This window comes from Physella acuta, unplaced genomic scaffold (genome assembly GCF_028476545.2).
Source record: "Physella acuta isolate Inbredline_101_S28 unplaced genomic scaffold, ASM2847654v3 ptg000600l, whole genome shotgun sequence".
In the NCBI taxonomy this organism is placed as follows: domain Eukaryota; kingdom Metazoa; phylum Mollusca; class Gastropoda; family Physidae; genus Physella; species Physella acuta.
In genome coordinates this window covers 1,351,091-1,460,698 of record NW_026732119.1, presented here as the reverse complement: position 1 = coordinate 1,460,698, position 109,608 = coordinate 1,351,091, and the positions used below count along the sequence as shown (strand labels likewise).

The following is a 109,608-nucleotide window of genomic DNA, read 5'->3' as shown; positions in this document are numbered from 1 at the left end:
TTCTGAATAACTGCTGTATCTCTTTTATATGCTGAATATTCTTTGTTGTCTAGTCTAGCAACTTTACTTGGTGAACCGTCATCGTCACATAAACTAGTATCAAATGGTCATTTTCTTTGTTTACTTACTGTTGACATATCTTTGAATAATTCACATTTGTAATAGATGGTCTTTTTTCAAGAGTGTCATTATTTTGATAGTCCATTTGATGTATTTATTTACTACTGTCACTAAACACTTACACTCAGTCGTTCCTATTCACTTGCAGATCTAATTTTATACAACAATCAGTTTAGTTAAAGTTTCGTAAAAGTAGATTATAGACTAACTAGCTGCTAGTGTAAGGTAATTATTAGCCTAGATAGTATGAGCTAGATCTAGATATAATCTAGAGATCTAGATCTTGACTAGATTCTAGATCTAAAATCTAGTATTTGTCAACCATGAAAATTTGAACAATGAAATCTTGTTTAAATATTTTGAGCAACGAAGCTATAGGAACCGGCCAATTGATTAGACATAAGTAATTCATTTTATAAAAGCAAAGTTATCTTAAATAATTACTAGTTTCGTAATTTAATTAGTAGTATTTTTTGTTCTATCGGTATCAAAAACCATTTGAAGGTAGACAAAATTAGTACATAAAGTTTATTTAAACTTATAGAACAGAAAACAAAATCAACAAGGATTTACATAATTATTATAACTCCACTGGGGTATTGGTATCTTTGTGAATTTGATAACAACATTTTAAGTTGTTTCCCTTACTTGTTTAAACTGTTATATGGGAAGTAACAATAAAAACCACATATAATACCGATCTATCAAGTTGCAACATTGCTTTGTTGTATAGAAGAATTAAAAGTTATGTTTACTAGAAAAGGGACGAGCATTGTAAGAAAGGTTAGTTTATTTTAATATATTGAAAGTAGACCAACTTTACTAAAATTAAGAAGCTATGTATTTGAAACTATGTGAGTTTTCCAACTTGTTAAAAAAATAGTAATCATACTAGTTAAATGTACAAAATGTTAACACTTTCTTTATCTTAATAATTATTTATATGATATATCGCAGTATGATCACAATATATTCATGTGTATAAAACAACGCCGATAAAAACAGAAGATTAGCGTTTCATCTCTTACATTCTGCTGTAAAAATCCTAACTTTTAATTAGATCACTGCCTCTTTGCCTATTCGAAAGCCTTGTATTAATACTATAAATATCATATAGTAACCTGGACAAATAACACAATTATCTATACAAGCTATACACTAAGCTAAGTACGTAACACAAACCAAATACAAACCACAAAGTAAACCAAACGTGTCTCTAGTTTAACCGTTTAACCCTAACATCAAATGTAAAACACAAATCCTAACATTTAACCTTCTCACATAAATATTATTACTGACCATTTCTTTAGCACCAAAGTAAAATACCAAATACAACCAAGCGCTAGAACCAAAACCAACACTAAGCCTAGATTTAACTTAACTCTTAACTCTGTTCTCTATGCCTCTCTAACATAAGACTTACTGAATCTAACGCTAACACATTACTGTAAACATTACACTATCTTTTTTGTAGAAAACTATAATGAACTATGTAAGAATTAGAAATGTTTTTTTTTTTTTTAATTTAAAACAATCGAATTTCAAATCGAAATACCATTACATAATATTACTTGTCTTCCCCTTGTATTGTTTGTTTAAAATGCGATTGGCCGGACTCAGAGACTGGGCCACACGTGTAGGTCAAGAGCTGGATCTGGTTGTCAGAAACTTTCAGTGACGTGGGGTGTTGGGGCATTTCTTGTGAAGTTGGAGCTCGTCCCCTCAGTAAAGTTGGAGCTTATTAGACTAGAAAGGTGGAGCTTATACAAACCGTGAACTTGTAGCTTTTCCCCACCTTGAAGTGGGAGGTTATAGAAACTAAAGTTGGAGCTTATCCCCACCGTGAAGAGGTACCTTATCTTTACAGTTAAGTTGGATCTTATTCCAGCTGTGAAGGTGGAGTTTATCTTTACCTCCAGCTCCAGCTATAATAATAATTAAATCTACAATTACGTTATTCGTTAAAAAATGTTAACAAAGCAAAAAAATGCAAGCACGATTTATATGTCACTATTTGAATTTACTTAACAGTAGGTAGTTACGTTAATGGTAGCAAACTTTTAACTAGAGGCGTCATGAGGCGGTGACGGGGGTTGCTGATCGGGTGACAACGATAAGTAGGGGGGGGGGCACACCAAGACAAATAATTACAAAATATAATAAGATTGAAATTAAATATTTCCAGTTAATTTAATGGTTAATTACAGTAAAAAAATCTTTTAAATACAAAATAACAATCCACACTAAGGGGGGAGGGGATTATATCTGCTGATTATAGAAAAGCAGCTATATTAATAACCGACAATAGATACACATCGTCAATATTAACTGTGAACACTTTAAAGCTATCACCCAGTGTTGGGAGTGAAACCAAATGCTAAATTTAAAGAGAAAAAAAAGTGTAGTTGAATATTTTTAAGGTGTATATACGGGTGTATTTTTAGTTTTAGATCTTACGTTCATTATCTTCTGGAATGCCTTTAATTATTGTGTAAGTTCATGTTAATTAAGATGTTTGCATCTGAGCAATAATAAAATGTATGCAGACATCGAGAGACTGATCCAGGAGCGATGAATGAAAGATTACTTAGAGATCTCATGCCCAGTAGCGTAGCGAGGGGGGGGGGGGACATATGTCCCCGGGCGCCAACCTTAGGGGGCGCCAAAATGGGTTGGAAAAATAAATCGAAAGTTTGAGGGAGCGGTGCAAATCGAAATCTCGAGGGGGGGGGGTGGTGCAAATCGAAAGTTTGAGGGGGGGATGCAAATCAAAATCTCGAGGGGGGGGGTGCAAATCGAAAAGTTTGTCCCCGGGCGCCGGGAAGGGTCGCTACGCCTCTGCTCATGCCTAAATCAAATAGGAAATGTAGAGGGCCGTAGAATAATCACTAATGCGATTGGTCCCTGTTAAGAACCTGGATGTAGTTGCGTCTTAAACCAATGTTTCGGTTGTTTTAAATGTTTAAAAATTAACTTGAAACGCAGTGTGTTGTTTTTTTCCTCGGTCCAACATGTGGACGGCCAGAATGACCTCAAACCCCCCCCCCCCCACTAGTCCACAAAAGTCGACTTTATTCGAACACCCCCTCCCCCCCCCCACATCTCATCCTCCTTGTGAACGTCATACACGGTTGACCGCAACGGTCTATCAAATATAATGCGGGTCTGGTGACGGGGGGGGGGGGGGGGGATAGAAGGAACGCGTTTGGATGGAGCACTACAAGAAATGTATTCGGCTGCCCGTTACATATTTTGGAAAGCATCAGAAAATCAAAATAGATATCAGAAGAATATAATACATGAAATCAAATTGAAAAATTGTGTTTCGACATATTAAAAATCGGAATGGCAATATTAACATATTTAAAATTTTCGCATTACTATAGCTTAAGTAGTTTATAAAGTTATTGGTTTTATAATTAAACTGATAGTAAAATTGTTACTTTTTTTAAAATAAAAATATATATATTGTCGAAAGAATGTCATAGAAAATGCTCTTTCGTTTATAAAAAAAAGACTACAAACAATTTTTTAGCAAAAATGTTTGCATAACAAATAAAGCTATTGGTATTTACAAGAATTTAAAAACTTAGTTGTGTGTTCTCCCCTGGTAATTTTAAATGTAGAAATTTAAGAAACTTAAATGCGTTTTAAAATTAGACAATATTAAAAAAAATAACTTTACATTTTGAAGTGTCATCACAACATACTAAATAAACATATAATAAAATATCACTTAGGCTGTTACATACTATATATACGAGTATACATGTTAGAATGTTTTAATTTGTTGTGATGTGTGTGTTTAACTCACTTATATGTTATAGTTTCAGATACTTTACTATTTAAAACAGTGTGAGAACTAAAAACTTAAAAATAGTTGACGATTACTTGGTGTTTAACTAGGTGAGATGTGTTAGTCTGCTTAAATTGAAAAAGTTTGTTTTTTATCTTAAAGTGTATCAATTTTTTTTTACTTCAAAGCGTTTCAGTTCTATAACTTTTTATTTTAGTTTAGGACTAGACGTTTGTAGAGTTTGTGTTAAAACCATCGATATTTTATTGAATGTTTTTCACACAAAAAAGAACATTGTCAGATGTACAAAGATTTAATTAAATTTATGCAAATGAGCAACTTCATCCATTGCATAAATACATACTTTAAAATGTATGTATACACCTATCGTTTTTTAATATTAAAAAGCTAAAAGAAGGAAAAGAAATTGCATTCACATTATATTGTTAAACTTTAAATAAAATTATTCTAAATCTGCTTTAATTACTTCTCATTTGTTAATTAAACATGATAATCAGGGGAAGTGTAATGATTGCTGATTAGTTGAAGAGAAAATATCGTTTTGAAAATATAAGAGACATCAAATTACCGTATTAATTAGTCTCTCTACTAAAGTTGTATACATCGAGGTAACTATGCATTGATCCGTTTGTGTATTATTACAGTAGTTCCCCTTGATTATATTCAGTAGTTCACTCTCGGTGTTGATCAAAACTCGTTGATCCTCGCTTCAGATGTGAGAAGTCACGAGTTCAAATCCAGAGACTTTTTATTAAATGCATGTTTCAAATTTCAAAATAATGATTGATTAATAGTCTGTAAAGAGTCATGCTAGTCTTCTCACATTAAAAACAAATTTTTATAACCATCGATGAACAGGTTCAACACTGAAATTACTTTAGAAAATTTGTATTATAAATAAAGAGTCATTTTAAAAAGTAAAAGTTTTGTATTTTGATTAGAAATAACTTTTTTTTAAATTTTTTGATAAAAACTATAAGTACGAAAAAACGTGTTACATTTGTGAAATTAATTCGTACAATAATAATAAATGCAATGAACAATGATTTACAAAATTATTTTACTACAACTGGGGTATTGGTTTTATATTAGTTTGAAATAATAGTTTAAAGTGGCTTCCCATATGTTGATACAATTATTAAGATGGGAAGTAACTAATAAAAATATTCAACTCAATCAAATTACAACATTGCTGTTGTACAACGCTCGCTAATACTATACTTATATGCTGTACATTCTAATATTATAACAACATGACTATAGGAAAGCAAAGTGTAAAATAATACTAATGTTAAGTGTACAACGTCGTGGTCACATTTATTTCGGCATTCGAAAAAAATGTTTAATTTCTTTTTAATACTGCATTGATACAGAAGTAGTCAAACATAACTTGTATATATGTAGTGACAAGATCAAGTTACCAGAGTTAAGTATCAGAAATCACTGGAGCAGACGGGTGAACTGCTTTTTGATGAATTTGCACTAGAAAATCGAGAATGATTGAACACATTCCTATTATTCTAAATCTGATTCACAAAATTTGATTTTTGTTATTTGAACCCTCGACCACTCACACCCGATATAAGAAATAAACGCCTTGACAAATACATTGCATGTATATCGACACGAATGGTACACTATTGTAGGGCATGTCCTATTTCAAATGGTGATTAAAACAAAATTAATGACGATTATTTCAACTTGTTCAGAATGTGCAATGTCAATTTGCAAATGTTAAAAGTATGTTTATAAAAGCCGTCTTAATTTTTAAAATAGTGCATTACTCACGTAAATAAACGATTACAATATTTAAATTAAACTAAAATCCCGTTATAATTTAAATTACACTGTTTCCGAAATTCAATTAGTTTAAAAAATGACAACGGCTTATATTTACTAGATGCCATGCAAAACATCATAAATGCACGGTGCATCTTTAGTCATTTATTTTTGTAATATTGAGAGTGTTATAAACTAAGCTATTTTTAGTAAAATTTGCTTTGTAAATTCATACTGCACATTTAAAAAGCAATGGATAATTAAAACTACCTCTTTAAATGGTGTTTGTTAGTTAAATACGTTGTTTCAGGAATAAAGTGTTATACATTTGTGCATAACCGTGCATCGAAAACCTTCATATTACAGGAGAGAGGATGCGAGGAAGGCATTGACGAATTTGGATGGAGGACTTCAAGGAATTGACTCGACTGGCGATTTCAAAAAATTTAAAAGCATCAAAAATCAAAATAGATCACAGGACAAAATATGAAAATAATTTCATTTGATCCCCACACACACACACACACACTTACACACACCACCAAACATTGATGGTGTTACGGGATGATTGGTTGATTAAACTTGAAAGTTCATGACACTAGAGTCAGAATAGGGCTAGTAGTAGGTCCTTAACTTCTCGTTCTCGTACTTACCAGCTAGTATTTTTCAAACAAACTATGAATATATTTATTAAATTGGTAAAATAAAACACAAATATTTAGTTTAATTTCGATATTGTTGATTTATTTAAAACCGTAAACAATAATGATGGTAGACTACACGATGTAGGTTAACTTAAATAAAAATAAATCTTCCTTTAAAAAAAGTTATTTTTTTAAAGTAGCGTACATTTTATTATGAATTGGAACAAAGTATCTTAAGCGTAGAATAATGTTATTGATATGTTAGGCCTACCTAACCTAATCTTGATATTTTAAATTCGTGAAGCCAAGCCTAAAAACAAAAAGCCGCCATGTTTTTGTATCAATATGAATCATGTTCACAAGAATTAAATTTAGTTTGAAATTAATATGTATTCTTGGCTAACGTCTTTATGAATTTTAAGCGAGAGAGACAGAGCCTTACAACTCATTTACGACTAATTAAGCTCCATATATTCTAGACCTATGCTAGATTATACACTTTGATCTGATGTAAAGGAAATCTAACTATTTTAGATCAATTATTTTTTTTGTTTTGCAATTATAACAATTAACATCAAACATATATGTGGTATCATATTTACATAGTAGAATATTCAATACATAATTGATTTGCATTGATGTCATCACAGCATTGTACATTAGTAAATACAAGAAGAAAAGGAAAAACAACAGAAAATCGAAAAAGCAAAACTATCAACTTGGATACTTTGCGCAGAAAGTAACTAAAACCTTTGTTAGGATAACGCAACTAGATCTAGTCTATATCTGTACATAATTTTCCAAAATATTTTCTTACGTGTGATATTTTTTTTATAATACTTTTATTTGCATTTAAACCAGGAACATCGAATCAATTTTTTTTCGTAATTTCGAATATCAAATTAAAGCGAAATGTTTTGCAAATGTACATAATAAATGTTTATATGAAGTCATGTAAGTGTTTATAAAAAAAATTGAAAGGGATAACAGTAAAAGGGGTGAAGGTCAAAAGAAAGTGTCAGGACTCCGGGTGGGGAGTGAAAAGGAAATTGTTCGAAGAGGAGGGGGGGGGGGGTCAAAGTGACAGTGAAGCATTTTCTATGTAGGGAAACAAAATATGTTGACCCGTTGAAAGAGTGTTTATTTATATACTGGTCGCATTGAGTTTTCAAAGGTTGCTGTGTGAAAGATGAGGGGAAAGAAGCAAGATTTATAACTTTAAGTAAGTAAATGAATAGATATTCGAGATTGATGTTGGGGTGGGTGGTGGGGTCGTTGGAACAATTAAGGGGGATGTGGGGTTATCATGCCTGAGGGTGAAGTGGACAGAGGGGGAGGGGGTAGATGTGTCTGAAGAGGCGTGGAGAGGGTGACTGTGTGTTTAAGGCAAGCCAAGCGTCAAAGCCTGTGCTGTGTGATGTACCTGCTGAGGTGATACTATTTATAGTGTGTGTGAATCTATTATCCACTTAAAATCCCAAAAATAAGTCACACCAAACCTAGTTTGATATAAATTTGTCTTTTAGATAAATTTTATTTTACCTTTTAAAACTATAGGCTTTAATTTTTTTATTTAAGAAAAAATTCTATTTGTTTTAAAGTATACAACTTGTTTTACTATAAAATATCATTATATTTAGTTAATTCCATTAAAAATTATATTAATTACAATTTTGTGCACGTTTCTTTGAGTATAATCTATAAAATGTATATTTGTAAGGACTTTTAAGTATATTGTTGTGTAGTCTCCCCTGGTAATTTAAAATTTACAAATCGAAATCATTTTAAAAGTAAACATTTTTTTTTTAATTTTCAACTTTGGCGTCAACTCGCAGCATCTAGGTTGTTGGCTGGTACAAAAAATGGTATTTATGTATTTGAATGTCATCAATATATTTAAAATAAATTGATTAAAACATGTGGAAGAACAGCTATAGATATGTTTGAAAATGAAGAATGTTTGATTTAAAGTGTTTGATTATACTGAAAATATTCCGGCTTCTTATAATCTTTACAATGTTTTTTTTTTTTTTATCCCAAATTTCTTTCATCTACACTTAAAAGCCCAAACCCCCTCAAACCACCATGGCGATAAAAACAATCCATTGAATCACCATTTAATTACATAATTTGCATTTTCACGTTTAAAAACAAAATTGTAATTAGGCGTTTTGTATTATGTAAACCATCTAAAATGAAGGAGAGTCAGAAGGAAGTATTATGATTGTTAATCTGTATCAGTCCTCACAAGCCGATGATGAAAACTGTAATACTAAAGCGAACATGACATGGCAAACTGGCGATGTAAATTACTTGTCTGAGGCAAAAAAAAAATCATGTAGGGACATTTTCTGAAAATGTAACATTGAAAAAGAAAAACTACCCTTCTATCATTGAATCACCCTTTATTTACACTTTTGCGTTTGAATATAATATTAAGTGTAATATAAATAAATGTTGAGATTGCTAAACAATCTGTCACTGTTAAAACCATGTTAGAAGATTTGGGTATGGATGAGGATGAAGATGAACCTATTCCACTACCTAATGTTAATGCTGCTATATTAAAGAAGGTAATTCAATGGTGTACCTTCCATCGGGATGACCCTCCACCACCTGAAGATGATGAAAACAAAGAAAAAAGAACAGATGATGTTTGCTCCTGGAATACAGAATTTCTTAAAGTTGACCAGGGCACCTTGTTTGAGTTGATTTTGGCTGCCAACTACTTAGATATCAAAGGCTTGCTTGGTGTAATAAACTATTAGCACTAGAAAGTTTGTTGTATTTTAAATATTATTTTGTTATAATAATAATAAATGAAATGAACAAGGATTTACAAAATAGTTTTACTAAAACTGGGGTATCGGTTTTATATAATTTTGATATAATAGTTCAAAATTGTTTCACATATGTATTTAAAAATATTTAGATGGAAAGTAACTAATAAAAAAATATTTAACTCTATCCAGTTACAGCAGTGCCGTAGTACAACTCATGCTAATACTATACGTACATGCTGCTCATTCTAATATTATAGAAACATGGCTTTAGGAAAGCAAAGTGTGAAATTAACACTATAAGAAATATTCACAAGAACATGGTGGATCATTGATAGAAGATGTATTTGTTTCAAATTATTCATGTAAAACCTTAATTCGTAGTTGTTTTTTTTTAATTTATTTCATAACTTTAACTAATTACTGAAGTTTCTAATTGTTGATTTTACTCTTCAAATAGTGTAGGTGAGCTAATTTCATTTTAAAATAGCTACATTTTGTTGATCTTGTAGCGACTCAGTTTATGTTCAATAGCTTTTATTTTTCTTTTAGTACGAAAAGAGTGTGAATGTTGTGTTAAAATCATTAACATTTAATTGCATGTTAATATCAAAATATTAATAGTTTGTCCATAGTAAAAATCATTTACAAAATGTTGACCATCCCATATTAATTAAGTATTTGTCTTATTAAAATGATAGTCTGCCTGATAAGATAGATAATGTAGTGAGTACGCGTTTTGCGTGTGTAAAAAAAAATATGTGACTAGTCACTAGGAGTTAGATATAGTGGTAAGTCGTCGGGGTACTTGCACGTAATTTAAAACATATGTGACTTTGACTATAGGGTTAAAAATAATAATTATTATATTTATATTTATAATAACCCACTGTCCCTTTAATTTGGTCAAACATATTACAGTATGGTCACAATATTTCCTGTTTATTAAACAACACCGATCATAAAAGAATAATACCATTTCATCATTCACATGTGCTCTGAAAATACAAACTCATGATTAGGTCACTACCTCTGTGTATGTCTGTAAGCCGTGTCTAAACTTTATAATTATCCTGTAGTCCCGAGGATAAATAAAACATTACTTCATACAGGCTATACACTGAGGTAAGAACGTACCGTTAATCTAACACAAACCGTTAAGTTAGCCAACTTTGTCCCTGGTTTAACTCTAATATAAATAGTAAAACACGAATCCTAACATTTAACCTTCTCTCATTATCATTATTACTGACCCTTTAACTCTAACGATGAATTATGAAACGACAAGGCGATTTAACCAAAACCAACTCTAATCCCAGATTTAACTTAACAACAACGCTGTTCTTCCCCACTCAGGATCTAAACGGAGATTAATCGCATTAGTAATTATTCCACGGACCTCTACATTTCCTATTTGATCTCTGCATGAGATCTCTTAGTCATCTTTCAAGCACGGATACAATAAATATCTTAATTTACATGATATATACACTATATAAAGACATTCCTGAAGAAATACACACGTTCATACACTATTAAATATATTCAGCTAAACTGTGTTTTACTCTTTATATTTTGCATTTGGTTTTACCCCCACCCTTGCTGATAGCTTTAAAGTGTTCACAGTTAATAGTGACGATGTGTATCTATTGTCGGTTATTAATACAGCTGGATCTAGCATTGCTTTTCTTTTCTATATTTAGCAGGCGCCATCCCCCTCCTTCTTGTAGGAATTATTAATTTATATTTAAAATAGTTTTTTTTAAAATCTAATTAACCATTAATTTAACTAAACATAATTCTTTTTACTCTTATATTTTGCAATTATTTATCTTAGTGTCATAATCCCCCCCCCCCGTTATCTGTCACCCGGTGCGATACACAGTGGGGATAAACTCACATAAGCTCCCACTTCACGGTGGGCATAAGCTCCTCCTTCAGGGCGGGAATAAGCTCCAACTTCTCAAACAATGCCCCTAACATCTCACGTCACTGAAAGCTTCTGACGACCAGATCCACCTCCTGACCTTCACATCAATAGAGTCAGCTGGCTAGTTTTTGTAACCGAAAAACAGCCTTGACATTTTTTTTTTTTCATAAAAAAAAAAAATTATTGGTGAAATTCTATTGAATTTAGCATTTATTTTAATGGAATTTCGTCACACCAATTTTTTAAATAAAAAAAATATATTTCTATAGTGATGTATATTTCAAAAACTAGCCAGCTGACTCTATTAGTGTTAGTACAAGAACGTTCAATGGTTATATAGCCGATATATATGTTAGTTTATGAAATTTCAGAACTCCAGAAAAGAATGTTTTTTTTTCAAGATGGCCGCCATGGCCAAGGCAACCATAATTTTAAAATGCATGGAAATATTTTACTTTAAGTACCCTAACTTATACATACACAAATGAATCAATAAAAGGTTTTAATTAAGAAGTTTTTTTTTTCTGGAGCCTACCCTCTTAATCGAAATGTCCCGAGGTGGAACCCCAAAGTAGATGAGTCTCGATAGCTGGAGACAGCAACCCATCTAGGACGGAAAACTTCAACATCAAAAAGCTACGGCTTTGTAGTTTGTTCTTGAATGGACACATTTTCTGAGAGGAAATACAGAAATAAAAGTTGTAGAAAGGAAAGTTTTAGCGGCTGGACATAGTGCTGTAATCAACGATAGAGAAAGTAAAACCGCTAAACATAGTACTGTAACCAACGATAGAGAAAGTAAAAGCCGCTATATAGTTCTGTAACCAACGATAGAGAAAGTAAAAGCCGCTATACATAGTGCTGTGCTACATATACCGACGTCTCAGACTTAGGTTGACTCTACTTCATTCGCACATTCAGGTTCGAAAAAGGAACTTTACTGTCCCAATGCATCGCTTTAAGACATTTGTTGCGACACACACTATACATACTGCATGTATGTTCGTGTCTGTACGTGTGTTTGTGTCAAGCAATTAGTAGTATGGTTAGGCTGGCTTGTTTCGTGCGAGCAGGGGTCGGCAACCTTTTGAGACGGAAGAGCCAAAAGTTACAATCTTGAAAATGTCCCAGACTTTAAAGACCCACTAACACTTGTATGTGCACTTCGGTAGTGGAAAGCTTGGAACCATTGCCACGGGTCTGGCAACAGCATAGTTGTGGGGCTGGGCCTAATGCCTAATGTCCTAGGCTGTCAACTGTCCATGTACACTCTACTCTACCTATTCTCATTGTTTTTAATTTTGTTAAAACTTTTTGTTTTTACAGTATATTTGTTTTTAGTTTCTATAAGAAAAGAATATACTTATTATAGAAATCCGCATGTTGACATCAAAAGAACCGAATGCAACTCGCGAGCCGCAGGTTACGACTCTTGCGTGCGAGTAAATTCATTAAAACAAGAATTCATGTATAAATATTTGGAAGAACCCAGGATAAATGAGATGATATTGATCAAACATAGAGAATTCATTTTATTAAAGCAAAGTTATCTTAAATAATTACAAGTTTCGTAATTTAATTAGGAATATATTTTTTTCTATTAAAATCAATAAACTTTTAAAGACAGGCAAAAGTAGTACATAAAGTTTATTAATACTTATAGAAAAGAAAACAAAATCAACTATGATTTACATAATTATTATATTTCCACTGAGGCATCGGTATTTTTGTAAATTTGATAACATAATTTTACGTTGTTTCCTTTACTTGTTTAAACTATGATATGGGAGGTAACAAAAAGAAACCCAGATAATACAGATCCATCAAGTTGCAACAATGTTGTGTTGTAGAGAAGAATTAAAATGAATGTTTACGAGAAAAGGGCGGAGCATTGTAGGAAAGGTTAATTTATTTTACTACATTGAAGGTAGACATACTTTCCTAAAATAAAGAAGCTACATATTTGAAACTATGTGATTTTTCCAACTTGATAAAAAATAGTAATCATACTAATTAAATGTACAAAATGTAAACAATTTATTTACCTCAATAATTATGCAGAGGATATATTACAGTATGATCACAATATATTCAAGTCTATAAAACAACGCCAATAAAAACAGAAGATTAGCGTTTCATCTCTTATATTGTGCTGCAACAATCCTAACTTATAATTAGGTCCCTGCCTCTTTGCCTGTCCTTAAGTCTTGTCTTAACATTATAATTATCATATAGTCCCGAGGACATATAAAACATTCATCTATACAGGGCAGTGGCGTAGCCAGGATCGTCTCAAGGGGGGGGGGGGTTCCAATTTTTACCCGGGGACAAACTTTCGATTTGCACCCCCCCCCCCCCTCAAACTTTTGATTTGCACCCCCACCTCAAACTTTCGATTTGCACCCCCTTTATACTTTTTATATATACCGAGGGGTCTATGGGGGGGGGGGGGGGGTTATGACCCCCCCCTAACCCCCCCTGCCTACGCCACTGATACAGAGTATTCACTAAGCTAAGTACGTAACATAAATCAAACACTAACTACAAGGCAAACCAAACGTGTCTCTAGTTTAACCGTTTAACCCTAAAATCAAACGTAAAACACAAATCCTAGCATTTAGCATTCTCACATAAATATTATTACTGACTTTAACACCAAAGTTAAATAACACATGCAACCAAGCGCTAGAACCAAAACCAACACTAAGCCTAGATTTAACTTAACTCTTAACTCTGTTCTCTAGGCCTCTCTAACATAAGACTGCCTTAGTCTGCCTTTAACACATTACCGTATACATTACATCATGTTTTTGTAGAAACCTATAATGAACTATGTAAGAAATAGAAATATTTAATTTAAAACAATTCAAATTAACATCGAAATACCATAACATAATATTACTTGTCTTCCCCTTGTATTGTTTGTTTAAAATGCGATTGGCCGGGCTCAGAGACTGGGCCACATGTGTAGGTCAAGAGCTGGATCTGGTTGTCAGAAACTTTCAGTGACGTGGGGTGTTGGGGCATTTCTTGTGACGTTGGAGCTCGTCCCCTCAGTAAAGTTGGAGCTTATCAGACTAGAAAGGCGGTGTTTATACAAACTGTGAACTGGTAGCTTATTACAGCTGTAAAGTTGGAGCTTATCCCCTTGGTAAATTTGAAGCTTATCTCGACTGTAAAGAGGTAGCTTATCACTACATCCAACCCCAGCTATAAGGATAATTAAATCTACAATTAAGTTATTCGTTACCGATAATAACTCGTTAAAAAATGTTAACAAAGCATAAAATGCAGGCACGATTTATATGTCACTATTTGAATTTACTTAACAGTAGCTAGTTACGTTAATGGTAGCAAACTTTTAACTAGAGGCGTCGCGAGGCGGTGACGGGGGTTGCTAATCGGGTGACAACGATAAGGGGGAGGGGGGGCAACACCAAGACAAATAATTGTCAAAACATAATAAGATTAACATTAATTATTGCCTAATAATGGTTAATTACAGTAAAAAAAAACTATTTTAAATATAAATCAATAATCCCTACAAAGGGGAGAGGGGATTATATCTGCTAAATATAAAAAAGCAGCTATATTAATAACCGACAATAGATACACATCGTCAATATTTACTGTGAACACTTTAAAGCTATCACCCAGGGTTGGGGGTGAAACCAAATGCTAAATTTAAAGAGAAAAAAAAGTGTATTTGAATGTTTTTAAAGGTGTATACACGGGTGTATTTTTAGCTTTATATCTCACGTTCATTATCTTCAGAAATGCCTTTAATTATTGTGTAAGTTCATGTAAATTAAAATGTTTGCATCTGAGCGATAATAAAATATATGCAGACATCGAGAGACTGATCCAGGAGCGATGAATGAAAGATGCCTTAAAGATCTCATGCATAGATCAAATATGAAATGTAGAGGTCCGTAGAATAATCACTAATGCGATTGGTCCCTGTTAAGAAGCTGGATGCAGTTGCCTCTTAAACCAATGTTTCAGTTGTTTTAAATGTTTAAAAATTAACTTCAAAAGAACAACGGTTTGTATAAAATGTCTGATGCATTGATAAACCATCATACAATTCTTTTAATAAAATATCAAAAATTTAAAACCATAAAAGTTTTTAAAATTTAATTAGAGATAACTTATTTTTGTTAAATAAATTAACTATTAGCACTAGTTAATTAGTTTCATTTTAAATATTATTTCGTTACAATAATAATAAATAACAAGAACAATGATTTACTAAACTGTTTTACTTCAACTGGGCTATCTGTTCTATATTATTTTGTTGTAATAGTTTAAAGTGGTTTCCCATATGTGTTGTAAAAAATTAAGATGGGAAGAAAGTAATAAACAAATTATTTAACTATCCAGTTACAACATTCATGTTGTACAACTCACGCTAATACTATGCGTACAATTAAGCGTTATCTGCCGTTCTCACTCTTTTATTTCTTAAGTGAGATGTCATTAAAATATCCTATCGATACAATTGTTTTAACCCAAACTTGACGTAGTTCAACTCCGCTAATTCAATATTTAGTGATACCGACATAATCCTCACCCCCTCCCTCACCCCATCCCCTGTGGTGTTGTGGTAGTTCAACTCCACTAATTCAATATTTAGTGATACTGACATAATCCTCACCCCCTCCCTCACCCCATCCCCTGTGGTGTTGTGGTAGTTCAACTCCACTAATTCAATATTTAGTGATACCGACATAATCATCACCTTCTCCCTCACCCCATCCCCTGTGGTGTTGTGGTAGTTCAACTCCACTAATTCAATATTTAGTGATACCGACATAATCATCACCTTCTCCCTCACCCCATCCCCTGTGGTGTTGTGGTAGTTCAACTCCACTAATTCAATATTTAGTGATACCGACATAATCCTCACCCCCTCCCTCACCCCATCCCCTGTGGTGTTGTGGTAGTTCAATCTAATTCAGGGGTCGGCAACGTTTTTAGACGGAAGAGCAATACGTCACAATTTCCATAATTTCCCAGTTTTTAAAGAGCCACTAACTTTTTTTTCAATATTTTGGTATTTGATAAGGATTAGGGAAATACATTTGATTGAAATAAATAGCGTTTAATATGATCTAATATTTATTCATATAAAAACATACACATGTTTCGCACAAAAAGTGTTTTAGCTATCTCTTCTATAATAAAATAAATAATCAAATAATATAACTATATAATTATCCGAATCAGTGGCGGAACTAGAAAAAAAGGGCCACCCCGCAAAAAAATTTATTAGGCCCCCCATATATATATATATATATATATATATATATATATATATATATATATATATATATATATATATATATATATATATATATATATATATATATATATATATATATATGCATTCACATAATACGAACATAGGATACTCATTGCTGTCCTTTTCGGGATTTGAAAAGCATCATTAAAAAAAAATTTCAACATCATGTCATGTGTGTAAGTGCATTAGCGTGTTTTTGTGAAAATCAGTTTTAATTAATTTTTGATAGATGCCCTTTTATCATCCTGTCGGTCAAAATAATATAAAATATGAAAGCTTTGTATAAGTAATGGTGTCTCGTGTTATGTTTATTTTTATGTTTTTTCTCGTAATTATATTTTAAATGTTTAAAATATTATTGATTTAATACATTTCAATACATTTCCCTTTTATACAATATCATTCTTTAGTAATTACTTATAAAACCATAATAATTAAGAGAAGTAATTGCTTTTTAATTTGTTTAGTACAAATCTATTAAAAGGAGCTTATGATTACCCCTATTTGACTTTTTTTTTTAAAAGGGAAATAAGTCATGGAAGTGGTTTGAACATTTGCTTATCTTTGATAAGTTTAATTGTAGGAGAAATACTCGGCTTTCAAAGTTGTTAAAAAAAATGGGAAAAAGATGAAACAAGAGCGTGGGGTGGTGTCTATAGAATAAAGATAATCCAACCGCAGCTACGGTAATTTTTTACAAAACAACCATCAAGTCAAAAATGAAAGAAAATGTACTTTTTTTTTTAACTATAAAAAAATTTATTATGGTCGGCTCTGGGCCCCTAAATGGCGTGGGCCCCCCCGCATTGCGGGGTCTGGCGGCACTGTAGTTCCGCCCCTGATCCGAATCCACTTTAGAAGCCAATAACTTTTGTGTTCTGGTTCAGACAGGCCTCAACACGACAAAAGCCGACTAACTGGCTTGGGTATAGGTTTGATTACTGTATCGGCCAGGCAGGCCTCAACACGACAAACGCCGACTAACTGGCTTGGGTATAGGTTTGATTACTGTATCGGCCAGGCAGGCCTCAACACGACAAACGCCGACTAACTGGCTTGGGTATAGGTTTGATTAATGCAGTAGCGTAGCGAGGGGGGGGGGGCGGGGGGGGGACATATGTCCCCGGGCACGGAGCTTAGGGGGCGCCAAAATGGGTTGGAAAAATAGATTGAAAGGTTGAGGGGGGTGCAAATTGAAAGTTTGAAGGGGAGGGGGTGCAAATGAAAATCTCGATGGGGGGTGCAAATGAAAATCTCGAGGGGGGGTGCAAATCAACATCTCGAGGGGGGGGGGGTGCAAATCGAAAAGTTTGTCCCCGGGCGCCGGGAAGGGTCGCTACGCCTCTGGATTACTGTATCGGTCAGACAGGCCTCAACACGACAAAAGCCGACTAACTGGCTTGGGTATAGGTTTGATTACTGTATCGGTCGCTTCTGTCCATCGGTTCTCACAGGGCTTATCCTCCACCCCACTGAACACAGGGTAAACTCATACTTCACTGTGCAGTGCCTGGCTCAACCGTAGGAAGCTAATAACTAAAATAATACGTCACTTAGGTTAAATTAATCCATACTAATAGGGAGAGGAATGCATTTTGATCAAAATTGCATTCCCCATTTAATGATATTCGAAAACGTCTACACTTTGGCAATAGCAAGAATGATATAGTCGCCACGGGGCTGGACACACCATAACTGTGGGGCTGGGCCTGGTGCCCAAGGTGCTTAGCTGTCTTTGTACGCTCTACTCCACCTATTCTTATTGTTGTCTGATGAGTGTTTTTGTCATGTTTGAAGTTTTTCTTTTTTTAACAGTGTGATATTTTGTATGAGCTTTGAAAATGAAATAATACAATTAATAATATTTGTGCAAGGAACTGGAGAGCCGCATCTTAACTTCAAAACGCATGCGGCTCGCGAGCCGCAGGTTGCGGACCCCTGCTCTAATTAAAAAGGAAACATAATATTATCAACATTTATTTTTGCTTAAAATATTTTTTTTTTAATGTAAATGCTTTTTATTAATAACATACTAAAAACTATTTACAAAAATATTACTCCAACAACACTTAAAAATGCAAGAAGCACACAATTGAATGTTGTTCCCACCAGCAACTAGCTGTCATCCCCCTCATCATCACCAAATGATAATAGTGAACTGTTCTTTGTCTTTTTTGCTGTGAATGTTTTCTTTACTTCTGTTTCTTTTCGTTTATTACTGGACTCTTCCTTGTCAGTGTTCCCTGTTGTGTCCTGAGTTCTTTTTGATGGTTTTTTAAATGTGATTTTTTCATCTAGTCTCGCTGGACCTTCATCAATTTGTTTTTTCTCTAACTCTGCTTCTTCGGCTGTCAAATCTCCAGACTTGAGTACAACAACAACAGGTTTTTCTTCTTTTTTTTCTGGTACATCTTCATCATTATCCTCATCAAAATTTGGAATGCTTAACTTTTTTTGTGTTCACATCTGGTTCATCTTTGTGACCTATTTTTTCTTTAAACTGTTTAATAAACGAAGGTTCTTCATTTTTTACATATGACACTCCTCGCCACCTAAGAAACCAGAAATGAGAATAGAGCGATGGTAAATCAAGCGTTTTTAATTTAAAAACAAAAAATATCTTTATTTGTCTAAGGGTACCATAAACTAAAATTTCTAAAGTTTTAAACATTTAAAAGTATAAAACCATAGATTTTGATAAAAACATAAATTGCAAATTATTAACACAATAGTCAAAAAATTATTTGTTATTACTTTTAGAAAAATTTAATCTACTGCTGTTTTGTGTAATTTTTAATATAACGTTTTTAGTTGTTTCCCTTGACTGCTAAATCACATAATCTGAAAAGCAATATATTTCTAAACTTTCTACTTTCAACTATGCAATATGTTCTAAACCTTTCAATACGCCTTTTAAAGTCTACAACATTGCCTTAACGTAGAGTTTCACTTTAAATTGTATGTTTATAAACAATAAACCTTTTAGTAATATTTCTAAATATCAGTAATGGAAGATACATTATACATTAATCATAATTTTAAACATTGTTACTCTCGTAACATATTTTTAAAAAAATGAAATAAAAAAAGCAATTAGCAAATCTGATTTATCAATTGAAATCAGAAATCGTCTACGTCTAAACTTATGGACTATAGGTATATTTCACAAAAGATCCAGGGCGTTAAGTTTTTCAAACAGTTCATCCCTTTTGAACCAGTAGCTTACTGTGTGACTGCGCAGAGGCGTAGCGACCCTTCCCGCCACCCGGGGACAAACTTTTCGATTTGCACCCCCCTCAACCTTTCAATTTATTTTTCCAACCCATTTTGGCATATGCCTCCCCCCCCCCCCCCCACGCCTCCCTCGCTACGCTACTGGACCGGGGTACATGATAAGGCTTACCCTTTATGTAATGGCTAATGAAAAAAAAATATATTTGACAAAAAAGGAGTTGTTGTGTGATATATATCTCTATTAACCTAAGCACAATAAAGTGGGGCGGGTCCTTTAAGTTTATTTTTACTTCTGATTTCAGGGGCATCCATAAATGACGTCATGCTTTTTTGATGACACACAAAAGACCAGACCCTCACCCCTAAATGACGACATTTATTAATTGTTCATAAATCTTCAATTAATTCATGTACTAATAATATAAACATAGTCTTACATGTCTTGTTTTATAAATACGATTCTTCTAACTAATTTGTTATTTTTTCTGTGTACACAATGCATTATATTATTTGTACATGGAGAAAACACTGCTTGAAAAAAAATGTCGATAATTTGGTTTAGACGGTTGTATTTTGGTTGTTTATTCATGTGAAGCTGTATCGTTTGTCACTGTTATAATTTTAATGTAGGAATCTACTTTACTAACTTAATTTTTTTTTTTTTAGTTTATAATAATTTAAATTCGATCTTTTGGGGGATTTGGATCTATACTTTTTTTCTGTATTGGTAATGTAGGTTCTGCTGAAATATTTCGCAATTACCCTGTTCTCTTCAGGCCTATATCTTTTTATGCGACGTATATTGGATGTAGAGTATCATCTTTAAAAGTTTGATGAAATTCTTTAGTTAGTCCGTCTTGTCTAGATGCTTTGATTAATTTTTTTTAAGCCATTGATTGTTTTACCCAAATTTTGCATGGTTAGAGGGTCGCTGATTTTGTCTCGCTATTCGTCTTTTAATTTTGTTGTGAATTTTAGATATTTGTCTTGGGTTTCGTTGTTGGTTTCGTCTTTATAAATAGCTAATGGCAGTAATCAGTGAAGCGTGCCTGATTTTGTCCAAGTCTGCGCCGTTGTCGTGTGTTATGATTTGTATTGGTTTAGAATGGGCGTGTATTTGCTATAATATTGTGTTGTGGTGTGAGGGCTCTTCACTTCCTATTGTATAATCTCAACAGCCATGTATATGTGACAGGTGAAGAAACTATGCACAATACTACACCACATATACCATATCCGACAAATATCATGACGTGTGCGAGAGCCGCAAATTGACATTAAAAGAACAGCATGCGACTCGCGAACCGCAGGTTAAAGACCCAGAGGGTGAATAATTTGGTTATCACAAGAAATCTTGTATAATTTTTTTTAGCAATGATTGGGCCTTGCAAGTAGTGATCGGTAAAAAGGAATTTACAATATAAAAATAATGTTTTCTTACATAATTATGGCTTGTGTAATTCAATTAAGTGTAATTTTTATATAAATTTTAGAATATTTTTAAAGGCAGACAAAAGTTATACATAACATTTATTATTACACATATAAAATAATATTTCATTCTCAACGATTTTAATAAGTTTTATATTTCTACTGGGATATTGGTTTATTTATAAATTTGACAACATTGTTTAAAGTTGTTTCCCTTATTTATATAAACTATGATATGGGAAGTAACTAAAATAAACCAATATAATACACATTTATCAAGTGCAACATTGCTGTGCTGTATAGAAGAATTAAGATTTATGTTAACGAGAAAAGGGTGGAGCATTGTAAGAATGGTTTATTTATTTTACTATATTGAAGGTAGACCTACTTTCCTAAAGTAAAGAAGCTATAGGCCTATATTTGAAACTATGTGATTTTTCCAACTTGTTAAAAATATTATTCATACTAATTAAATGTACAAAATGTAAACACATTCTTTATCTTAATAATTATGCAGAATATATATCACAGTATGATCACAATATATTCATGTGTATAAAACAACGCCGATAAAAATAGAATATTAGCGTTTCATCTCTTACATTGTGCTGTAAAAATCCTAAATAATTAGGTCACTGCCTCTTTGCCTGTCCGAAAGCCTTGTCTTAACATTATAATTATCATATAGTCCCGTGGACAAATAAAACATACAAATTATGCATTACTGCACCTCTCATTACATCGCCGTAAAACTTTGGGAAGTTGTTGAGAATACTCTTGGGGAGGTTTCTGCGAAAAAAAAAAAAATTCAAATTCGCAGGGTGGTACCCCGGCAGGGCGCGATTTGTTTTTCTCTATATACGGTATATAAAAATAATAAAAGTGAATTGCAGTGACAGCGTTCTCACGATCGCCTATAAACTTTGAGAAAATGTTGAGAATACTCCACTTACACTTTATGTAATAGCTAATGAAAAAAATAAATGTGATAATATATTTGAAAAGCAGACATTTTTCTGTCTATATTACCTGGACTGTAGACGACTGTAGAATCATGGCGAAAGATGAGTGCTTTTATTATAAAATCATATGCTAATTATCCCTTTCATCTGTCGGCTTAATCGACGATATCCTCATCAACCTCTTAAAGATTAGCATAGAAGGCAACATTTGTTATGTAAATACACGTGTAGAATATAAGCACACGTATAGAATGTAAACAAATTGTACTTAAAAGTCCTGTTCAGATCATCTCATTGTACGCATCTGCGAAGACATCATAATACATATATTTTACTAAATAATGAATTAAGTTAGAAACAAAAAATGGAACATAACTTAGAATTTATTATTTGCCGACCCCTGCGTTCGAGTAATTTGGTTAACACAAGAAATCTTGTTTAATTTTTTTTTGTATCAATTAAATTCAGTTTTTTTTTTTGTCTTTTTTTTTGTCATTTTTTTTTGTCTTTTTTTTTTTTAATACTTTTATTTGCAATTAAAACAAGTACATCAACATCAATTTTTTTAACATAATTTTGAACATCATATGAAAACGAAAGTTTTTGCAAATGTACATAATGAATATTTACATGATGTCATGCATTTGATTATAAAAAATTGCAAAGGATGACAGTAAAAGGGGTGAAGGTCAAATGAAAGTGTCAGTAGTCTGGGCGGGGAGAGGAAAGGAAATTTTTCAGAGAGGGTCAATGGGACAGTGAAGCATTTTCTATGTAGGAAAACAACTTAAGTTGACTAGTTGAAAAGGTGTTGTAGTGGTCGCATTTCAAAAGGTTGCTGTGTGAAACATGAGGGGAAAGAGACAAGAAATCTTGTTTAAATATTTTGAAAACCAAATAAATTGTGTATTGTTATTACTAAAATAAAAAAAAAATCATTTTATTACAGCAAAATTAACTTACATAATTACAAGTTTCGTAATTTAATTAGGAATATATTTTTTCTATTATTATCATAAACTTTTAAAAGCAGACAAAATTGTTACAGAACGTGGATTAATACTTATAGAAAAGAAAACAAAATCATCTAGGATTTTAATAAATATTAAATTTCTACTGGGGTATTGGTATTTTTTGTCAATTTGATAACATAATTTTTAGTTGTTTCCCTTATTTGTTTAAACTTTAATATGGAAAATAACAAAAAAAAACAACTATATAATACCAATCTATCAAGTTGCAACATTGCTGTGTCGTATAGAAGAATTAAGATTTATGTTTACTAGAAAAGGGCGGAGCATTGTAAGAAAGGTTAATTTATTTTACTATATTGAAGGTAGACCTACTTGCCAAAAATTGAAAATTTACAAATTGAAATCATTTAATGCCAATTTTAAAAGTAATCATTTGTTTTTAACTTCCAACTTTGGCGTCCAATCGCAGCATCTAGGTTGTTGGCTGGTAAAATAATCGTATTTATGTATTTGTATATCATCAATACATTTAAAAAAAAAAAAAAAAAAAAAAAAATATATATATATATATATATATATATATATATATATATATATATATATATATTCATATTTTAATATTGTGAAACTGGTTGTAATCGATGGTTCCCAAAAAGCTTTAGTTTTTACAAATGTAACTAAAATTATATCGCTTGCCATATTTTTAAAATCTAGTATCATTACATACACTTAAAAATCTGTATTCAATTTTTTTAGAAAACTTGGCAAAATCCATAAAATATATACATTACATTATTCTTGTACGATATAACGGATCGTTTGGTAGTAGGACCCTATATTGCATCATTAACTAGGAAAATATTTGGTTAAAAGTGTCACCTGTTACGAAACATATCATCAATACTCCTGGGGGTTGGAGTGGTCGGGTTGGTAATGCTCATGACTGCTTCACCGACAAGTCCCTAGGTTAAACCCCTAAGTAGATGAGTCTCGATAGCTGGCGACAGCAATCCATCTAGGAGAGAAAACTTCAACGTCAAACAGATACGGCTTTGTAGTTTGTTCTTGAATGGACACATTTTCTGAGAGGAAATACTGAATTAAAAGTAGTAGAAAGAAACATTTTCGCGGCTGAACATAGTGTTGTAAACAACGATAGAGAAAATAAAACCCGCTATACATAGTGCTGTGCTTAAAATACCAAAGTCTCAGACTTAGGTTGACTCTACTTCATTCGCACATTCAGGTTCGAAAAAAGGAACTTTACTGTCCCAATGTATCGCTATAAGACATTTGTTGCAACAAACACTATACATACTGCATGTATGTTCGTGTGTGTACGTGTGTTTGTGTCTAGCAATTAGTAGTATGGTAAGGCTGGCTTGGTTCGTGCGAGCAGGGATCGGCAACCTTTTGAGACGGAAGAGCCAAAAGCTACAATCTACAAAATTTCCCAGACTTTAAAGAGCCACTAACATTTCTATGTGCACTTCGGTAGTGGAAAGCTTGGAACCATTGCCACGGGTCTGGCAACATCATAGTTATGGGGCTGGGCCTAATGCCTAATGTCCTAGCTAGGCTGTCAACATCACCTATACACTCTACTCCACCTATTCTCATTGTTTTTTAATTTTGTTTAAATTTTTTTGTTTTAACAATATATAGTTTTTGAGTTTCTATAATAAAAGAATGTAATTATTATAGAAGTAGAGAGCCGCATATTGACATCAAAAGAACCGCATGCAACTCGCGAGCCGCAGGTTGCCGACCCCTGCGTGCGAGTAATTTGGTTAATACCTAATGCCCTAGGCTGTCAACTGCCCATATACACTCTACTCCACATATTCTCATTGTATTTTTTTTTGTTTAAAGTTTTTGTTTTTACATTATAATTTGTTTTCGTGTTTCTATAATAAATGAATATAAAATTTTTGAACTAGAGAGCCGCATATTGACATCAAAAGAATAGCTCGCAAACCGTAGGTTACAGACCCTGCGTGCGAGTAATTTGGTTAACACAAGACATCTTTTATATATTTTAAGAGAAAACCTTAGGAATTAACTGAATCGGATAAAAAATTAAGGAATTAATTTTATAAATAAGATGCTATCTTGCATAGTTATGGCATTCGTAATTTAATTAAAAATATATTCTCTATGTTTGTCAATACATTTTTAAATAAAGACAAATTAGTACATAACACTGTTTATTACTCATGGAAAACAAAACAAAATCAAAATAGAATTTACATAAGTTTTATATTTCAACTGGGGTATTGGTTTTATTATTAACATCATAACATTGTTTAAAGTTGTTTCCCTTATTTGTTTAAACTATAATATGGGAAGTAATACAAATAAACCAATATAATACACATTTATCAAGTGCAACATTGCTTTGTTGTATAGAAGAATTAAGATTTATGTTTACGAGAAAAGAGCGGAGCATTATAAGAAAGGTTAATTTATTTTACTATATTGAAGGTAGTAGAGCTACTTTCCTAAAATCAAGAAGCTACATATTTGAAACTATGCGATTTTTCCAACTTGTTACAAAATAGTAATCATACTAATTAAATGTACAAAATGTTATGACTTTCTTTATCTTAATAATTATGCCGATGATATATCACTGTATGATCACAATATATTCATGTGTATAAAACAACGCCGATAAAAACAGAAGATTAGCGTTTCATCTCTTACATTGTGCTGTAAAATTCAAACTTATAATTAGGTCACTGCCTCTTTGCCTGTTCGAAAGCCTTGCCTTAACATTATAATTATCATATAGTCCCGATGACAAATAGAACATTCATCTATACAGGCTATACAGCTAAACCCCCCTGTGAAGTGGGAGCGTATCCCCACCTTGAAGTGGAAGCGTATCCCCTCAGAGAATTTAGAGCTTATTCTCATCGTGAAGTGGGAGCTTATTCTTACCGTGAAGAATTAGCTTATTTTTACTAGTAATATAATAGTAATTTACCAAACATTTTATATATATTTTGGAATAGTACAGTCGGTGTGTTTTGTTTTGGTGATAGGATTGTGATATTATTTAATGTAAATAAACTACTATTGTGTATCTTGTCACGTAAAACAATAGTTGTGACTTTCGTTGTTTTACTTTTCCTGAGTTCAACGAGGGGTTGAGGCCAGTTTTAAAAATATTTGAATGTACAAATTAATTCAAAACGGCTTTTCATCAGTTTATATATTTTTTAATAATATGAAACTGATTGCATTGGATGGTTTCCAAACAGCTTTACTTCTTACAAATGTAACTATAATTATATCGCTTGCCATTTAAAAAAAAAACTTTTTGCACATCTTAAAGAATCATGGCAAAATCAATAACGATTATACATTACATTATTTTTGTATAATAGAACAGTCCGTTTGGTAGTAGGACCCTATATTGTATCATTAACTAGGAAAATATTTGATTAAAAGTAGACAATATTTTTGTCACAGACTGTATTATTATGTATCTTTATTATATTGTGTTTTGCATGAATGAAGAGTACCTGGCTAGCGGAAGGACTGTCTGAGCGATCGTCATGTGTTTTTCCGTGTTTTGGGTGAGATCGCTCATTGACGTAAGGGGAGAGAAAGTGGTGAATAAAAGAGAGAGCGAAAGGTGAACGGGGTGTTGTGTGCTAGGACTTGGGACTGGAACGATAGCAGTGAATGTAAGATGTCTCCATGACTTGGAGTCGTGATTATTATTTGTACCTATATCAGTTGATCTTCAAATATGGATGTACCACGGATTTATCTGTACATAGTGTAAATAAAGTTGTCATTTGAAGTTGCCACTGTTGCTCGTGTTCCTGTATGAAAGCTAACCCACAACAACAAAGAATTCATGTTGTTACATATGGTGTCAGAAGTGGAGGCAATAAAGTGATGTTGCTACATTGTATTACTGTTACTTATGATGTCACAAGTGGTTGAAGAATTGGTGCTACATATGTCAGAAATGGAGATATTACAGTCTGTGGTCTTCCACTGTTTACCAAGTACGTCAAGTTCTTGAAAGTCATCTATCTACACTCAAGGCAGAAGGGTTGCTGTAGTCAAGTCAGACGTCTTGTTCAAGTCAAGTCATCAACGTGATAATTTTTATCACCTTATTTCGATATTGTCTCACCAATGTCGAGTAAATATCGTCTGTGTGTTTTTTCTGTTTGGATTTAGCCGATCAAGTCTTAGTGTTTCTTTTCTACTGTTTAGATTTAGCTGTTCAAGTTTTTTCTATATGGATTAGCTGTTCAAGTTTTTCTACTGTTTGGATTTAGCAGATCAAGTTTATTTTTGTAACTGTTCCTAAACTGTTCCTAAAGATGTCTTATCTAAAACTGGACAAATTTCTACTCTGTAACAGGCTACTAGAACTATTTTGAATTTTTTTCAACTTTTTGGAATCAACAAAGTGAACTATTTTTGTACTATATATGTACTATGAACTTTTCTTGGATTACTAGATGTCTCTAATCAACTGAACAAAGCCAGAATACAAGAAAGGGTATTGTAAATTAATTAACATTTATCTATTGTCAACTAATGAATTTATATTTTATGTCATAAATAGAAAATATATCAAAATGTTATGTTTTGAAGAATATCTAGCACTAGCGAGGGCGCAAGGCATTAAGAAGATAAAGAGGCAGATAGCCTGGGCAAACACTCGATTTGACAGAGACATAGAAAAAGCATTAGAAGCATGGGACGAAGAAAATGAACAACCCAGACTAGCTCATGGAAAAGTAATACGAGAATTAGATGGTGAGACAGAAATAGTGCGTAATAGATCAAGAGCTATTACAGAGGTGCAAAAAGAAGAAGAAATGTCAGATGGAGATAAAGTAGAGGAGACTGTACAATCAAAAGGAAAACGGAAAAAAAGAAACAGAAAACAGAGAGCAGATAATAGGGCTGAAACTTTGGAAAAACAAGTTGGCCTACATGAACTAGTATATAAACAAGAACTATTAGAAATGAAAGCTATAACAGACACAAATGAACCAAAATTAGAAAGTGAACAGACAGAATTTAAAGCAGAACTTGAAGAAGTAAATATTGGCAACCTTTGGAATGAAGAACAGAGTAACATAGTCCAGGAAGAATTGAAACCCAAGGATAAAACAGAGGGTGAACTTACTAATGATTTAAAGGTGACAGATACATTAGAATGTCTTAAGATTGACTCTTTATTGACTCAAACGCAGGTACACGAGAATATTATTGAAAGTTGTATCGTAAGTCCATCAGAGAATGGCAGTCAACAAGAAACAAGTCCATCAGAGAATGGTAGTCAAAATGATTTAATAAGCCCATCAGTGAATGGCAGTGATGATTTAATAAGTCCATCGGAGAATGGCAGGAATCATGATAAACTAATGATGATTAATGAATCAGTGAACTTAATAAGCCACAATGAAGAGAACGTACCTATTGAGGAGTTATTAAAAAAATTGGAGTCAAACTATAAAGAAGATATACTAGAACTCAAGAATAAATTTAACAAAGAAATGGAGAAATTAACACAGAAATTTATGTGTGAATTAGAATCAATAAAGAAGCACAAGGAAGTTAAGAAAGATGAAACAGTAACTAGAAACTACAATGTCATTGGTGCACAGAATGAAAGTAAAAGAAATTTAGCAAACTATGAATACAGTCAACATGTTAATAAGAATGTCATTAATGTCATTAATGCACAGAATGAAAGAAAAAGAAATTTAGCAAACTATGAATACAGTCACCATGTTTATAAGAAGCCAAAATCTAGATGTTTTTACTGCGGAAAAACAGGTCATTACCAAAACCAATGTTGGCATAGGTTGGCAAATCAGAGAAGAAACAATTATGTACAAAGAAAGTCATGTGGGAAATATAGTAATTTAAGAAAGAATATATCATGTTCTAATGAAAGATACCGAAGCAAGATGTATTATGAAAGGCCAAAGCAATGCCATAATATTTATAGTGAGTTGGTTGATGAACCAAACCAACATACACAAAGCAAGATAACCACTGACGTTGTTCAGAAACCAGAGGAGAATATTAAAACAAATGAAGTAACACAAGTTACACGAAATCTAGGAAATGATTATGGTAGCACAGCTAAAAGCTACAATTTGAGGGAGAGATGCCATACAGGTCATCGTCAACTGCACGAGAACGATTACTCATGCTATAGAGGATGCTAAGATAAATTATCAATTGACAGTTCATTAATATTATACAGTATGCAGAGGCGTATCCAGGTTTTCGTTGTAGGGGGAGCGAAAAGAGCAAAAAAGGCGCCGAATTTTAACACGTTCTATATACATGTATTTTATATATATATACATATATATATATATATATATATATATATATATATATATATATATATATATATATATATATAATTACTAGCTGTATGTCATTACTTCGCTATGATGTAAAATAAATTGAAAGTAGCACTCTGAAGAAATAAGAAAAAACACACAATGTAGGCCGACAAAACAAAAATTGTATCAATCTAAACAGAAAAAATATATATATACACACACTACAACCAAAAACGATGAACGTAACACAATCTGTTTTGTAATTCTTGTAAAAAAAAATTCTTACATAATAATTCCTGGGAAATTATTTAAGACAAGTGAAATAGGGGAAATAATCACTCTCTTAATATAAATATGTATATATCTACACATTTAATTATAAATGTCAAAACAAATAAACAATTACTTAGAATATAATGAAATTGTTTAACGCTATTCGTGTTTACAAAATGTTTTTGTCTATAATCAGAATTTAATATATCGTCATCATAAATGCTAAAGTATTACAGCATAATGCAAGTTTTTAAAATCAGAGTTGATATAAAAGCACGCTTTTCGATTTAATTGTAATCCATACGGAATAACATTTAACTAATTATTGTTTTTTTAGTTCAGATAATATATTTTAATTAACTACTGCTTCTTTTTGTTCTTTAAAGATCATTTTTTAACATAGTGATAGGTATGTTTTAGATTACTGTATTGATCACACACCTTTTTACTGGTAATTGCAAAAACAATATTCACAGTTTTACGTTTAAAAAGCTAATTTTCTGGCGACATGGTAATTTGGTACATCATTACGCGTTTTTCTACATGTACTTAACAGATCAGGTGGTGATGTATGTGTAGGGGGGGGGGGGGGGGAGAGAGAACCAACTCAGAGTGAACATAGCGTCAGTTTTTAAATGACTGTTCTAAACATACATATATATTACACAAATATATATTACACAAATATATATTACGGAAATGGATTTAAATAAGTAGCAGTGGTATTATGACAATATTTTTTTACAGAGGGGTCCATGGGGAGGGGGGTTGTAACTGTTTAATATAATTTGTATTATTTGAAATCGTAATCACTATCGCCCAAACTGTAAGAATACTACTACTTCATCGTGATGACGTTCTTGTCAAAATTTCCCCACCACTACGCAGTTTGCTCATAAGTAAATTAAAATAGAGGTGCCACATTAGTTGTATTTGTGTCTGTATTGTAATTATTTTTTAATTAATCACACGATTCAAACTGTATATATAAAGTAATTATGTGTGAAGTTTTATGTATAACATTTTCTAATTCGATTATTCGTAAGCAAATACATTATACAATTGCCTTAAACTTAACACCCCTCTTGCCTAGTGGTGCTACCGTGGTGCTACCGTAGAGGTTTTTAAACATTGCAATGCATCGTAATGGTTATTTTTAGAATGTCAAACTGATGCAGCTGTTAATACGTGTTGTAAACGTAGACACTACTAGACTAGTACAATAATGCTTAATTACTGCATGAAAAGAAATCTTGTGATTTACATAGAAAAAAATACATTCAAAAATATTTTTTTAACAAATATCATTGTTTAAAACTTTGAGTTTAAAAAGTTTCCAAAAAGGCGCCACTTTGCTGAAAATGGCCAGAGGGGGAGCGGCCGCTCCCCCTGCTCCCCCCCTGCGTACGCTACTGACAGTATGTAACTGTAAAATATGGATATCAAACATTTTGTATCAGTAAATATAAATTATATAAATTGTGTAATATTTCAAAAGAATGAAAACTGTATTATGTTAAACCTATTCTATACTATTAATTAACAGTGAATAAAGTAAATCAAGTAAAAGTTAGAGACTATTTATTCCGCATAACAATAAGACGGAAGTCTCAATGATGAATTGTATCAGTCGATACCTGTGAAAGGCAAGAATGTTGTGTTGTGACCTAGATATGACTGAAATGGGTCGACTAGGGGAGACAACAAAGTATATTACTCATGCGTGGTAATAACATACCTTGATGATAAGGAAGTTTTTTTTTTTACCACATAGGATATAGTTATTTAAATTATGAGTTGAATTAAGTCTTTGATAATTTCAACTATGTATTATGTTTGGTAATAAGGTCATGTACCAGACTCGTTTGGTAATTTATTAAACTCATTTGTCTTGTTTATACTACAGTTATTGGGTAATTGAAATATTTTTTCCTCCTATGTGAATGTATATTGATGCATTAAATATTAAATATAATGCTTGTACATTTAAAGTTTTTGTTCAAAACACTGACATATTTTAATTATCACTGATATAGTCACTACATACTGTTGTATTAGTATGCACTATAAATTTATGACTACAAGTGCTTAGTCTAAAATGAATATATTTTACTCTACTTTGAGTTGTACACAATTTTTTGTTGTCTGGCACATGATCCTGCCCTACTAATATTGTATTTATAAATTTTGTTACACAAAATTTTATTCGAAGGGGGGACGTGTCACAGACTGTATTAGTATGTATCTTTATTATATTGTGTTTTGCATGAATGAAGAGTACCTGGCTAGCGGAAGGACTGTCTGAGCGATCGTCATGTGTTTTTCCGTGTTTTGGGTGAGATCGCTCATTGACGTAAGGGGAGAGAAAGTGGTGAATAAAAGAGAGAGCGAAAGGTGAACGGGGTGTTGTGTGCTAGGACTTGGGACTGGAACGACGGCAGTGAATGTAAGATGTCTCCATGACTTGGAGTCGTGATTATTATTTGTACCTATATCAGTTGATCTTCAAATATGGATGTACCACGGATTTATCTGTACATAGTGTAAATAAAGTTGTCATTTGAAGTTGCCACTGTTGCTCGTGTTCCTGTATGAAAGCTAACCCACAACAACAAAGAATTCATGTTGTTACAATTTTTATTTTAGTTTAAATTTTGTCGTGTAATAACCAGGCGCGGAACTACAATGCCGCCAGACCCCGCAATGCGATTAGTCCATGTTGATATCCTCCTAATTATCCTTAAAAACAAAACAACTCAGGTAGTATGGACATGTACCACGAGCTGTCTATCAAAAACCTTCATGCGGGACTCGTAACAGGCGGGAGGATGGGGGGAAGACATTGACGAATTTGGATGAAGGACTTCAAGGAATCAGTGTTTCTTTCAGACTTTTTTCTCCCGGGTGGGCACTTTATATTTTCGGAGGGGGGGGGGGGGGGGCTGTCAACATTTTCCGGGTGGGGGTTGGGGGTGAAAGAGATGCCGGGAAGAAACTCTGCTTGTCATGTAAGACAATAGTGTGACTTTCGTTGTTTCTCTTTCCCTGGCCACTTTCATATACTGCAAAAAAACTTACTCTAAGAAGTGTGTGCGTGTGCGCATATGTGTGTGGGCATTTGTGCGTGTGCGATTGAACGCTTGCCTTAGGCGTGTGCGCGTGTATGTGTGTGTGTGTGTGTTTATTAAGTGTTGTTTCTTGTAGGTATTTTCATTGTGTACATAAAGACAATAAAATGGTTTCTCAAGGAATTATCTAAAGAATAACTCATTTGTTTTAAATTTCCATTTTCTATCTAATTAGTCAAATGTTAAATTTTAATTGTTTCTGAAATTAAACGATTCCAATTATTAAATAAAAACTGTGCATTGCAAAAAAAATTAAGCGTTATCGGCCGTTCTCACTCTTTTATTTCTTAAGTGAGATGCCATTAAAATATGCAATCGATAATATTGATATAACCCAAACTGGACGTAGTTCAACTCCGCTAATTCAATATTTAGAGATACCGACATAATCCTCACCCCCTCCCACACCCCATCCCCTGTGGTGTTGTGGTAGTTCACTCTAATTGAAAAGGAACCATTATTTTATCAACACTTTTTTTTGCATAAAATAAATTACCAAAGAGTAATGGCCAAGAAAATAACAATAATAATTCAAAAATTGTTTCGTTTTTAAAGGAAAAAAATCTTTATTTTTCTAAGGGTACTATAAAAATATACTTTAAAATTTTAAACATTTACAAATTTAAAATAACATATTTGTACCATCACATAAAAACTGCAATTTAATAAATTAAAAGTTAACAAAAATTATTTATTATTTTAGAACATATTAATCTACAGCTTTTTATTCAATTTTTAATATGAAGTTTTAAGTTGTTTCCCTTGACTGCTAAATAACAATCTGAAAAGAAATATATTTCTAAACTTTCTATTTTCAACAATGCAATATGTTCTAAAACTTGCAAAACACCTTTTAAAGTCTACAACATTGCCTTAAAGTAGAGTTCTACTTTAAATTGGATGTTTATAAACAATAAACCTTTTAATATTTTTTTTATAAATATCAGTAATGGAAGGACACTTTATACATTAATTCTAATTCTAAACATCGTTACTCTCATAACATATTTTTTTTTAAAATGAATTTACAAAGTAATTAGCAAATCTGATTGATCAATTGAAATCAGAAATCGTCCACGTCTAAATATATGGACTCTAGGTATATTTCACAAAAGGTCTAAGGCGTTAAGATTTTCAAACAGTTCATCCCATTTGAACCAGTAGCTTACTGTGTGACCGGGGTACATTATAAGGCTTACGCGTTATGTAATGGATAAGGAAGAAATATATTTGACAAAAAGAAGTTGTTGTGTGATATATATCTCTATTGAACTAAGCACAATAAAGTGGGGCGGGTCCTTTAAGTTTATTTTTACTTCTGATTTCAGGGGCATCAATACATGACGTCATGCTTGTTTGATGACTAACAAAAGACCAGACCCTCACCCTTAAATGATGACATGTATTAATTGTTCATAAATCTTCAATTAATTAATGTACTAATAATGTAAAAATAGTCTTCCATGTCTTGTTTTATGAATAAGATTCGTCAAACTAATTTACTTTTTTTTTCTGTGTACACAATGCATTATATTATGTGTACATGGAGAAAGCCCTGCTTGAATAGTTTTAAACGAAAAAAAAACAACTAAAAGTATATATAAACGATGACTAATATATTAACATTTCTTGACAAAAAATGTCGATAATTTCGTTTAAACTGGTGTATTTTTGGTTGTTTCATCATGTGATGCTGTACTGTTGGTCTTTGTTATAATTTAAAGTAGGAATCTACTTTACTGACTTCTATTTGTTATTTTTTGTCTATACTATTTTAAATTCGCTCTTTAGTTTGGATATGGGTCTATAATGTTTTGTCTTTTGTATTGTTTGATTTTTTCTGTATTGGTAAAGTAGGCTCTGCTGAAATATGTCACAATTACCCTATTCTCTTTCATGTAGGCCTATATCTTTTTGTGTGACGTATAGTGGCTGTAGAGTATCATCTTTAAAAGTTTGATGAAATTCTTTAGTTAGTCCGTCTTGTCTAGATGCTTTGATTAACATTAAGCCATAGATTGTTTTACCTAAGTCTTGCATGGTTAGAGGGTCGCTGATTTTGTCTCGCTATTTGTCTTTTAATTTTGTTGTGGATTTTAGATATTTGTCTTGGGTTTCGTTGTTGGTTTCGTCTTTATAAATAGCTAATGGCAGTAATCAGTGAAGCGTGCCTGATTTTTGTCCAAGTCTTCGCCGTTGTGATGATTTGTATTGGTTTAGAATGGGCGTGTATTTTTGTAGTGTATTTGCTATAATATTGTGTTGTGGTGTGAGGGCTCTTCACTTCCTATTGTATATTCTCAACAACCATGTATATGTGACAGGTGAAGAAACTATGTACAATACTACACCACATATACCATATCCGACATATATCATACACGCGACTTATGTGCTTTTTTGTCATATATGAATTAAATATTAATACATCGATTAAAAAATATTATATTTACTGTTTCATCTTCTGATTAACTTTCGCAAAGGATAAGCAATTTGACTTTTTTTAAAGTTTAGTATACTTACATAGCCATAAAACAAATGTAGTTACTTTAATATTGATGAGTTGGCCTGATCAAAGGTAGAACACTCGGGTCCCGAAAGATGTCCCTGAGTTTACCCCGGGTATCTAACGGTAGGGAAAGTAAAGGCGATAAGGCTTACAGCTTAACACACTCTCTTTTCAATGCTGACGTCATACGAACAGGTAAACTCTACATCATCTGCACCATGTAGGTCAGGTTTTAAAAGGTAATTTTAGTTACTTTATTTACTTAACTGTTTTGTTGCATTAAGTCCTGCGTTTAAATCCTGAATAAACAAATCGTGTTTTTATGCGGTATTTAATTTTACATGTTTGTGTGTAAATATCGTTTTATACAATATCTCTTCCATGTGGAAGATTTCGTTAAAATGTGCATTTTTTCCGATGTCAGACCGGTGTTACCAAATATCGACCTTAGGAAATACAATAGATCAGTGACAACTTTAAACCTGCATGTAGTTTGTAGCTGTTGTGTTGTATAAAATATTTGAAGTGGTTAGCTGTTGTGTAGTATAACATATTTGAAGTGGTTAGCTGTTGTGTTGTATAAAATATTTGAAGTGGTTAGCTGTTGTATTGTAAAAATTATTTGAAGTGGTTAGCTGTAGTATTGTATAACATATTTGAAGTGGTTAGCTGTTGTGTTGTATAAAGTATTTGAAGTGGTTAGCTGTTGTGTTGTATAAAATATTTGATGTGGTTAGCTGTTATGTTGTATACAATATTTGAAGTAGTTAGCTGTTGTGTTGTATAAAATGTTTGAAGTGGTTAGTGGGGATCTTCATCGGAATATAATCTAGATGGAGGTGTGGATTAAAAAAAAAACACTTCACATCTTAAAATTCTAATATCATAATACATAGATTATCCTAATTATATATCTTTGTATCAGAATACAGTAATCTTAGGAAAATAAAGTATTGTATTGTATAATTGTTTGAAATTTTAGAACAAATTCCGGTGTTGAAAATAGAAATATTTAGTAATAAATTGTCTCACTTTTAAATTAGAAAGGTAAGGGAAATAATTGACAACGTTGTTGTTAAAATATTTACATCAGAAGTACATTAAATTTCAATAAAAAAACAAACAAAACAATGATGGTTGTATTTCTAAACTAATATATCGCAATTAAAATGGATGTCAAAACGTATAAAACAAGTAGTTTAATATGTTCATTTTTTAAATTTAATTTTATCTGTTTATTGTAGAACTTTAGCCAAATAAATTATAATTAATTTTAAAACAGGAAAGATACAATTTAATAATATAGTTGAACTATACATGATCTTCTCCTTTATTACTTTCTCATATATACGAAGTAGGCCTATAGAAATAGTCTTGTAATCGTGCACTGATTCGGAAAAACATAATTTTGCAATCTTGTCACTATGTCTCTGTGTCTGTGTGTCTATGTGTCTGTGTGTGTGTGTAAACACGACAACTTAAGTACCGTTACAGCAAGGCTGATGAAATTTCATATATAAGTATTTTATCAAAATCGTAGATCAGTTTCAACAGTTGAGCGATTTCCGTTAACAGGAAGTGATACTTTTTCTACTTTGAATTTTTGAAAATCCTATAACTTGAGTACTATTTCAGATAGACAAAATAGTTATCGTTGGATCAGTCAGGTGAACTATGCTCAATGATAAATTCGCACCATCGATCTATGCCGTATGCAACTTAGACATAGTGATTGACACGCTTTATGACTATAGTAAAATCATACAATGAACAAATAAAAAGTATTCTAAATATGATGCACAAAAGCTGACTCGTCTGTGATATGGTCTCGCGACATCTAGCCCTTGCAGTAAGAATCATTCACCTTGACCAAATATACCGGAAGTATTAGCTGACCCGTCTGTGATATGGTCCCGGGACCTCTAGCCCTTGCAGTAAGAATCATTCACCTTGACCAAATATACCGGAAGTATATCAACACGGATGGTAAAACACTATAGGTCTGTTTATATTTCTAATACTGGTAATAATACTTAGACTTAAGTTACGATGTTTATTTTACTTAGTTCAGAATTCACAATGTTATTTTTTTCAAATGTTAAAATTAATTTATAAATTAATTCAAAACGGCTTTTAATGAGCTTATATATATTTTTAATAATGTGAAACTGATTGTAATCTATGGTTCCCAAAAAGTTTTAATTTTTACAAATGTAACTATAATTATATCACTTGCCATATTTTTAAAAAATCTAGTATCATTGCATACACTTCAAGCATTTTAAAAGTCTGTATGCAAATTTTTAGAACACATGGCAAAATCCATACAATTGATACATTACATTATTCTTGTATGATATAACAGTTCATTTGGTAGTAGGGCTCTATATTGCATCATTAACAAGAAAAATATTTGGTTACAAGTGTCACCTGTTACGAAACATATCATCAATACTCCTGGGGGTCGAAGTGGGCAGGCTGGTAATGCTCATGACTGCTTCACCGACAAGTCCCTAGGTTAAACCCCTAAGTAGATGAGTCTCGATAGCTGGGGACAACAACCCATCTAGCACAGAAAACCTCAACATCAAACAGCTACGGCTTTGTAGTTTGTTCTTGAATGGACACATTTTCTGTGAGGAAATCCAGAAATAAAAGTTGTATAAAGGAAAGTTTTAGCGGCTGGACATAGTGCTGTAACCAACTATATAAAAAGTAAAAGCCGCTATACATATTGCTGTAACCAACGATAGAGAATGTAAAAACCGCTATACATAGTGCTTCATATACCAAAGTCCCAGACTTAGGCTGACTCTACTTCATTCGCACATTCAGGTTCGAAAAGGGAACTTTACTGTCAAAATGTAACGCTATAATATATGTGTTGCGACAAACACTATACATACTGCATGTATGTTCGTGTGTGTACGTGTGTTTGTGTCTAGCAATTAGTTGTATGGTTAGGATGGCTTGGTTCGTGCGAGCAGGGGTCGGCAACCTTTTGAGACGGAAGAACCAAAAGCTTCAATCTACAAAATTTCCCAGACTTTAAAGAGCCACTAATATTTGTATGTGCACTTCGGTAGTGGAAAGCTTGGAACCATTGCCACAAAGCTGGCCACAGCATAGTTGTGGGGCTGGGCCTAATGCCTAATGTCCTAGGCTGTAAACTGTACATATACACTCTACTCCACCTACTCTCATTGTTTTTTAATTTTGTTTAAAGTTTTTTTTGTTTTTACAGTATATTTTTATTTTGAGTTTCTATAATAAACGAATATAATTATTATATAACTAGAGAGCCGCATATTGACATCAAAAGAACCGCATGCAACTCGCGAACCGCAGGCTACCGACCCCTGCTTGCGAGTAATTTGGTTTTTTTTTTTTTCCTGTATTTGTTTTATTATCTACAGCCTTCAGCATTACATTAAAGAAAAAAATCTTTTAGAGTGCCAAAGTCTTCCTCTTGTCATGGCCAAAGGTGGAGTGTCCAAATGTTTTCTATGGCCCCTGTAATTAAATATGTAATAAACGCACTTTATATGTGACCTAACAGAACCCATGCAGAACTTATGTCATCTGATTAAGTTATAAAAAATAACTAGTGATAGTTTTATTCAAAGGAAGTACAATAGTGTGCTTTGCACGGTACTACATTTAAACAAGTAATTAAAAAAGTCTAGTGACAATTTTAGCGCAATTTCCTTGTGTTATCTAAAAATAGCTCTGTCGTAGCGTAAATCAAGAGCAGGGTTAGTAAAACCATTGGTTAGTTATTAAAACGTTTTTTATTAATTTTTTTTTCAGTATTTTACATGTTTTATTTGCAATAGAGTAACATGACTAAAAACCATTGCGCGCCCAGCTACCGAACGTGACGTCGCAGCCATTGAACGTGATGGCGCAGCTATTGAACGTGATGACGCGTGTGGTGTGGTTGCATAAAATGCCTACTAATTCGGTCCAAATTTTAATTAATTAAAAAAAAAATTTGTGACCAAACGAAAGGATATTTTTGAAAACTTTCTTCGGCAAAATTGTTCTAAATTATGGCAGGAATCGATTGGTACATGTTTCAAGTCGCTAAGTTGTCTGGTTGTCGAGATATAGGCCAAAAACTGCTTTTTTTCGAGGTTTTTTTGGCTTTTCCGGGAAATCCATGAAAGAAACCCGGAATTTTTATGGCCTATGTTCATCCTCGTAACTTGCTTAACATAATTGCTTTTGGAACTAGTCATCGATATTGCTTCGTTGAGGAGGAGATACGACTTAAAGCTGCGGACACACATCCATCCATCCATCCATCCATTCATTCATACATCCAGAAATGACGGGTTAATAAACGCAATTCTCCAGAATGGAAATTGCGCTAAAAAAAAAACATGGTTTATCTACCCTTTAGCTTCTTTGGCTAGTAGTCAGGAGATTTTTTAAATATTTGTATTATTTAGGCCTTGTATCAAATTTTGTTTTAACAGAAAATAGTGTATTTATTTTGTGCTAATAAAGAGTATTTTACACAGAATGTTTTCAAGAGTAAATGTTGAAATGTCCATACAATAAATATTATTTGTAAATCAAGCTGATTTACTTAAAACACACAATAGTGTGTAGAGGGTTGTCTACAAACTCCTTGGGGAGGGGAGCTCAGACTTGATGTTTGATGAGTGGAGAGCAGAAAATGTGATAATACACTGCTGCTTTTTAAGAAGTAATGCTAGAACTGAATTTTTGGCTATTTTTTAACATCTTTAAAAGACTTTTCATAAAAATGGATTAAAATTGATCAAAATACTTAATTCTGACCAAGCTCAGTAAGTATTTTAGAAAGAAACCGCTGTGTAATAAACCAAAACACTGCTATTTTGAAAGGGTAGTAGGCTGAAGTGTGATGTCTAATTGGGGGGGGGGGGGATTTAAATCATTTTGAAAAAGGATGACCTCTAGGGGATTGTGGATCTTTAAGCACATGCTTTAGAAGATGGAACTCAAATATCTAAAACCTAAAAAAAAAAAGTTAGGAATGGGAACAGCTATATTGTTTGAAAGTAAGACAGACTGAACAATGTGTTAGTTGCCTAGCTGCTTCTTGGATTTACAAAAGTGGACAGCCACATAGTAATTTGGTTAACACAATAAATCTTATATAATTTTTTTGAGAAACAAACTTTCCCATCAGTGTCATTAATTAAATACAAGGAATTCATTCTATTAAAGCGAAATTATCGTACATACTTATGAGTTTCGTTATTTTATTATGGATATTTTTTTCTTTTAATAGCTATACACTTTTAAAGTCAGACAAAAAGTCTACATAACCTTTATTAATTTTTTATAAAATAGTAAAAAAAATCTACAAGGATTTACATACGTTTTATATTTTAACTGGGGTATTTGTTTATTTATTCATTTGATAATATAATTTAAAGTTGTTTCCCTTATTTGTTTAAACTATAATATGGGAAGTAACAAAAACAAACACATGTAGTACCCATCTATCAAGTTGCAACATTGCTGTGTCGTATAGAAGAATTAAGATTTATGTTTACGAGAAAAGGGCGGAGCATTGTAAGAAAGGTTAATTTATTTTAATATATTGAAGGTAGACCTACATTCCTAAAATAAAGAAGCTACATATGTGAAACAATGTGAGTTTTCCAACTTGTTAAACAATAGTAATCATACTAATTAAAAGTACACAATGTAAACACTTTCTTTATCCTAATGATTATGCCGATAATTTTTCACTGTATGATCACAAAATATTCATGTGCGTAAAACAACTCCGATAAAAACAGAAGATTAGCGTTTCATCTCCTACATTGTGCTGTAAAAATCTTAACGTATAATTAGGCCACTGCCTCTTTGCCAGTCCGAAAGCCTTGCCTTAACATTATAATTATCATATATACCCGAGGATAAATTACACAATTTAATATACAGGCTATACACTAAGCTAAGTACGTAACATAAATCAAACACTAACTACAAGGTAAACCAAACGAGTCTCTAGTTTAACCGTTTAACCTTAACATCAAAAGTAAAACACGGATCCTAGCAATTAGCATTCTCACATAAATAGTATTACTGACAATTTCTTTAACACCAAAGTTAAATAACAAAACAACCAAGCGCTAGAACCAAAACCAACACTAAGCCTAGATTTAACTTAACTCATAACTCTGTTCTGTAGGCCTCTCTAACATAAGACTGCCTTAGTCTGCCTCTAACACGTTACCGTAAACATAACATAATGTTTTTGTAGAAACCTATAATGAACTATGTAAGAAACAGAAAAGTTTAATTTTAAAAATCCAATTCAAAATCGAAATACCATAACATAATATTACTTGTCTTCCCTTTGTATTGTTTGTTTAAAATGCGATTGGCCGGGCTCAGAGACTGGGCCACGCGTGTAGGTCAAGAGCTGGATCTGGTTGTCAGAAACTTTCAGTGACGTGGGGTGTTAGGGGCATTTCTTGTGACGTTGGAGCTCGTCCCCTCAGTAAAGTTGGAGCTTATCAGACTAGAAAGGCGGAGCTTATACAAACCGTGAACTGGTAGCTTTTCCCCACCTTGAAGTGGGAGGTTATAGAAACTGAAGTGGGAGCTTATCCTTATCGTGAATTAGGAGCTGATCCCCACCGTTAAGTGGGATCTTATTCCCACCGTGAAGAGGTAGCTTATCTTTACAGTTATGTTAGAGCTTATTTCAGCTGAGAAGTGGGAGCTTATCCCCACCGTGAAGAGGTAGCTTATCTCTGCTTCAAACCTCAGCTATAAGGATAATTAAATCTACAATGAAGTTATTCGTTACCGATAATAACGAGTTAAAAAATGTTGAAAAAGCATGAAAATGTAGCCAGGATGTATACGTCACTGTTTGAATTTACTTAACAGTAGGGTAGTTACGTTAATTGTAGTAAACAATTAATTAGAGGCGTCGCGAGGGGGAGGAGTGCGGCTCGCACCGAATGACACCGATATCGGAGGGGGTGACATCAATACAAATAATTGTAAAATATGAGAGTAAAATAATTATGTTCAGATAAATAAATGGTTAATTAGAGTAAATAAAAAGCTATTTATAAATAGAAATTAATAATTCCTATAAGGAGATGGGGGAATGACACCTGCTAGATATAGAAAAACAAAACAATGCTAGATCCAGCTGTATTACTAACCGACAATAGATACACATCGTCAATATTTACTGTGAACACTTTAAAGCTATCACACAGGGTTGGGTTGAAACCAAATTCAAAATTTAAAGAGAAAAAAAAGTGTAGTTGAATATTTTGAAAGGTGCATTTTACATGTGTATTTTTAGTTTGCGTTAGGAATGCGTTTAATTATTGTGTAAGTTCATGTACATTAAGATGTTTGCATCTGAGCAATAATAAAATGTATGCAGACATCGAGAGACCGAGATCTCATGCATGGATCAAATAGGAAATGTAGAGGTCCGTAGAATAAATCACTAATGCGATTGGTCCCTGTTTAGATCCTGCTAAGTATCGTAAAAACAAAACAACTCAGGTAGTATGGACATGTACCACGAGCTGTCTATCAAAAACCTTCTTGCGGGGCTTGTAACATGCGGAAGGATGGACTTCAATGTGTTGCCTCGACTGGCAGAAACAGAATTTTTAAAGCATCAGAAAACCGAAAATAATGGCATGAATTAGTGTTGGAAATTATTTTAAATAAATCTTATTAGATCTACATAGTCCACATAACATTGTTTCAACTTAATATTCCAGTAAATACATATTACGTCAGAGGCGTAGCGCCTGGGGACAAACTTTTCGATTTGCACCCCGCCCCCGCCCCCCCCCCCCCCCCGCTACTCTATTGTATTACGTAACTCATAAGTTGAAGGTTGTATAATTAAACTAAACATAAAAGGTTATGATTTGATTAATGAAAAAATATAAACTGTAAGTGTTGCATCATAAATATGGTACCCCGAAAAAAGAGCGCACGACAAAAGAGCGCCGAAATAAGAGCGCAGCCAATTAAAATAAAGATGGTGAACGCTGAAAGAATATGACATGGTTAACACTTGTTTTAATTAAAAAATCGGCGATACGATAAAAAGACATGTGTTTATTTATATATTATGGTTAATATTTAACTCATATGTATCGTGGCGCGGGTTTACCTACACTACCGCCATAAGGCGTGCTGTATGAAAGCCTTGAGTGTAAGTTAATCTCTTACTGTAATATCACCGTTAATCACTTAACGCCTAAGCGTCGGGGACGGTAAGTGGCGCTCTCGTGAACCCGATTACACTATCGCAGGGGCGCCGCGTGCAGCCCCAGCTCGGCTTAATCATCGAATGTCGTGTGCCGCATTACCAATGTGGTAGGGTGCTCCTTAAAACTAACGTAGGCGCGTAGTGTTTGCGGGATAGCCCTGGGCGCCAAATTGCACTCTGCTGAGACACTGGAGGACGCGCCTGATTCTATTTAGTGTGCGAGCCATTGTATCGTAAATGAATGTAGGCGCCATGGTGCTCACGTGTAAGCTCGGGGCCGTTAATCGCTCCCTGATTCGATTAATTCAACAATTATTGTTGCTCATCGTATCTTAAGTGTATAGTTTTTTTTTTAAACGAACGTAGACGCCATAGTGCTCACCTGTGAGCCCGAGGATCTTCGGGTCGTGCCATCGACGAGATGCTGGCGGCAGAATATAGTAGTATCTCTTACCCGCTAGGTAGGAAGCCAGATGCTAAGTGCTAACATACCCGCTCTATAACTATGGGCGCAAAACAGTGTATGGATGAAAAAGAAGGTTTTTTCCCACTGGTATGTTCTAATTAGCTCACCAAAGTTTCATGACGATAAGGTGAACAGTGTCAACCCGCAATCGACTTAAAATGTTATAAACCGAATCGCTCCCGGCCGGGGCGCCACCCCTGCGCATTTGAAATACTCCTCAGGAGTATTCTCAACAAATTCCAAAAGTTTATGGCGATCGGATGAAAGGTATAGTAATGAATAAAAGACAATCACACACACACACACCTACATACCTATATATATATATATATATATATATATATATATATATATATATATATATATATATATATATATATATATATATATATATATATATATATATATATATATATATATATATATATATATATATATATATCGCTGGTCTCGGTTGCAAACCGTCTAACTAAAAAAAAATCGATTTTCTTTTTTTTACATAATTCAAAAGCCAGTATGATTCACCATAATGCCTGAAAAAATTATGGAATTCTGTAAAAAGATTATCGAGATATAATCATTTGAACAAATCGCCTATTATTTCAAGCGCTAAAAATCTCGGCGCAAAACGAATATCGCTATATTTGTCAGTAAACTGTAAGCGCCTTCCTGTTGAAATTAATGATGTTCATTGATTGGAACATAACACATTTTCACTTACTATTCTCTACTAGTTTAACTCACGGTATCTCTTGTGTTTAATACTGCAGTAATACTTTATTTTTCATTTATTTTCCATTTTCATTTCACATAAAAGTTTCATATATGTACATTATTCATTATAATACATATTGATAAAATTGTGCATTTACATAGCAATATATATATATATATATATATATATATATATATATATATATATATATATATATATATATATATATTTATATATATATATATATATATATATATATATATATATATATATATATATATATATATATATATATATATTGAGAGAGAGAGAGTGAGAGAAAGACAATAAGGCAGTGTGAAGAGCAGCGAGTGTTTGTTTTATTGGGTGACAAAGTGTAAAATTGTAAGACAGTTATATTGATTTTGTTTAAATTAGTTAATTACTATCGATTTTTGTGTTTGATATTTGATAGCTCTTATTGATTGATAATTTATTATCTTTATGCATTGTCTATTTTCGTCGTCCATTGGGCCATATATATATATATATCTATCTATCTATATATATATATATATATATATATATATATATATATATATATATATATATATATATATATATATATATATATATATATATATACGAAGAGCTGCCTGGCAGAAACTCTGAGTACTTCATATAAGTAATTTTATTTTCATAAAAGAAATTGCATAACTAATGAAGCTATTGACATGTACAAGACTTTTAAGAACTTAGCTATCACCCATGGTTGGGGGTGAAACCTAATGCAAATTTTAATGACAAAAAAATGTAGTTGAATATTTTTAATCGTGTGTATTCTGGTGTATTTTTAGTTTAAGGTCTCACATTCATCATCTTTAGGAATACGTTTAATTATTGAATAAGTTCATGTAAATTAAGATGTTTGTATCTGTGGTATAAAAAAAAAATATGCAGACAATGAGAGTCTTTTCCAGGAGCCAGACATGAAAGATGACTTAGAGATCTCATGCATAGATCAAATAGGAAATGTAGAGGTCCGTTAAAAAATCACTAATGCGATTGGTCCCTGTTTAGATCCTGCTAAGTATCTTAAAAACAAAACAACTCAGGTAGTATGGACAATGTACCACGAGCTGTCTATCAAGGGCCTTCATGCGGGACTCGTAACAGGCGGGAGGATGCGAGGAAGGCACCAACGAATTTGGATGGAGGACTTCAAGGAGTTGACTCGGCTGGTCTTTACTGAATTTTTAAAGCTTTTTTTTTACTTAATAATAAGAAGCATCTTTGAAAACCAACTAGCAACATCACCAGGCTGGCACTACATTGGCATATGCAAGGAAATAGGAAAGAAATTAGGTCTTTACAGACTTGGAAACTATCAGTTGTAAATGAAGCAGAAGCAGCCGACATTTCGAGCAGTGTTTCTTCCAGACATTTCTCTCCAGGGGGGCTCTTGAAATTTTCTGGGGTGCGGTAGGCTTTCTTGGGTGGGCGGACACTGTTAAATGTACATATTTTCTATATAAATTCCATTGAGGGGGGCGGTAGACTTTTTTCGGGGGGGGGGGGTATATCCCCCCCCCCCCCCGAAGTGATGCGGAAGAAACTCTAATTTCGAGCAGCTGACTTGAAGGAATCGCCCACACCCGGTGAAGTTAGAGTGGTGTGGTTGCGCCCCTTTGCTACACAATGTTTGATGATTATGAATGGATATTTCACGGTATTCAAAATAATACATTTAGCTTAAAATATGTTATAGTTATTGTATTATTGTACACATTTACGACATCTAACGACACGTCACATATCTATAAACTAGACCTAAGAGACCTGTCTACTTTAACATACGAACATCACCTTAACCATAGTCTCTGATGTTACCTCAGAATCTAACGATAACCAAAGTAATACAAGTCTTACCGTTATAGTATGCAACGACACAAATTATAAAATAAGTTATTCTTATCTTAAGAATAAGATATTGATGTGTTGATGTGTTTTTTTTTAAATCTTTAAAGTGATCTAAGTGTAGCACATGTGGTTTTTATTGTAAAGGACATATAAGGGGGGGGGGGGGGGGGGGTTGGGGGTGTTCAGGCGAAAGAGATAACAACTGACGAAATATTAAATTAAGCAGTTTTAAAGTATTGAAAATAGAATTTCCAGGCATTTTAATTATAAGCATTTGATAAACTAATTCCTAAGTTCACTATGAGATGTAACATCCAAACATGCTCTAAGTAAGTTGTCAGGTTCAAAAGTGTGGAAATATCAGGGAAGTTGCGAGCGTTTAGCAATCTACACCATGTAAATACACATATTGTACGTATATTTTCATATACAAAGGCGCGTGTTGTCATTGGAGATTCAGTTTAAATTGTGCTGTGTGTGTTGTTTATCGATTGATTCGTCGTCCTATATACCTTTGTCTACTCGTTCGCAAACGTACACGTGAGTTAAACCAGAGGCGTAGCGAGGGGGGGGGACATATGCCCCGGGCGCTGACATATGAGGCGCCAAAATGGGTTGGAAAAATAAATTGAAAGCTTGAGTGGGGTGCAAATCGAAAGTTTGAGGGGGAGGGGTGGAAATCGAAAGCTTGAGGGGGGGTGCAAATCGAAAGTTTGGCCCCGGGCGCCGGTAAGGGTTGCTACGACTTTGAGTTAAACGCATACACTTCAACCAATTAAAACATTTCTATCATGTACTATTTTAAAACTTAAGTTTTTAATATTTAATTTAAGATACACTTTTATTTCTTTTAGATTATAAAATATATTTTACTGTAAAATATTATTACATATAGTTAAAGTAATTTAAAATATTATCAATAAAAATTTTTGCCCGTTTTTCTCTGTATAATCAATAAAATATATAATTTTACAGGACTTTTAAGAACTTAGTTGTGTAGTTTCCCTTGGAAATTTAAAATTTACAAATTGAAATCAGTTAATACACATTTTAAAAGTAAACATTTTTTTTTTAACTTTCAACTTTAGCGTCAAATCGCAGCATCTAGGTTGTTGGCTGGTAAAATAATCGTAATTATGTATTTGTATTTCATCAATACATTTAAAATAAATTGATTAAAAAAAAACATGTGGAAGAACAGCTATATATATATATATATATATATATATATATATATATATATATATATATATATATGTATGAAAATGAAGAATGTTTGGTTTTAAGAGTTTCATTGTACCGAAAACATTCCGGCTTCTTATAATATTTACAATATTTGTTTTCTTTAATCCCAAATTTCTTTCATCTATACTTAAAAGCCCAAATCCCATCAAACCACCATGCCGATTAAAACAATCCATTGAATCACCATTTAATTACACATTTGCATTTTCACGTTTAAAAACTAAATTGTAATTAGACGTTTTGTATTATGTAAACCATCTAAAATGAAGGAGAGTCAGAGGGAAGTATTATGATTGTAAATTTGTATCAATCCTCACAAGCCAATGATGAAACTGTAATACTCAAGCGAACATGACAAGGCAAACGGACGCTGTAAATTGCATGTCTGCAGCACACAAAAAAAATATTTAGGGGCATTTTCTGACAATGTAACATTGAAAAAAGAATTTTATTAAAAAAATACCCTTCTATCATTGAATCCCCCTTTATTTACACTTTTACATTTGAATATAATATCAATTGTAAAATAAGTAAATGTTGAGATTGCTAAACAATATGTCACTGTTAAAACCATGTTAGAAGATTTGTGTATTGATGAGGATGAAGATGAACCTGTTCCACTACCTAATGTTAATAGCTGCTATATTAAAGAAGGTAATTCAATGGTGTACCTTCCATCGGGATGACCCTCCACCACCTGAAGATGATGAAAACAAAGAAAAAAGAACAGATGATGTTTGCTCCTGGGATTATGAATTTCTTAAAGTTGACCAGGGCACCTTGTTTGAGTTGATTTTGGCTGCCAACTAATTAGATATCAAAGGCTTGCTTGGTGTAATAAACTATTAGCACTAGAAAGTTTGTTACATTTTAAATATTATTTTGTTACAATAATAATAAATACAATGAACAAAGATTTACAAAATTGTTTTACTATATATGGGGTATCGGTTTTATACTCTATCCAGTTACAGCAGTGCCGTAGTACAACTCACGCTAATACTATACATGCCTGCTGTACATTATAACATAAGTACAACACGACTGTAGGAAAGAAAATTGTAATATAAACACTATAAGAAATATTCACAAGAAAAATGTGGATTACTGAAAGAAGATAAATTTGTTTCAAATAATTGATATTAAATTGGTAGACGTTTTTTTTTTTTAAATGTTTATTATTTTAACTAATTACTTAAGTTTTTAACTCTTGCTTTTACTGTTCAAAAAGTGTAGATGAGCTAATTTTATGTTAAAATAGCTACATTTTGTTAATCTTGAAGCAATGCAGTTAATTTTCGACAGCTTTTATTTTTATTTTGGTACGAAAAGTTTAGGACTGTTGTGTTAAAATCATAAACATAATATTGCATGTTTTTCCAGCCCTCTATGCTTTACAAAGATTTAACAGCATTTATGCAAAATAAAAATTAAAAATCATACACTGCATAAACACTTACTCTAAGATGTCTGTTCGTGTGCGCATATGTGTATGTGCGCGTGTGCGTAATCGCGCGTGTGGGCATGTGTGCGTGTGCGATTGTACGCTTGCGTGAGTGTGCGTGTGCGATTGTACGTGTGTGTATGTATTTATTAAGTGTTATTTCTTGTAAGTACGTTCATTGTGTACATAAAGATAACAACATGGTTGCTCAGGAAATTATCTAAAGAATATCTGCATTTGTTTTGAATTTCCATTTTCTATCTAATTAGTTCAATGTTAAATTTTAATAGTTTCTGAAATTAAACAATTCCAATTATTAAATAAATTATTGCAAAAAATCAAGAAAAAATATCTTCATTTGTCTAAGGGTAACTTTAAAAAATCTTTTAAAATTTTAAATATTTAAACGTATAAATCATAGTCTTTGACAAACACATATATTGCAATGTATTGCAACTTAATAGTAAAATTATTTGTTTATTACTTTTAGAACAATTTAATGTATTGCTGTTTTGTGTAATTTTTAATATGGAGTTTTAAGTTGTTTCTCTTGACTGCTAAATCACATAATCTGAAAAGAAATATATTTCTAAACTTTCTATTTTCAACAATGCAATCTGTTCTAAACTTTCAAAAAGCCGTTTAAAGTCTACAAAATTGCCTTTTTTTGTGTGTAAATATCGTTTTATAAAATATCTCTTCCATGTGGAAAATTTCATAAAAATGTTCTAAGTTGTAGATAGTAAATCTTATTTTTAAAAAGTGAATATATTTTTTTTAAATGTTCCGATGTCAGACGGTTGTTTCCAAATATCGACATTAGGAAATACAATAGATCAGTGACAACTTTAAATCTACATGTGTAGCTGTTGTGTTGTATAAAATATTTGAAGTGGTTAGCTGTTGTGTTGTATAAAATAGTTGAAGTGTTTAGCTGTTGTGTTGTATAAAATAGTTGAAGTGGTTAACTGTTGTGTTGTATAAAATATATGAAGTGGTTAGTGGAGATCTACATCAGGATATAAACTAGATGGAGGTGTGGGTAAAAAAATAAAACACTTCACATTTTTAAATTCCAATACTATCATAATGCATAGATGATCCTAATCATATAGTATTATATCATCTATTCTACTATTCTATTTTTAATATCATCACATACACTTCAAACATTTTAAAAATATGTATGCAAATCTTTAGAAAACATGGAGTGGTCGGGCTGGTAATGCTCATGACTGCTTCACCGACAAGTCCCTAGGTTAAACCCCTAAGTTGATGAGTCTCGATAGCTGGGGACAGCAACCCATCTAGGACAGAAAACTTCAACATCAAACAGCTACGGCTTTGTAGTTTGTTCTTGAATGGACACATTTTCTGAGAGGAAATCCAGAAATAAAAGTTGTAGAAAGGAAAGTTTTAGCGGATGGACATAGTGCTGTAATCAACGATAGAGAAAGTAAAAGCAGATATAGATAGTGCTGTGCTTCATATACCAACGTCTCAGACTTAGGTTGACTCTAGTTCATTCGCACACGCATGTTCGTAAAAAGAACTTTACTGTCCAATGTATAGCTATACGACATGTGTTGCGACAAACACTGTACATACTGCATGTACGTTCGTGTGTGTACGTGTGTTTGTGTCTAGCAATTAGTAGTATGGTTAGGTTGGCTTGGTTCGTGCGAGCAGGGGTCGGCAACCTTTTGAGACGGAAGGGCCAAAAGTTACAATCTACAAAATTTCCCAGACTTTAAAGAGCCACTAACAAGTGTATGTACACTTCGGTAGTGGAAAGCTTGGAACCATTGCCACAGAGCTGGCCGCAGCGTAGTTACTGGGCTGGACCTAATACTTAATTCCCTAGGCCAGGGGTCGGAAACCTGCGGTTCAGGAGCCGCTTGCGGCTCTTTTGATGTCAAGGTGCGGCTCTTCAGCTCCATGCACAAATATTAATAATTATATTTTTTAACACTTGGTACTGAACGTTATAATAATAAATATAAGCAACAAATACTCGCTATTAGAATAATTAGTTTCTCCATTTGTCCATGTTTTCTAAAACTGAGTTATTTAAATGTAAACAATGCCTGTGCTTGGATCATATTTATCGGGGCACGGGTTTCAATACATTACCGCCCAGCAAGCCATAAGTGTAAGTTAATCACTCACCGTAATATCACCATTAATCTCTCACCGTAATATCACCATTAATCTCTCACCGTAATATCACCATTAATCTCTCACCGTAATATCACCATTAATTTCTCACCGTCTAAGCGTCGGGGACGGATAATGGCGCTCTTGTGAACCCGATTACAAAATCGTAGGGGCGCCACGTACAGCCCCTAGCACGGTTTAATCATCGAATGTCGTGTGCCGCTATAGCCCGGGGCGCCGAATCGCACCCTGCAGAGACGCCGGAGGACGCGCCTGATTCGATTTAGTGAGCGACTATAGCAACCCATTGTATCGAACATGAACATAGGCGCCATTGTGCTCACGGTTAAGCCATAAAGTAAAATGCGTGGGAGGACTCGGCTGATTAGATTGTCAACGATTACTGTTGCCCATCGTGTCTTTATTGTATAACCTTTTTTAAAAACCAACGTAGGCGCCATGGTGCTCGCAGGTGAGCCTGGGGCTCTTCGGGTCGCGCAATCGACGAGGTACCGGCGGCTGGGCCTGCTACAGTTTTGCCCCTTACCCGCTATGTAGGACGCCAGATTAAAGGGTGCCAAGTGCTAACATGCCCGCTCTGGAACTTTGGGCGCCAAACCATGTATTGACGAAAATCGCACCCTCCCGGGTGCTGCCAATAATTTTTTTTTCGCAGAAACCATCTCGGGAGTATTCTCATCTACTCTTCAGAGCTCCATGGCGATCGGATGAATGGTGACAATCTGCAAACGACTTTTAATTTTATAAACCGAATCACGCCGTGCCGGGGCGCTACCCCTGCGAATAAGAATTTTTTTTTGCAGATAATTGCCCAGGAGTATTCTCAACAACGTCTCAAAGATTCAGGGCGATCGGATGAAAGAAAGGACTTAGACCGTAACATATATACACCTAATACTAATCAAAGATCATAATATTGAAAATAAATTTTAGTGACTCTTTAAAAGGTGGGAAATTTTGTAAATTGTAACGTTTGGCTCTTCTGTCTCAAAAGATTGCCGACCCCTGCCCTAGGCTGTCAACTGTCTATATACACTCTACTCCACCTATTCTCGTTGTTTTTAAATTTTGATTAGTTTTTTTGTTTTTACAGTATAATTTGTTTCTTAGTTTTTAAAGTAAATGAATATAATTAATGTTGAACTAGAGAGCACCATATTGACTTTGCGCGAGTCGCAGTTAACCGACCCCTGCGTGCGAGTATTTAGTTTAACACAAGAAATCTTGAACAAATATTTTGAGAAGCAAACTAGCCTGCGAACAACATTGGTTAAACAAAAGGAATTCAATTTATATACCCAACGTTATCTTTCATAATTATGAGTTTCATAATTTAATTAAAAAAGTTTTTTCTATTAGTATTAATACAATTTTTAAAGCAGAAAAAATGTATACATAACAAATGTTAATACTAATAAAAATTAAAACAAAATTAACAAGAATTTACATAAGTTTTATATTTCAACTGGGGAGTTGGTTTATTTATTAATTTGATAACATAGTTTAAAGTTGTTTCCCTTATGTGTTTATACTATAATATGGGAAGTAACAATAAGAAACCAATATAATACACATTAATCAAGTTGCAACATTGCTGTGTTGTATAGAAGAATTAAGATTTATGTTTACGAGAAAAGGGCGGAGCATTGTAAGAAAGGTTAATTTATTTTGCTATATTGAAGGTAGACCTACTTTTCTAAAATATAGCAGCTACATGTTTGAATTTATGTGATTTTTCCAACTTATTAAAAAATAGTAATCATACTAATTAAATGTACAAAATGTAAACAATTTCTTTATCTTAATAATTATGCCGATGATATATCACTGTATTATCACAATATATTCATGTGTATAAAACAACGCCGATAAAAACAGAAGATTAGGCTTTCATCTCTTACATTGGGCGGCAAAAATCCTAACTTATAATTAGGTCATTGCCTCTTTGCCTTGCCTTAACATTATAATTATCATATAGTCCCGAGGATAAATAACACGATTATCTATACAGACTATACACTAAGCTAAATACATAACATAAATCAAACACAAACCACTAAGTAAACCAAACGTGTCTCTAGTTTAACCGTTTAACCCTAACATCAAAAGTAAAACTCGAATCCTAAGATTTAACCTTCTTACATAAATGTTATTACTTATAATTTCTTTAATACCAAAGGTAAAATACAAAACAAACAAGTGCTAGAACCGAAACCAACACTACGCCTAGATTTAACATAACTCTTAACTCAGTTCTCTAGGCCTCTCTAACATAAGACTGCCTTAGTCTGCCTCTAACACATTACCGTAAACATCACAATATGTTTTTGTAGAAACCTATAATGAACTATGTAAGAAATAGAAATGTTTTTTAATTTAAAACAATCCAATTTAAAATCGAAATACTATAACATAATATTACTTGTCTTTCCCTTGTATTGTTAGTCTAAATTGCGATTGGCCGGACTCAGAGACTGGGCCACACGTGTAGGTCAAGAGCTGGATCTGGTTGTCAGAAACTTTCAGTAAACAGTAAAAGTTTTGTATTTTGATTACAAATACATTTTTTATTGTATGATACAAAACTATAAGTACGAAAAACAGGTGTTACATTTGTAAAATTAATTCGAACAATAACAATAAACCAATGAACAATGATTTACAAAATTATTTTACTACAACTGGGGTATCGGTTTTATATACGTTCATGTTGTACACTCTAATATAACAACAACTTGACTATAGGAAAGCAAAGTGTGATAACACGATAAGAAATATTCACAAGAAACGCGTGGAGCATTTAAAGAACATTTATTTGTTTCAAATTATTGATGTAAAACTCTATTTTTTTTATTTTTTTTTATTTTATAACTTCAACAATACACTGAAGTTTCTAACTGTTGATTTTACTCTTCAAATAGTGCAGGTGAGCTGATTGCATGTTAAAATAGCTACATTTTCTTCATCTTGAAGCGATTCAGTTAGTGATCGATACCTTTTATTTTTATTTTGGTACGAAAAGTTTGGGACTGTTGTGTTAAAATCATAATATAATATTGCATGTTTTCCAGATAGGCTACAAACAGAGGTTTCTGCTTTACAAAGATTTAACAACATTTATGCAAAATGAAAAGTATCATACACTGCATAAAAACTTACTCTTACGATGTGTGTGCATGTGCGCATATGTGTATGTGCGCGTGTGCACGTTTGCGTGTGTGCTTGAAGATTGTACGCTTGCATGAGTGTGCGTGTGCGCGTGTATGTGTGCGTGTGTATTTATTAAGTTTTATTTCTTGTAGTACTTTCATTGTGTACATAAAGACAACAAAATAGTTGCTCAAGGAATTATCTAAAGAATAACTCATTTGTTTTAAATTTCCATTTTCTATCTAATTAGTTAAGTGTTAAATTTTAATTGTTTCTGAAATTAAACAATTCCAATTATTAAATAAAAACTGTGCATTGCAAAAAAATTAAGCGTTATCGGCCGTTCTCACTCTTTTATTTCTTACGTGAGATGTCATTAAAATATGAAATCGATAACATTGCTATAACCCAAACTGGACATAGTTCAACTCCGCTAATTCAATATTTAGTGATACCGACATAATCCTCACCCCCTCCCACACCCCATCCCCTGTGGTGTTGTGGTAGTTCACTCTAATTGAAAAGGAAACATATTATCAACATTTTTTTTGCATAAAATAAATTAACCAATACAAAAAGATGGAACTGCAACATTGATTAATCAAGAGTTTTTTATTTAAAATGAAACATATCTTCGTTTGACTAAGGGTACTATAAAAACATTGTTTTAAAATTTTAAAAAATTAAAAGTATAAAATCATAAATTTTGACAATCATATACAATGCGATTTATTAAATTAATAGTAAAAAATCATTTGTTTATTACTTTTAGAACAATTTAATCTGCTGCTGTTTTATTTAACTTTTAATATAAAGTTCTAAGTTGTTTCCCTTGAATGCTAAATCACAGAATCTGAAAAGAAATATATTTCTAAACTTTATATTTTCAACAATGCAATAAGTTCTAAAACTTTCAAAACGCCTTTTAAAGTCTACAAGATTGCCTTAAAGTAGAGTTCCACTTTAAATCGGATGTTTATAAACAATAAACCTTTTAGTAATATTTCTAAATATCAGTAATGGAAGACACATTATACATTAATCATAATATTAAACATTGTTACTCTCATAACATATTTTAAAAAAATGAATTCACAAAGCAATTAGCAAATCTGATTAATCAATTGAAATCAGAAATCGCCCACGTCTAAACTTATGGACTATAGGTATAGAATCATGGCGAAAGTTGAGTGCTTTTATTATAAAATCATATGCTAATTATCCTTTTTATCTGTCGGCTTAATCGACGATATCCTCATCAACCTCCTAAAGATTAGCATAGAAGGCAACATCTGTTATGTAAATACACTTGTAGAATATAAGCACACGTGTAGAATGTAAACAAATTGTACTTTAAAGTCCTATTCAGATCATCTCATTGTACGCATTTGCGATGACATCATAATACATATGTTTTAGTAAATAATAACCAAGTTAGAAAAAAAATGAAATATAAGTTAGAATTTATTATTTAAAATTTACACCATCTTCATATTTTTCCGTTCCTGCCCAAGGCACTTAGGGCAGATAAAGTAGAGTGTATCTGTTTTACAGACCTTAACATACATGTTTCCCTAACGTGCTTTGGGTATCCCTCAGAGCTGCATACACTTAAGGACGTTCTACAGACTCACGCCCGAGATTCGAACTAAAGGATTTTGTATTAGCAGGCTAGCTCTCTACCGCTATGCCATGCCGTGATGCGTGCTTCTAATCATGTTAATTCTTGAAACACATGGCCACACCAACAATGTTCCTATATTTTCTAGAGAACTAAGATCATTAAAATAATAATCCGAATGTATCGAGATCGAACCCGGGTTCAAAACAGCAGAAAGCCGCTAAGCCCACCCAGCTCTGATGGGTACCTAAGTCACGTTAGGAAAAGTAAATGCGGCTAGGCATAGTGCTGACCACATTATTCCAATGTATACCTAGGACATTGAAACAGATGAACTCTACTTCATCTTCCCATATGTCTTAGGCACAAACGGGAAAAGATGGTGAGGAATAGTAATGAATACATGTTGAGATACTTATAATTTCTTAATAAAAAGAAAGCCGATAATATATAATTGTTTCATAAGTAAATATCAATTACATTTCTTTTCTCGAAAAATCGACAACTTTAATTTTGTTTCTTACGCTGCTGATCATGATCAGATTAAAAAAAAAAAATATGGTATGGTAGTTAGGCTACATGGATATGATCACGTACCATCGAGACCCAATCTGTGTTAATTTAAAACAGCTTGAACCATGTTATCGATTGAAACCGGCATGGAAAGCTGCATGTCAAATTTCAAAATGTAAAAAAAAAAAAAAAATAAATAAATAAATTAAATTAAACCTGCTGGTGTCGTAATTTGGCTTTGACTAATATTCTTTGTTAAATGATGTGAATTAACATACAGTTCGTTTAATTAACGGGTTTTTCGCGGTTGGTTCTTTTGGCTGCTAAACCGAAAAGTCCCGAATTCGAACGATCCGGGGCAAAGCGGTACGAAAGCTAGGAACAGCAACTCATATAGGAGAGACAATTCCAAAATCTATAATAATAAGTATTTAAACAAGCGGCCCACGCTTTTAATTATAGTGATATAAATAGTAGTGCATTAATATATTTAAAGACAGTAATTTCTTTATATATAAAGTTTTTTACATTACTATTAAGAATGTATTTGTGTGACCTCCCCTGGTATTTTAAAATGTACAAATGGAAGCAACTAATAAACGTTTCAAAAGTAGAAATATTTTTTTTTTTTAATTTTCAGCTTTACCTTGTAATCTTAGCATCTTAAATATACATATAATAAAATTATACCTATGCTGTTACATACTATGTATAAGTATATACATGCCACATATGTTTTTATGTGTTGTGTTTTTGTGTGTGTACATTTATGTATACATTTTCGAACGAGGAAAAAAACACCTAAATTTGATAAAGACTCAGTCGACTTACAACACACACAGTACATTTCAAATTGAATATCTGATGACAACAGGCTATTCTTATTAAATGAACATATACGTCCAATATGTGTATTTAACATGGTTACATTGTTAACCGTTCGTGCCTCCCCTAGCACTAGTATACGTTTAAATCTGACAAGTTACCTATATATAAGATGTTATGTATCTAAGTTATATCTAAAAATTTTACAATAAAAACATCAAAATGTCAATATCTTATTCTAATCATACGAATAACGTATTGTATAATTTGTGTCGTTGCATACGTTTAGCGGCAAGACATGCATTACTTTGGTAACCGTTATTTATTATTTTAATACTTGTAGTTGGCCCCCATGATAAAATAAGTATAACATATTTGAAGCTAAAAGTACAATTATGAACACCCAAAAAACGCTTTAAATACCTAGTGCAATCGTTTTGTTCTTAGGACTCCCTTGAAATATCCCATCATTATCATCATCATCTCTTTTGGTACAAAACGACGTTTTTTTCTTAGGACTCCCTTGAAATATCCCATCATTATCATCATCATCATCTCTTTTGGTACAAAACGACGAAACCACATTACTCCAGCATCACAGGTTGTAAGGGATTCCTACAAGTCTGGGTCTCGACATACCGATTGCTTCTGATTTATTTAAAAGTGATAGATTCCAAGTTTGTTATGGCCTAGCTACTTTCCTATTTCCTTGGAGATTCCAATCTAGTGCCTGCCTGGTGACGTTGCTAGTTGGATTACAAAGATGCTGGCAAAAGTTTGTAATGAAAAGACAAGAGGTGGGAACACGGGTATGTGATTACTTGTTTGTTTGTAACAACAGAAAAATAATTAAAATAAGAGGAAATAAAATAAGCTAAACATGTTAATATAGTAAAATAAATGAACCTTTCTTACAATGGTCCGCCCTTTTCTCGTAAACATAAATCATAATTCTTCTATACAACACAGCAATGTTGCAGCTTGATAGATCTGTATTATATTGGTTTCTTTTTGTTACTTCCTTCATATTATAGTTTAAACAAATAAGGGAAAAAAACTTTAAATTATGATATCAAATTAATAAATAAAACAATACCCTAGTAAAAATATAAATCTTTTGTAAATCCTTGTTGATTTTGTTTTCCTTCTTATAAACATTAATAACTGTTATGTACACATGTGTCTGCCTTTAAAAGTGTATTTATATTGTTAGAAAAAAATATTCTTAATTAAATTACGCAAAGCATAATATTGTAGGATAATTTTAAGTACATAAATTGAATTCCTTGTTAGTTTAATACAACGACAAATCTATAATAATAGTTTCGCTGTCTGTCTATCTATCTATCTATCTATCTATCTATCTATCTATCTATCTATCTATCTATCTATCTATCTATCTATCTATCTATCTATCTATCTATCTATCTATCTATCTATCTATCTATCTATCTATCTATCTATCTATCTATCTATCTATCTATCTATCTATCTATCTATCTATCTATCTATCTATCTATCTATCTATCTATCTATCTATCTATCTATCTATCTATCTATCTATCTATCTATCTATCTATCTATCTATCTATCTATCTATCTATCTATCTATCTATCTATCTATCTATCTATCTGTCTGACAAGAACGCTCTAGAGAAAACACAAGGAAAATAAAAACATGCATAGTAATTCGAAAAACGAAGTATGACGTCGACACATTTAGCGCACAGAGTAGAAAATAATCTCAAGCCGGATAGTGCACACATTGATATGACGTCATTGATTATCGATATTCAATACAAAGGCAATTTGGTCTAATCTAAGTGGTTTGCGTGAAGAGTTTCTTTCATACAATTCTTCGGGTAGGGACTTTTTCCTCCCCGGAGAGGGGTGGGGGTACTTGAAATTTTCGGGGGCGGGGGTAGAATTTTCTGGGAGGGGGCGGACACTGGAAAAAGTATATAATTATATTTCGTTGAATGGGACGGTAGACATGTTTTTTTTTGGGGGGGGGGGGTGTGGAGGGGTGGGGGGGGGGGTGGTGGTGTGTGTGTGGGGGGTGGGGGGTGTGGGGGTGGGGGGGTGGGGGTGGGTTGGTTTCAGTGTTTCTTTCAGAGTTTTTCCTCCCCGGAGAGGGGTGGGGGTAATTGAAATTTTCGGGGGCGGGGGTAGAATTTTCTGGGAGGGGGCGGACACTGGAAAAAGTATATAATTATATTTCGTTGAATTGGACGGTAGACATGTTTTTTTTGGGGGGTGGGGGTGGAGAGGGGGGGGGGGTGGAGGGGTGGGGGGGGCGGTGTGTGGAGGGGGTGGTGTGTGTGGGGGGTGGGGGTGGGGGGTGGTGTGTGGGGTGGGGGTGGTGTGTGGGGGGTGGGTTGGTTTTAGTTTAGAGAAAAGAGACAGCACTATCAACCTAGCGCCCGGTGTATCCTTCCTCAACGGGCCATTTTTCTCGTTAATACTAATAGTTTCGCTGTCTGTCTATCTGACAAGATCGCTCTGTCTGACAAGAACGCTTTGTCTGACAAGAACGCTCTAGAGAAAACACAAGCAAAATAAAAACATGCACAGTAATTCGAAAAACGAAGTATGACGCGGTCACATTTAGCATAGAGTAGAAAATAATCTCAAGCACACAGTGTGCACACAGTCATATGACGTCATTGATTATCGAGTAAACATTGAAAAAAAAGGAAATAATTTTGTCTAATCTAAATGGTTTGCGTGAAGAGTTTCTTGCATACAATTCTTCGGGTAGGGGCGAAGCCCCACCCCCCGCGTAAGAACGTCCGAGCCCCCTCCCCCCCTCCCCAACTCAAAAGAAATTTCTTCATCGATACTCTATAATAAAATTACCGCCTAATTAATGTGTCTAATCTAAAAAGTGGTTTTCTTGCAATTTCTTGAATGCAATTCTTCGGGTAGTGGCTAAGCGCGACACCAGTGTTTCTTTCAGACTTTTTCCTCCCCGGAGAGGGGTGGGGGTACTTGAAATTTTCGGGGGCGGGGGCGGACACTGGAAAAAGTATATAATTATATTTCGTTGAATGGGATGGTAGACACGTTCTTTTGGGGGTGGGGGGTGTGGAGGGGGGGCGTGGTGGGGGGGGGTGGTGTGTGTGTAGGGGGGTTGGGTGGGGGGTGGGGTGGTTTCCTCATCGATACTCTATAATAAAATTACCGTCTAATTAATGTGTCTAATCTAAAAAGTGGTTTTCTTGCAATTTCTTTAATGCAATTCTTCGGGTAGTGGCTAAGCGCGACACCAGTGTTTCTTTCAGACTTTTTCCTCCCCGGAGAGGGGTGGGGGTATTTGAAATTTTCGGGGGCGGGGGTAGAATTTTTGGGGAGGGGGCGGACACTGGAAAAAGTATATAATTATATTTCGTTGAATGGGACGGTAGACATGTTTTTGGGGGGGTGGGGGGGGGGTGGGGGGGGTGTGTGTGTGGGGGGGGGGGTGGGTTGGTTTTAGTTTAGGAAAAGAGACAGCACTATCAGCCTAGCGCCCGTTGTATCCTTCCTCAACGGGCCATTTTTCTCGTTATATAATATTTTTACTGACACAATTATGTAGGATCCTATACTCAATGGTCCTTATGTGTAGATTTGGATGATTTCTTATTTCTGATTCTTTTTCATCAATCAGTTTTACTAATTTCTTGTTCATAACAGTTCTAGAAATTGGATTCTTTATTTTACTAGACAAGACGTTATAGACTTTTCGGTTTAGCAACCATGAGCTTTACCGACTCGACCACGCCGACCCCATTATGCCAATGACATATCACAGTTTGATCACAATATATTCATGTGTATAACACAACGACGATAAAAACATACTATTTAATATTATAAAAATACATATGCGCTGGATATGTAGGCCTAATTTGTCGTCAGTATTCGCCCTAGCATATATTGAAATTCTAACAGATTTAAGGCTAAAGAATTAAGTACCTAAACTAGTGGAAACTTTTTGTGCTTAGCACTCTAAAAAAATATCTAAGCATTATCATCATCACTGCTTGTGGTACAAAAGAACGCAACCACACATTTACACAGTGGCGTCGCTAGGTCGGGTGTAACCCTGTGCGACAACTAATGGTGTCACCCCCCCCCCCCCCCCCCGCGAATATATATGTAAAAGTAGGCCTACATGCGCTGTTTCTTTTTCTTTTATGTTTTGTAATGTGGTTATTTTGAGTTTATTAAAAAAAAGGACTATGTCTACGTCGTCTTAGGCTTTGATTAAAAATAATGATTTAGCTTTCTGTGATTTGGTTACACGGTCTATTAGGGCCTGGATCTAGTTGCCTCTTAAACCCATGTTTCAGTTGTTTTAAATGTTTAAAAATTAACTTGAAACGCAGTGTGTTGTTTTTTTTTTTCCGCGGCCCAACATGTGGACGGCCATAATAACCTCCACACTCGTCCACAAAGGTCTACTTTCTTCGACCCCCCCCCGTCTCCTCCTCCTTGTGGACGTCATACACGGTTGACCCCAATGGTCTATCAAATATAATGCGGGGCTGGTGACGGTGTGGAGAATAGAAGGAGGGCGTTTGGATGGAGCACTACAAGAAATGTATTCAGCTGCTCGTTACAGATTTTTGAAAGCATAAAAAACCGAAATAGATATCAGAAGAATAAAGTAGGTGAAATCAAAATAGGAAATGTAGAGGTCCTTAGAATAATGACTAATGCGATTGGTCCCTGTTAAGAACCTGGATGTAGTTGCCTCTTAAACCCATGTTTCAGTTGTTTGAAATGTTTAAAAATTAACTTGAAACGCAGTGTGTTGTTTTTTTTTTCCGCGGTCCAACATGTGGACGGCCAGAGTGACCTCCAACCCCCCCCCCCACTCCTCCACAAAAAGTCGACTTTATTCGAATCTCCCCACCCCCCTTGTGGACGTCATACACGGTTGACCCCAACGGTCTATCAAATATAATGCGGGGCTGGTAACGGTGGGGAGAATAGAAGGAAGGCGTTTGTATGGGGCACTACAAGAAATGTATTCGGCTGCCCGTTACAGATTTTGGAAAGCATCAGAAAACCGAATTAGATATCAGAAGAATAAAGTAGGTGAAATCAATATGAGAATATTTTTTAATACCTTTATTTTCAAGTAGAAATCATTACATCAACATCTAATTACAAATGTGTGTGTGCTTAACATATTGTGTATTTAACATAGTTCAAACATTAACGAAAATTATCATTAAATGAAGAAATGGTGAACAATTCAAATGAAGATAACCAGTGAGAAAATGATTATCAGTGAAATGCAATGGTAGTAGCATTAGTCAATCTTAATTTTCGCATTTAGATGGCTTAAGTAGTTTATAAAGTCATTTGTTTTATTATTAAACTAAAAGCAAAATTGTAACTTTTGTTAAATAAAAAAAAAATTACATTGTAGAAATAATTCATAATAAATTTTTTTTTTGGTTTATAAAAATAAGTCTATCCACAATTTTGTCAGCAAAAATGTTTGTAAAACAAATAAAACTATTGGTATTTACATGACTTTTAAAACTTTGTTGTGTGATCTCCCCTGGTAATTTAAAATGGAGGAAACTTTTTTTTTAACTTTTCATTTTGTCGTGTAATCACAACATATTAAATAAACATATAATAACATATTACCTAGGCTATTACATATTATATAGGCCTATATGTGTATACATGTTAGAAATCTTTTAATTTATTAAAATGTATGCGCTTATCTAACGTAGGGCCTATACGTTTGCGAACGAGTAGACGAAAGTATATATGACGATGAATCAATCGACACACAGCACAATTTAAACTGAATCTCCGATGAATCTCTATATGCCCTTGACGATAAAAACCTCATTTATTAAAGTTAGATCACTTTAAAAATTTAAAAATATAAGCATCAAATATAAATATCTTCTTATTATTGTAAGAACAACTTACTGTATAATTGCTGTCGTTCGTTGCATACGTTTAGCGGCAAGACATGCATTACTTTGGTAACCGTTAGTTATTATTTTGATACTCGTAATGTTGAGATGGTTAGATAGTGAAACATCAACCACAAGGGTTAAGGTTATGTTCATGTGTTAAAGTAAGATTGGTCTCGTAGGTTTAGTATATAGACATTCAAATTATGTATGTTCAGGCATGTTATTGAATGTGATATAATAACATAACTGCTAGAAATGTGATTTGTCGTTTATTTAAGTTATGTGTCCCCCATGATACATGATCTATAACATATTTAAAGGTTAAAATACAATTTTGAGTACCACAAAAAAGCTACGTTCGTATGTTAAAGTAAGACGGGTCTCTTAGGTTTAGTTCATGGGCATTCTAAGTATGTCAAAAACACAATTAGTGCTAGACATGTGATTTGTCGTTAGTTGTCGCCCTAGTGTATAACGATACATTAGCTACAAACATAATTGAAGCTAAAAATACAATTTAGAATACTAAAAAAAACATTGTATGTACCTAAGTTATGGGAAGCGTTTTGTGCTTTGGATTCCCGTGAAATATCCAATTATTATCGTCATCATTCATTGCAGTACAAAGGGACGCAACCACACTACTCCATCATCATCGGTTGTGGGTGATTCTTCCAAGTCACGTCCTTGATATACCGACTGCTTCTGTTTCATCGACAACTGATATTTCCCTAGCTTGTATAGGCCTACCTAATTTTCTATTTCCTTGGAGATTCCAATCTAGTGCCTGCCTGGTGATGTTGCTAGTTGGATTACAAAGATGGTTGCAGAAGTTTGTAATGAAAAGACAAGAGGTGGGAACACGGGTATGTGATTACTTGTTTGTTTGTAACAACAGAAAAATAATTAAAATAAGAGGAAATAAAATGAGGTAAATATATAAAAGAGGGGCAACACTGGTGTCTCGATCGATGCATCGAATACGTCGAATACATATATATATATATATATATATATATATATATATATATATATATATATATATATATATATATATATATATATATATATATATATATATATATATATATATATATATATATATATATATATATCAGAGGCGTAGCGAGGGGGGGGGGGTGCGGGCCGCACCGGGTGACTCCGTTTAGGGGGGGGGGTGACACCAAGGCAAAAAAGTGGCAAAATGTAAAGAGAAAAATTTGAGGGGGGGGGGGGGGGGTGCAAATCGAAAGTTTGAGGGTGGCGGGTAAAAATCGAAAGTTTGAGGGGGGTGCAAATCGAAAGATTGTCCCCGGGAAGGGTCGCTACGCCTCTGGGGGGTGAAACCATTAAGTGCCGCACCGGGTGACACCCGACCTCGCTACGCCACTGATATATATATAAAAGGTGAGCTCACAATCCAACTTCCAATTGTTAAGTGTAAGTAAACAATGATAGATATGATTTAAAAAAATAAAAATATTTTATGAAACAAGAGTGACTACACAATCTAGTGCCGTAAAAACAAAAAAATTCAATGATAGGACATAACATACATGTGGAAGACAGATAGACAAGGGGAAGCAAGTTAAGTAAAAGCTTGTAAAAATAATAAAGCAACAAAAGTGATCAATCACAACACCATATATACAACATGTACTTTTGGATGAGTAAAAGTTTTATTTTATGTTCATTGCCAGTAATCACAGAGGTGCGTCTATCTGTTAAGTAAGTGGTCAGTTTGAAATGTGCTTGTGTCTAGCAATTAGTTGTATGGTTGGGTTGGCGGGGTACGTGTGCGTAATTTGGTAAACTAAATGATCCGGTTTTAATACATTGTGACGTGGATTGTCTACATCGAAAATTTGAAAATAAATATACACTCGTGAAATAGATTCTCGTTGTGGATTGTATTTATTTATAATTGTTACATCTGACCAAAACGAGCCAAATAATTTAAGAAGCCGAGTGTAAAAACATTATTGACAAAATCTTTTAAAAACATTTTTTGTCCCAGACATGTAATTTACAACGTCTATATCCTTGCCATGTGCTGTTTAATATTACAGTTTTCATCAGCGGCTTGTGAGGACTGATGTAGATTTACAATAGTAATACTTTTTTTCTGACATTCACTTTTATTAATTTTAAGATGGTTTACTTATACTTGATATTGTATAGTTGATGAGATTAATATGTGATTTAGCAATTTGATGTTAAAAAAAATAAACTAACTTTTCCGTTACTCTGACATTTATTTCAACTCCATTTATGATGTCATACCTTATCACCCCGTCTACCCCAGCTAAATGAGAATTTAAAGAAAACCCTTTGTTTTTTGAAAATTCATTTGAAAAGTACAACTTTTTGTATAGGAAGAATTGCAAAATGATAGTATTGATTAACATAAGAAATTTATTGTTATAAATTGTAAGTCATTTAAAACAATGCAAGTTTTTTATATGTAATTAGAGAGAACTTATTTTTTTACTCAAAATATTATTAGCAACAGAAAGTTTACCACATTTTAAAATTATTTTGTTACAATAATATTTAATAAAATAAACAATGATTTACAAAATTGTTTTACTACAACTGGGCTATCGGTTTTATATTTTTTTGTTATAATAGTTTAAAGTTATTTCCCATGTTAATTACATGTTTTCTAAATGGGATGTAACTTACTAAAAAGATATTAAACTTAAGCCTAATACAACATTACTGTCGTACGACTCACAATAATACTATACGTACATGTTGTACATTCTAATATTATTACACCATGACTATAGGAAAGCAAAGTGTAATATTAACACTATAGGGCTGGTAAGTAGGTCACCAAACAGTTCTACAGCTCAATAAAACATGCATGAGCCATATAACTAGTTGGTGACCTACTTACCAGCCCTAAAAGAAATAAGAAATATAAGAAATATTCACAAGGAAAGTGTGGATTATTGAAAGAAGATGTTTTTGTTTAAAATTATTGAAATGAAACTCTAATTGGTAGATGCATTTTTTATTTTTATTTTATAACATTAACTAATCATTGCAGTTTCTAACTGTCTATTTCACCCTTTAAAATTTTAAAGTCGATGTGTCCACAAGCATCCAAGTTGAACTGTTAGTCCTTTCATTTAATCTTGTAGGTTTCGAAAATGTGCTTATTAGTGTATTGTATAATTGTTTGAACATATTGAACATATTGCTGTGTTGGATATACAAACATTTGGTAATTTTTTTTAATTGAAAAATTAAGGGAAACAAATTACAACTTTGTTGTTAAAATCATTTACAATAGAAGTACATTAAATTGCTATAAAATCAACAAATAAATGATTGTTTTATTTTTAAATTAATATATCGCAATTAATATGTATGTCAAAGTGTATAAAATAAGTAGTTTAATATGTTCAAATTTTAGAAAATATATTTTTATCTGTTTACTGTAGAACATTAAGCTGGTATAATAATCATTATTTTTTTAAAAAATAAACCGGTAGTGATCTCCCCTAAACTCTCTCGAATATTCTTATATAAAACAACAGGGGATGGTAACTGGGGATATAGTTATGATTTTTAATCCATTTTAAATACTGAAACTTTTAAAAATAGAATAGAATCTCAGTAAAAAACAATTGCGCACCAAGCGAACGCCTAATAAAGGTGTGTATAATAGTGCGCAATAGTATTAGTACTTAATAAATTTACATTAGTTTTTTGAGAAATCGGAAGTAGCGTAAATATTACTACTTTCGGTCAACGGAAATTACTCAAAATTTAACAGAAGGTAGAGAATTAGATCTTTTACTTACATGTGAAATTTCATTTATCTATCTGAAATAGTACTCAAGTTATAGGCTTTTGAAAAATTCAAAGTAGAAAAAGTACCACTTCCGGTTGTCGGAAATCACTCAAAAGTTGATACGGATCTACGATTTTGATAAAATACTTATATATGAAATTTCATTAACCTAGCTGTAACGGTACTCAAGTTATCGTGTTTACACACAGACACACACACAGACACACACACACACAGACATACGGACAAGATTGCAAAATTATGTTTTTCCGTATCAGTGAGGTGTAAAACGTCGAAATTTGTAAAAATCTCGATTTTTTTTTTTGCACGATTACAATACTTTCTCTATACTACGTATATACGAGAAAGTAAAAAGGAAAGATAAATTTGAACAGTGTTGGTCCAATAATATTGATTTCATATTTATTTTGGCACCCTCAAAAATACGTTTTTTTTTACAAAAATACTGCATGGGTACTAAAGTAGTCGAAAAATTAAGTTTATATTACGTGACAAGAACGAGATGGCAGGATTAAGAAACACTTTATATTGAAAAAAATAATTACTATTTGTATTTTCACAAAACTGGTATTTAAATGTTTACATCGCTTTCAATTTTTACCAAATCTCGACCTAAGGAAATACAATTGATCAGTACAATCTGCATGTAGTTGTTAGCTGTTGTGTTGTATAAAATATTTGAAGTGGTTTGCTGTCGTGTTGTATAACTTATTTGAAGTAGTTAGTGGAGATCTACATCGGGATATAAACTAGATGTAGGTGTGGTTAAAATAATAAAACACTTCACATCTTTAAATTCTAATACCATCATAATGCATAGATTATCCTAATCATATCGTTTTGTATCGTCTATTCTACTATTCTATTTATTTATTTTATCCGAATGTGTACTGGGATGGCGTGGTGAAGCGTTAGTGCACTAGCCTCGAGTTCGAATCCGAGTTCGAGTCAGAGTTGAGTCCACCCAGCTTGGATGGGTACCTTACCATGGTCGGCTGGACATAGTGATATCACCCACGTTAGGAAATAAAGGCGACTGGGTAACCAATGTTTTTAAAAAAGGCTGCTGGGTATAACACTGTAACCGTGGTTAAACAATAAAGGCGGCTGGGTATAATGCTTTTCTTCATCCATTTGTTATTTAAAATAAAATGAACGTAATAATTGTTGTCCACAAGCATCCGAATTGAAATGGAAAAATGTAATCTTTTAGGTTTGAAAATACGTGTAATAATGTATGGCATAATTATTTGAAACCTTTAGAACATATTTTTATGTTCAAAATAGAAATATTTAGTAATACATCTTCTTTCCAATTTTGTAATTGAAAAAACAACTGACAACTTTGTTGTTAAGATGATTTACAAGTACATTTAATTGATATAAAAGAAATAAGTAAATTATTTTTTCTACTATAACAAATAAATCAAAATTTACATGTATGTCAAAATGTATGCAATATGTTTTTTACTTATTACATATTTAAATACTGTTTTTTATCAGTTTATTGAAAACATTAAACAAATAAAATAATTTTTCTTTTATAAAATAAAAGATACATCTATTTATTGCTAATTCTATCGTTTTTGACAGTCGAAAATATGTTTAATTTCTTTTTAATACTGCATTGAAACAGAAGTAGTCAAACATTAATTTTATATACCAGGGTTAAGTATCAGAAATCACTGGAGCAGACGGGTGAACTGCTCTCTGATTAACTTATATTAAAAAATCGCCCCGCGAATGAATGATCACTTCCTATTATTCTTAATATGATTCACAAAACCCGATATCTGATATTTGAACCCTAGACCACCTACACCCACTATGAGAAACACACGCCTTGACCAAATACCCTTGACAACACGAATGGTAAACTATTGTAGGGCATGTCCTATTTCAAATGGTGATTAAAAACAAAAACAACGTAATTAACGACGCTTATTTTAACTTATTCAGAATGTGCAATGTTAATTTGCAAATTTAAAAGTATGTATGTAAATGCCGTCTTAATTTCAATAACAATATATTTCCCACATACATAAACGATTACACTTTTTCAATAAAATCAAAATCCCCTTATAATTTTAGATTAAACTGTTTCCGAACATATATACGTTAGAAAAATTATAATGACTAGTATTTGCACCGTGCCCTAACATAATTTGTGTACAGTGCATCTTTACCTAGTTAATTGAGTGCTATAACGTATGCTATATTCAGTGAAGTTTGATGTGTAATTTTAAAATGCACATTTAAAAATAAATATACTATTATAAATGATACATACGTGCGAACTACTTATTTAAAAGGTCGGTCTACTCCTCATTTAAATACATTGTTTCAGGAAAAAAAGCGTTATACTTTTTAGCATAAAACAAATCTCATTAGTGGATGAGAGAGACTTTACCAAACTAAACTAAATGTTAAGAACACTATTCCCATTGATTACAAAAAAAGATGGCAGCTATTTGTTTTTAGACCTCGCTTCAAGATTTTAAAATACCAATATAATCCATAATGCAACAATAATACTTCCTTTATTTTACTAAGACGGTAAACAACTTTTTGAATATTTTTTTTTATCAGATATTAAGCTGATAAGAACAGATACTTTTTTTTTTTTTTTGTCGTCTGGCGTTTAATAGATTTCCTCACTTGCTGTCTCCCTGCGCGAACAAGGAGGCAGCAAGAGTAGGTTGCATGATTATATACATACATGACTTATTATACATATTTAAAATAATTTAATTCTTGCTTGTGTTATTTTCCTTGTGTTTCTTGATTCACTTCCGGTTTCTTTTCGTATGTCTATATTTTCCTGTTTCCTTGATTTACTTGTTTTCACTTCCGGTTTCTTGGTTTCCTTTGAAATAACATAAAGTACATGACAAACAAAACATGATCGCTTATCGTCCTTTGTTCTTGCACGTGATACAATCTTGGTTGGTTAGTGGTTTCTTCTTGGTTGGTAGTTGTACTTTGGGAGTGTTAGTGAGGGGTGTTCCGTGGTTGAGGCGTTGATCGATGCGTTGGTGAGGCGACGAGTTTCGTGTGTTGTCTTGATGGTAGTATTGTTCGATGGAGTGGAGCTTGGAGAGAGTAGCGAGCATGTATTTAAGGTGAGCGATGTGTCGAGTGTTTATTTTAGGTAAGTTGGGTAGTTGGTCTTTGAGAGGCAGTTAGTTGATTTGCTAGTGTTTGACGTAAGCCTCCCACCTAAAATTTCTCCTAGGTGGGTGTCGTCAAAGTGGTAGTGAGTTTGTTGGAAGCGAGGTAGATGCGTTTGACGTATTAGGTGAGCTCGATTTGTTGAGCGAGGTAGTTGCGTGTGACGTGGTAGATAAGTTCGATTTGTTGAGCGAGGTAGTTGCGTTTGACGTAGTAGCTGAGTTCGATTTGTTGGCGTTTGACGTAAGCCTCCCACCTAAGATTTCTCCTAGGTGGGTGTCGTCAGAGTGGTAGTGAGTTTGTTGGAAGCGAGGTAGTTGCGTTTGACGTAGTAGATGAGTTCGATTTTGACAGACCTCCCACCTAAGATTTCTCCTAGATGGGTGTCGTCAGTCTGAAAAAAAGAAGGTTGAAAATTAGCCGCTCGTACATTGAAGCCACCCCATACAAGTACTGGGTGGCTCATCTCGAGAGCATGTGCGTTCGAGGGATGTGTGGGAGCAACCCCACAGCGGTCGTTGGCGAGATTTGCGTGAGTTAGAGTAGTAGATTTGACCGCCTCTCGACCCCGGTAGCCAGCCCTAAAGAGGGCTGACCAACAACTTTTTGAATATGAAGGATCACAAAACCAAATACCTATTGTGATTAATATCGGAATGTTTTTTTTTTTAAATAAAATATCAGTCATTTAAAACAATGAAAGTTTTTTTTTTATTTAATTAGAGATGACTTATTTTTTAATCAAAATACTAAGAGCAGCATAAAGTTTGCCACATTTTAAAATTATTTTGTTACAATAATACTAAATAAAATAAACAATGATTTACAAAACTGTTTTACTACAATTGGGCTTTCGGTTTTATATTTTTTTGTTATAATAGTTCAAAGTTGTTTCCCATGTGTATTTACATTTTTCTAGATGGGATATAACTTATTAAAAAAATATTAAACTTTAGCCATATACACCATTACTGTCGTAAGACTCACACTAATACTAAACGTAAATGTTGTACATTCTTATATTATTACAACACGACTATATGAAAGCAAAGTGTAATATTAACACTATAGGGCTGGTAAGTAGGTCACCAAACAGTTCTACAGCTCAATAAAACATGCATGAGCCATAGAACTGGTTGGTGACCTACTTACCAGCGCTATAAGAAATATTCACAAGGAAAGGGTGGATTATTGAAAGAAGATGTTTTTGTTTAAAATTATTGATGTGAAACTCTAAATGGTAGATGTCTTTTTTTTTTAAATTTTATAACATTAACTAATCATTTCAGTTTCTAACTGTCGATTTCACCCTTCAAAATGTGAAAGTCGAAGTGTCCACAAACATCCAAGTTGAAATGCTAGTCCTTTCATTTAATCTTGTAGGTTTCGAAAATGTGCTTATTAGCGTATACTTGTATAATTGTTTGAACTTTTTGAACATATTGCTGTGTTGAATATAAAAATATTTAGTAATACATTTTTTTCCGATTTTTTTAATTGAAAAATTAAGGGAAACAAATTATAACTTTGTTGTTAAAATTATTTACAGTAGAAGTACATTAAATTGCAATAAAAGAAACACATAAATGGTTGTTTTATTTTTAAATTAATATATTGCAATTAATATGTATGACAGAGTGTATAGAATAAGTAGTTTAATATGTTCAAATTTGAGAAAATATAATTGTATCTGTTTATTGTAGAACTTTAAGCTAATAAAATAATCATTATTTAAAAAAAAAAAAAAAAAAGATAAATTTAAACTGATTTGGTCCAATAATATTGATTTCATATTTATTTTGGCACCCCCAAAAATAGTTTTTTTTTTAAATACTGCATGGATACTAAAGTAGTCAAAAAATTAAGTTTATATTACGTGACAAGAACGAGATGGCAGGATTAAGTAACACTTTATATTGAAAAAAATAATTTATATTTGTATTTTCACAAAACTGGGATTTAAATGTTTACATCGTTTTAAATTTTTTACCAAATCTCGACCTTAGGAAATACAATTGATCAGTACAATATGCAAGTATTTGTTAGCTGTTGTGTTGCATAAGATATTTGAAGTGGTTAGCTGTTGTGTTATATAAATTATTTGAAGTGGTTAGTTGAGATCTACTTCGGGATATAAACTAGATAAAGGTGTGGTTGAAATAATAAAACACGTCCCATCTTTAAATTCTATTACTATCATAATCAATAGATTATCCTAATCATATCGTATTGTTTCGTCTATTTTGCTATTCTATTTTTATTTTATCCGAATGTGTTAGTGCACTAGCCTCGATTTCGAATCCGAGTTCGAGTCAGAATTGAGTCCATCCAGCTTTGATGGGTACCTAACCATGGGTAGCTGGACATAGTGATATCACCCTCGTTAGGAAATAAAGAGCGGCTGGGTAACCCAGGTTAGGAATATAACGGATGCTTGGTATTACATTGTAATCGAGGTTAGAAAATAAAGGATGCTAAGTATAATACTTTGCTTTATTTAAAAAAAATGAACGTTATAGTGTTCAGAAGCATCAGAATTGAAATGGAATTTGTCTTTAAGGTAATCTTTTAGGTTTGCAAATGCGTGTAATAATGTATGGCATAATTATCTGAAACATATTATAATGCTAAATACAAAAAGTAGTTTGCTATATTCATATTAAAAATATATATTTTTATCAGTTTATTAAAAACATTAAGTAAACACAATAATTAATTCTTTTTAATACTGCATTAGAACTAAAGTAGTCAAACATAACTTTTATATGTAGTGACAAGATCAAGTTACCAGAGTTAAGTATCAGAAATCACTGGAGCAGACAGGTGAACTGGTTTTTGATGAATTTACACCGTAAAAGCCATCTTAATTTTCAAAAAAGTGCATTACTCACGTAAATAAACGATTACAATATGTAAATTAAACTAAAATTCCGTTGTAATTTAGATAACACTATTTCCGAAAATCAATTAGTTTAAAAACTTACAACGACTTGTATTTACTAGATGCAATGCAAAATATCATAAATGCACGGTGCGTCTTTAAGCATTTATTTTTTTGTAATATTGAGAGTGCTATTTTTTAGTAAAATATGCTTTGTAAATTCAAACTGCACATTTTAAAAAATGTAATGCTATTATAAACGAAGGATAATTAAAACTACCTCTTTAAATGGTGTTTTGTCAGTGTTTCAGGAATGAAGTGATATACATTTGTGTATAACCGTGTATCAAAACTTTCATGTTACATGAGAGAGGATACGAGGAAGGCATTGACGAATATGGATGGAGGACTTCAAGGAATGGACTCGGCTGGCCATTACAATCATTTTTAAAAGCATCAAAAATCAAAATAGATCACAGGACAAAATATGAAAATAATTTCATTTGATCCCTTAACGACCACCCCCCTCCACCACCACACCAACCCTACATGGTGTTACGGGATGATTGGTTGATTAAACTTGAAAGTCTATGACACTAGAATCAGAATAGGGTTAGTAGTAGGTCCTTAACTTCTCGTTCTCGTACTTACCAGCTAGTATTTTTCAAACAAACTATGCATATCTTTATTAAATTGGTAAAAAAAAAACACAAATATTTAGTTTAATTTCGCTATTGTTGATTTATTTAAAACCGTAAACAATAATGATGGTAGACTACACGATGTAGTTTAAGTTAAATAAAAATAGAGCATAAGTTAAAAAGTTATTTTTTTAAAAAGTAGAATACATTTTATTATGAATTGGAACAAGTTATCTTAAGCGTAGTTAAAATATTAGAATAATGTTATTGATATTTTATGACTACCGGTACTTCATTTGAGTTTTTATTATCGTATGATTATATTATTTTATTTGTAATTGTTGCATTTTTGGTAATCTTGATATTTTAAATTCGTGAAGCCAAGCCTTAAAACATCAATAGGAATCATGTTCACAAGAATTAAATTTAGTTCGAAATTAATATTTATTCTTGGTTAACGCCATTATGAATTTTAAGCGTAGAGACAGAGACTTACAACTAATTTTACGACTGATTAAGCTCCATATATTCTAGACCTATGCTAGATTGTACACTTTGATCTGATGTAAAGGAAATGGAACTATTTTAGATCAATTATTTTTTTTTTTTGCAATTAAAAAAATTAACATCAAACATATATGTGGGGACATATTTACATAGTAGAATATTCAATACATAATTGATTTGCATTGATGGCATTACAGTTTGTACATTAGTAATACAAGAAGAAAAGGAAAAACAACAGAAAATCGAAAAAGCAAAACTATCATTTTGGACATTTTGCGCAGAATGTAACTAAAACCTTTGTTCGGATAACGCGACTAGATCTAGTCTATATCTGTACATATTTTGCCAAAATATTTTTTTTTCGTTTGCTATTTTTTTTATAATACTTTTATTTGCACTTAAAACAGGTAGGCTACATCAAATCAATTTTTTGTCGTAATTTCGAACTATTAAAGCGAAAGGTTTTGCAAATGTACATAATAAATATTTACATTATGTCATGTATGTGTTTATAAAAAAATTGAAAGGGATAACAGTAAAAGGGGTGAAGGTCACATGAAAGTGTCAGGACTCCAGGTGGGGAGTGGAAAGGAAATTGTTCAAAGAGAATGGGGGGGGGGGTCAAAGTGACAGTGAAGCATTTTCTATGTAGGGAAACAAAATATGTTGACCAGTTGAAAGAGTGTTTATTTATAAACTGGTCGCATTGAGTTTTCAAAGGTTGCTGTGTGAAAGATGAGGGGAAAGAAGCAAGATTTAGAACTATAAGTAAGTAAATGAATGGATATTCGAGATTGATGGTGGGGTGGGTGGTGGGGTCGTTGGAACAATTGAGGGGGATGTAGGGCTATCATGTCTGAGGGTGAAGTGGACGGAGGGGGAGGGGGTGGATTTGTCTGAAGAGGCGTGGAGAGGGTGTGTTTAAGGCAAGCCAAGCGTCAAAATCTGTGATGTGTGATCTACCTGCTGAGATGTTGCTATTTATAGTGTGTGTGGATCTTTTTTTTTTTATTTTATTTTTTTTTCAATTATCCATTTATAATTCAGAATAAGACTCCAGCAAAACTCTGTTTCTTCTAAATTTGTCTAAAATAAATTTTATTTTACCTTATAAAACTATAGCCTTTAACTTTTTTATTTAAGATAGAATTTTATTTGTTTTAAAGTACAAAAATTGTTTTACTATAAAATGTCATTATATTTAGTTAACATCATTTAAAATTATATTAATTACAATATTTTGCACATTTCTTTGAGTATAATCTATAAAATGTATATTTTTAAAGGACTTTTAAGTATTTAGTTGTGTAGTCTCCCCTGGTAATTTAAAATTTACAAATTGAAATCATTTTAAAGGTAAACATTTTTTTTTTAACTTTCAACTTTGGCGTCAACTCTCAGCATCTAGGTTGTTGGCTGGCACAACAAACGTATTTATGTATTTGTATTTCATCAATACATTTAAAATAAATTGATTAAAAAAACATGTGGAAGAATAGCTATAGATATGTTCGAAAATGAAGAATGTTTGATTTTAAGTGTTTGATTGTACTGAAAATATTCCGGCTTCTTGTAGTATTTAGAATGTTTGTTTTTTATCCCAAATTTCTTTCATCTACACGTAAAAACCCAAACCCCCTAAAACCACCATGGCGATAAAAGCAATCCATTGAATCACCATTTAAATACACTTTTGCGTTTTCACGTTTAAAAACAACATTGTAATTAGGCGTTTTGTATTATGCAAACCATCTAAAATGAAGGAGAGTCAAAATGAATTATTATGATTGTTAATCTGTATCAGTCTTTACAAGCCGATGATGAAAACTGTAATACTAAAGCGAACATGACATGGCAAACTGACGCTGTAAATTACATGTCTGAGGCCAAAAAAAAAAAAAAAGAAACAAACATGTATTGACATTTACTGACAATGTAATATTGAAAGAGAAAAAAATAATACCCTTCTGGCATTGAATCACCCTTTATTTATAATTTTACATTTGAATATAATATCAAGTGTAAAATAAATAAATGTTGAGATTGTTAAACAATATGTCACTGTTAAAACCATGTTAGAAGATTTGGGTATGGATGAGGATGAAGATGTACCTGTTCCACTACCTAATGTTAATGCTGCTTTATTAAAGAAGGTAATTCAATGGTGTACCTTCCATCGGGATGACCCTCCACAAGAAAAGGGTTGATCATTGAAAGAAGATGTATTTGTTTCAAATTGTTGATGTAAAACCTTAATTCGTAGATGTTTTTATTTATTTATTTATTTTATAACTTTAACTAAGCACTGAAGATTCTAACTGTTGATTTTACTCTTCAAATAGTGTAGGTGAACTAATTTCATTTTAAAATAGCTACACTTTGTTGATCTTGAAGCGACTCAGTTTATGTTCAATAACTTTTATTTTTATTTTAGTACGAAAAGTGTGTGACTGTTGTGTTAAAATCATTAACATAATATTGCATGTTAATATCAAAATATGAATAGTTTGTCCATAGTGAAAATCATTTACAATATGTTGACCATCCCATATTAATTAAGTATTTGGCTTATTAAAATTATAGTCTGATAAGAGAGATAATGTAGTGAGTACGCATTTTGCGTGTGTTGAAAAATGTGTGACTAGTCACTAGGAGTTAGATATACGGGTAAGTCGTCGGGGTACTTGCACGTAATTTAATAATGTGTGACTTTGCCTATAGGGATAAAAATAGTAATTATTATATTTATATTTATAAAAACCCATCGTCCCTATAATATGGTCAAAAATATTACAGTATGGTCACAATATTTCCTGATTATTGAACAACACTGATCATAAAAGAATAATACCATTTCACCATTCACATGTATTCTGAAAATACAAACTAATGAAATTCGTTGAAATGAACACATTGTTGTTACGTTCTAACACTGTCATTGTAGCACTAATTGAATGATTTTATTTATTATAGATAATATATATATATATATATATATATATATATATATATATATATATATATATATATACTATATATATATATATATATATATATATATATATATATATATTATATATATATATATATATATATATATATATATATATATATATATATATATATATATATATATATATATATATATATATTTCATGTGATCAGATAAGATAAAAATAGTAATTATTTTTTTTTATATTTAACACGTCGTCGCTATAATTAGTTAAAACATATTACAGTATGGTCACAATATTTCCTGTTTAATGAACAACACCGATCATAAAAGAATAATACCATTGTATCATTCACATGTGCTCTGAAAATTAAAAAAAAATCATGATTAGGTCACTACCTATGTGCCTGTCTTTGAGCCGTGTCTAAACATTAGAATTATCCTGTAGTCCCGATGGTAAATATCACATTGCTTCATACAGGCTATACACTGAGGTAAGAACGTACCTTAAATCTGACTCAAACCGTTAAGTAAGCCAACTATGTCCCTGGTTTAATTATAACATAAATAGTAAAACACTAATCCTAGCATTCAACCTACTCACATTAACATTATTACTGCCCTTTCTTTAATGCAAGCGATAAATTACGAAACAACAAAGCGATTTAACCATAACCAACTCTAATCCCAGATTTAACTTAACAACAACGCTGTTCTTTAATTCCCGCTCAAGATCTAAACGGAGACCAATCGCATTAGTGATTATTCCACGGACCTCTACATTTTTTTTTATCTATGCATCAGATCTCGAAGTCGTTTTTCATTTCTGGCCCATGGATCAGTATCTGGAAGTCTGCATATATTTAATTATTGCACGGATACAATCAGTGTTTCTTCCAGACTTTTTTCTCCGGGGGGGCACTTGAAATCTTCGGGGGGGGGGGGGCGGTAAACTTTCTTCGTGGGGGCGGACACTGTTAAAAGTATATTTTTTCTATATAAATTATATACATTTCATTTCGTTCGGGGGGCGATAAAAAATTTTAGGGGGGGCTTCGCCCCCCCGAAGAGATGCCTGGAAGAAACTCTGGATACAATAAATATCTTAATTTACATGATATATCACAATATATAAAAACATTCCTGAAGAAATACACACGTTCATACACTATTAAAAATATTCAACTAAACTTTGTTTTACTCTTTATATTTTGCATTTGGTTTTACCCCCACCTCTGATGATAGCTTTAAAGTGTTTACAGTTAATTTTAACGATGTGTATTTATTGTCGGTTATTAATGTAGCTGGATCTAGCATTGCTTTTTTCTATATGAAGCAGGCGCCATCCCCCCTCCTCCTTGTAGGAATTATTATTTTACATTTAAAATAGTTTTTTTTTTAATCTAATTAACCATTAATTTATCTGAACATAATTATTTTTACTCTTATATTTTGCAATTATTTATCTTGTTGTCATACCCCCCCCCCCATGTTATCGGTGTCATCCGGTGCGATCACAGTGGGGATAAGCTCCCACTTCACTGCGGCATAAGCTCCCACTTCACTGCGGCATAAGCTCCCACTTCACTGCGGCATAAGCTCCCACTTCACTGCGGCATAAGCTCCCACTTCACGGTGGCATAAGCTCCCACTTCACGGTGGGCATAAGCTCTTTCTTCAGGGCGGGGATAAGCTCCCACTTCTCAAACAATGCCCCTAACATCTGACGTCACTAAAAGCTTCTGACAACCAGATCCATCTCCTGACCTTCACATCAATAGAGTCAGCTGGCAAGTTTTTGTAACCGAAAAACAGCTTGAATTTTTTTTTTTAAGTTTCAAACAAAAATATATTGGTGAAATTCCGTTGAATTTTGCATTAATTTTAAAGGAATTTCGTCACACCGTATTTTGAAAATAAAAAAAAAAAGATGTCTATAGTAATTTATGTTACAAAAACTAGCCACTAGAACGATCAATGGTTATATAGCCGATATATATATATTAGTGTATGAAATGTTAGAACTCCAGAAAATGATGTTTTTTTAAGGCAACCATAATTTCAAAAGAGTCCCTGGTGCATGGAAATATTTTCCTTTAAGTGCCCTAACTTATACATACACAAATGAATCCATAAAAGATTTTAATTAAGAAGTTGTTTTTTTTGTTTTTTTCTGGAGCCTACCCTCTTAACCGGCATGGAACCCCTAAGTAGATGAGTCTCGATAGCTGGAGACAGCAACCCATCTAGGATAGAAAACTTCAACACCAAACAGTTAAGGCTTTGTAGTTTGTTCTTGAATGAACACATTTTCTGAGAGGAAATCCAGAAATAAAAGTTATAGAAAGGAAAGTTTTAGCGGCTGGATATAGTGCTGTAACCAACGATAGAGAAAGTAAAAACCGCTATACACAGTGCTGAAACCAACCATAGAGAAAGTATACGTGTGTTTGTGTCTAGCAATTAGTAGTATGGTTAGATTGGCTTGGTTCGTGCGAGCAGGGGTCGGCAACCTTTTGAGACGGAAGAGCTAAAAGTTACAATCTACACAATTTCCCAGACTTTAATGAGCCACTAACAATTGTATGTGCACTTCGGAAGTGGAAAGCTTGGAACCATTGCCACAGAGCTGGCCACAGCATAGTTGTGGTGCTGGGTCTAATGCCTAATGCCTTATGCCTAATGCCCTAGGCTGTCAACTGTCCATATACACTCTACTCCACCTATTCTCATTTATTTATTTTTTTAGTTTTTTTTTGTTTTTACATTATAATATTTTTTGAGTTTTTAAAATAAAAGAACATAATTAGTATAGAACTAGAGAACCGCATATTGACATCAAAAGAACCGCATGCAAATCGATAGCCGCATTTTACCGACCCCTGTGTTGTATTGAAAAAATGAAAAGTTATGTTTACGAGAAGAGAGCGAAGCATTGTAAGAAAGGTTAATTTATTTTACTATATTGAAGGTAGACCTACTTTCCTAAAATAAAGAAGCTACATATTTGAAACCATGTGATTTTTCCAACTGTTAAAAAATAGTAATCATACTAATTAAATGTACACAATGTAAACACTTTATTTATCTTAATAATTATGCCGATGATATATCACTGTATGATCACAATATATTCATGTGTATAAAACAACTCCGATAAAAACAGAAGATTTGCGTTTCATCTCTTACATTCTGCTGTAAAAATCCTAACTTATAATTAGGTCACTGCCTCTTTGCCTGTCCGAAAGCCTTGTCTTAACATAATAATTATCATATAGTCCCGAGGATAAATAACACAATTATCTATACAGGTTATACACTAAGCTAAGTACGTAACATAAATCAAACACAAACCACAAAGTAAACCAAACGTGTCTCTAGTTTAACCGTTTAACCCTAAAATCAAAAGTAAAACACGAATCATAACATTTAACTTTCTTACATGCATATTTTTACTGACAATTTCTTTAATACCAAAGTTAAATAACAAAACAACCAAGCGCTAGAACCAAAACCAACACTAAGACTAGATTTAACTTCAGTCTCTTTTCTTATGTAGATCTCTGTAACATAAGACTGACTTAGTCTGACGCTAACACATTACCGTAAACATAACATTATCTTTTTAAAGATACCTTTAATGAACCATGTAAGAAATATAATTTTCATTTTTTTTTATTTTAAAAATCTATTTTTGAAATCGAAATACCATAACATAATATTACATGTCTTCCCCTTGTATTGTTTGTTTAAAATGCGATTGGCCGGGCTCAGAGACTGGGCCACACGTGTAGGTCAAGAGCTGGATCTGGTTGTCAGAAACTTTCAGTGACGTGGGGTGTAAGGGGCATTTCTTGTGAAGTGGGAGCTTATCCCCAGTTTTAAGAGAGAGCTTATCCCCACAGTGAAGAGTGAGCTTATCCCCAGTTTTAAGTGTTAGCTAATCCCCACAGTGGAGTGGGAGATTATCCCCACCATAAAGTGGGAGCTTATCCCCACCATAAAGTGGCAGCTTACCTCAACCTTGAAGTGGGAGCTTATCCCCACCATAAAGTGGAGCTTATCCCTACCATAAAGTGGCAGCTTACCTCCACCTTGAAGTGGGAGCTTATCCCCAACATAAAGTGGGAGCTTATCTCCGCTTCCAACACCAGCTGTAACGATAATTAAATCTACAATGAAGTTATTTGATACCGACAATAGCTCGTTAAAAATTGTCCATCATAATGCACGCAAGATTTATACGTCACTATTTGAATTTACCTAACAGTAGGGTAGTTACGTTAATGGCATTAAACCAGGGGTCGGCAACCTGCGGCCCGCGAGCCGCATGCGGCTCTTTTGATATCAAGATGCGGCTCTCCAGCTCTTTGAACAAATACTAATAATATTAATAAAAAAATAAAATATTTGAATTAAAAATATGTTAGTGGCTCTTTAAAACCAGGGAAATTTTGAAAATTGTAATTTTTTAGCTCTTTCGCTTCAAAAGGTTGCCGACCCCTGTATTAAACAATTAACTAGAGGCGTCGCGAGGCGGGGAGTGCGGATCGCACCGGGTGACACTAATAAGGGGCTAACATCAAGACAAAAAATTACAAAATAAAAGAGTAAAAATAATTATTTTCAGTCTAATTAATGGTTAATTACATTAAAAAAAACTATGTTAAATGCAAATTATTCCTACAAGGGAGATATGTGACCATACCTGCTAAATATAGAAGAAAAAACAATGCTAGATCCAGCTGTACTAAAAACCTACAATAGATACACGTCGTCACTATTTACTGTTAACACAATCAAACGGGGGGTGGGGGTGAAACCAGTTGCAAAATAAATTTAATGAGAAAAAAGAGAAAAAAAGTGTATTTTTTTAAAGGTGTAGGGCCTATATACGAGTGTAGTTTTAGTTAGTTTATGTAAATTACGATGTTTGTAATTGTGCAATAATAAAATGTATGCAGACATCGAGAGACTGATCCAGGAGCGATACATGAAAGATGACTTAGAGAGATCAAAACAAAAATGTAGAGGTCTCAAAACAACTCAGTCAGTATGGACATGTACCACGAGCTAACCGTTTAATAGGGTCGGACACTGTTAAAAGTACATGCGCTGTTTCTTTTTCTTTTATGTTTTATAATGTGGTTATTTTGAGTTTATTAATTTAAAATAAACTACGTCTACATCGTTTTAGGCTTTGATTAAAAATAATAATTTAGCTTTCTGTGATTAGGCTATACGATCTATTAGGGCCTGGATCTAGTTGCCTTTTAAACCCATGTTTCAGTTGTATTAAATGTTTTTTTCCACGGTCCAACATGTGGACGGCAAGAATGACCATAAGCACCCAACCCTCTCCCTTCGTCCTTCCGTCCCACTCGTCCACAAAAGTCGACTTTATTCAGACCCCCCCTCTCATCAACCCCCCCCCCCTTGTGGACGTCATACACGGTTGACCTCCAACGGTCTATCAAATGTAAGGCAGGGCTGGTGACGGTGGGGAGAATAGAAGGTAGGCGTTTGGATGGAGCACTACAAGAAATGTATTCGGCTGCGCGTTACAGATTTTGGAAAGCATCAGAAAACCGAAATAGATATCAGAAAAAAAAGTAGGTCAAATCAATTTTTGTTTATTTTTTTTAACAGGTTTTTCTTAACTCAGCTTCGCGTTTGTTTGTTTGGATGGTTGTTGTTAAAATTGACATCGAAAATTAGCCCACTTCTGATTGCTCTAGAGATCTGAAATTTGGAATGCAGGCTATTTTCGCCTAACAATTTCAGATGCAATCATAAAAACTAGCAATTAGAGACCTAAATTAGCTTAATTAAATTACGCCCCAAGGACCATAAAATCGAGGACATGATTTCTAAACATAGTAAGAGATGAAAGGCTAATCTTCTGTTTTTATCGGCGTTGTTTTATACACATGAATATATTGTTATCATAATGTGATATATCATCGGCATAATTATTAAGATAAAGAAAGTGTTTACAATTTTAGTATGATTACTATTTTTTTTTCAAGTTGGAAAAATCATATAGTTTCAAATATGTAGCTTCTTTATTTTAGGAAAGTAGGTCTACCTTCAATATAGTAAAATAAACTAACCTTTCTTACAATGCTTCGCTCTCTTCTCGTAAACATAACTTTTCATTTTTTCAATACAACACAGCAATGTTGCGACTTGATAGATCTGTATTTTATTGGTTTCTCTTTGTTACTTCCCATAATATAGTTTAAACAAATAAGGAAAACAACTTTAAATTATGTTATCAATAAAATAAATAAACAAATACCCCAGTTGAAATATATTAATTATGTAAATCCTTGTTAATTTTACTCTCTTAAACTATAAATATTAATACATTTATTGTAAACACTTTGTCTGCTTTTAAAAGTTTATTGATATTAGTAGAAAACATCCCTAATTAAATTACGAAACTCATAAGTATGTAAGACAAAATCGCTCTTATAAAATGAACTCCTTCTGTTTAATTAATATCTGCGTCTATAATTGTTCTTTCTTAAAATACTTATACAAGATTTATTGTGTTAACCCAGGGGTTGGCAACATGCGGCTCGCGAGCCACATGCGGCTCTTTTGATGTCAAGATGCGGCTCACCAGTTCCATGCACAAATATTAATAACGAGCCGACCCGCGGCGTATCATACGCCGCTATTTAGTTGATTTATTTTTTTACTTTTCAGTAATTTGTGAATTCGACCGTACTAATGCTGCCACTGAAAATATTTGCTTTAAAACACTAACCCCCCTCTTTTCCCCTAACCCCGACCCTACAACCCCCCCCCCCCCCTTGAAAGTAGCGTCCTCTTAGTTACCTCCTGTAAGTTTAAAATCGGATCAAACTAAGTTATCTGCCCCTAATAGCCGTCACTAAACCGGCTCTACGATGTGTAAACATTAACGTGACCACAGCTCACCAGACCATGTGGGGGTGGGGTGGGGATGGTAGTGATAGTGATAGAGAGAAAAAGAGGGAACTGCAAGGAGGCGCTTGCAGCTTGTTTTCTAACGTCTCCCAGAAGAGAATTATATATATATAGATTATTTTATATTATTTTTAAAACTCATTAAAATTTGTATAGAGAAAAAACAACTTTAAACAGGAAAAAAAAAACTCATCAGAGAACAATGAGAGTAGGTGAGGTAGAGAGTATACGGACAGCTGACAGCCGCTTGGGCACCAGACCCAGCCCCACAACCGTGCTGTAGCCAGAAAGTTCCATTCTTGCTACTTCCGACTTTTTCGAATATCATTAAATGAGGAATATTATTCTAATTCAAAATGTATGTCTCTATCTGACCCGAGTGATGTGTTGTTTTTTTTTTAAAGTTATTAGCTTCCTACGGTTGAGCCAGTGGGGTACGAGTTTACCCTTTGTTCAGTGGGGTCGAACATAAGCCCGATGAGAACCGAAGACAGAAGCGACCGATATCCAAGTCGGAGTTGACCGTGTTGAAGGCGGCTTGGCTATGGGAGACACATCCTGAGCCGGTGGTGTCCGTAAAGAAAAAAAAAAGTTAATGGCTTTAGAGCGGATTGAGATAGTCGCATAGGTATATTATTAGATTCAGGGGCGTAGCGGGGGGGGGGGGGTGGGGGTGCGGACCGCACCGGGTGACACCATTTAGGGGGGTGACACCAAGGCAAAAAATAGCAAAATATATAGAGAAAAACTCGAGGGGGGGGGGGTGCAAATTGAAAGTTTGAGGGGGGGGGTGCAAATCGAAAATTTGAAACTTTGTCCCTGGGAAGGGTCTCTATGCCTCTGGGGGGGGTGACACCATTAAGTGCCGCACCGGGTGAAACCCGACCTCGCTACGCCACTGATTAGATTACTAATTTTATTATAGCAGAGCTAGGTATAATACTTTAATATGTTTTGTGCGAAATATTAGTGTGCTTTTTAAGTATAAATATTATTTCATATTTAAAGCTATTTATTTCAAATCAAAAGTATAGATCTAATCCTAATCAAATGCCAAAATATTGAAATAAAAAATTAGTGGCTCTTTAAAAACTGGGAACTTATGTAAATTGTAACTTTTGGCTCTTCTAGCTCAAAGGGTTGCCGACCCATGTGTTAACCAAATGCGGTTCTTTTGATGTCAATATGCGGCTCTGTAGTTCCATAATGATAATATTATTTTATTTCAAAAATAAAAAAAAATAAAAAAATTATACTGTAAAAATAAAAACTTTAAACAAAATTAAAATAAACCGGGAGTGATCTCCCCTAAACTTTCTCGAATATTCTTATATAAAACAACAGGGGATGGGAACTCGGGATATAGTTATGATTTTTAATCAATTTTAAATACATAAACTTTTTAAAATAAAATAGAATCTCATAGAAAAAAGTATTGCACACCAAGCAAACGCCGAATAAAGATGTTCATAATGGTGCGCAATATTATTAGTACTTTATAAATTTAGATGCGTTTTTGAGAAATCGGAAATAGCGTAAATTAGTACTTCCCGTCAACGGAAATTACTCAAAATTTAACAGAAGGTAGAGAATTAGATCTTTAACTTACATGTGAAATTTCATTTATCTATCTGAAATAGTACTCAAGTTATAGGCTTTTGAAAAATTCAAAGTAGGAAAAGTACCACTTCCGGTTATCGGAAATCGCTTAAAATCGATACTGATCTACGATTTTGATAAAATACTTATATATGAAATTTCATCAACCTAGCTGTAACGGTACTCAAGTTATCGTGTTTACACACGGACACACAGACAGACAGACAGACAGACACACAGACAGACACACAGACATACGGACAAGATTGCAAAATTATGTTTTTCCGTATCAGTGAGGTGTAAAACGTCGAGATTTTTACAAATCTCGATTTTTTTTTGCACGATTACAATACTTTCTCTATACTACGTATATACGAGAAAGTAAAAACAATGAGAATAAGTGGAGTAGAGTGTATATGGACTGTTGACAACCTAGGGCGTTAGGCATTAAGCCCAGCCCCACAACTAAGCTGTGGCCAGACCCGTGGCAATGGTTCCAAGCTTTCCACTACCGAAGTGCACATACAAATGTTAGTGGCTCTTTAAAGTCTGGGAAATTTTGTAGATTGTAACTTTTGGCTCTTCCGTCTCAAAAGGTTGCCGACCCCTGCTCGCACGAACCAACCAGCCTAACCGTACTACTAATTGCTAGACACAAACTTTTCGTACCAAAATAAAAACAAAAGTTAATGAACATTAACTGCCTTGCTTCAAGATTAACAAAATGTAGCGATTTTATCATGCAATTAGCTCACCTACACTATTTGAAGAGTAAAATCAACAGTTAGATCTTCAGTGATTAGTTAAAGTTATAAAATAAAAAAATAAAAACATCAACCAATTAGAGTTTTACATCGATTATTTGAAACACATTTATCTTCTTTTAATGATCCACCCTTTTCGTGTGAATAGTTCTTATAGTGCTAATATCACACTTTGCTTTTCTATAGTCATGGAGTACTAATATTAGAATGTACAGCATGTACGTATAGTATTAGTTTGAGTTGTACTACGTAACTGCTGTAACTGGATAGTGTTATATATTTTTTATTAGTTACTTCCCATCTAAATATGTTTAAATACATATCAGAAACCATTTTGAACTATTATATCAAAATTATATAAAACCGATACCCCAGTTGTAGTAAAACATTTTTTAAATCCTTGTTCATTTTATTTTATATTATAGTTAAAATGTAACAAGCTTTCTAGTGCTTATAGTTTATTACATCAAGCAAGCCTTTGATATCTAAGTAGTTGGCAGCTAAAATCAACTCAAACAAGGTGCCCTGGTCAACTTTAAGAAAGTCTGCATCTCAGGAGCAAACATCATCTGTTCTTTTTTCTTTGTTTTCTTCATCTTCAGGTGGTGGAGGGTCATCCCGATGGAAGGTACACCATTGAATTACCTTCTTTAATATAGCAGCATTAACATTAGGTAGTGGAACAGGTTTATCTTCATCCTCATCTATACCCAAATCTTCTAACATGGTTTTAACAGTGACATATTGTTTAACAATCTCAACATTTATTTATTTTACAATTGATATTATATTCAAATGTAAAAGTGTTAATAAATGGTGATTCAATGATAGAAGGGTATTTTTTTTTCTTCTTTATTAGTGTTACATTGTCAGAAATGTTTGTTTGATTTTTTTGCCTCAGACATGTAATTTACAGCGTCAGTTTGCCATGTCATGTTCGCTTTAGTATTACAGTTTTTATCATCGGCTTGTGAGGACTAATACAGACAATCATAATACTTCCTTCTGACTCTCCTTCATTTTTGATGTTTTACATAATACAAAACTCTTAATTACAATTTTGTTTTTATACGTGAAAATGCAAATGTGTAATTAAATGGTGATTCAATGGATTGTTTTATCGCCATGGTTGTTTGAGGGGGGTTTGGGCATTTAAGTAGGCCTATAGATGAAAGAAATTTAGGATTAAAAAAAAAACATTGTAAATATTATAAGAAGCCGGAATATTTTTAGTACAATCAAACACTTAAAATCAAACATTCTTCATTTTCAAACATATCTATAGCTGTTCTTCAACATGTTTTTTAATCAATTTATTTTAAATGTATTGATGAAATATAAATACATACATACGATTATTTTTTACCAGCCAACAGCGATTTGACACAAAAGTTGAAAGTTTTAAAAAATTGTTTACTTTTAAAATGTGTATTAAGTGATTTCAATTTGTAAATTTTAAATTACCAGGGGAGAATACACAACTAAGTACTTAAAAATCTTGTAAAAATATACATTGTATAGATTTTACTCTAAGAAACGTGCACAAAATTGTAATTAATATAATTTTTAATGCCGTTATTTAGATGTAATAATATTGTACAGTACAATAATTTGTATACTTTAAAACAAATAGAATTCTATCTTAAATTAAAAATTGAAAGCCTATAGTTTTATAAGGTAAAATAAAATTTATTTTAGACAAATGTAGAATTAACAGTGTTCTATGGGTTATTTTTTCAAGAGTCTAAGTGGATAATTGATCCACACACAATATAAATAGCAACACCTCAGCAGTTAGGTCACACTGCACATATTTTGACGCTTGGCTTGCCTTAAACACACACACAGACCCTCTCCGCGCCTCGTCAGACACATCTACCCCCTCCCCCTCTGTCCAACTCACCCTCAGACATGATAACCCAACATCCTCTTTAACTGTTCCAACGACCCCACCACCCACCCCAACATCAATTTCGAATATCTATTCATTTACTTACCTAAAGTTCTAAATCTTGCTTCTTTGCCCTCATCTTTCACACAGCAACCTCTGAAAACTCAAAACGACCAATATATAAATAAACACTCTTTCCACAGGTCAACATATTTTGTTTCCCTACACAGAAAATGCTTCACTGTCACTTTGACCCCCCCCCCCCCTTTCTCTTTGAACAATTTCCTTTCCACTCCCCACCCGGAGTCCTGACACTTTCATTTGACCTTCACCCCTTCTACTGTTATCCCTTTTAATTTTTTATAAACACATACATGACATCATGCAAATATTTATTATGTACATTTGCAAAACCTTTCGCTTTAATTTGATGTTCGAAATTACGAAAACAAATTGATTTGATGTACATGTTTTAATTGCAAATAAAAGTATTATAAAAAAAAATATCAAACGAAAGAAAATATTTTGGAAAATTATGTACAGATATAGACTAGATCTAGTCGCGTTATCCTAACAAAGTTTTTAGTTACTTTCTGCGCAAAGTGTCCAAGTTGATAGGGGTCATCCATAAATGACGTCACGCTTTTTTGACGATTTTTACCTCTCCCCCCCTCCCCCTCAGCCACACGTCGTCACAAAAAGCCAGACCCCACCCCTAAAAAATGACGCCAGACCTCAGCCTTTAACCCCCCTCAAAATTGCAGTTGAATTTTTTTTAAAGAGCTATATTTTTCCAAAATCTTGTCTGAACTCTGTCAAAATATAATCTAGTATTTTAAAGTTATTACAATTTATTTAAACAGTTTTCTAAAACGCAAAATAACGTCTAAAATTCGTTTTCTAACATTGCTTTTTATAATGCAAAAGTGTGACGTCGCACAATCTGAACCCCCCCCTCCCCCTCATAACAAACCGTCACAAAATTACGGACCCCCTCCCCCTACGAGTGTGACGTCATTTCTGGACGACCCCTAGTTTTGCTTTTTCTATTTTCTGTTGTTTTTCCTTTTCTTCTTGCATTTACTAATGTACAAACTGTAATGACATCAATGCAAAGTAATTATGTATTGAATATTCTACTATGTAAATATGTCACCACAAATATATTTGATGTTAATTGTTTTGATTGCAAATTAAAAAAAAAATAATTGATCTAAAATAGTTCATTTCCTTTACATCACATCAAAGTGTATAATCTAGCACATGTCTAGAATATATGGGGCTTTATCAGTCGTAAAATGAGTTTTAAGTCTCTGTCTCTCTCGCTTAAAATTCATTATGGCTAAGAATAAATATTAATTTCGAACTAAATTCCTATTGATGTTTTAAGGCTTGGCTTCACGAATTTAAAATATCAAGATTACCAAAAATGCAACAATTACAAATAAAATAATATAATAATACGATAATAAAAACTCAAATGAAGTACCGGTAGTCCTAAAATATCAATAACATTATTCTAATATTTTAACTACGCTTAAGATAACTTGTTCCAATTCAAAATAAAATGTACGCTACTTTAAAAAATAACTTTTTAACGTAGGCTCTATTTTTTTTAAGTTAACCTACATCGTGTAGTCTACCATCATTATTGTTTACGGTTTTAAATGAATCAAAAATAGCGAAATGAAACTAAATATTTTTGTTTTATTTTACCAATTTAATAAAGATATTCATAGTTTGTTTGAAAAATACTAGCTGGTAAGTACGAGAACGAGAAGTTGAAGACCTACTTCTAACCCTATTCTGACTCTAGTGTCATGGACTCTCAAGTTTAATCAACCAATCATCCCGTAACACGATCAATGTTTGGTGGTGCGTTTGTGTGTGGGGGGGGGGGGGGGGGATCATTAAGGGATCAAACGAAATTATTTTCATATTTTGTCCTGTGATCGTTTTTGATTTTTGATGCTTTTAAAAATGTTGTAATGGCCAGCAGAGTCCATTCCTTGAAGTCCTCCATCCATATTCGTCAATGCCTTCCTCGCATCCTCTCTCCTGTAACATGTTTTTTTTAATAGACGGTTATACACAAATGTATAACACTTTATTCCTAAAACAACGTATTTAACTGACAAAACACCATTTAAATAGGTAGTTTAAATTATCCATCGTTTATAATAGCATAACATTTTTTTTTAAATGTGCAGTTTGAATTTACATAGCATATATTTTTTCTGAAAATAGCTTAGTTTATAACCAGGGGCGGAACTACAGTGCCGCCAAACCCCGCAATGCGGGGGGGGGGGGGCATTTAGGGGGTCATTGCCGACCATAATACATTTTTTATATTTAAAAATTAATTTTCTTGCATTTTTGACTTGACGGTAAAAGCTTGTGTAAATAACAAACACATCTACCACAGTAGTGATGTTATACAGTAGCTAACACATGATGTTAAGTAAAAAAAAATATATGCCTGAGCTGTAGTGTGTAAGATAGGCAAACGTTCAAAACACTTACATGACTTATTTCCCTTTTCTAAATAGTTAAATAGGGGTGCTCATTAGCTCCTTTTAATATATTTGTACTAAACAAATTAAAAAGCAATTGCTTCTCTTCATTATTATTTTTAAAAACATTCATACTAAAGAATGAGATAGCATAAGAAGGAAATATATTTAAAACAAATAATATAAATACAAATGAAAGAAAAAATAAACATAAAACGAGAAACCATTACACATACAAAGCTTTCACGTTTTATATTCCTTTGACCGGCTAAATACTCGAGGTTTGCCAGTATTACAGCAAACATATTAAATAGTTCTAGAAAAAGAAACTAGTCCTAGAGTCTAACTCAGGGGTCGGCAACCTGCGGCTCGCGAGCCGCATGCGGCTCTTTTGATGTCTTGATGCGGCTCTTCAGCTCCATGCACAAATATTAATAATTATTTTAATTTATTTTTAAAACTCATAAAAATATTAGTCTGCGATACTCGGTAATTAAAGATAGAGATCTAATAACAATGTAAAGTTTCTAATTTCGAGCAGAGCTTGCTAAACTACTTTAATATGTTTTGTGCGAAACATGTGTATGATTTTATATGAATAAATATCATTTCATATTTTAAGCTATTTATTTTAAATGTGTATATATATATATATATATATATATATATATATATATATATATATATATATATATATATATATATATATATATATATATATATATATATATATATATATATCATAATATTGAAATGGAAATGTTTGTGGCTCTTTAAAAACTGTAAAATGTGGTAAATTGTAACTTTTGGCTCTTCCGCCCCAAAAGGTTGCCGACCCCTGGTCTAACTATACAAAAAAAAAATTCAAAACAGACTTATGGGAAACAACTAATCAATAAGAATCTTAAATGTTTATATAATCACCTTTGCAATATGAACTAGACATTAACTTGCTAAAGACGCACCGTGCAGTAATGACGTTTGGGCGTGTTTTACATGGCACCTAGTAAACACTAGTCATTATAGTTTTCATAATGGTGTTAGAGCGTGTTTGTTAGGACAAGTAGTAAATACAAGTCATTATTTTTTTTATCTGTTTGATGTTCGGAAACAGTTTAATCTAAATTTCAAAGGCGTTTTAATTTTGTTTTTAAATATTGTAATCGTTTTTTTATGTGAGTAAAATATTGTTATGGACATTACGAGTACATTTACAGACATTAATTTAACGTTTAAAAAAATGACATTGCACATTATGAACAAGCTAAATTAAGCATCGTTAATCACGTTTCATAAATCGCCATTTGAATATGACCTGTCCCACAGTAGTTTACCATTGGTGTTGATATACATCAATGGTATTTTTTCAAGGCATCTGTTTCTTATTTCAATTATGTGAGGTCCTGGAATCAGTTCGCAGCTTGTGTACATTATATTTAGAACAATGTTGATGTGTTCCTTAATTCGCTGAACGATTTTCTAGTGTACATTCATCAAAGTGCAGTCCATCCTTATAATCCAGTGATTCATGCTAATGGAACGAAGTGGTATAACGGTAGAGAGCTTGACTACTAACCCATCGAGTTCGAATCCGGGTTAAAGTCAGTAGACCCAACTCTGATGGGTACCTAACTCACGTTAGGGAAAGTAAAGGCAGCTGGACATAGTGCTGACCACACTATCTCTGTCAGAGGTGTAGCGATGGAGGGGCAGGGGGGTACATATGTACCCGGGCGCCGACCTTAGGGGGTGCCAAAACGGGTTGTAATAGTTTAAGGGGGGGGTACAAATCGAAAGTTTGATGGGGGGTGCAAATCGAAAGTATGAGGGGGGGGGGGGGCTGCAAATTGAAAATTTGCTCCTGAGGGGGCGCCGAATTGAAAGTTTGTCCCCGGTCGCCGGGAAGTGTCGGTACGCCTCTGATCACTGCATATGCCTAGGTCACAGAAACAAGTGAACTCTATTTCACTTGTCTTATAGACCGTCAGGTTTGAAAAGGGAACTTTACTCTTCATGCTACTTGATCCTGCTATCACGTTCATTTAACTTAATATAAAAGTAATATGTTTTTTTTTTTAGCTTTTAAATAATATTTATTTTTACTCATTTTACATCACAAATATAAACAGAACCATATACAAAGCAGGCAAATATGATTTCACTAAGTTTAGTATTAGTAAGTCTTTTACTACACATAATATATTACATGACTGTACAAAATGTCTTAGAGCAAATATCAAGTAGGTACTTCTACAATAGCCAGTAAAGCTTGCAAATAGCACTGCATCCAATGTATTGTCAGTTGCATTTATCAGAGCTATAGAAATAAATCCAAATAAACTATGTGGTTCTTAAAGTACCAGTACTGATTCTTTCTTAGTTTAATTGATCTTGTTACAGATATTTAAAAATTGTAATTCTTAATGTCCCTTCATGCTTGTCTGGCTGCTACTTTGATCAGAGTCCATTTTGACTGGTTTATGCAGAGCGGAGGAGATGTCAACCCATTGCAAGGCCCTTTGTATCAAATCATCAGAAGTTGGTTGTTTGTCTAAATTCCAGTGTGTAAATTTATTAAATGAGTGTGTAGCTATTAATTTTCTCTCTTCATCTTCTGATGGTCTTTTAGCACTAAACATTTAAATCCAGATGGCAAGTTTACTTCTACCCCATTTAAAGGTCGTCCTCTGAATGTGGCAGCAGGTTCTTTATTTCCATTTGATGATTCGTCACATATTGTTTTTTGGAAGAAATCAGATACCATTGCTTTTCCATCAAAGTGTATCCCACATGGTATATAACGACAATTACCTTTAGATGTGTCAGAAAGAGAGAGTGTGCTATTTACATCTATCGTAGTAGCCATTTTTTTTCTTTATGTTTATAAGTTAAGTAGACAATTGAACTAGAATTGTATAACAATAAAAAAATTTCCCTTGACCACCGTTAATGTAGCTAAAAACGTCATTGGTTTTATAATAGAATTACATGTAATAATTTATGACTTGATTAATCTAAAAGTATAAATTGTGAACGCATTTTATGTAAAATAGTTTTCTGTTTTTAATTAGATGTAAAAAACATGAGTTTGCACGAAAATTTTATATAAGTAATTAATCTTTTGATATTTACTTTACTATTAAGAACTTAAATGTGTGACCTCCCCTGGTATTTTAAAATTTACAAATGGAAGCACCTAATACACGCTTCAAAAGTAGAAATATTATTTTTCAATGTCCAGCTTTACCGTGTAATCGCAGCATCTTAAATATACATATAATAAAATATTACCTATGCTGTCACATAGCCTACTATGTATAAGTATATACAATGTCATGTCACATATGTTTTAATGCGCTGTGTTTTTTTGTGTGTGGTTATTTATTTTTACATTTTCGAAAGAGAAAAAAAACAAACTGAAAATGATAAAGGCTCAGTCGACATATAACACACAGCGTACAATTTAAATGAATATGTAATGACAACCGTCTACTCTTATTATATGAAAATATACGTACAATATGTGTAGTTAACATAGTTACATTGCGAACCGTTCACGCCTCCCCTAGCACTAGTACACTTTTACATCTGACAACTTACTTATATCATACGATAAGATGTTATGCCTCTAAGTTACAGCTTTTGCCTTGTTCTATACCCCCGTACCACAACCTATAACTCCTTTACAAAACAAACCATATTTGTTACAGTTAGAACACTTTAGCAATTTTACAATACAAACATCAAACGTCAGTATCTTATTCTATTATACGAATAACGTATTGTATAATTTGTGTCGTTGCATACGTTACCGGCAAGACATGCATTACTTTGGTAACCGTTAGTTATTATTTTGGTACTCGTAGTTGTCCCCCATGATGAAATAATTATAACATATTTGAAGCTAAAAATACAATTCTGAACACAAAAAAAAAACGCTTTAAATACCTAGTGCAATCGTTTTGGTATCTTGATTGATTCGTCAAATACTCGTTTGTTTCCCTTGGGTAATATTTATCCAATTGCGGTTCTTTTTTTTTGTGTGTGTTTATATTTTAACACAAAGGAAAGCTTTACACATTGGATTTGTGCCAGCTTTGATGTTCGAACCTTGATACATATGTTGGGGATTCAATGTTTTTCTGACATCAGAAGGTTGTACATGATATGAGGGGTGACTGCAGAGAGACATGTCAAAACATGAAGAAAAACATACTTTCAAGTTTAGTATATCGTGAGTTTAGTAGATTGTGAATTTAGTATATATTAAATGTAGCATATCATAAGTTAATATATTGTTAATTTAATATATCATGAGTTTATTATATCGTGAATTTAGTTGATCGCAAATATAGTATTTCTCGTTAGTTTAGTATAGCGTAAGTTTAGTTCACAATCCACCTGCACATTGTTATGTGTAAGTAAACAATGACAGATATAATTATTCACATTATAATATTTAATGAAAGAAGAGTGACTTTACAAAATCTAGTACCGTGAAAACAAAAATCCAAAGATAGCACATAACATACATGAGGAAGACAGACAGACAGGGGGAAGCAAGTTAAGTAAAAGCTTGTAAAAACAATAAGGCAACAAAAGTAATAAATCACGATAACGCTATAACATATATACAGCATGTATTGTTGGATGAGTAAAAAGCTCAATTTTTTTTTCATTGTCAGGAATCACAGAGGTGTGTCTATCTGTTAAGTATGTGGTCAGTTGGAAATGTGCTTGTGTCTAGCAATTAGTTGTATGGTTTGGTTGGCGGGGTCCGTGTACGTAATTTGATAAACTAAATGATCCGGTTTGATTACACTGTGACGTGGATTGTCTATAACGAAAATGTAATAACAAATATACACCCGTTAAATATATTCTCGTTCTGGATTGTATTTATTTATAATTGTTACATCCGGCCAAAATGAGCCAAATAATTTAAGAAGTGTAACAACATTATTCTTTTAAAAACTTGTTTTTTTGTCTCAGACATGTAATTTACAGGGTCAGTTTACCTTCCCATGTTCTATTTAGTATAGCAGTATTCATCATCTACTCGGATGGACTGATATAGATTTACAATAGTTATACTGTTTTCTGACATGTACTTTTATTAATTTAAGATGGTTTACTTATACATAATACAAAGCGTCTAATTACAATATTATTTTTCAACCTGAAATTGTGTAATTAATATGTGATTTAACTATTTGTTTTTGAAAAAAGAGTTACCTATGATTTTATTTACTCCGAAATTTATTACAACTCCACTTATGAGGCCATACCCCATCACCCCCACCCGCCCCAGCGGAACAGAAATTTTGGAGAAATAGGCCTACCCGTTAATGTTTTTAAATCTTTTCAAAAGAACAACGTTTTGTTTAAAATGGCTACTAGGTCTAATGCACTGAATAATCACCATAATTCTAATTAATTTTTATTAATAAATCAGTAATTTAAAACAATGACGGTTTTTAATTTAATTAGAGATAACTTGTTTTTGTTACATCGATTAACTATTAACATTAGAAAGTTTGTTTTATTGTAAATATTATTGTGTTACGTTAATAATAAATAACATAAACAATGATTTACTATATTGTTTTACTTCAACTGAGCTATCGGTTTTATATTATTTTGTTATAATAGTTTTAAGTGGTTTCCCATATTAAAAAAAAAAACTTAGATTGGAAGTAACCAATAAATATTTAACTATCCAGTTACAGCATTGCCATAGTACAACTCACGCAAAAAAACTAAGCGTGTATGCTGTACATTATAATTTTAGTACAACACGACTATAGGAAAACAAATTGTGATATAAATACTATAAGAAATATTCACAAGAAAAATGTGGATCATTGAAAGAACATACATTTGTTTCAAATAATTGATGTAAAATTCTAATTGTTTTTTTTTTTTAAAATTTTATAACTTTAACTAATCATTGAAGTTTCTAACTGTTGATTTCACTCTTCAAATAGTGTAGATGAGCTAATTTCATGTTAAAATAGCTAAATTTTGTTGATCTTGAAGTAGTTTAGTTAATGTTCGATAACTTTTATTTTTATTTTGCTACGAAACTTTTGGGACTGTTGCGTTGCATATTTTGCATATACGAACAGCGGTCTATGCTTTACAAAGATTTAACAGCATTTATGCAAAATAAAAATAAAAATTCATACACTGTATAAAAACGTACTCTAAGATGTGTGTGCGTGTGTGCATATGTGTGTGTGCGTGTGTGCGTATGCGATTGTACGCTTGCGTGAGTGTGCGTGTGCGTGTGTGCGTGTACGTGTGTGTGTGTATTTATTAAGTGTTATTTCTTGTAAGTACTTTCATTGTGTACATAAAGACAACAAAATGGTTGCTCAAGGAATTATCTAAAGAATAACTCATTTGTTTTAAATGTCCATTTTCTATCTAATGTGAAATGTTAAATTTTAATAGTTTCTGAAATTAAACCATTCCAAGTATTAAATAAAAACTGTGCATTGCAAAAAATTATGTTTTATCGGCCGTTCTCACTCTTTTATTTCTTAAGTGAGATGTCATTAAAATATGCAACCGATAATATTGATATAACCCAAACTGGACATCGTTCAACTCCGCTAATTCAATAGTTAGTGATACCGACATGATCCTCACCCCCTCCCTCACCCCATCCTCTATGATGTTGTTCTCTCTTATTGAAATTGAATCATTATTTTATCAACTTTTTTGTTTGCATTTTTTTTTCTTTTATATTTTATTTTTAGTACAATAGTCCTGTTCAGATAATCAAGATTAATTCCTAAGGCAGATATCCAAGCTTTCAATGAACCAACACACTGATCTGCTACAGGCATCTATAATAATAATCGTAACACAAAGATAGAGCTTATCGGTCTAGAACAGCAATTAAGTAAAATAAAAGATGTTTGACAGATTATTGTATTGTTCATATTATAGATAGTTGAGAAGAATGTATAGTAAAGACCTATTGAACATAAATGTACAAGCTCCTTATCTGCTAAAACATTTTGCCGTGAGATAAAGCACTAAAGAGAAATAGCAATGTAGTAAAGTGTTGCTTGCGAGGGTAAAAAAAAAAGAATCTGTTATAGTGAGGGGATAATCTTATTATTATTGCAATAATTAGATCTGCAATATTTAGATCATGTTTAGATCTGCAATATTTAGATCATGTACACTGTAAAAAAAAACTTCACATTAAATGGTTTTTACAAACCTCAAAAAGGATTTTTAAAGGATTATACAGATATTTTGATTAATCACTTCATTTACACACACTTTTATTCTTATTCATTTTAACATCTTAGTTTGCATACATTTTATAATGAAATATTTTGCACTGAATGCAAAAAAAAAAAAATCACATCAAAATCAAAACGTCTTTTTAAGTCACCACCATCAGTAAACATAAAAATTGTAGTTTTTTTAAAAATTGAATGTGTTCTAATGTTTTGAATATATTCATACATTTAAAAAATAAATCTTAAAATTACATTCAAAACTGTTTAACTTGTGACTCCTGTTATATTACTTTATTGCTCTTGTGACTGTACTGTTCTTATCTGGCCATATTTGCAGCATCTATTGGTATGGGTGTCCCACTGATAGAAGTTGCTGAATCAGAGCATAGAAATGCAATGAGTTCAGCCACTTCGGATATAGGAATCAGTCTACCCATGGGTGTACGTTTGTCTGCAAACTCAGCTTTGCTTTCCTCAACAGTCATACCGGTTTCTGATGCCAGCTTTTCAACTTGACTTAATCCCATTGGTGCATCTACATATCCTGGGCAGACTGCATTACAGTTGACACCAAAGCGTGCTCCTTCAATGGCAACAACCCTTGAGAAACCAATAAGTCCAGCTTTAGACGCACAATATGCAGATTTACCAGGGTCAGCTATCAGCCCCATTTGAGATGCCATATTGATAACTCTTCCCCATCCTTTCTTCTTCATGGTTGGAAAAAATGCTCGGGTCAAAATAAAAGGAGCTGTAAGATTGACAGCTAATGTGTCAAGCCATACCTCTGTAGGTAAACTTTCTAAAAGGCCCCGCCCTGGCAAGCCTGCATTGTTGACTAGTATATCTACACCATCAGGATATGCATCAAGTACATCTTTAGCAAACTGTTCAGTTTTTGTTGTTTCAAGGAAATCTCCAGGGATAAATTTAAATTCACCGTTTTATTTTGAAGTAAACTCCTGCAGAAAGTCCTCAATCTTTGACTCCTCTATCAATCCAGTGAGAACCACTGAACAGCCTTTGCTAGCCAAACAATGGGCCATCCCTTTCCCAATAACAGTAGTAGAGCCAGTCACTAGTGCGACTTTTCCTTTCAAAGTTTCTGCCATCCGTTTGGCATTCGCGTACCAAGGTTGGAGCCAGAGGTTTATCATCTGATTAATTAAGAGTTTTTTCATTCTAAAAAGAAAAATATCTTCATTTTTCTAAGGGTACCATTAAAAAAATATTTCAAAACGTTAAACATCTAAAAATTTAAAATAATATATTTTGACCAACTCATAAAAAGTGCATAAATTATATTAAAAGTGTAAAAATATTTATTTATTATTTTAGAAAAATTTAATCTACAGCTGTTTTATGCAATTTTTAATATGAAGTTTTTAGTTGTTTCCCTTGACCGCTAAATCACATACACTGAAAAGAAATATATTTCTAAACTTTCTATTTTCAACAATGTAATATGTTTTAAAACTTGCAAAACGCCTTTTTTAAGTCTACAAGGTTGCCGTAAAGTAGAGTTCGACTTTAAATTGGATTTTTACAAACAATAAACCTTTTAATAACTTTTCTAAATATCAGTAATGGAAGACACATTATATACTCATCCTAATTTTAAACACTGTTACTCTCATAACATATTTAAAAAAAAAATGAATTCACAAAGTAATTATCAAATCTGATTGATCAATTGAAATCAGAAATCGCCCACGTCTAAATTTATGGGCTCTAGAAGGTCCAGGCGTTAAGTTGTTCAAACAGTTCATCTCTTTTGAACCAGTAGCTTACTGTGTGACCGGGGTACATGATAAAACTTACACATTATGTAATGGCTAATGAAAAAAATATATTTGACAATATATTTGAAAAGCACATTTTTTCTGTCTTTATTACCTGGACTGTAGACGACTGTAGAATAATGGCAAAAGTTGAGTGCTTTTATTATAAAATCATATGCTAATCATCCCTTTCATCTGTCGGCTTAATCGACGATATCCTCATCAACCTCCTAAAGATTAGCATAGAAGGCAACATCTGTTATGTAAATACACGTGTAGAATATAAGCACACGTGTAGAATGTAAACTAATTGTACTTAAAAGTCCTGTTCAGATCATCTCATTGTATACATTTGCGATGACATCATAATACATATATTTTACTAAATAATGAATTAAGTTAGAAAAAAAAATGAAATATAAGTTATAATTTAATATTTAAAATTTGTAAAACTACAACATCTTCATATTTTTTGTTCCTGCACTAGGCACTTAGGGCAGATGAAGTAGAGTGTATCTGTTTTAAAGACCTTAGCATACATGTTTCCCTAACGTGCTTTGGGTATCCCTCAGAGCTGCATACACTTAAGGACGTTCTACAGACTCAAGACCGAGATTCGAACTAAATGATTTTGTATTAGCAGGCTAGCTCTCTACCGCTACGCCATGCCATGATGCGTGCTTCTAATCATGTTAATTCTTGAAACACATGGCCACACCAACAATGTTCCTATATTTTCTAGAGAACTAAGATCATTAAAAAATAATAACCCGAAAGTATCGAGATCGAACCCGGGTTCAAAACAGCAGAAAGCCGCTAAGCCCACCCAGCTCTGATGGGTACCTGACTTACGTTAGGGAAAGTAAAGGCGGCTAGGTATAGTGCTGACCATATTATGCCAATGTATGCCGAGGGTATTGAAACAGATATACTCTACTTCATCTGTCCCATATGTCTTGGGCACAAACGGGAAAAGATGGAGAGGAATATTAATGAATATATGTTGAGATACTTATAATTTCTTAACAAAAAGAAAGCCGATGATATATAATTGTTTCATAAGTAAATATTGATTTCATTTCTTTTCTCAAAAATCGACAACTTAAATTGTGTTTCTTAAGCTGCTGATCATGGTCAGATTAAAAAAAAAATATGGTATGGTAGTTAGGCTACATGGATATGATCACGTGACCATCGAGACCCAATCTGTGTTAATTTAAAACAGCTTGAACCATGTTATCGATTGAAACCGGTATGGAAAGCTGCATGTCAAATTTCAAAATGTAAAAAAAAAGGGTAAGAACTTCACATTTTCGTGGGGAGGAGGTGGGGGGGGGGGGGGGGGGGGGGGGCTAAATTTTCCGGGAAAGGTGGATACTGGTAAAAAAAAATATTGTCTATATAAATATTGCGTTCCCGGAAGGGAAGGGAGGATGACACAGGCGTCTCCTGGGGGAGGGGGTGGGACAACCCAAAAAGAGGCCTGAAAGAAACTCTGAAATCGAGCTGAAGTCAGAGCTGACACGTAATACGTAATTGTGTTGGAGAAAATCCCTTCCAACATTACAATTAAGAACAAATAAGATAAGAAGGTTAATTAACGTCACGTGGCAGGGTAGCTAATTGCAGTGTTTCTGTGGGCGTTTCAATTGTAGCATTAATTAAATAGTTTAAGTGGTTTTACAGTAATTCAATCTTACATTAGCAACATTCAGAAATACATATGACGTTTAAATATTCATTAAATAGTTTATCTGACTATTGATACTAGCATGTAAGATGATGGTCTTTATTCTAAAATTGCTCAAAAGTCATACGCTATTGATATTGGTGTTTGATAGGTAAATATAACTTTTAATGTATTGGATCTCTTTTACTAAAATGTGTTCGAAAATAGTAGAAATTGATATTTTGACTTTGAAAAGGTATTTATAAAACACATTCACTGGACGCCATTAGTAAGCTAACAATAGTTATATAAAGTAGTTGAAGTGATCTCATGCAAGGTAACCACATTTTTATTACAAGAAAATTGTTCTAACATGAAAGTGTCCCCGTTCATAACTGACGGATAGCTTAACAAGACTAAGTTAGTTGGGTAAGTCTAGCTCAGAAAGTTTGTTGATTTACACTTTAAACATATGTAAAATAGATGCTAATTAAGGTGCTTAAAACAAAAGCAGGTTGATAATTAGGGTATTTATAATCGTTACAGCACAGTTATTTGACCTGCAGAAATTAACATAATGTCGGGTGTATTGACACATGTAACACAACAGGTCTAACATGGTGTCTCTACCTCCCCCCCCCCCCACCCCCTCTCCCCCCTCCCCCTTTCTTTATACCCCACCGGTATGTGCACACGCTTGACTGAACTTGACCTCTGACTGTGGTCTACAGCCCCCCCCCCCCCGAAATGAAATAGAAAATCTATATAATTACCAATGTCCGCTACCCCTTCCCTCCCTCGGAAATTTAGTCCGCCCTCAGGAAAATATCAAGCGCTCCCTCCCCCGGAGAAAAAAGTCTGAAAGAAACACCGGTGTTCATGAGGGTGAAGCCAGAGTACTCTAGTAATAGGCTTTTGAAATAACCAAAAGTAGAATCCATTCCACTCGTTAACTTGCTGTGATGCTTCAGTAGTATGATGTGTTTCAGTTTGGCCATCTACTCCAAAGGCATCTTCTACCTCTCTACGCCTTTCTCCTCTAAGCCTTTCATTTTGGCTTTCTCCGTCAATATCGTAACAGTCTCAATGCTTTAAGAATTATTTGTTGAATTAACAACTTTTTGAGCTTAACGTACGGAAGTTACGCAGCACTGGATAATCTAAACCTAATTTATTTATATCAGATGTTAGTCCAAATTGCTCTAAGTTCTATACATTGACTAAGATAATAAAATAATTGTTTCTGCTTAGAATATCTTTCTATAAATGATTACACAGATAAATTTAATTTGTAAAAAGGTTAACTATAAATCAATAATTATTTGTTTATGTTACTACTATACGAAAAAAAAATAAAAACTATGTTAAGCGATTTTAAAAGTATATTTTGCGGGTTGCTTCCCTTTGATATATATATATATATATATATATATATATATATATATATATATATATACATTCTATTACAAATCATAAGTTGTTATTTTATGGAAAGCAAGCAGCTTTTAAATCAAAACCTAGATAGGTATTATTAAAGCATTAACTATCAACTATATATCGTTTGTTTAAATCTAATATCAGGCATGCAGTGTCTATATGTGGGCATGTGTATGTCATGTGATGCTGCCATTGGCCGCAAGGTCAGATGACCACTATGTTCAGCCTTGGGAATTATTTATCGACTATGCAGAACCTGCTGTACAATTTATTTGTTGTGACATACAAACACATAACATCCACATTTACATTATGTAATCTATTCTATAGTTCAATGCATGTCCACTGTCAGCCGTTAAAGGTATTTTAACCTTCAAATCGCGCCAAGCCACAATTGTGGGTTTACTATTACATAACTTATGTGGCACGCGTTTTAAGGGTTAAAGGTACTAAATACAAACGTGTATAATAATACGCATTTTTTTTTTATTTCGTGAATATATTTAGACTTCTATATCAGACAATCAATTATAACCCCCGCTAGTTGGCAGTTTGTACGTAAACCACAATATTTGCCTTTTAAATAAAAAAAAAATGTTTTAGTCTGTTTCTGTTATATTGTAATTAATAAATTTTAGTTCTCGGTGTTTTCAAGATATATTACAATTTTACATCGAGCTAATATATTGTATTTGTTTTTATTCGACATGATTAAAAACTATTTTGTTGAATAATTTGTATTATTCTTTTTATAATTGCTAATTTAAAAATATACGAGCAAGATCCATGAACCCTATTTTTAACGACTACAGGTAAAAATGTGTGTCAAGTAACTTATTATATAAAATATTTTTTAGCACTTAAAATCCAGTCATTTGCAAGACACAGTTGTTGTCAAGCAAAAAAAAAAAAAAAAAAAAAAAAGAACCACAATAGGTTAAATCTCGTCGGACGCTGCATTTTGAAGGTGGTGAAATTAAACATTGGTACTGTCAGAGCAGTAAAATGCAACAAATGTCTGTCTAATAATCATAATATTTGGCGTATAGCAGATAAGTCCGTAGATGTTTAAGAATATACGATTATGAAATTGAATCATCACTATATATATTTATATATATATATATATATATATATATATATATATATATATATATATATATATATATATATATATATATATATATATATATATATATATATATATATATATATATATATATATATATATATATCTATAATATAACGCTGCTGGTAGTGTGTCAGTCCTTCCTTCCGTCATCGCTATAGATTTTGGAACCATAAAAGTAAACATTCGCACCATGCTGTGCTTTTCAGTGCACCGCAGTGTCTTATTATAAGTAATAGAGTAGGGTTTGTTTATATAGCGGCATAGAGCTATTTTATAATTGCCACGGTTTTTACTCTTTCGCATAACGTCAAGAAAATATTAAATACACGCAAACTGCTAAAACGTATTAAAAAGATTAATGTCAAATATCATTTTCGTTTAGGTTCCCAGAAAAAGTGGATACATTTTAATAAGATAATAACAGTACGGTAGAAAAATCAAATACATTTAACTCTTTTCTAATTTTGACAAAGGAGGTAATTTAAAAATACATTAAACTCACGCTAATAAAAAATGTAAATGCAAATATACGTTCGTCATAGAAGGAATTAGTGTTGCAATAATATAATTAGCAAAATGTGAATGCAAATTATTCGGATGTGTAAGAGGAAATTATTGTTAGAAAATTATAATTAGCATGGATTGATAAAAGGCAATCTTTTATTTATTTTATTCACTGAATGTAGGCCCTACTGTTTATTACTTATAATTTTTAATCAACTATTCAGCTCTATTATAGACGCGTCATCACGTTCATTAGGTGCGCAATGGTTTTAGTTATGAAACTCTATTGTAATTTTTTTTAATTTAAAGTACTGGAAAAAAATGCGTGAATGGATAAAGTGAAATATTGTAGGTAAAACACGGATATTTTAAATACTGCCTATTATTTATACTGTTTTCTAATTATTATTCTATCTTTCGGGTTTTATAGGAGAGGCGTAGCGAGGGGGGGGGGGGGGCATATGTCCCCGGGTGCCGACCTTAGGGGGCGCCAAAGTGCATTGGAAAAAAATTTGCGAGGGGTGGGGGGTGGAAATCGAAAGTTTTAGGGCGGGGGGGGGGGAGGGGTGCAAATCGAAAGTTTGAGGGGGGTGCAAATCACCGGAAAGGGCGCGATTTTGGCGCTACGGGCTAGACTGTGAGCAAAATGCCTTTATGATTGCATTTAAATTGTGTTTATGTTATGAGTGTTGTGTTTGTTTTTTCGTTGTTGTTTTTTTGCGTTCGTTTGTGTTGTGTTTAGTTTTGTTCTGTTCCCAAGTTGGTACATTTAAAAAAGATTTACCGTGGCGGAGCACGGGATGCAGCTAGTATAATATAAGCGGGCTGTGTCTTTCCGTCATCGCTATAGATTTTGGGACTATAAAAGTAAACTACGCACCATGCTGTGCTTTTCAGTGCACCGCAGTGTCTTATTATAAGCATTAGAGTAGGGTTTGTTTATATAACGACAAAGAGCTATTTTATAATTTCCACTGTTTGTACAATTTCGCATAACGTAAAGAGAATATTAAATACATGCACATTGCTAAAACATATTAAAATGATCAATGTAAAATATCGTTTTCGTTAATATTCCTAGAGAAAGTGGATAGATTTTAATAACATAATAGCTGTAGGTTAGAAAAATCTAATTAAACTGTTTAGTAATTTTGCCAAGGGAGGTATTTTAAAAATAAATTGAACTCACGCTAAAAATGTGAATGCAAAATCTGCAAGACGGAATAATTGTTGGAATAATATAATTAGCAAAATGTGAATGCAAATTATGCAGACGTGTAAAAGTACATTATTGTTGGAATATTATAATTAGCATTGATTGATAAAAGGCTATTTTTTATTTATTTTGTTCACTGAATGTAATGTTTACTACTTATAATTTTTAATCAACTATTAAGCACTATTATAGACGCGTCATCACGTTCATTCGGTGCGCAATGGTTTTAGTTATGAAACTCTATTGTAAATTTTTAAAATTTAAAGTACTGGGAAAAAATGCGTGAATGGATAAAGTGAATTATTGTAGGTAAAACACGGATATTTTAAATACTGCCTATTATTTATACTGTTTACTAATTATTAATCTATCTTTCGGTTTGCGGACAAGCTAGGGGTTTTATAGGAGAGGCGTAGCGAGGGGGGGGGGCATATGTCCCCGGGTGCCAACCTTAGGGGGCGCCAAAGTGGGTTGGAAAAAATTTGCGATGGGGGAGTGGAAATCGAAAGTTTTAGGGCGGGGGGGGGGACGGACAGGGGTGCAAATCAAAAGTTTGAGGGGGGTGCAAATCACCGGAAAGGGCGCGATTTGGCGCTACGGGCTAGACTGTGAGCAATATGCCTTTATGATTGCATTTAAATTGTGTTTATGTTATGAGTGTTGTGTTTGTTTTTTCGTTTGTTTTTTTTGCGTTCGTTTGTGTTGTGTTTAGTTTTGTCCTGTTCCCAAGTTGGTACATTTAAAAAAGATTTACCGTGGCGGAGCACGGGATGCAGCTAGTATATATATATATATATATATATATATATATATATATATATATATATATATATATATATATATATATATATATATATTAATATATATATTAATATATATATTAATATATATATATATATATATATATATATATATATATATATATATATATATATATATATATATATATATATATGTGTGTAAAGCAATGTAATTTATGTGTATGTGTAGCTGTCTTTTATTCAGTACTTCATGTCGTCTGTAAACTATCGTCGCGGATGGATGCTTTAACGGGGGGCGGACATAGGGAAACATTATATTATCAACATTTTTTGCATAAAATAAATTACAGAAAAATATACATAGAAATTGAACTAAGGTTAATCAAGATTTTTTTTTTTTTAAAAAGAAAAATATCTTTATTTGTCTAAGGGTACCATAAAAAATGTTAAAAATTTTTAAACATTTAAAAGGAAAAAATCATATATTTTGACAAATCCATAATTTACATTTTATTAGCTTAATACATAAATAATTATTTGTTTATTAATTTTAGAACAACTTAATCTACTGCTGTTTTGTCTAGTTTTTAATATGAAGTTATAAGTTGTTTCCCTTGACTGCCAAATCACATAATCTGAAAAGAAATATATTTTCAAACTTTCTATTTTCAACAATGCTATATGTTCTAAAACCTTCAAAACGCCATGTAAAGTCTGCCTTAAAGTAGAGTTCCACTTTAAATTGGATGTTGATAAACAATAAACCTTTTAATAATATTTCTAAATATGATAGACACATTATACATTATAAATAATTTTAAACATTTTTACTCTCTTAACATATTTTTAAAAATGAATTCACAAAGCAATAAAATAAATTAGCAAATCTGATTGATCAATTGACATCAGAAATCGCCCACGTTTAAACTTATGGACTTAGATATATTTCACAAAAGTTCCAGGGCGTTAAGTTTTTTCAAACAGTTCATCCCTTTTTAACCAGTAGCATACTGTGTGACCGGGGTACATGATAAGGCTTATAGTTTATGTAATAGATAAGGAAAAAAATATATTTGACAAAAAGAAGTTTTGTGATATATATCTCTATTAACCTAAGCACAATAAAGTGGGGTGGGTCCTTTAAGTTTATTTTTACTTCTGATTTCAGGGGCATCCATAAATGACGTCATGCTTTTTTGATGACTCACAAAAGACCAGACCCTAACCCCTAATGACGACATTTATTAATTATTCTTATAAATCTTCAATTAATTCATGTACTTACAATATAAAAATAGTCTTACTTGTCTTGTTTTATGAATAAGATTCGTCAAACTAATTTGCTATTTTTTGTTCTGTGTACACACTGCATTATATTATTTGTAGATGGAGAATACACTGCTTGAAAAGTTTTAAACGAAAAAACAAAACTAAAATTATTTGAAAACACTGACTAATATTTTAAAATTGTATTGTAAAAAAATGTCGATAATTTGGTTTAAATGCGTTATTTTGGTTGTTTCTTCATGTGATTATTATTGGTCTCTGTTATAATTTTAATGTAGGAATCCACTTTTACAGACTTCTATTTTTTAGTTTATAATAATTTAAATTCGATCTTTATGGGGGATTTGGTTCTATACTTTGCGTCTTTTGTGTTGTTTAATTTTTTTTCTGTATTGGTATTGTAGTTTGTAGGCTCTGCTGACATATGTAGCAATTACCCTATTCTCTGTCATGTAGGCCTATATCTTTTAATGCGACGTATAGTGGCTGTAGAGTATCATCTTTAAAAGTTTGATGAAATTCTTTAGTTAGTCCATCTTGTCTAGATGCTTTGATTAATTGTAAGCCATTGATTGTTTTTCCTAAGTCTTGCATGGTTAGAGGGTCGCTAATTTGGTCTTGATCTTCGTCTTTTAATTTTGTTGTGAATTTTAGATATTTGTCTTGGGTTTCGTTGTTGGTTTCGTCTTTATAAATAGCTAATTGCAGTAATCAGTGAAGCGTGCCTGATTAATTGTCCAAGTCTGCGCCGTTGTCGTGTGTTATGATTTGTATTGGTTTAGAATGGGCGTGTATTTGCTATAATATTATGTTGTGGTGTGAGGGCTCTTCACTTCCTATTGTATATTCTCAACATCCATGTATATGAGACAGGTGAAGAAATTATGTACAATACTACACCACATATACCATATCCGACAAATATCATGACCTGTGTTATGTAGTTTATGACATAGATGACCATATACACAGGATTATTGTATTTACTGAACTAAGTATAAATACATCGCGAAAAATATTGTATTTACTGTTTTATCTTCGGATTATCTTTCGCAAAGAATGAGCAATTTGACGTTGTTCTTTTAAGTGCAGTATACTTACATAGCCAAGAAAACAAATGTAGTTACTTTAATATTGATGTGTTGGCCTTGTCAAAGGGTAGAACACTCGGGTCCCGAAAGATGTCCCTGAGTTTACCCCGGGTATCTAACGGTAGGGAAAGTAAAGGCGATAAAGCTTACAGCTTATCACACTCTCTTTTCAATGCTGACGTCATAAAAACAGATAAACTCTACATCATCTGCACCATGAAGGTCAGGTATAAAAAGGTAATTTTAGTTACTTTATTTACTTTACTGTTTTGTTACA

General features: G+C 32.9%; 1 protein-coding gene and 2 pseudogenes across 1 annotated transcript; 1 reads left to right on the top strand and 2 right to left on the bottom strand.

Annotated features, from left to right (window-relative positions):
• Positions 1 to 8,816: 8,816 nt before the first annotated feature.
• Positions 8,817 to 9,128, top strand: LOC131947596 (S-phase kinase-associated protein 1-like). Its single transcript, XM_059308835.1, has one exon. It carries the CDS (start codon positions 8,853 to 8,855, stop codon positions 9,126 to 9,128), a length of 276 nt encoding a protein of 91 aa, XP_059164818.1. The 5' UTR covers positions 8,817 to 8,852.
• A 9,325-nt stretch (positions 9,129 to 18,453) lies between these two features.
• On the bottom strand, positions 18,454 to 87,513 carry LOC131947594 (uncharacterized protein KIAA1143 homolog; annotated as a pseudogene).
• An 11,159-nt stretch (positions 87,514 to 98,672) lies between these two features.
• LOC131947614 (D-beta-hydroxybutyrate dehydrogenase-like) lies at positions 98,673 to 99,580 on the bottom strand (annotated as a pseudogene).
• Positions 99,581 to 109,608: the final 10,028 nt, after the last annotated feature.

Excerpts from the sequence above, each read along its gene's own strand:
- LOC131947596 (XM_059308835.1), top strand. The coding sequence starts at position 8,853 with ATGTTAGAAGATTTGGGTATGGATGAGGATGAAGATGAACCTATTCCA.